This window comes from Myotis myotis, unplaced genomic scaffold (assembly GCF_014108235.1).
Source record: "Myotis myotis isolate mMyoMyo1 unplaced genomic scaffold, mMyoMyo1.p scaffold_m19_p_2, whole genome shotgun sequence".
Classification (NCBI taxonomy): Eukaryota; Metazoa; Chordata; class Mammalia; order Chiroptera; family Vespertilionidae; genus Myotis; species Myotis myotis.
In genome coordinates, this window is record NW_023416324.1 from 93,316,628 (window position 1) to 93,460,806 (window position 144,179).

General features: G+C 42.8%; 3 protein-coding genes and 1 long non-coding RNA gene across 6 annotated transcripts; 1 reads left to right on the top strand and 3 right to left on the bottom strand.

Moving 5' to 3' along the window:
* Positions 1-1,476: 1,476 nt before the first annotated feature.
* Positions 1,477-6,016, bottom strand: LOC118676277. The gene is made up of 3 exons (XR_004974071.1): positions 3,610-6,016; positions 1,999-2,122; positions 1,477-1,587 (listed from the first exon to the last, which is right to left on the bottom strand). It is a non-coding gene; the product is annotated as an uncharacterized LOC118676277 (long non-coding RNA).
* Positions 6,017-6,572: 556 nt separating this feature from the next.
* LOC118675862 (tubulin beta-2B chain) lies at positions 6,573-11,660 on the top strand. Of its 3 annotated transcripts, XM_036348683.1 has the most exons (5): positions 6,600-6,730; positions 7,162-7,274; positions 8,173-8,281; positions 8,626-8,736; positions 10,412-11,660. In XM_036348683.1, exons 2-5 carry the CDS (start codon positions 7,236-7,238, stop codon positions 11,470-11,472), a joined length of 1,320 nt encoding a protein of 439 aa, XP_036204576.1. In that variant the 5' UTR covers positions 6,600-6,730; positions 7,162-7,235; the 3' UTR covers positions 11,473-11,660. The 3 variants fall into 3 exon arrangements, with proteins under 3 accessions (XP_036204575.1, XP_036204577.1, XP_036204576.1); XM_036348682.1 differs by lacking the exon at positions 7,162-7,274 and having other exon boundaries at positions 6,573-6,730; XM_036348684.1 differs by lacking the exons at positions 7,162-7,274; positions 8,173-8,281 and having other exon boundaries at positions 6,580-6,730.
* Positions 11,661-12,059: 399 nt separating this feature from the next.
* Positions 12,060-63,325, bottom strand: BPHL (biphenyl hydrolase like). Its single transcript, XM_036348686.1, has 7 exons — positions 63,176-63,325; positions 56,951-57,054; positions 54,872-55,038; positions 52,837-52,990; positions 23,365-23,496; positions 20,212-20,335; positions 12,060-12,360 (listed from the first exon to the last, which is right to left on the bottom strand). The coding sequence occupies exons 1-7, from the start codon at positions 63,280-63,282 to the stop codon at positions 12,273-12,275; spliced, it is 876 nt and encodes a 291-aa protein (XP_036204579.1). The 5' UTR covers positions 63,283-63,325; the 3' UTR covers positions 12,060-12,272.
* A 5,890-nt stretch (positions 63,326-69,215) lies between these two features.
* On the bottom strand, positions 69,216-117,032 carry RIPK1 (receptor interacting serine/threonine kinase 1). The gene is made up of 11 exons (XM_036348004.1): positions 116,646-117,032; positions 108,833-109,053; positions 107,626-107,782; positions 102,624-102,761; positions 101,101-101,329; positions 99,244-99,393; positions 81,043-81,119; positions 75,889-75,979; positions 73,398-73,961; positions 72,065-72,211; positions 69,216-70,385 (listed from the first exon to the last, which is right to left on the bottom strand). Exons 2-11 carry the CDS (start codon positions 108,982-108,984, stop codon positions 70,099-70,101), a joined length of 1,992 nt encoding a protein of 663 aa, XP_036203897.1. The 5' UTR covers positions 108,985-109,053; positions 116,646-117,032; the 3' UTR covers positions 69,216-70,098.
* Positions 117,033-144,179: the final 27,147 nt, after the last annotated feature.

The window sequence follows — 144,179 nt, forward strand, 5'->3', positions numbered from 1 at the left end:
GTTCCCTCCTCACCCACGAAGCTCCATGGTCCTGCTCAAACCTCCCCAGAAAGAAAAGCCTATTCTGTATGATTTTAGACGCTGGTGTCTGAGATGAGAGCATTCTCCCTACTGCATTAGCCTTTGATTAAAGTTGCTCCTTACTGAAGTCTAGATATGTTTCTATTTAGCAACAGAGTCCCATAGATGAGGTATTAGATCATTTGCCCAATGTGAGCACTATCTAGACATGGTGACATATGCCAGTCTGGCTTCCTGGCTCCCAAGCATGGTGTATGGGTGTGGACAAGGACAGGTCTCTGTCAGAACCGCCACATTGCCCACCCAGCCTCCCTGCCCCCTTTTCCTGCTGCCAGTTCACAATGGAGTTTGTGCCCTCACTAGGGCCAGTTCCACTCACTGCCCCGATCCTGCTTCCAGGCTCCTGCCTTCTCCCCGCAACCCCTCTTGAGCTCAGTGGCCAGAGGCCAGTATGGATGCCAGGGGCATGAAACTGCACACTTGGAGGGTGGGGTGGGGCTTGTGCCAGGAGACATTGATTCCCAATGCAGCCAGAGGGTGGGATCCAATTGGGTCTGGGTCTTGCCATCCATCAGCCTGGACGCTGGGACCTCAGCCCTGCCTGGGGGTGCCAGCCTCCCCAGCACCCACAGCTCCTCCAGGCAACCTGCTGTGCCCACCCTCCTCCTCAGGCCCCTCCCAGCTCTTCAATCTATCCCCATCACATGGCCCATGCTCTGCCGGTTTCCAAGCCTCTCAGCAGCCTCTGCTGGAGGGACGGGGGTGCTCAGCTACCTGGCCTGTCTGGGACTCCTTGACCATCTGACCACCATGGCCGCTGCCCCAAGGACATCAGAGAAGAAAAGGGCCGTCCTTACTGATGTTTAGGAAGCCAGGCCATCATGTGATTTTTTTAAATTTAAATTTCCAGTTTTGGGAGGTCATCAGTGATGAGCATGGGATCGACCCCACTGGCAGTTACCATGGAGACAGCGAGCTGCAGCTGGAGAGAATCAATGTGTACTACAATGAAGCTGCTGGTGATTATCTGAATGTTTTTTGCTTTTCTTCCAACCTTGCTTTCCATCCAGGGGCAGATGCAATGTACTAGGAACATACAAATGACAGAGAAATGCTTCTTGCATTCATTTAAAATGTCAGCTGCTAAAAAACACACCACAGTGCCTTAAGACCCTGCATGTTTGCCATGGCCAAGCTTGCTCATTGGCTCCTTTATGAAGCAGCAACGCTCCCCTATTCTTGTCCTTTTGTGTCACATGCTGGAATGAGCTCTAGGGAACTCTGCTGTGAAAGGCGCAGAGAGCACCAGCTTGTCTGATTCCTTTGCCACCGCAGATCTAAGTCCAGCTCTTCCTCCCCGCAGGTAACAAGTACGTACCTCGGGCCATCCTGGTGGACCTGGAGCCGGGCACGATGGACTCCGTCAGGTCTGGACCATTCGGCCAGATCTTCAGGCCCGACAACTTCGTGTTTGGTAAGTTGTTGTGATCAATGGGAACTGACTCAGTTAATCTTCTTCTTCCTAAACACTGTGGATTAATTGATGTGATATGATGATCTGTAAACCTGTAATTAAACATTTATTAATTTTACTATTGCAGTTTTCTTTTCATATTTTGGAGTTGTCACCACCCGCCCCTCCTCTCCCCCTATCTCAAACATCTCCTTTAGGTTTTTTTTGTTGTTGTTAATCCTCACCTGAGGATATTTTTTCCATTGATTTTTAGAGAAAGCGGAAGAGATGGAGGGGGAAGGCTGAACCGCTGGGCCAGGACGCCAGAAGCAGCTGCTCCACCCCTTCTCTCCCCCACTCCCACCCCCACCCCCCGCCCCACCTCCACCTGCCTGCTGTGAGCCCCTCCCAGCACACTTTCAGTAGAAGACAGACTGACTGGGTTCTGCACGCCTAGCTGGCAGCGTGCCGAGGAAAAGGCTGATGTCAACCGTGTTATTTGCCTTGAAAGTGAAAGAACAAACCTTGAGCTCTGGAGCCTCGGTGAGAATGACCAGCACCCTTTCTGCCTGCAGCTTGGCCCCATGAAGTGTGGGTGGTAACCCCACCCAAATGCTTTGGCAGCTTCCATTTCAGCGTGAAAGAGGCCTGTATGCAGAACATAGATGGGAGGGGATCAGGACTCTGGAAAGTGAAGGGAATAGGCTCCTCCAGGTGCTAGTCCAGTCCTGTAACCAACCTTGGGGGTCCTCGAGCTCAGAACCATCCTCATGGTGGGGACCCCTATTGACTTGCACACCCTTGGGGTTTGGGTGAGAGAAAGAGCATTGCGAGTTGTGCTGCTGGTTTGTTTCCTTGCTGGGGACAACCTCATGGACCAGGGGCCAGAATCACAACACCGAGCTGTGTACAAAATGTTATGGGCACAGAGGAGGGAGCATCACAGAGGAAATGACTTTAGAGCTGAGCCCTGCTTCAAGGGGAAGAGCTCCTGAAGCGGGGGAGGGAGGGAAAGACTGGGGAAGGAGAGGGCAGAAGGGAGAGCAGGAAGGAAGCAAGGAAATAGAAAAACCAATTGTAAAAGCTAAAATTTATGTAACACCATGGCTCAGGTGCTTTCTTTCAAATATCCATTCCATCCTTGTAACAACCCCAGGAGGCAGTTACTATTGTTATTCCCTCGTTACAGACGTTACAGACGAGGCCATTGGAGCACAGAGAGGTTAAGTAACTTGCCTGGGTCACATAGCTAGTAAGTGGCATAGTCAAGATTTGCACCAACTCTGTCCAGGGCCTGAGGGAACATGCAGTGGGCTGAATGGGGGTGGGGGAGCAGGGTTTAGTCCAGTAATGTGAACAGCCTTGGCCAGTGAAACAGGGACAGTATGCCCTGAGAATTTGATATGGCCCAGACACTACAGATTACAGGGAAATAGCAGCGCTTCAGAGAAGATTACATATTTCTGAGAGTTTGTAAGATCATGTCTGGTTTAAATCATGGCATAATAAAATGTAGTATTTTTACATTCCTAATGTTGAAGGCAAAAATAATTGAACTTATATTGAAAAGGAACAAACAGCCGGCCTGTGTGGCTCAGTGGTTGTCGACCTATGAACCAGGAGGCCATGGTTTGATTATGGTCAGGGCACAGGTCGGCCCAATTTCCTGCTATTCTCTGTATGTGCTGTGCAGAATAGCATTGCGGTGGCATGGCCTGGTGGTTGGCCTGCCCACAGGTGGAAGGGAGCAGGAGCTCCCAGCCCTCGGATGAGCCAGCTTAGGGTGGGCAGGCATTATTTAAAAACCTGCTTGTGTGCTTCTGTTGGTGGTGAAACAGCACCAGAATGTCACCGGTGACTGAACCTGAGTTCAGAGATCTCAGTTCTTGAGTTCTGGCTAAGAAATAATTCAGATACAAGACTCAAATGGTAAGAGGAAGTTTATTTAGAAAGTTACAGAAGTAGGAAGTGAGCTAGCTGGGTGTGAGCTCAGGAAACAAATGACAGAGGCCAACGAAGAGCCCTTGGAGCTCAGGAAAGAGAAAGGTAAAGGTAAAGCATGGGGAGAAGATGTGGGGGAAGTTGTGCGCCAGCGAGGGAGAGGGCACTGGGCCATCCGTCTTGAGGGTATGTACCTGGAGGTCTCAGGGATGGATCCCAATAGAATATTCATCAGCTTTCCAGGGGTGTCCTTTCAGGGGTCATTAGTCAATGCAGCTGGTCCTGATCTCAGCTACTGCATCACTTGTCTTGTTTTGCTACTTTTCTGGGCCTGGAGCTGAAACACAACTGAGGCCTAGGGGTTAATGCTGAAGGGAGGGGTCCAGCAAGGGTCTACATGGGAGTTGAATGAGGCCACTCTTCGGCCCTTGTTCCTCCTCTGAAGGGGACTACCACATGACTAACGACATGCCAGGGGAGGGAAGGTCAGGGGAGGATCTGAACCTCATGACCAGCGATATGAAAGGTCAGGGGTCCAAACCACATGACAGATGAGGCACTTGGAACACAGAGATTATGTGATACACTAGGGGAGGAAAGGTTACCTTGGGGGTGAGGTCCTTGTTTTCCCAAATTTGCCTGTTGCTAGGCACCCAGAGCTTTCTGCCTTGGTGACCTTCTGTACCTGGCCCATCATCCTTGCTCTGCTCAGGTCTGTCTAACTGCCTCCCACAGTTCTCTGACATCAGGGGCAGGTGTTGGAGGAGGCATGGGCAAACAAGTAAGAAGGTTGGGGCAGGAGAAGGCAGCCTTGGGAAGAACATTGGCTGCCAGTAACCCACAGAGGCCCTGCTGTAAGAAATGTCACTTACTTATTGACTACTTACTTATTGACTGCATGTACACTAAAGGTCCAGTTCACAGACAGTCTCTCATCTTCACAACATAATACAACCGATTTCCAAATTTCAGACCAGTAAGAGAGGCTCTGAGAGGTTAGGTGACTTGCTTAACAACCCAATCAGGATGCAGCCAAGTGGGCACACTCCACAGGGTGATCTACACTTCCACAGGCAAAGAGATGCCCACCTGTTAGAGTCCTCACATCCCCAATAGCATCCCTTCCTGGTCTTATCATCTCTCTTCTTTGGCATACCATGGTTGAAACAACAAAGGCCAAGAGGCAATTATCTCCAGAAAGGCTTTGTGGAACTGTGTAATCAGTGAAGTTACTGGAGCAGGCCATTCTCTGGAGAGGCTCTGGAAGACTCCAGCTGGCCGTGAAGAGCCCAAGACCTGTGAGTTGGCGATAAAGGTGGAGAGCAAGTGGAGGTCCAACCCTAGGAACCTGGGAACAGCACTTGTGGGATGGGCCCTAGTGGGGCCCCAGCCATGTGGGGAGGGGAAAGAGGAGGAGAGTCTAGGAAACCCCACCCACTGTGAGAGGAGGCCCCAGGTGCCTGCCTGTGTGGTGGGGGCACCCTGAAAGACCAGCTTCCTAAAGCAGGGTGATAAAGCCATGGTTTTGCCCACGCACCTCAGATATATGCTCACTAGTAACATGACAAATAGGCTTAGTATTTATGACTGCATCACCTTGGGTTTTATGGGGTATTTTTGCTCCAGAAACTCGACCCGCTTTCATATAGAGCTGCTCATTTCCTGCTCACAAAGCTGGCTTCAGGGCTCCTATAATTATCAATATTTTATAGTTGGAGAAACCGGCCCCAGAGAGGAAAAGCAGGATGTGCTGAGAAACAAAAGCAGTCCCAGGTCCCTGCTCACCTGGCCCACTGTTAAAATCATCTTCGAGAAGAATTAGGTTGGGCCATACCTCATCCTAACCAAACCTTGAACACTCACCGGGGGCCTTCTCTTTGTAGAAGGAGTCTAGGTGCCTTCATTTACTGGCTTTCTGGCTACTCAGCTCTGTCAGCCCCTTCCTGAGCACTGACATCGGGATAGTTTGCTCCAGAATAGTGCTGTTCAATAGGAATCCAATGTGAACCACACTGGTCATTTAAAATGTTCTAGTAGCTATTGCTAGTCTAGAAGTTACTTAAAAAGTTAACAGAAACTAGTGAGATTAATTTCAAAATATATCCAAAATATTTTGATATGTAATTAATATACAAAATGAGTAATGGAACATTTAACATTCTTTTAACTTATGGAATCCATGGGATCCTCTGGGTATTTCACACTGAAAGCACTTATCAGTTCAGACTACCCACGTTTCACGTGTTCTATATTCACCCGTGGCTGGTGGCGCCGGGCCTGAAATGCCCAGATCTGTAAGATTTTGCTGTGAGGATGAGGTGACACCGTGTATGTAAGGCACTGGTACTTTGGCTGAAGCGTGGCTATTCTATTCATATTCATCCCCTTCCCCCTCTCTCTGCCACACAGCCTCGCATAATTTTCCACAGGTAAGTGGCCTTTACAAGGACCCAAGACCCAAAGCAGACAAATCCGGCACCGCGTCCCTTTTCCTAGCCCCTCCCAAACCGACCATCTTCCTGACACGCTGAGGGGAGAGCAGCCCACCCTCCCTCCCTGTTTTCCTTGAAGCCAGCTGCCCGCCCATCGTTCTCACCGGGAACACCCACTCCTCCCCACTTGCAGGCCCCCTGGTTCATAATCGCCGCAAATCCCCCTCTGCACCCCCCCCCCCCCCACCGGAATCGAAAGAGAATGAGGCTCAGGACGCAGGAAACCTCAGCGAGCCGCTGTCGACTCCACTGTAAATTCTGGGCTCCCCACTCCACAAGGGTGCTGGGTGCCTCACGCCCTCCCCCGCCCGGAGGCAAGGACCTCCTCCGGGTCCCAGGACCCAGGCCTCCAACGCCTCTCAGGGACCCGGAGGGACGGGACGGGGTGGGGTGGGGTGGGGATTCGGCTTTCCTGAATAACCCAGTGCAGGGTATGGCCGCACCGGGGTCGGGAAGCGGACGGCTGGCCGGGTCGGAGGCCCTGGGGTGCCGGATCTGGGTTCCTTCCGAAGACCCCGTGGGCGCGACGACCAGCCGGACCTCGGCACCTCGCACCGCGCCCCGGCTCCCCCTCGCGGTGCCGCAGTCTCGGGCGCGCCGCCCCCCCCCCAGGTCCGCCTCCCATTACGTCAGCGCAGGACAGGCGGGTCTGTCGGCATAAAAGGTGGAGCCCAGGCGCACCCGCAGGTTTCAGGGCTCCAGTTCCCGTCCCGCCGCGCTCCCAGTCCCGAGGTCCAGCGCCTCCACCCGCTCCGCAGCCGGCACCATGCGCGAGATCGTGCACATCCAGGCGGGCCAGTGCGGCAACCAGATCGGCGCCAAGGTGGGCGCGCTCCCGAAGAGGGGGCCTGGAGGGGGCGGCGGACACCGTGGGTGGCAGCGGGTCCCGAGGGTGCGAGCCGGGGTGGTAGCGGGTCCCGAGGGAGCGGACCGGGCCGGGGGTGGCAGCGGGCCCCGACGGTGCGGGCCGGGGTGGCAGCGGGTCTCCGGAGTACCGCCGGACCAGGGGCGCGGGCGCATTTTCGGGGCAGCCGCCCTCGGGCTCCGGAAGCGGCATCACCTGCTGCGATCAGCCGTGACGCAGCTGCAAGTGCCTTTAACCGAGGCCTTTTGAAATTTCCTCGGAACCGACCTTCAGCTGCGTGTAGTTGGCATTTCTCTGGGTGTATTAGTCTCTGAAATTTGGATAGAGGCCGCGGCCGTATCAATCCAGAGGCCTCGTGTGGAATTTAATTGGGATATTTTTGTCTGTAGTTTGAATGAAAAAATTGCAGTGTCATTGAGGTGACAGATGTTATGCAGACTACTTGTTGGGATACAGAGACGGAATGTTAGGTCATTTCCCCAATCCGAGCACCATCTGCATGGTAATATATGCCAGTCTGACTTCCTGGCTCCCAGGCGGCAGGTGACGGTACTGGGGCTGCCTTACCCAAGTGGGCGAGGCCGGAGCAGCGTGGTGCGGGGGTGTGGGCGGCATCTGAGGGAGGACAGGTCTCTGTCGGAACCGCCATGTTCCCACCCAGCCTCCAGGTGCCAGGGCCCTGCGCGCCGGCTGGTCTTCCCTGGTCGGTCGCACCCACGGGTCTGCCTGGTCCGCGGAGGGAGCCCAGACCAAGCACCAAGGGCCTCCGACCCAGTCAGCCATCTGCTCCCCAATCCGCGGTGCCGCCCTTCCTGCTGCCAGTTCACAATGGAATCTGCGCCTTCACCAGGGATCAGCTCCACTCATGCCCCAGTCCTGTCTCCAGACTCCTCCCTTTCCCTCTCCACCCATCCCCCATGAGCTCAGTGGCCAGAGGCCAGTATGGATGCCAGGGCCATAAAACTGCACACTTGGGGGCTGGGTGGGGCTTGTGCCAGGAGACATTGATTCCCAATGCAGCCAGAGGGTGGGATCCAATTGGGTCTGGGTCTTGCCATCCATCAGCCTGGACGCTGGGACCTCAGCCCTGCCTGGGGGTGCCAGCCTCCCCAGCACCCACAGCTCCTCCAGGCAACCTGCTGTGCCCACCCTCCTCCTCAGGCCCCTCCCAGCTCTTCATTTTATCCCCATCACATGGCCCATGCTCTGCCGGTTTCCAAGCCCCTCAGCAGCCTCTGCTGGAGGGACAGGGGTGCTCAGCTACCTGGCCTGTCTGGGACTCCTTGACCATCTGACCACCATGGCCGCTGCCCCAAGGACATCAGAGAAGAAAAGGGCCGTCCTTACTGATGTTTAGGAAGCCAGGCCATCATGTGATTTTTTTAAATTTAAATTTCCAGTTTTGGGAGGTCATCAGTGATGAGCATGGGATCGACCCCACTGGCAGTTACCATGGAGACAGCGAGCTGCAGCTGGAGAGAATCAATGTGTACTACAATGAAGCTGCTGGTGATTATCTGAATGTTTTTTGCTTTTCTTCCAACCTTGCTTTCCATACAGGGGCAGATGCAATGTACTAGGAACATACAAATGACAGAGAAATGCTTCTTGCATTCATTTAAAATGTCAGCTGCTAAAAAACACACCACAGTGCCTTAAGACCCTGCATGTTTGCCATGGCCAAGCTTGCTCATTGGCTCCTTTGTGAAGCAGCAACGCTCCCCTATTCTTGTCCTTTTGTGTCACATGCTGGAATGAGCTCTAGGGAACTCTGCTGTGAAAGGCGCAGAGAGCACCAGCTTGTCTGATTCCTTTGCCACCGCAGATCTAAGTCCAGCTCTTCCTCCCCGCAGGTAACAAGTACGTACCTCGGGCCATCCTGGTGGACCTGGAGCCGGGCACGATGGACTCCGTCAGGTCTGGACCATTCGGCCAGATCTTCAGGCCCGACAACTTCGTGTTTGGTAAGTTGTTGTGATCAATGGGAACTGACTCAGTTAATCTTCTTCTTCCTAAACACTGTGGAAATCAGAGTTTTTCGTGTTGAGTGCGAAAGTGGACACTGTGTGTCCACAGAGCCCTGAGTCGTGGCCTCATTCCACCCAGTCCACAGGTCGTGACTGACCAGACAGCTCTAAGAGCACTGTCAGCCTACAGGGGCTGTGGTAGGTAGTCCCTGAACCACAGAGCAGCCTGTGAAGGGTAAGGAATGAAGGCGATGAACAAGCTTCCAGCGGGAGTTACTAGGCTAATGGTAAATTCAGAGGGCCCGTCACAGTAGGTGGCCACTCCAAGAAGCAAAGGCACAGGAGTGAGCACCTGCTTAGAGCCCGTGTTCTCCTCTGATCTCATTGTGTCTTTGCTCTTGCCTGGTAATGGGGCCTAACTTAAGTGTTGTTGATTTTATTTTTTTTTTTTTGGGGGGGGGGGTAAGAGAACATTTATTAGGTAAATTACAGAGGTATTAAAAGTAATTCCCAGAAGGAATTGGTTTAGGAAACAAGTTATTCAGGTAAAGGAAAGGCCCTTAGAGCTTGGAAGTGAGGAAGCTAATGGTAAAGTGCCTGGAGGCAGGAGGGGGAAGGAAAGAGAAAGACAGTGCAGGAGGCATTCCCTTGAGGGACTGCACACTGGGTCCTTCATCTAAGGGTTTTAAGGGTGGGGATTTTAGGAGAAGTCCCAGGGATAGTTCTCAATAGAATATTCAGCAGCTTTCCAGGTGTGTCCTTTCAGGGTTGTGGTTTCCACTGACTGGTGGGCACCAGGGCAGGGGGTCATTATTCAGTGCAGCTGGTCCTGAGGTCAGCTGTGGCTGCATTGGTTGCTTATCTGGTCCTGGAGCTTAAATACAACTGAGGCTCAGATGTTATTTTCAGGGAGGAAAAGTCAGGGTGTCCAAACCTCAAGACCAGAGTTATGCTAGAGGAAAAGTCACCCTGGGGGCCACGTCCCACCCTACAATTGATTGTCCACTGTTAGATACCCGGGGCTTTAAGTATTTTGATTTTAAATATATTTTTATTGATTTCAGGGAGGAAAAGAGAGAGAGAGAGAAACATAAATGATGAGAGAGAATCATTGATTGGCTGCCTCTTGCATGCCCGACACTGGGGATCGAGCCCTAAACCTGGGCATGTGCCTTGACCCAGAATTGAACCATGACCTTCTGGCTCATAGGTAGATGCTCAACCACTGAACCACCTTAGTCTGGCTAAGTTTTTGTTTTTTTTAATCCTCATCTGAGGATAATGTTTTTATTGATTTGAGAGAGAAACATCGATGTGAGAGAGAAACACCAATCCATTGCATCCCATATGTGCCCTCAACAAGGGATTGAACCCAAAACCTAGGTGTGTGCCCTGACAGGGTATAAGGGACAAAGTTCCAACCAACTGAGCCTTAATTTAAGTTTTATATAATGTTGTCATTCTTAAATTCTCTGTCCTTAAGAAATAGTTTTGTTCAACTAATAACCTCGTTTGAACTAAACTCATTTTATTATGACCTCCAGTGTTTTTCAAGGTCACTGATATAGAGAAATTTTCGTAGATAAGAAAAGGCATCTAGTGCAGAGTCAAAATGGCAGAACTCTGAATTCCTTATGGTTCCCTGTCTAATACTCTCCTTTCCCTCTGGCAGGCCAGAGCGGGGCCGGGAACAACTGGGCAAAGGGCCACTACACGGAGGGCGCCGAACTGGTAGACTCAGTCCTGGACGTGGTGAGGAAGGAGTCAGAAAGCTGTGACTGTCTGCAGGGCTTCCAGCTGACCCACTCGCTGGGGGGTGGCACCGGGTCGGGGATGGGCACGCTGCTCATCAGCAAGATCCGGGAGGAGTACCCAGACCGCATCATGAACACCTTCAGCGTGATGCCCTCGCCCAAGGTGTCGGACACGGTGGTGGAGCCCTACAACGCCACGCTGTCCGTGCACCAGCTGGTGGAGAACACAGATGAGACGTACTGCATCGACAACGAGGCCCTGTACGACATCTGCTTCCGCACCCTGAAACTGACCACGCCCACGTACGGGGACCTCAACCACCTGGTGTCCGCCACCATGAGCGGGGTCACCACCTGCCTGCGCTTCCCCGGCCAGCTGAACGCGGACCTGCGCAAGCTGGCCGTGAACATGGTGCCCTTCCCCCGCCTGCACTTCTTCATGCCCGGCTTCGCGCCGCTGACCAGCCGGGGCAGCCAGCAGTACCGCGCCCTGACGGTGCCCGAGCTCACCCAGCAGATGTTCGACTCCAAGAACATGATGGCCGCGTGCGACCCGCGCCACGGCCGCTACCTGACGGTGGCCGCGATCTTCCGGGGCCGCATGTCCATGAAGGAGGTGGACGAGCAGATGCTCAACGTGCAGAACAAGAACAGCAGCTACTTCGTGGAGTGGATCCCCAACAACGTGAAGACGGCCGTGTGCGACATCCCGCCGCGGGGCCTCAAGATGTCGGCCACCTTCATCGGCAACAGCACGGCCATCCAGGAGCTGTTCAAGCGCATCTCGGAGCAGTTCACGGCCATGTTCCGGCGCAAGGCCTTCCTGCACTGGTACACGGGCGAGGGCATGGACGAGATGGAGTTCACCGAGGCCGAGAGCAACATGAACGACCTGGTGTCCGAGTACCAGCAGTACCAGGACGCCACGGCTGATGAGCAGGGCGAGTTCGAGGAGGAGGAGGTCGAGGAAGAGGCTTAAGAACTTGTCAGAGACACCGTGCCACATCAGTGAATTTCTGTTGTCCTCAATGAAGCATGGTCTTTCTATTTGTATCTATGGTGCTCAGTTTTGCCTCTGTCAGAAATTCGCACTGTTGATATACTAATGTGGCACTCCTCTAAAAACTAAGGTATATACTATACTAATTAAAACGCATGTGTCCAAAATCTTGTGGTTTCTTTATTTTTATTTTTTTCACTACATTCTTGACTGTTTTTGGGTTTAGTAATTTTAACAAAATAGAATTTGTATTTAATGTTTTAAGTAATAGTTCTTTTAATAAAGAGATAAAAAAATATTTTTCCATCTTCACCAGTTCAAAGTATTAAAGTAAAGGAATCCAGCAAAGGTAGGGGAGTGAATGGGGATTTGAGGATAAAGCAGACTTTCTTCCCTTTGTTGGAGTTAGAGCAACCCAGGACCTTTGGCAAGGACTTTCTTCTATGTACTTCCTTTACACAAAGTGATAATACAACTAAAAGGACTAGTGACCCCTTGTACCTCTCAGATAAAAAGTACAGCATGAGTTCAAGGTGCCCTAAAATAGCAGTCAGCAGCACTACAAATGCTCATCTAAGATTTATTCACAAATAAAGTAAATCATGACAAGAATTTATTTTAAGACAATGGCAGAAATTCACAACCTAATGTTAAGAAGTAGTGGAAGGAGGAGCTGGAAGCTGGAGGGCAGGTGCAGGGAGGTGTGCCACGGGGTGGGTTGCAGAGGCAGCAGCAGCTGAAGCCCAGGCAGCCCAGCTCACAGATTCTCGGGGACACTTTCATTGTAAGAAGTCTTCTACTAACTTGTTGAATTCATTTGCAAAACGTAAGTGGAGGTTGTGTTTGCCTTCTGGCATCAGATGCAACCTAAAGATAAAAAGCCCATGTTTAATGGCACAGCATTTAAACCCTCTCACCAGCCCCAACATTACCTGAAAATCTATAGTAAAACCTGCTGCATTTTTTCCTGACTACTATTGGGGAGAAGATGTAAGGCACACAGTACACACTTTCCTGAGTATAGACTTAGAGTGAAAGCCTTCTGGATTGTTTCACTGCCCCTGAGGCTGACTCCCAGTAACAGAGCACACACGCTGTATTTGGAATTATATCCCATAACAGATGGTTTAACTGAACCTGACTGAGAGGGGCATAGGATTTGGTTATCTAAAAAAAAAAAATAAAAAAAAAAATTACTAGCAATATGGTTGATTTTAACGAGGTTAGAAAGATGATAAAATATAGTGTCTAGGAGCCGCTGAATGAGGACAGGTGAGCTGCTTGGGGCATCTATGTAGTGGGAAAACCCAAGTCAATTCAGCCACCCCCAGAGTCGTTCAAGGTTCCAAATCGCCTGGCCATTTTTGGAGAACTGAGTAGCTCTAAACACAAGCCTCTGGACAGAGGGTGACTAGTGTTCCTTAGGGTTGTGAGGGTGGTGGCAGCCTGCATGGAACCCTGTTCTGCAGTTGTCACTGTCTTTTATGGCAAACCTCCCTGTCCTAGTATGGCTCCTTCCTCTCAATAGGGCTATGGTCAAATGTGGCTGGCTGGCAATTTCTTTAATAAAGGAAGCCTTCTCTGAGTTCTACGTTCTGTTTCTTGGCTATAAAAGCACAGAAATAAAAGTTTTAAACAAACGAAAGCTTCTAGGATATAAGCACACAATTGAGTTGTTCTTCCCACAATGACAATTGGGCATTAATAGGACTATACAGGGACAAAACACCAGTTCCCAAATTGCCTAATTCTCTGGTCTGTCAGCACTTGAGGTCTGAGAGCTCTCGGGACTCAGTGATCACTGGGAGAACTTGTGAAAAGGTCCTGCGAAACAGAGCTGTCCTTGCAGCTCAACCACATGGGGGTGGGGGTACCAAGATGATTAAGGCCATTTACTAGAAAGGAGGAAGGATACATTGTTGGCATCTTTCCGAGGCTCTTAGGAAAGTTAAGACCATTTACAGTAACTAGGACATTCAAAATTCAGTTATAATGCTGTTCAGTAAAGAAGGGCAAACTGCACCAACCCAAAGATAGGATCCCAGGTGCCCCATACAAGGAAGGGCTCGTAGGGATGCTCAAGGCCTCTGTTTTTAGGAGACGGAACCAGCTGCTAAGGATGCTGAAAGGTCATGAAGGACACGTCTAGGCTAAACTGCATCCTCTAATGTGTACTGAGTTGGATTCAGAAGCGAAGACCCCCATCTGCCCAACTTGCAAGTCCTCCTTTGTGGATAGCCATGCTGGTTATCATGTGCTCTTCCCCATTTCTGTGATTCATTCACTCAGCATCCCTAATGAGGAAGGAGAGACACCAGCAATGACTCTTCTTTTTCACCTCATTGATGTCTGCATTCTTCCTATAGTAATCTCTAGGTCTCAGGGAAATAAAAACAAGTCTCCTCCATGAAAAATATGGGAGATCTGAGGCACCTACATTCAGAACTGCACTGAATTATGGATGGATAGACAGACAGATGAGGCTGTAAAAAAAAACTGCTCTTCTTGAGACCTTCTGGGGGTCATTTCAAATTCTTTAATACGCCTCCTTTATAGGTCTGACACCAAGTCCCTGGACCTGAGGCCTCTGTATGCTTGTCTTTGGGAATAGCACCCTGCCAGGCAGTAGCTAGAGCTGTCCAGGCAACGCAGCAACTCCACTGCCGGCCTCGGTTCTCACCCAAATAACAAAAGAGGATTCAATCACATGCTCCATGGAGAGTGTTTCCAATGATCACATCCCTCAGGAAAGTCAGGAGGAAATCCCCCCACCTCACACATGGTTCAGCTGGAGTTGAAGGACCCCTGAGATGGTACACAGGAGTTCCTCTTTGCCAGGACAGGTTCCTCATTGCATTTGGCACTTTTAGAAAAAGATGCAATTCTAGATCTTTTGAGAAATTAAAATGTCTAACTTCATAGTATAAATCCAGTGGTCAGTTTACTTCTGCCTGATACAGTGCTTCCAGGATCTCACTCTTTATATCCAGGTAGCAAGGAGAAAAGATGCTGCGCATCTACCATCCTTTCTTCAGTCCAACCTTCTACAGCTTTCAAATTAAACTCTGAGAGCTACAGATCTGAACAAGACTGTAAATAATGTGCTGTAGCATTCTTTTCCACGTTGATGTGATAAAATTCTAAATTATTTATGAACCCACAGAGTTTCCAGTAAGTCTGAATATTTTTGTTTTAATGGAAAACCAAAGTAGGCTCCTGTCCAACTGCCTCTGAATTGGGCTATCGGCTGTTCACGGCTTCAGAGTCAGACTGAAACATCAGCTCTTCTGCTTCTCAGGCCTTCAGAGTCAGACTGGGATCACGCCTCTTCTCTCCTGGGCCCCCACCTTCCTAACTCACTCCAGCTTGCTGACAGAAGATCTTGGACTTCTCGGCCTCCGCACTGTGTGAGCCAACTAACACACCCACACACCTAGACTAATATGGTGCTGAACATGGGACAGAGGACAACCTGCCTCTCATCTGCTATCGAGCTATTCCCTGGTGTCTCCAGGGGCCCCTAATCACCTGCACCCACACCAGCCTCCCACCGTCAAAAGTGGCAGCCACTGTGTGTTGTAAAATGATCACTCATTCCTCAAAAAATATTTTGAATGATAGATATCATCCTCATTTTACTTATAAGGAAACAGTCACAGAAATCCATGCACACTGCCTAAGTAAGTGACTGAGCCAGCACTCCCTCCCTCGCCCCATTCCTGCTCCTCACCAACACTGCTATGAGTGTTTCTCTGGATCCCAGATACCCAGTCTGCTCTCCTGGCTGGACTCCGTTCCCCACTGCTCCCCTTTGGCTGACACTGGCCCCAGGCGCCACTCTGCGCACGTGGAGGTTCCTCCTCATTCTTTCCCATCTGACCTGGCTCTCTGGCCTCAGCCCAGGACATGAAGTTGGAATCCATACCATACTTTTTGGCTCTGAGTCACCAGTCGGTGACCACTGGCCATCCACAGAGGCTTGGCCCTATATGGCTCTGCTGCTCCCACATTCTCTTTCTTTCAACATGTACTAGACTGCATCCTCGGATAGGTGTTGACATGCTCAACAGGAGGAAAACGAAATTCACACGTTCACCGCTGTATGAAGGTATAAATAAGGAGCTGTATGGCCTCAGGCAGATGAGAACTGGAGATAGAGGAGGAGGAGAAGACTGAAGGATGAGTACACTTGGCCAGGCAGTGAAGGGGTGAGGGCTAGAGCAGGACCAGGCAAACCGCTGGTCACTTGCAACTAGGTCTCAAATCCAGGTTTCAGATCCTGACCTCTGCTGGCCTCCAATTCCTGAGATCTGAGCACCTCCTCAGAAACAGACTAGTATGGACTGAACTGCATCCTCCCAAAATTGTATGTTGAAGTCCTAGCCCCCAGTACAGTGTGACCTTATTTGGATATACGTCTTTAAAGAGGTAATTAAGTTAAAATGAGGTCATTGGGGCTCACACAGGGCTCACACTAATATGGCTGGTGTCCTTATAAGAAAAGGAGATCAGGACACAGACAGGCACAGAGGGAAGACCATGTGAGGACACAGGGAGAAGACGGCAGTCTACAAGCCATGCAGAGAGGCCTCAGAGGAAACCAACCCTACTGACACTTTGATCTCAGACTTTCTGCCTCCAGAACTGTGAGGAAATACACTTCTATTATCTAAGCCTCCCAGCCTCTGGCATTTGTTTTGGCAGCCCTGGCAGACTAATACACATAATGAGCAGACACAGTTCAACAAGCTGTGGAGTCATCACCTCTTCTGACAGGTCTGAGCCCCACTGCCTCCTGGGGCCCATCACCCCAACTCCAAAGAGTCTGATGCCAGCCTCTCCTCAATGCAAATACTTTGAAAACGAGCTGGGGCTGGCCTCATGGGTGATGCCTGTCTGGGAACAGGAGACGCCCAAGCAGAGGCTGACTAGCTAGACAGGTGGTGAGCGGTGTCAGTGCTTTCCTGTCTCGGAGGGAGGGCCGGACAAGCAGGGATGCACAGGGACTGGGGCAGGACAGGAGACCAAAGGGGCAGGTCTGCTCCCAACCACTATTGTGATCAGACGGGCTCCTATTTTATGTTTATATCTTGGACTTAAGCATAAGATTTGTTGGGAGAAAGGGTTCAACTGCCTAAAAACGAATGTTAAAACTGGTGAAATTGAATGATCTCTAAAGCCTCTTTGCTTCCAAGAGATTCTATCACTGTTCTCCCACAAAGAGAGCAAAGAGAGAGACATTAGCCTGAGCGAGACGCAGGCCTGCTGAACAACCCCACCCTTCATTAACCTCTTTCTGAAGAGAAAAAGGCATTGGTTTCATATTTGATATTTATTGTTGGTAACATCTGAAGGACTGTGTCTTTAAGTACCTGACAAGGTAATAAAACACCAAGTTCCCTGGAGCTTGCTACACTCTGAGTTGCTACACCTGTTGTCAAGTGGCATGGTGTACAGGACCACAGTATGACTTCGGTGCTCAAGGAATCCACCTTCCTTTTATGGGGTTCAAAATAAACCACATCCATCCTAGGCAAATTCATGTCCAACATCAAGGGCTGTTTCAGCAGAGGAAGGGAGTAGGTGTAAACTGCAAGCTAGCTTTAGATAATCACCGCTAATAGCACTTTACCTTCAATGGATTTGTTCCAAAGAATGTTGCTTTAAAAAAATTGATCTTCCATAAAATAGTCTGCTGAAACAACACCAGAATAGTAAGGGAATATTTTTCTCTCATATTGATGTATCCTGTTAGGACACGGGTCTGGAATAGAATTCCTACATTAAACTTCCTTGCAGACTGACCTTTATTGAACCTGGCTGTCCAAGGGAACACATGCATTTACTATGAGAGTCAGCATACAAAAACCTGTCATTTCTAAAGGTAGAAAACAATTAACCAGAGCAGCAAGTATATAATCCAGGCATCTCACCATCATATTAAAATAAGAGAATGTTTATGAGAGCAGCTGTGCTGTGGGGGAAAAGCACTATATTAGGAGGAAAACTATCTAGAATTTGTCTTTAATTGGCTATGCAACCTTAGACGATTACTTAGCATCTCAGCCTTGATATTCTTATTTGTAAAATGGGGACAATATTTCTTTTCCATAAGTTAGTTGTAAAGTATAATTAGAGTTTGTATATAAAATGCCTTTTAAAATATAAAATGCTATATAAATATAGACATTATACAGGCTTATGGTAATTATTTATTGTAGAATAAGAAGCACGCCCCCACATTTAAAAGTTCTCTGAAATCCATCCCTGGGAACTGCTTTCAAGGCAGAAGCAGATGCAGTCCAGCAGGATGAGACTTTTCATCTAAAACTAATCTAATAGATATGAGATGATAGAAATAGCAGTGGGGAAACATTAGGGGCAAAAATAGAATATTGGGGACTAGCTATGATTATGGGAAATATTAATCATGCTCTATTAACCATGATTGCCTTGTGTTGGTTAAAGAAAGGACATTCTGACCTGGCTGGGAGTTGTATGCCCCTGGGACCTGGGAGTCAACCTTGGAACCATTCTCATTCAAGAACTGCCTATTATCGCCGAAACCGGTTTGGCTCAGTGGATAGAGCGTCGGCCTGCAGACTGAAAGGTCCCAGGTTCGATGCCGGTCAAGGGCATGTACCTGTGTTGCGGGCACATCCCCAGTGGGAGATGTGCAGGAGGCAGCTGATCCATGTTTCTCTCTCATCAATGTTTCTAACTCTCTATCTCTCTCCCTACCTCTCTGTAAAAAATCAATAAAATATATATATAAAAGAACTACCTATTATCATGGAAAGATTAACAACCTTGTTGCCCAAATAATGGAGTCCCAGCCCAGCCTCCTACTTCCCCATGCAACCCTTGTCCTACCTATATAAGCAGCTGGCTTATGGGGGGCTGCAGAGCAGATTTTTGAGGATGACCTGCTGCTCTCCCATACTGCCGGAATAAACAATCATATATGATTCAAAAGAAACAAAAAACAAAAACAAAAGAACTCCCAAACAAACAAAAAAAGTTCTCTTAGAAATTTGTTTGTTAAAATATAGCGTGGAATAGTGTGATAGGAAGCAGTAGAATGGTTTCTGAATTACTTTCCCTGCTGAACTGTGGGAGCTCCCAGGGCAGTGCTGGCCCACAGCAGGCATCAGAAGTTGGCTCATGGAGGGAAAGGAGAGAGGGAGAGAGGGAGAATGAGAGGAAGGAACAAAGTGGGAAGAAGGAAAGGACAAAAGGAGAGAGCGAATGAGCAGGGAAGGATTTTCTTAGGCTGCTAATAAAAGCCAGTTTCAAAAAATTCCAGAGTCCCAAAGGTGCCCTGAGTAATGACAGTACCATTGAAGTTGACATATAGTCTGTGAAGGTGGAGGCTCATTGGATGTTTATTTTCCACTATGTTTGCTTAAAAAAAAAAAATAGGTCACTATCTTCTAGTCACACTTCATTTTCTCCTTCAGGATATGCATCCATTGCATGTAAGGGAAATACTGAGTTTATTCCACTTTGAACTTTCATCTTGACAGAGTGGGCTGTAGATTTTGGCTGGCAAAAGCTGGCTCCTGTGCCAGCCAAAATATTTAAAATATAAATTTATCTTTTTTTCAAATCAAATACATTTTTTTAAAATTTAATTTTCCCATCACCATTTATCCCCTCTATGCCCTCACCTACCCTCTTCTCCTCCTCAACCCACTGCCTCCCACAATCACCACACTGTCGTCCGTGTCCATGAGTTCTCTCTCTCTCTCTCTTTTTTTTGCTCAATCCTCTCCCCTCATCTCCTACCCTCTATCAGAGCTGTCTGCCTACTCTCTATCCATGAGTCTGTCTCTATTTTGCTTGGGAGTTCAGTTTGTTCATTTCACATATAAGTGAAATCATATGATACTTGTCTTTCTCTGACTGGCTTATTTCAGTTAGCATAACGGTCGCCAGGTAAAAATAAATAAATAAAAGATAAATTTCTATTCACTCCATACAAAAATGTAGGGAACTGAAGAACATAATTTTTGCTGACATAGCTTACAACGTTCCTGAATCCCAAAGCCGGTTGGCAGAAACCAGAATGCAAAGGACAAGCAACACCTATCTGCTGTCTAACCAAGTACGCCACCAGCATGGTTGGGCATATGTTGGTATTATTAATTCTGAATAACAGGTTTATGTCTGGTATGTACATATTTAAGGCTGAAAAAACATGAACAGTTTACAACATAATTTTAAGTGGAAAAAAAGCAGCATCAGAGTTGAATATAGAATGTGATTATTTCGATGCGGAAAAAAAAAAGGAGAAACACAAAAATGCTAATGTGAAAGAATTGGGTGGCAAGCAAAAGGCGATTTGTTTCCTTCTGATTTTACTGATTTTCTTTATTGGGTAATGATAATGACACACTAGCCTGAAAATTCCCAAATTGTATAAAATTGCTTTAGTTCACAATGATTGCTCTAAACCTAACCTATCACCTGTGGTACAGAACTTGGTATGCTTCAGCATAGCTGCCTTCATAGCAACAAGACTTGTACCTGAGAGTCCCTTCCTGGCGATTACCGGTTGCCTACACCAGGGCTCCTGCTCCCCTGTTTCCCGGGTGCCCCGTAGACATTGGTACTGTTTATGGACATTGGTAACATGGGGGGGGGGGGGGAGAGCCTTCCTGTCTCTCGGTACCACAGCCCTGAGGCACCGGATGCTGACGCGGAGACTGGACTTACCGTGACCCTCTCACGTGCTGGTGGATGAAGTCAGCATGAAAACGCGGGACTAGGGGGTCCTTCTCACCATGCACGATTAAGGTGGGGCACTGAACCAGGGGCAGCAGGTGCCGACAGATATTACCTGAAACACAAACACACGAGCGTGGGCTTTAATGCGACCGCCCCACAAGCGTAGGCGAAGCGAGAGCTGGGCGTCAGGCCCGTCTTAGGACCCAGGGTCCTGTCTGTAAAATCAGTGGTTTAAATCAGATGCGGTCTGAGGTGCCTTCCAGCTCTAACATTCTTTGGGTTTCCTTTTCTGTTTGTCTGCTGGATGTTTTGTTTTTTCTCTTCTTTTCTTTTAAAGCTCTAGTAGCGAACAGTTTTGCCTGATTTAAATGCATCATCCATGCAAAACAGTAAGAAAAACAAACAAACAAAAGCCCACAACTCTTTATATTACATAGAGGCAGTTCCCAGTTTGCAAAACCATGGTAGGTGCTTGGCGTCTGAAAAGCATCTTCTGTGATACAATGGCTTAGGTGGTCCTTGGGGTCCCAGTTAGCCCTCAAAGCCTATATACTTGACAGTGAACTTACAATTTACACAGCTTCTCTCATCCCTCCTGCCTTTGACATTCTGACTGACAGACTTTTGAGAGATGATAAGCTCCTCACTCCCACTTTTAACAACATTTCTGAGGCAAATATGGCACAGCCTGGGCTCCAGCCCCTGCCTTCCTCCCTTCCCCCCTGCAGTCTCAGTGGCTCCTCAGCCACTTTGAGCTTCAGCCTTCTCCTCTGGTCAAACAAGATTAACCCCAGTTCCCTGGGTGGCCAAGAGGCCAGGAAGAGAAGCCAGAGCTCAGGTTTCTGGCACCAGCAGTGGCTTCACAAAGCCAGCACCTCCCTCTTCCCTTCCTCAGCCTGTGCCAAGCAGAAAGCTCTGTGGCTCCAAGAAGCTGGGGGGCAGCCCGGGGTGCTGTCTGGGCACCTGCCTCTCCCCTCCTCTCAGTCGGGGTGGACCAGGGAAATACTTCTCTAGGTCACTGACGCTTCCCTCGCCTGCCCCTGGGATGACACGCACCTGCCAACTGTATACTCAGATAATTACAGTGCTATTACTGAGTGCTCATTGTCTGTTAGGAACTGTTCAAATTATTTAATACCCACAAAACACATGGTAGTTACGTCTTAACTCATTTAGTATGTAAATCAAGTACTTTTATTAAGCACCTCCTCTGTACTTGGGAGCGGACCAAAGCTGAACATATATAACTCATTCAATCCTCAAAACAACTGTATGAGGTAGTTATTAGTATCTCCAGTTCTCAGACAGGAAGCTGCAGCAAAATGATGTGCCGGCATCCATTCTAACAGCAAGCCAAGCGGCAAAACCAGAATTCACACTCAGGCCTGCCTAACTCCACATCTGTGCAATTAATCCCTATGCTAGTCTGAGCGTCCATAAACTTGACTGTACAACGATGAAAAAGGGCTCTTGTCAAATTAGTACAGAAAGGGGATGAGTAGTTTATTAACAATCTTGCCATAACATAGTTGGTATACAGTACTAGATGCTCCATCTTATGAGATTTTTTTTCACTCCCTTTTTCTTTTTTAAAGATAGATAGATTTTACTGTTTAGAGTTTTAGGTTTACAGCAAAACTGAGGGAAACGGACAGAGATTCCCCACAACTCCCCTGCCTTCACACATGGCCTCCCCCATATCAACATCCCTGAGTGCTACATTTTTACAGTGAATGAGCCTCAATTGACATATCATTTTCACCCAAAGTCCACAGTTTTCCTTAGGGCTCATGTGTGGTGTTGATCAAATGATGGGTGTGGACAAATGCATAATGACATGTCCAGTATGGTAGCACACAGAGCATTTGCACTGTCCCAGCATCCCTCTGGTGGCTGTTCAATAGGTGAAGAGGGGATCACATTGTTGTTTGGCCCAGCTTTTAATTGGATTGTCTTCTTATTGTTCACTTTTCAGAGTTCTTTGTATATTTTGGGTAAAGTTCTTTTGCACATGGGTCTTTTGCACATATTTCCTCCCAGTCTGTGGCTTGTCCTTCCATTTTTCTGACAGTACCTTTTGCAGAGCAGCAGTTTTTAATTTTAACATGTACAGGACATATTTTTGAACTGCTCATTTAATTCTGCTTCTACCTTTGAGAAATCCTACCTTTTCAATACTCTCTTCAAGAAAGCATAGAAGTCTGCATGTCACAGTCGCCTTCTTTAGTGGAGAACTGTCTCAGACATTGTACAGCGTTTTTTTGTTTGCTATCAGAGCTAGGGGAAATGGATTTCAAGGACCTGCTTCTATGAGTGGATACTGCTTTCAAACAGGAGATACTGGCTGTTTTGAACTTAAGCCAAGAAATAACATTTCCAAATGTCCTTTTCATTGTGAAAGTTTTGACAGATGACTCATTCTGGAAATTATTACTTAAGAGATCAAATTGGCCCTTCAGTCACAATGATTTTATACTGAATGTGCCCCAAGATTAGACCTTAGCTATTCTCTAATCTTTCAGCAATTAAAAAAAAGAAAAACGAGAGATTACAAATGTAAATATCTATACAAAACACTTTAATTCAGAATTTCACTTAAAGATGTCAAGTCTTACTGTAATTGGAAATCATTAATTTTTCAGATAAAGACAGGAAGATACAATTAGGGCTAAAGTCATATAACTTAGTTCTGAAGATGGAGAAGAACTGAACACTCTTCCTCATGCTAATTCTGCAGAGGCTGCCGGTCACGACTAAAAGTCCCTCCTTCCTTGTCCTGGGGTAACTCATCTAAATGGGCAAAGAGAAAAAAACGTGGTCTATGCTGCAGCTTGTTTGTTTTCCAATTCCTCATTCTGAAGTTAGAAATAAAGATTCTTGGAGGCTTCTGGATAATTATTTTGAGGAAGAAAGAACAGTCTGCTATTAAAGACCTTTATACTATAGACACTGTCTAGTTGAAATGGATTTAATGCCTAAGTACTTGCATGTACACAGTCACTAGTACCCTCTGTTCCTACATCAGTGTGTGAGGATCGTGGGCAAATGCATTCATCCTTGAGGGATTCTGGAACATCAAGGAGGAACTCAGGCCACCTCTATAATCAGCAAAGGAACCATTAAATCGTTCATGTAACCTACCATCCGGAAGATGTTTAAATTGTTTTATGCCATCCACCCACTTTTCACAGGTTTTTGAAAAGTAGTCATACCCATATAGGGTTTCTAGAGGCTTTTTTGCTTTCTCACTCCACTTAGAAACATCTCGGATACCTGAAAAATAGTAATGTGAACAAGGAAGGATAGGTTTAGTGTCATACTAAAGTTTATCTGTAATATTCCAAGCACAGTCCAGCTCAGAGCCACTGTCTGTTCTCTGTTGCCAGAACGCTCCCCCAGGTTCCTGTATGGCTCACTCCTCACTCCATCTGGGTCAGCGAGGCCTTCCCTTCCGACCACCCTCCCTCTACCTACTCCACTTAGCACTTACCACTTCTTTGCAGTTTTTCTGTGTCCATGGCTGAGTGTCTGTCTCCCAACTAGGATGTAAGCCCCAGTGTAAGGCACTCTGCTTTGTTTTGTCCCCCACTGTACCCCCAGGGCCTGGACCAGTGCTTGGTCAAAATAAGCAACAATAGTATAGTGCCTGGTACGTGGTGCCTTGTTGTGTTGTATTTTGTGCCTTTAAATCAACACAGCAGATCCAAGCAACAGCAACCTCCTGAGCACCACACCCTCTGCTGAGGAACAGCAGCTGTACGTGAAACCTCGCCCCACCAGCCAGAAGAGCCACCACAGCTATGAACAGCACACACCAGAGGAGTTGCTGCCAACTGAAGAGGAGCTGCTACCACAACCGCCCGAAGAGCAACCGCAGACCAAGGAGTCACTGCCACCAAGGGAGCAGCCACTGAACGACTCAACGTCTAGATATGTCAGTGAGATCAAACATGGGTAGACAAAGAAACCCCCAAAGGAAAGAGAAGGAGGACTCTCCAGAAAAGCAGCTAAGTAATACAGAGGCATGCAACATGACAGAAAAAGAATTCAGAATAAGGGTCCTAGAGTGCATAAACCGGATGGAGGAAAAAATCGACAACCTCAGCAAGAAGCAGGAAGAAACAGATGAAAAAATCGATAACATATGGAAGAAGCTAGAAGAAACAGATGAAAAAATCAACAACTTAAGTAAGACCCAAGAAGAAATGAAGAGTGATATAGCTGCAATGAAAAACTCCATTGAAAGTATCAACAGTAGACTAGGAGAAGCGGAGGACCGAATTAGTGATTTAGAAGACAAGGAAGCAAAACACACCCAAAATGTACTGCAATTGGAGAAAAAAATGAAAAGACAGGAGGAGAGCCTAAGGGAGCTTTGGGACAACATGAAACGAAACAACATACGAATAATAGGGGTACCAGAACAACAGAAGGATGAACAAGGATTAGAAAACCTATTAGAAGAAATAATATCAGAAAACTTCCTTGAGGTGGGGAAGAAAAAAGTCACACAAGCCCAGAGAGTCCCAAACAAGGTGAACCCAAAAAGACCCACACCAAGACACATCATAATTACCATGGCAAATGTTCAGTACAAAGAGAGAATCTTACAGGCTGCAAGAGAGAGACGGAAAGTTACATACAAGGGATCTCCCATTAGATTGTCAAATGATTTCTCAACAGAAACACATCAGGCCAGAAAAGAATGGACGGAAATTTACAAAGTGATGCAAAGCAAAGGACTGAATCCAAGAATACTCTATCCAGCAAGGCTATCATTCAAACTTGAAGGGGAAATAAGAAGCTTCACAGACAAAAAAAGGCTAAGGGAGTTTATCACCACCAAGCCAGCAATGCAAGGAATGCTAAAGGGACTGGTATAAAAATAAGAAATAAAAAGCTCAGAAAGAAAACAGCCACACAAAAACAGAAATGCCTACCAACAAGTACCTTTCAATAATAACTTTAAACGTAAACGGACTAAATGCTCCAAACAAAAGACATCGAGTGGCTGAATGGATAAAAAAACATGACCCATACATCTGCTGTCTACAAGAAACCCACCTCATTAGAAGGGACTCACACAGACTGAAAGTGAAAGGATGGAAAAATATCTTTCAGGCAAATGGAAAGGAAAAGAAAGCTGGGGTAGCAATACTTATATCGGACAAAATAGACCTCAAAGTGAAGGCCATAACAAGAGATAAGGAAGGCCACTTCATAATACTAAAGGGATCAATACAACAAGAAGATATAATCCTGGTAAACATATATGCACCCAATGCAGGAGCACCCAAATTCATAAAAAAACTCCTGGAAGATATCAAAGGAGACATCGACAACAATACAATCATAGTAGGGGACTTTAATACACCACTGACAGCACTGGATAAGTCCTCTAGACAAATAATCAGCAAAGATACAGCAATCCTAAATGACTCACTAGATCAGATGGACTTAATAGACATCTTCAGAACACTTCACCCGAAAGCCAGGGAATATACATTCTACTCAAATGCTCATAGGACATATTAAAAAATAGACCATATATTGGGTCACAAGCAAAGTATCCCCAAATTCAAGAAAATTGAAATCATAAAAAGCGTCTTCGCAGACCACGATGGCATAATATTAGAAATAAACTACAATAAAAACAACCCAAAATACTCAAACACCTGGAAGCTGAATAGCATGCTATTAAATATTGATTGGGTTACCAATGAAATCAAAGAAGAAATTCGAAACATCCTGGAAACTAATGACAATGAAAACACAACAATCCAAAACCTATGGGACACAATGAAAGCAGTCCTGAGAGGGAAGTTTATAGCTCTACAGGCCTATCTCAACAAACAAGAAAAAATGGTAGTAAATCATCTAACTCTACAACTCAAAGAATTAGAAAGAGAGCAACAAGAAAACCCCAGAGTGAGCAGAAGGAAGGAGATAATAAAGATTAGAGCAGAAATAAATGACATAGAGACCAAAAAAACAATACAGAAAATCAATGAAACCAAGAGCTGGTTCTTTGAAAGAATAAACAAGATTGACAAACCTCTAGCCAGACTCACCAAGAAGCAAAGAGAGAGGACCCAAATAAACAAAATCAGAAACGATAGAGGCGAAATAACAACAGACACCACAGAAATACAAATGATTGTTAAAAAATACTATGGACAGCTCTACTCCAACAAACTAGACAACCTGGAGGAAATGGACAAATTCCTAGAAAAATACAACATTCCAAAACTCAATCAGGAAGAATCTAAAAATCTCAACAGGCCAATAACTATGGACGAAATTGAAGCAGTCATCAAAAAGCTTCCAGCAAACAAAAGCCCAGGACCAGACGGCTTCACAGGGGAGTTTTACCAAACATTCAAGGAAGAGCTAAAACCTATCCTCCTCAGACTACTACAAGAAATTCAAGAGGAAGGAACACTTCCAAGCTCATTCTATGAAGCCAGCATCACCCTAATACCAAAACCAGGTAAAGACAACACAATGAAAGAGAATTACAGGCCAATATCCCTCATGAACATAGATGCCAAAATCCTCAACAAAATCTTAGCAAATCGGATCCAGCAGTACATCAGAAAGATCATACACCATGACCAAGTAGGATTTATCCCAGGGATGCAAGGATGGTACAATATCCGCAAATCAATAAACGTGATACATCACATAAACAAATTGAAAGAAAAAAACCACATGGTCATATCAATTGATGCAGAAAAAGCATTTGACAAAATTCAACACCCATTTTTGATAACAGCTCTCAGCAAGGTGGGAGTAGAAGGATCATACCTCAACATAATAAAAGCCATATATGACAGGCCCACAGCCAACATCATACTCAATGGACAAAAACTAACACCATTTCCCCTAAGAACAGGAACAAGACAAGGATGCCCCCTCTCACCACTCCTGTTCAACATAGTACTGGAAGTGTTAGCCATTGCAATTCGGCAAGAAGAAGAAATAAAAGGCATCCAAATTGGAAAAGAGGAAGTAAAACTGTCCTTATTTGCAGACGACATGATATTATACATACAAAACCCTAGAGACTCCATCAAAAAGCTACTGGACTTAATACATGAATTTGGCAATGTAGCAAGATACAAAATTAACCCCAAGAAATCCGAGGCATTTCTATACACCAATAGTGAACTTTCAGAAAGAGAGATTATAAAAACAATCCCGTTTACCATCGCACCAAAAAAATTAAGCTACCTAGGAATAAACTTAACTAAAGAGGTAAAAGACCTCTACTCAGAAAACTACAGGACGTTGAAAAAAGATATAGAGGAAGACATAAACAGATGGAAGAACATACCGTGTTCATGGATTGGTAGAATCAACATCATTAAAATGTCCATACTACCCAAAGCAATCTATAAATTCAACGCACTTCCCATTAAAATACCAACGGCATACTTCAGAGATCTAGAACGAACTCTCCAAAAATTCATCTGGAATAAAAAAAGACCTCGAATAGCTGCAGCAATCCTGAAAAAGACCAAAGTAGGGGGGATCTCAATACCAGATATCAAGTTGTATTACAAAGCCACTGTTCTCAAAACTGCCTGGTACTGGCACAAGAATAGGCATATAGATCAATGGAATAGAATAGAGCGCCCAGAAATCGGCCCGAACCAATATGCTCAATTAATATTTGACAAAGGAGGCAAGAACATACAATGGAGCCAAGATAGTCTCTTCAATAAATGGTGCTGGGAAAATTGGACAGATATATGCAAGAAAATGAAACTAGACCACCAACTTACACCATACACAAAAATAAACTCAAAATGGATAAAGGACTTAAATGTACGACAGGAAACCATAAAAATTCTAGAAGAATCCAAAGGCAATAAAATCTCAGACATATGCCGAAGCAATTTCTTCACTGATACAGCTCCTAGGGCACTTGAAACTAAAGAGAAAATGAACAAATGGGACTACATCAAAATAAAAAGCTTCTGCACAGCAAAAGAAACCATCAACAAAACAACGAGAAAACCCACTGTGTGGGAAAACATATTTGCCAATCTCATATCTGATAAGGGCCTAATCTCCAAAATTTATAGGGAACTCATACAACTTAACAAAAGGAAGATAAACAATCCAATCAAAAAATGGGCAAAGGACCTCAATAGACACCTTTCAAAAGAGGACATTCAGAAAGCCAAGAGACATATGAAAACATGCTCAAAGTCACTAATCATCGGAGAGATGCAAATCAAAACAATAATGAGGTACCATCTCACACCTGTCAGACTGGCTATCATCAACAAATCAACAAACGACAAGTGCTGGAGAGGATGTGGAGAAAAAGGAACACTTGTGCACTGCTGGTGGGAATGCAGACTGGTGCAGCCACTATGGAAGACAGTATGGAGTTTCCTTAAAAAACTGAAAATGGAACTCCCATTTGACCCTGTGATCCCACTTCTAGGAATATATCCCAAGAAACCAGAAACACCAATCAGAAAGGATATATGCACCCCTATGTTCATAGCAGCACAATTCACCATAGCTAAGATCTGGAAATAGCCTAAGTGCCCATTAGTAGATGAATGGATTAGAAAACTGTGTACATCTACACGATGGAATACTATGCTGCTCTAAAAAGGAAGGAACTCTTACCATTTGCAACGTCATGGATGGAACTGGAGAGCATTATGCTAAGTGAAATAAGCCAGTCAATGAAGGAAAAATACCACATGATCTCACTCATTCATGGATAATAGAGACCATTATAAACTTTTGAACAATAATAGATACAGAGGCAGAGCTGCCTCAAACAGATTGTCAAACTGCAGCAGGAAGGCCGGGGAGGGTTGCGGGGCAGGAGGTAGGGGGGTAAGAGATCAACTAAAGGACTTGTATGCATGCATAGAAGCATAACCAGTGGACATAAGACATTGGGGGATAGGGGAGGCTAGGGGACTGTCTAGGGCGGGGGGATAAAATGGACACATATGTAATACCCTTTGTAATACTTTAAGCAATAAAAAAACAAAAAAACAAAAAAAACCAGAAGCCCACTCCCTCCTTCTGCCATGTTAGGACAAAGCAAGAACAAAGCCAGTCACCAAATCCGGTGGTGCCTGATGATAGACTTTCCGGACTCCGAAACTGTGAGAAACAAAGCCACCCAGCCCATGGTATTCTGTTATAGCAGCCCATATGCCCTAAGACTAATATTATTATGCTTAACTTGTTTCTGGTCTAGAATCAGTAGAAAGTAAGCAGAATAAAGTACTATCTTTGAACTTGAAAAAAAAAAAAATAAGCAACAATAAATTCTTACCAAGTGAGTGAAATCAGATCTGCAGTTAATGCTTTCTGTTAAAGGTATACAATTGAAAGATATTCCTCTAATTAGGGTCATCTGAGTAAGGGTGATGTTATTTACAAAAGAGGGTGTTTTTCTGAATTGTGTTTATGTACATTGAGAAATGCACATACATTTTTAATTCTAATTCCTGTTACTGAAGAAATATGGGTGTAAAAGGCTAAATACTAATTTCAAACTATACTGCAGTTGATTCACTATTAGAAAAGGAAATAATAGTTAAAAACCACCTTTAAAATAAATAAACACATTTAATTACGTAGCCTAATATTTTCCATAATTCTTTAAATACACTGAGATACAGATTCTAATCCTCCTGAGCATATCAAATATTGCTCATCTAGAGCTTTTAATACAGCACTCCTGCTACAAGATGCACCTTGAAGACAAGCCAACACTAATAATGAGAATTCACATTGAACAAGGTCTTAGCACTCAGACCTGGCAGACGCCCAATATATACTCAGTGAATGGAAGTAATGAAATGGGGGAAACTGCTACTTACAGCTATAACTGCCTTCTAAGGAGGGAAGGTCCTGTTCTAGAGCCTGCCTTTGTTCTGCTGATTGGTTTAAATCTGGAGGTAGAAATTCTCTGTGCAAAAGTGAAAAGACTCCAGAGACGGCTGTAGAGAGGAACCTAAAAACTAAGAGGTGGGAGGAGATTTGGGAAGAAGAAAAAGGAAAGTTGAAAGGGGGGAGGAGAGGGGGAAGTGAATGGAGAGAGGTGCTAGCAAGATCATGTGAAGATGGCCAGGTAAAAATTCCCTGTACAGAGAGAACCACGATGGCGGCATAGGTGAACACCTATACTTGCTGCCTCTCACAACCACATCAAAATAACAACTAAAAGGCAGAACAACTACCACCCAGAACCGTGGGAAAGCTGGCTGAGTGGAAGTTCCACAACTAGAGAGGTGAAGAAAGCGCACTGAGACTGGTAAGAGGTGCGGAGCCTGGAAAGTGCTGGCACCTGCATGTGCTGCTCTTTTAACCACGCGGGAGATACAAGCTTCCGCTTGCTCTGAACTCCAGTTACGGTTGAGACTCTGGGGGACCCAGACACATACGAGGAGAAACTGGACTGTCTGGCATTGGGACAGGAACGCGAGGACAGCTTTCTCTCAGAGGTGCTCACAGTGATCACTGTTCCTGTGCGGGGGCGTGGGACGCTGAGACCCAGGGACCTCTCAGGTGCAGGGCTGACTAGCAGCCATTGCTGTTTGCTCCACCCTGGTGATTCCCAGAGACCCCGCCCCACCCAGTTTACAACCCCACGCAAGCTGTGCATTGGCTTTTGCATATGAATGGCCCGTGCTCCCTCCGCATAAAACCTGTTAAACTGCAGCTGGGTCAGAGAGCCCCAGAGCTTCCAAAAGAAGACCCAAGGCTGGCAGCAGCAGCCTGCCTTGCTTCACAGCTGGACCTTGTCTGGGCATTTCCAAACCCCATAAAAAGAGGAGGAATCTGCAGATGTCTCTGTAGCTCCTGCTAGGCCCATGGTCGGCAAACTGTGGCTTTTGAGCCACATGCGGCTTTTTGGCCCCTTGAGTGTGGCTCTTCCTAAGCCTTAGGAGTACCCTAATTAAGTTAATAACAATGCACCTACCTATATAGTTTAAGTTTTAAAAATTTGGCTCTCAAAAGAAATTTCAATCATTGTACTGTTGATATTTGGCTCTGTTGACTAATAAGTGTGCCGACCACTGTGCTAGGCGGTCCCAGACAGTGGCTGACCTTGCACCTCCTTGGAGATCCAAGAGCCAGTGGTCAGAGTGAGACCATACCAGATTACAACTCTTCACATCCATAAGAGACACACTCAAGAAGCAGACTCATTGAGCACCAAAGCCCCACTGAAGCAAGTCCTGCTCCATAAGGGTGTCTCCTGTGCAACAGATCTTCCAGTGTAGACACAGCTGGCCATCACAGTCAATTGGCCTGGAGGTCAATTCCTCCCAGTGATACCAACAGCAATCAAGGGTTAACTACAACAAGGCTGTGCAAACAGCCCACAAAGGTGTGCATCAACAGCATCCACCTCAGGTGACTGGGGAGGCTGAGCCACTGGGCCCTATAGGACACCTACCACACAAGGCCACTCTATCAACTCAAGGAGACTTAGCAGCTACCCAGTACATAGAAACAAACACAGGGAAGCAGCCAAAATGCAGAGACAAAGAAACAAGTCACAAATGAAAGAAAGGGATGAAAGCAAAATACTGGATATAGAGTTCAAAACCACAGTTATAAGGTTACTCAAGAATCTTCTAGAAACCTCCGAGAAATTTAGTGAGACCCTCAAGGATATGAAAAAGCACCAATCAGAAATTAAGCATACACTGAATGAAATAAAGAATAATATACAGAGATCCAACAGCAGACTAGAGGATCCCAAGAATCAAGGCAAAGATTTGAAATATGAAGAAGCAAAAAATACCCAACCTGAAAAGCAAAAAGAAAAAAGAATCTAAAAATATGAAGATAGTGTAAGGAGCCTCTGGGACAACCTCAAGCGTACCAACATCTGAATTATGGGGGTGCCAGAAGAGGAGAGAGAGCAAGATATTGAAAACCTATTTGAAGAAATAATGACAGAATCCCAGCAACAACACAGCACTGGTAACTCTTACGCAGCCAGCTCTGGGCAGTGAACTTCCACTGGACAGAGAGGCCCTGTAGCCTCAGAGGCCAACCCCAGAACACTGCCACCCAGAGGCTGACCCACAAACTGACTCTTTGCTAAACACAAAATAAGGCAGTCTGGGAAACAAATGCGGCTTGCTTTAAAATAAGGACTGTGGTTTACAACACAGAGGAACAGTGTATCGCAGGGAAACTCAACACTCTCCTGAATACCTGGCAGGTCTAAGGCGAGCCACACTGAAGAATAGAAGAACCGAAGGACCTTCACTACTGCAATATTTTTTTTTTCTTTTTTCACCTTTTAACTAAGAAACCAATTTTTTTTCTTTTTTTTTCGTTTCCTCTTCTTCTTTTTTTTTTCTTCTTTTTTCCATCACCTGATTTTACCCTTTTAATTACTACCTTCTTATTTTTAACCAGTATTATTACTGCTACCATTTTACCATTTTTTTTTAAAGTGCCATTTTATTTTCTCTTTATTTTATTTTGGGATTAGTGTTCTCCATTCTATTTTCATCGTTATATTATTGGTTGTTTCTAGTTTGCATTCATCTACAGGGAGCTGTTGCTGGAATTTGTTGGGATTAATGGCTGTTCTATAGGAGTATTCTCCTCATATAAAAAGTCTCTTCCCCTCTTCCACTTCATTCTTTCTTTTCGCTCTTTTTTTTTCTTTTCCTTTCTTTTCTCGCTTTTACTTTCCCCCCTCCTTTTTCCCAATTTCATTTTTGCACTCCTTTTTTTGGTCCCTAATTTTCTTTTCTTTTTTCTCTTTTCTCTTTTTCTCTTCCTTCTTCCTTATCCCCTAATTCTCTTAATTCAGGTGGTCACCTTTATTTGGGGTTATTAATATCGTGAATATATTTGTGTATAGTGCCTGGTACGTGGTGCCTTGTTGTGTTGTATTTTGTGCCTTTAAATCAACACAGCAGATCCAAGCAACAGCAACCTCCTGAGCACCACAGCCTCTGCTGAGGAACAGCAGCTGTACATGAAACCTCGCCCCACCAGCCAGAAGAGCCACCACAGCTGTGAACAGCACCCACCAGAGGAGTTGCTGCCAACTGAAGAGCAGCTGCTACCGCAACCGCCCGAAGAGGAACCGCAGACCAAGGAGTCACTGCCACCAAGGGAGCAGCCACTGAACGACTCAACGTCTAGATATGTCAGTGAGATCAAACATGGGTAGACAAAGAAACCCCCAAAGGAAAGAGAAGGAGGACTCTCCAGAAAAGCAGCTAAGTAATACAGAGGCATGCAACATGACAGAAAAAGAATTCAGAATAAGGGTCCTAGAGTGCATAAACCGGATGGAGGAAAAAATCGACAACCTCAGCAAGAAGCAAGAAGAAACAGATGAAAAAATCGATAACATATGGAAGAAGCTAGAAGAAACAGATGAAAAAATCGATAACATATGGAAGAAGCTAGAAGAAACAGATGAAAAAATCAACAACTTAAGTAAGACCCAAGAAGATATGAAGAGTGATATAGCTGCAATGAAAAACTCCATTGAAAGTATCAACAGTAGACTAGGAGAAGCGGAGGACCGAATTAGTGATTTAGAAGACAAGGAAGCAAAACACACCCAAAATGTACTGCAATTGGAGAAAAAAATGAAAAGACAGGAGGAGAGCCTAAGGGAGCTTTGGGACAACATGAAACGAAACAACATACGAATAATAGGGGTACCAGAACAACAGAAGGATGAACAAGGATTAGAAAACCTATTAGAAGAAATAATATCAGAAAACTTCCTTGAGGTGGGGAAGAAAAAAGTCACACAAGCCCAGAGAGTCCCAAACAAGGTGAACCCAAAAAGACCCACACCAAGACACATCATAATTACCATGGCAAATGTTCAGGACAAAGAGAGAATCTTACAGGCTGCAAGAGAGAGACGGAAAGTTACATACAAGGGATCTCCCATTAGATTGTCAAATGATTTCTCAACAGAAACACATCAGGCCAGAAAAGAATGGACGGAAATTTACAAAGTGATGCAAAGCAAAGGACTGAATCCAAGAATACTCTATCCAGCAAGGCTATCATTCAAACTTGAAGGGGAAATAAGAAGCTTCACAGACAAAAAAAGGCTAAGGGAGTTTATCACCACCAAGCCAGCAATGCAAGGAATGCTAAAGGGACTGGTATAAAAATAAGAAATAAAAAGCTCAGAAAGAAAACAGCCACACAAAAACAGAAATGGCTACAAACAAGTACCTTTCAATAATAACTTTAAACGTAAACGGACTAAATGCTCCAAACAAAAGACATCGAGTGGCTGAATGGATAAAAAAACATGACCCATACATCTGCTGTCTACAAGAAACCCACCTCATTAGAAGGGACTCACACAGACTGAAAGTGAAAGGATGGAAAAATATCTTTCAGGCAAATGGAAAGGAAAAGAAAGCTGGGGTAGCAATACTTATATCGGACAAAATAGACCTCAAAGTGAAGGCCATAACAAGAGATAAGGAAGGCCACTTCATAATACTAAAGGGATCAATACAACAAGAAGATATAATCCTGGTAAACATATATGCACCCAATGCAGGAGCACCCAAATTCATAAAAAAACTCCTGGAAGATATCAAAGGAGACATCGACAACAATACAATCATAGTAGGGGACTTTAATACACCACTGACAGCACTGGATAAGTCCTCTAGACAAATAATCAGCAAAGATACAGCAATCCTAAATGACTCACTAGATCAGATGGACTTAATAGACATCTTCAGAACACTTCACCCGAAAGCCAGGGAATATACATTCTACTCAAATGCTCATAGGACATATTCAAAAATAGACCATATATTGGGTCACAAGCAAAGTATCCCCAAATTCAAGAAAATTGAAATCATAAAAAGCGTCTTCGCAGACCACGATGGCATAATATTAGAAATAAACTACAATAAAAACAACCCAAAATACTCAAACACCTGGAAGCTGAATAGCATGCTATTAAATATTGATTGGGTTACCAATGAAATCAAAGAAGAAATTCGAAACATCCTGGAAACTAATGACAATGAAAACACAACAATCCAAAACCTATGGGACACAATGAAAGCAGTCCTGAGAGGGAAGTTTATAGCTCTACAGGCCTATCTCAACAAACAAGAAAAAATGGTAGTAAATCATCTAACTCTACAACTCAAAGAATTAGAAAGAGAGCAACAAGAAAACCCCAGAGTGAGCAGAAGGAAGGAGATAATAAAGATTAGAGCAGAAATAAATGACATAGAGACCAAAAAAACAATACAGAAAATCAATGAAACCAAGAGCTGGTTCTTTGAAAGGATAAACAAGATTGACAAACCTCTAGCCAGACTCACCAAGAAGCAAAGAGAGAGGACCCAAATAAACAAAATCAGAAACGATAGAGGCGAAATAACAACAGACACCACAGAAATACAAATGATTGTTAAAAAATACTATGGACAGCTCTACTCCAACAAACTAGACAATCTGGAGGAAATGGACAAATTCCTAGAAAAATACAACATTCCAAAACTCAATCAGGAAGAATCTAAAAATCTCAACAGGCCAATAACTATGGAAGAAATTGAAGCAGTCATCAAAAAGCTTCCAGCAAACAAAAGCCCAGGACCAGACGGCTTCACAGGGGAGTTTTACCAAACATTCAAGGAAGAGCTAAAACCTATCCTCCTCAGACTACTACAAGAAATTCAAGAGGAAGGAACACTTCCAAGCTCATTCTATGAAGCCAGCATCACCCTAATACCAAAACCAGGTAAAGACAACACAATGAAAGAGAATTACAGGCCAATATCCCTCATGAACATAGATGCCAAAATCCTCAACAAAATCTTAGCAAATCGGATCCAGCAGTACATCAGAAAGATCATACACCATGACCAAGTAGGATTTATCCCAGGGATGCAAGGATGGTACAATATCCGCAAATCAATAAACGTGATACATCACATAAACAAATTGAAAGAAAAAAACCACATGGTCATATCAATTGATGCAGAAAAAGCATTTGACAAAATTCAACACCCATTTTTGATAAAAGCTCTCAGCAAGGTGGGAGTAGAAGGATCATACCTCAACATAATAAAAGCCATATATGACAGGCCCACAGCCAACATCATACTCAATGGACAAAAACTAACACCATTTCCCCTAAGAACAGGAACAAGACAGGGATGCCCCCTCTCACCACTCCTGTTCAACATAGTACTGGAAGTGTTAGCCATTGCAATTCGGCAAGAAGAAGAAATAAAAGGCATCCAAATTGGAAAAGAGGAAGTAAAACTGTCCTTATTTGCAGACGACATGATATTATACATACAAAACCCTAGAGACTCCATCAAAAAGCTACTGGACTTAATACATGAATTTGGCAATGTAGCAGGATACAAAATTAACCCCAAGAAATCCGAGGCATTTCTATACACCAATAGTGAACTTTCAGAAAGAGAGATTATAAAAACAATCCCGTTTACCATCGCACCAAAAAAATTAAGCTACCTAGGAATAAACTTAACTAAAGAGGTAAAAGACCTCTACTCAGAAAACTACAGGACGTTGAAAAAAGATATAGAGGAAGACATAAACAGATGGAAGAACATACCGTGTTCATGGATTGGTAGAATCAACATCATTAAAATGTCCATACTACCCAAAGCAATCTATAAATTCAACGCACTTCCCATTAAAATACCAATGGCATACTTCAGAGATCTAGAACGAACTCTCCAAAAATTCATCTGGAATAAAAAAAGACCTCGAATAGCTGCAGCAATCCTGAAAAAGACCAAAGTAGGTGGGATCTCAATACCAGATATCAAGATGTATTACAAAGCCACTGTTCTCAAAACTGCCTGGTACTGGCACAAGAATAGGCATATAGATCAATGGAATAGAATAGAGAGCCCAGAAATCGGCCCAAACCAATATGCTCAATTAATATTTGACAAAGGAGGCAAGAACATACAATGGAGCCAAGATAGTCTCTTCAATAAATGGTGCTGGGAAAATTGGACAGATATATGCAAGAAAATGAAACTAGACCACCAACTTACACCATACACAAAAATAAACTCAAAATGGATAAAGGACTTAAATGTACGACAGGAAACTATAAAAATTCTAGAAGAATCCAAAGGCAACAAAATCTCAGACATATGCCGAAGCAATTTCTTCACTGATACAGCTCCTAGGGCACTTGAAACTAAAGAGAAAATGAACAAATGGGACTACATCAAAATAAAAAGCTTCTGCACAGCAAAAGAAACCATCAACAAAACAACGAGAAAACCCACTGTGTGGGAAAACATATTTGCCAATGTCATATCCGATAAGGGCCTAATCTCCAAAATTTATAGGGAACTCATACAACTTAACAAAAGGAAGATAAACAATCCAATCCAAAAATGGGCAAAGGACCTAAATAGACACCTTTCAAAAGAGGACATTCAGAAAGCCAAGAGACATATGAAAACATGCTCAAAGTCACTAATCATCCGAGAGATGCAAATCAAAACAACAATGAGGTACCATCTCACACCTGTCAGACTGGCTATCATCAACAAATCAACAAACGACAAGTGCTGGAGAGGATGTGGAGAAAAAGGAACACTTGTGCACTGCTGGTGGGAATGCAGACTGGTGCAGCCACTATGGAAGACAGTATGGAGTTTCCTCAAAAAACTACAAATGGAACTCCCATTTGACCCTGTGATCCCACTTCTAGGAATATATCCCAAGAAACCAGAAACACCAATCAGAAAGGATATATGCACCCCTATGTTCATAGCAGCACAATTCACCATAGCTAAGATCTGGAAACAGCCTAAGTGCCCATCAGTAGATGAATGGATTAGAAAACTGTGTACATCTACACGATGGAATACTATGCTGCTCTAAAAAGGAAGGAACTCTTACCATTTGCAACGTCATGGATGGAACTGGAGAGCATTATGCTAAGTGAAATAAGCCAGTCAATGAAGGAAAAATACCACATGATCTCACTCATTCATGGATAATAGAGACCATTATAAACTTTTGAACAATAATAGATACAGAGGCAGAGCTGCCTCAAACAGATTGTCAAACTGCAGCAGGAAGGCCGGGGAGGGTTGCGGGGCAGGAGGTAGGGGGGTAAGAGATCAACTAAAGGACTTGTATGCATGCATAGAAGCATAACCAGTGGACATAAGACATTGGGGGATAGGGGAGGCTAGGGGACTGTCTAGGGCGGGGGGATAAAATGGACACATATGTAATACCCTTTGTAATACTTTAAGCAATAAAAAAAAAAAAAAAGAAAAAAAAGAAATAATGACAGAAAACTTCCCCTACCTGGTGAAAGAAATAGACTTACAAGTCCAGGAAGCACAGAGAACCCCAAACAAGAGAAATCCAAAGAGGACCACACCAAGACACACCATAATTAAAATGCCAGGGCAAAAGACAAAGAGAGAATCTTAAAAGCAGCAAGAGAAACAGTTAGTTACTTACAAGGGAGTACCCATACGACTGCCAGTGATTTCTCAACAGAAACTATGCAGGCCAGAAGGGAGTGGCAAGAAATATACAAAGTGATGAATAGCAAGAACCTACAACCAAGATTACTCTACCCAGCAAAGCTATCATTTAGAATTGAAGGTCAGATAAAGAGCTTCACAGACAAGAAAAAGCTAAAGGAGTTCATCACCACCAAACCAGTATTACATGAAATGCTCAAGGGTATTCTCTAAGAAGAGGAAGAAGAAGAAAAGGGTAAAGATAAAAAATTAAGAACAACAAAGTGACAACAAATACATATCTATCAACAAGTGAACCTAACAATCAAATGAATAAAAAACCTGATGAACAGAAGAAACTGGTAAATGTAATAGAATCAGGGGCATAGAAAGGGAGTGGACTGACAATTGTCAGGGGGAAGGGGTTGTGGGGGTGCGGGAAAAGATTGGACAAAGAGCTTATACCTATGGACGAGGTCAGTGGGGGGGGGGGAAGGCCTGGAGTGGGGTGGGAACCAGGTGGAGGGGAGCTAAGGGGGGGAAAAAAGAGGAACATCTGTAATAATCTGAACAATAAAGAAAAAAAAATTCCCTGTACATGGGATCTACTCAGCCATAAAAAAGAAGGAAATCTTACCCTTTGCAATAGCATGGATGGACCTGGAAAGTATTATGCTAAGTGGAATAAGCTAGCTAAGAAAGACAAGTACCATATGATTTCACTCATATGTGGAATCTAATGAACAAAATAAACTAATAAAATAGGAACAGACTCATAGATACAGAGAACAGACTGTCAGCTGTCAGAGGATTGGGGGGTTGCGGGGCTGGGTGAAAAAGGTGAAGGGATTAAGTAATAAAAAACAAAACAACTCATAGACACATACAACAGTATGGTAATTACCAGAAGAAAAGGGGGTGGGGAAGGCTTTAAAAAGAAATTTAAAAAATATTCCCTGTAGATTTTTTTGTGGCTATACAGCAGACCATACCCTCTGAAAGGTCTTCTTACAGTGAGACAACTAGATCTTTAGAATGTTCGTTTTTGCTGCATTGTTGGAGTTGTAGTAATTAATGAACTAGAGTAGGAATGTATATGAGTAGATATGTGTATGTGTAAGAGAAAGTGAACCCGGAAAATAGAACAAAGAGTGGTAAGACTACTCAAAGGGCTGCTTTGGGGGAAATGTGACTATTAGCTGGGGTTGGGAGGGTGGAGCTGAACCTGAGACTCCTGGGTTGGCTGAAATGAAACTGGCCCGCCTGGTCCGACCCTGTGGTTCCCAGGAGTAGCGAATGCACATGCTCTGTGGAGGAAGCATTCTCAATGACACTCACTGGTCTTTCCTGTGGTTCCCAGAGTAAGAATAAGCAAATACTCACTCCTAATCAAGATCACAAAACAATCAGAATCTTTACAAAGTTAAAGAATAAACTTAAAAGAGAAAGTTTAAAAAATTATGCAGAACACCACACCGAGAGATAGGAAGATGAACAAGAGGTAGGGAAGATGAAAAGGTCTACAAAGTCCAACCAGTCCCAGAAAAGTAGGAGAGAAGGAGAATGCAGGCATGCAAGACTTGAAAGAAACAGGCAAGACTGTTTTTTAGAACTGATAAAAGAGGAGAGTCCACAGACAAAAATAAAATGTAATCCAAATCAGAGAAATAAAAAGAAGCCACACTTAGACACAGAATAGTAAATCAGCAACATATCAAAGAAAAAGAGAAAATCTGAAAAACAGGCAGAGATCAGACACATCACTCCACAGCAAGGAAATTAAACTGGCAAAACTTCCCAACAGCAATTAAAGAAAGCAGCAGAGAGTAATGTTGGAGAAAATAATCTTCCACTTATATTTCTATTCTTAGCCAATCTTTAAAGAATGAGGGTGACATAAAAGACATTCTTAGGTAAAAACCGTGTGTACTGTTAACAGACCTATCCTTAAAGAACTTCTAAAGAATAACTTCAGGAAAGAGAGAAAGGATCTTGGAAGGAATGTCTGAGATGAAAGAAGGACAGGTGAGCAAAGAAACTAACAATTTGGTAAATGTAAAAACAAAAAAACTCATCAAGTTAATGAGAAAATAAAACACTGTAACATTTCCTTACATTGAATTAAATAATTCTGCCCATAAAGAAAGCAAAAGACAAGCCACAGCTGTACAACATAACTACTAACACAATTACTAACTAGCAAGGGGATAGCAATCACATTATCAAAAAACAAAAAAAACCCACCCCTGCTGCAAACCAGTAACACTGAAATAATATTGGAAGTGATCTAGTCTGTTGTTACAACTAATAAAGTATACCTGTTGAACATATTGTGTTATATGTGTAATTATTACATGACAAAAGCTTAAAAATCAAGAAAAAGAAATGACATGGCCCTAGCCGGTCGCTCAGTGGTTAGAGTGTCGGCCTGTGGACTGAAGGGTCCCAGGTTCAATTCTGGTCAAGGGCACATACCTCGGTACAGGCTCGATCCCTGACCCTGGTTGGGGCTTATATGGGAGGCAACCAATCGATGCGTCTCTCTTACATCGATGTTTCTCTGTCTCTCCCCCTCCCTTCCACTCCCCTCCCCCCCACCCCCCCAAAAAAAGACATGAATAAGTATAGTACAGAAGAAAAAACCCAGTGGTGCATAAACACATAAAAATATTCTCACCCCTATTGCAAATTTAGGGCCCCCAATAAGATACCATTTTACACACATTTGACTGGCTGGAATTAAGAAGTATGATGATTCTCACTAGAGGATATTTTTCCATTGATTTTTAGAGAAAGTGGAAGGGAGAGGGAGAGACAGAGAAAGAGAAACATCAATGTGAGAGAGACACATCAATTGGTTGCCTCTGGGATAGAGCCTGCAACTGAGGTACATGCTCTTGACTGGAATCAAACCAGGGACCCTTCAGTCTGTGGGGCAACGCTCTATCCACTGCGCAAAACTGGCCAGGGCTGATGATTCCAAGCTTTGATGAGGATCTAAGTTAAGGTACCTCATGCGTTGCTGGTGGAAGTGTAAATTTATGTAGTTGCAGAACAATCTGTCACTGGCAATGGAGTACATTTGTATTCCACAACACTCAGCAATTTCCTACACCCTAGGCAGGGGTGGGCAAACTTTTTGACTCGAGGGCCACAATGGGTTCTTAAACTGGACCGGAGGGCCAGAACAAAAGCATGGATGGAGTGTTTGTGTGAACTAATATAAATTCAAAGTAAACATCATTACATAAAAGGGTACGGTCTTTTTTTTTTTAGTTTTATTCATTTCAAACGGGCTGGATCCAGCCCACAGGCTGTAGTTTGCCCACAGCTGCCCTAGAGAGACACTGTGGCTCACATGCCCCACAGGACAAATACAAGAATGTTCGTAACAACACTGGAAACAGACCCATTGTCCACTGATAAAAGAAAGGGAATGTAGAACGCAGCATGCTTGCTCAATGGAATATGATACAACAACACCATGAATGAATTCTAGAAATATAATGCTCCCTGAAGTATCACAAAAGATGAGCTACAGTGTGAAATCACTCAGTATAGTTCAAAAACAAAACATATAATAAAACATATATTATAGCATATAATAAAATATAAATATATGTTTATGACATATATCTAATATTATTATACATTCCTATAACATTAATATATAATATTAATATATTGTATATAATATTTTAAACATATATTTTATAAATTTATATACATTTTTACAAAATAAAGTAAGTCCCCCAAGGTGGGAAGGCCAAGACCTTTTACGAACTAAATTGGCTAAGCTCAAAATGAAGATATTTTTCTTACTAAAATGTAAATCCCTCCCATGACATTTAGGACCCTCTAATCCAGCCGTCCTCAAACTACGGCCCGCGGGCCACATGCGGCCCGCCGAAAACATTTATCTGGCCCGCCAGGTGTTTTTGCCGCCGTAGTGTGCATAGGAATTTGTTCATAGTTTTTTTTAAACTATAGTCCGGCCCTCCAATGGTCTGAGGGACAGTGAACTGGCCCCCTGTTTAAAAAGTTTGAGGAGCTCTGCCTAATCCCATGGTTGTTCACAAGTTCCTGACTGAAGAGCAGAGATGCTATCTCATTCAAGTTTGTATCTGTTGTGACTAACACACAGCAGATGTCCAATGTTTACTGGATTAATGAGCTCCAATGTAGCTCCAATAATGTTTACTGGATTAACGAGGTGCTGAAGGAAAGGATGGGTTCTGGGGTAGGGAAGAGAAAAGTAGGAGATAGACCTAGAAAGACAGAGGTCCCTGGGTCACTGCAACACTGTGACAGCAGGCGATCCTTCAAATGAATTAACTTAGTAAAGCCAGGCATCTGGAGCAAGAGGTACCTATGGGAATGTGAAATCTGGGATAAGACCTTGGCCTCCCACAGGAAATATTACCTAAATCTCAAGGGCAGGGAAATCCAGCTGAAGCTGGGCAAGCCAGTTGTTCACACCAAGTGCTGTGGTTAGAACACAGGCTTAGAAGTCACACTGCCTACTTCTGAATCCCAGCTCTTGCACTCACTGGCTCTGCGACCCTGAGCAAATAAGTTCCTTAACTTCTCTGTGATATAGTTTCCCTACCTAAGAAATGAGAATTATAATAACATTATGGGATAAAAGCAAATAAGTTAGAGATTAAATGTGCTAACAACAGTGCTTGGCCTATAACAAGCACTCAAAAATAGTTCATGTATTTATATATTTACTTCTGTAATTTTTTAAAAGAGGAAGCCAGTTTTACACCAAAGTATAATTTCCACCAAAAATAAGTAGTAATTACGTTTCATAGTTAAGTTCCTAAAGTAACCATTTGAATCACTGTTTGTTAATCCAAAACAACTAATTTATATCCAAAAAGAAACTGATATATTTCTTTCTGAGCATATAATGTGTGATAAGCACTGGATACTTAATGAAGAAAACACTCATTCATCATTAATTAGTGAGTTAATCCAGTAAACATTATTGGAAGTCTGCTGTGTGTTAGTCACAACAGATACAAACTTGAACAAGATAGCATCTCTGCTCTTCAGTCAGGAACTTGCGAACAACCATGGGATTAGAGGGTCCTAAGTGTCATGGGAGAGGGTGGGGGAGGACAGAAGAGGGTCATTGAGCTCAAATGGGCAGTGGGAAGGGAGTGGCAGGGTGGGGCTGCCTAGAGCAGCCGTGGGCAAACTACGGCCCTGCCCGTTTGAAATGAATAAAACTAAAAAAAAAAAAGACCGTACCCTTTTATGTAATGATGTTTACTTTGAATTTATATTAGTTCACACAAACACTCCATCCATGCTTTTGTTCCGGCCCTCCGGTCCAGTTTAAGAACCCATTGTGGCCCTCGAGTCAAAAAGTTTGCCCACCCCTGGCCTAGAGGATATATTGCTATATTCAATTCAGTGAGAGCAGAAGTCAGTATGCAAATATGGGCGCAAGAATAGCATGTGCAGCAGCAGAGGCAGAGAACCATGCCACCTACTGCCAGAACTTCAGGACTCCTCAGGTGCTGAAGGAAATGATGGGTGTGTGGGGGTGGGGAAGAGAAAAATAGTGGGAGATGGACCTACAAAGATAGAGGGTGCTGGGTCACTCAAACTCTGTGAGCAAACCTGAGAAATTTGAACGTTCTTATCAAGAAAGCCATGGGAGACCTTAAAGGATTTTTAAGTAAGATATCATGAGATTTACATCCTACCAGATTCCTATCAGAGCAGTGTGGAAAGAAGATTGAAAGGAGGTAAAAATGGGGACTGGTTAGAAAGGTGTTGAATCAATCCAAGTGGAGACTGACTCAGGGTCTGGACCTGGAGCCTGGCAGGAGGGATGGAAGGGAGGATGGATTGCAGACAGAGCAAAGGAAGAATGCAGGAAGATGCAAAGGGCTAGATGACTATGTTGCAGAGGGTAAACGCTTCGCCTCAGAGTCAGACATGAAGTGCCATCTCCCAGCTGTGCCACTGTTGCAGGTTTTTTCATTTCTTTGATCATTTAAAAAACAGGCTGAGTAATAGCTAATTTACAGGACATTGTACATGGGGTAAAAATGTTAGTTCACAGCAGGCATTCAATAAATATTTTTAATTACTACTTATTTCTAAACTAGAGGCCCGGTGCACAAAAATTGGTGCACTCGGGGGGGGGGGGGGGTCCCTCAGCCCAGCCTGTGCCCTCTCGCAGTCTGGGACCCCTCGGGAGATAACGACCTGCTGGCTTAGGCCTGCTCCCGGATGGCAGAGGGCAGGCCCAATCCCTAGGTGCAGCCCCTGGTCGGGCTCAGAGCAGGGCCGATTAGGGAGTTGGGGCGCCTTCCCCTGTCATGCACAGAGCAAGGCAGATTGGGAGGTTGCGATGCCACCCTCAGTCACGCTCAGGGTAGGGCCAATTGGGGGGTTGGGGCACCGACCCCTGTCACACTCAAGGCAGGGTCGATGGGGAGGTTGCGGCACCACCCCCTGTCATGCACAGAGCTGGGCCAATCAGGGGGGTTGGGGCTCCGTACCCTGTCACGCACAGAGCAGGGTCAATCAGGGGGTTGGGGAGCTCCCGCCTGTCATGCATAGAGCAGGGCCGATCAGGGGGTTGAGGAGCTCCCCCCCCCCCCCCCGTCACTCACAGAGTAGGGCCAATAGGGGAGTTAGGGCACCGCCCCCTGTCACACTCAGGTCAGGGCCGATGGGGAGGTTATGGCTCTACCCCATCACACACAGAGCAGGGCCCGTGGGGGGGGGGGGGGTGGCGCCGCCCTCTATCACCCACAGAGCAGGGCCAATCAGGGGGTTGGGGCGCCGCCACTGTCACACTCAGGTCAGGGCCGATGGGGAGGTTATGGCTCTACTCCGTCACACACAGAGCAGGGCCCGTGGTGGGGGGGGGGGGGGACGCCTCACCCTGTCACACACAGAGCAGGGCCGATCAGGGGGTTGAGGCGCCGCACCCTGTCACACACAGAGCCGCAGGGCAATCAGGGGGTTTGGGCGCTGCCCCCTGTCACGTTGATCCCGGTGCTGGGAGGCCTCTCAGCTCCGCTGATCCCGGTGCTGGGAGGCATATTACCCTTTTACTATATAGGGTAGAGGCCTGGTGCATGGGTGGGGGCTGGCTGGTTTGCCCTGAAGGGTGTCCTGGATCAGGGTGGTGGTCCCCACTGGGGTGCCTGACCAGCCTAGGTGAGGGGATGATGACTGTTTGCAGCTGGTCACACACCCTTCAGGGTGGGGGTCCCCACTGGGGTGATTGGCCAGTCTGGGTGAGGGGCTGAGGGCTGTTTTCAGGCTGGCGGGTGACGGAAGCTCCCAACCGCTCCTTTTTTTCTTTCTTTTTTAAAATTCTGGGCCAGCTTTAGCTCTGAGGCTCCAGCTCTTAGGCCTCCGCTCCTGAAAGCAGGTATCTGGTTTGTTTCGGTTCTATAATCGAAACTCTGTATCAACTCCAGCTCTGAGATCCCAGGCTCGCTGAAAGCAGGTTTCTGGGGTTTTGTTTAGCTTCTATATTCGTTACAATGTTTCTTAAACTGCAGGCTCAGAGGCCGGCAAGGCAGGCAGGAAACGTTGGAGTTCTCCGTCACTGAAGCAAGCAAGTCTCATGTTAGTTTCAAGCTGCCTGGCTGCTGGCCGCCATCTTGGCTGGCAGTTAATTTGCATATCTCGCTGATTAGCCAATGGGAAGGGTAGCGGTTGTACGCCAATTACCATGTTTCTCTTTTATTAGATAGGATATTCCATTGGGAATCATTTGTCAAGATTAAAAAATTAGCAGGTAAAACAGGTTTGTGGAGGAAAGACTGAGTTCAATTTTAGACATACTGAATAGTATCAGATACATGTGGGACAACCAGATATGAAAATTGACTAAAAAATTGACTACCTTGGATTTGGGAGTTCAGTGAAGCCAAGAGACTGACTGAAGCTCCTAGGTGTAAGAGTGAGAAGAGGAGCGGAGTGCCAGGATGGCATTTGGGAGACCCTAATGTTCAGGGCTCAGCAGAGGAGAGTGGGCAAGTGTCAAAGCCAGAGAAAACCAGAGATAGGAGGGAGAAGTTGAGAGAACCCGGTGGCAAGAACTTCAAGACAGATATAATGTGTATATTTTTAAATGCTGCAGAATGATCAAGGAACCTATGGGCAGTAGGTGTCCTATGGGTGTGGTAGCATAAAGGCACTGTTTTCTCTGAACTGGTGGGCAGGAAGCCATCTTCACACAAGTTAAGGAGAAACTGGGCAGACATTATAGCACGTGTGCCATTAGAGTTCCAGAAGAAGAGAAAGATGTTGACAAAGAAAAAATATCAGATAGAATAATGACTACAAATTTCCCAAATTTGGTACTCCAAAATACACAAAGCAAAAAATGAAAAAAGAAGAAAGAGACAAATCCACAATTATATCTGGAGACTGCAACATTTATCTCTCCATTACTGACAGGACAAGTGGAGAAAAATTAGAAAAGATATAGAAGGGCTGAACAACACTATAAGCCAACTTCACCAAATTGACATTTATAGAACACTTCACCCAATAGCAGCATAGCACATATTATTTTCAAATGCACATAGAATATTTACCAGATAGACTATATTCTGGGACATAAAACAAATGTAAAAGAATTGAAATCATACAACGTATTTTTTCTGAACATTAAGTTCAGAAAATCTTTGAAAAAAAACAAGGAAATTGATAATCTTCCAGTTAATCTGGGTCAGGATAAAAAGAGAGATGATACAAATTACCAGTTTCAGAGAATAAAGAGGGGCTATCACTATAGCCCTTACAAACTTTTAAAAAGTAATAAGGGAATACTACAAAGAACACTAAAAGAATCCACTGGCTTTGAAAACAAGGAGATTATACTTACCTCAGTGAGAACAGTTTCAGTATGGGCCAGAATGGGAGATGGGCCAGAAGAGACTGAAGAAGGAATGCGAAGAGAATGTGTAGAAGCAGAGTGCAGACTTTTTCCATAAGACTGTGGGAAAGGACAAGGAATGGTGAGGTAGTGACTATAGGTAAGAAGGGCAATCTTTTGGAGGAGGAACCATGCCCGCCTTTATAGGCTGAGAGGAAAGGTCCAGGGAGAGAAGTCAATAATACAGGAGAGGGAGGGAGAACCAAAGGCACCATGTCCTAGAGGCAGCAGGAGGGAAAGGACTAGCAACAGAGTGGAATGGCTTTACACAAGAGCCACTCTCCTTGGAACCAGGGGGCAATACACTAAGGACAGGCAGGAGTTCCGACTGGGATTGGAAACAAAATCAGACTTATCGTTTAAGAATTTCATAGTTCTTTATCCAACAGAAAGACTGTCAAGAGCTAAGGTTCTACAGCCGTAGCCAGTTTGGCTCAGTGGATAGGGTGTTGGCCTGAAGGGTTCTGGGTTCAATTCCGGTCCAGGATTTCAGGCTCAATCCCTGGCCCAGGTTAGGGCACCTACAGGAGGCAACCAATCGATGTCTCTCTCTCTCTCTCTGTCATTCCCTCTCCCTTCTACTCTCTCTAAAGATCAATGGAAAAATATCCTTGGGTGATGATTAACAACAACAAAAAAGAACTAAGATTCTATAATAAAACATTGCCATTAAAGAGCTTACTTAAGTCATGTGAATTGCAGAACAGCTGAAAAAGACTAGACTTGTAATATTCTAGCACATGGGTCTGCAAGCTATTTCTGTAAAGGACCAGAGAGTAAATATTTTAGGCTTTGTAGGCCAAGAGGCAAAACCAAACATATGTAGATAAAAGAGAGAAAACTTCTGATCTTCCTGGCCTTGTCTGGGGTAGGCCATCTGGAAACCTACAGAAACACACTCAGGACAAAAAGCTCCTGGCCTGAAGAGAAGGGTCTTGGTGCGCCAGGCCAGCATGTGGTGGGGGGAGGGTAGCCCACGTCAATTTCACTTTGTGCTCCAGGGACCCCCAGATACTGATGCGCCCTTCTCTCCTCCTCAGGGCCGGGCGGTCTCAATTTGGGCAGCCTGCTGGCTAAGCAACTCCTGAATTGCCAACTGACATTCCATGACTGGGTGCCTTGTTATAACAACAGTCGCCAAGGTGTACATGGCCACCAATCCAGGTCCTGGTAGCTATACTGGAAGTGGAGGAGGAAATGGGGATGAAGGGGAACACCCCATATTCGTCTTTAAGACTCACTGCAATAGCCTCCCCATTGGTGCCCGAGTCTTAACAAAAACAGATGGTGAACTGGAAATGTTCTCATGTCTCTACAGACATCAAAGATAAGCCTGTGGGGCAATCCCACCTCCAAGCAACGCAGCTGTACTGTCTTAAAACATGTCAATAGAGAGGAATGGCGGTGTGAAAAACCCCTTGTCCTCTCCCCGTGAAATTTCAACAAATTAACCAACTATAATTCAACAAATACATCCCTGAGCAACACAGATGCATGCCTGAGAGACCCATGCATTAAAACATCTAAAGGTGGGCAACCAGGAATAAACAGGGAAACAAGAAGAGGGAAAGCACAGCTGACCTGAAGACGCAGCCAGCAACTGGGAGCTCACACCCAGCCAGGAGGAACAGAGAGCTGTGGGGAAGGGAGGGTAGACCAGCAGGGTGAGAGGCAAGAGAGAGAACAGATATCAGAGCATTGGGTTCTGCCGTGTGGCTCTCCACTGTCTGGTTGGCAGTGGTGTTTCAGACAAAGAAATGGAATCACAGAGCCCTGCTGCTGCTTGGAATCCCAAAACTCACTTCCCATTGCCCTTGGAATTGTGTCAAAGAGCATATTATCTGTAAACCAAGAGCTATTGCAGTAGAACCACTGTTTCCCCCTGTGACTGATCCCCAGGAGGGTTGCTTAGAGTGGGACCCCATGGAGTTCATCAAGTTTGTATCTGTTGTACTAACACACAGCCTTGCTGGAGCTCCTTTGTAGGTATCAAATTACTTTTCTCTTGCTGCCTTTAAGATTCTGGGCATGGGCCTATGTGGGTTCTTGCTTGGGACTTTTTGTGCTTCTTGTACTTGTGTGACTTTTTCCTTCATCAGGTTAGGGAAATTTTCTGCCTTTATTCAAACACGTTCTCTATCCCTTGCTCACTTTCTTGTCCTTCTGGGACACCTATTATGCGAATACTAGAGGCCCAGTGCATGAAAATTCATGCACTGGAGAGGGGGGTCCCTCAGACCGGCCTGCCCCTTCTCACAGTCTGGGAGACCTCAGGGGCGGGAGGCAACCCAGTTATCAGGGGAAGGCAATGCCCCCATCACACCTCTGCTGCTGCCACTGCCAGCAGCACAAGCCTCGGCTGGCCCTAGGCACCTGGGCAGCCGCCATCCGAGGCTTTCCTGTGCCTTGGGCCGGCCCTGGACAGCTGGGGGGCTGAGGGTGAGTCCGGCTGCACCATGCGCCTGCCACCCCTCCCTCCCCCCCCGTCCCCCAGCTGGGCTGAAAGGACTGTGGGACTCCGGTAGCAGGTGCAAGGAGCGGCCAGACCCACCTAAGGGCGGTCTGGCTGCACCACATCCCTGCCCCCCACCAGCCCAGTGGGGCTGAAAGGACTGGGGAACTCCAGCAGTGCTGAGGGGACTGGGCACTGCCATCTTGTGGCTATGGGCGCCGCCAGTTTTGTGAAAGAGTGATGGTCAATTTGCACAATCCCTCTTTATTAGATAGGATTGTTACATTTCATGTAGTCCCACAGCTCCCTTAAAGTGCCCCCCTGTTTTTAAATTGTTTTTTTCTTTTTGGTTCTTTGATTGAGTGATTTTTTTCTACCCTGTCTTCGAATTCACTGATCCGACCTTCGGCTTCCCCTAATCTGCTATGTATTCCTTCCACTGTGTTCTTTATTAGTGCTATGCCATTCTTCATAGTTACTATATATTTTCTCATGCTGTTGAGCATCTTTGCCATCTTTATTCTGAATTCTATGTCTGATAAATTTCTTATCTCCATTTCAGTTACCTCTTCTTCTGGAAAATTCTCTTGTTCTTTGATTTGTAGATTGTTGTTTTTTGTCTCCCCATTTTGCCTGCCTATTTGGGTTTGTGACTATGTATTAACTAGATCTGCTATGCTTCCCAATATCTAGTGCAGGACAGTGTCAAATGCTTTTTCTGACTAATTACATCAGGCAAAGACTCAAAGCCTCCAGAGACCTGCCTCTGCTTGAAGACTGATTGTATTCAGTCTTGAGTAGCCTCAGGCAATTGTCCACAGGATGGGCGAGAGGTTTTCCAACAATGTGGGGCAATTGCTTCTGCCTCTGAATGTAATATTTAAAGAAACAGAACAAGAAATCATCAGACTTGTGTGGAACCACAAAAGACCCCAAATAGCCAAGGCAATCTTGATAAAAAAGAATGAAGCTTGAGGTATCATGCTACCAGACTTCAAATTATACTACAGAACTATAATAATCAAAACAGCATGATATTGGCAGAGAAACAGACACACAGATCAATGAAACAGAATAGAGAGCTCAGCTATAAAACCACATGTATACAGATAGATAATTTTTGACAAAAGAGCCAGAAACAATGCAGTAAAGATGATCTCTTTAATAAATGGTTGGAAAACTGGAAACCACAGGCAAAAGAATTAAATTGGATTATAGTTTGTCCCCATGTACAAAAATTAATTCAAAATGGATCAAAGACATAAATATAAGATCTGAAACAATAAGTTATATAGAAGAAAATACAGTATCAAACTTATGGACTTTGGTCATAGAGAGCATTTTATGAACTTAACTCTAAAGGCAAGGGAAATAAAAGCAGCAAGACACTGACAACAAAACAAAGAAAGAGGCAGCCAACCAGATGGGAGATGATATTTGAAAATAGTTACTCTGACAAAGGTTTAATTTTCTTTAAAATATATAAAGAACTCATAAAACTCAACACCAAACAAACAACCCAATCAAAAAATGGGAAGAGGACCTAACAATATACCTCTCCCAAGAAGACAAATGAGCAGCCAAAAGATATATGAAGAGATTCAACCTCACTAGCAATTAGGGAAATACAAATCAAAACCACAATGAGATACCACCTTATACCAGTTAGAATGGCCATTATCAACAAGACAAGCAATAACAAGTGTTGGAGAGGTTGTGGAAAAAAGGGAACCCTCATCCATTGCTGGTGGGAATGTAGACTGGTACAACCACTATGGAAAGCAATCAGGCGATTCCTCAAAAATTTGAGAATAGAGCTACCATATGATCCAACAGTCTCTCTCTTGGGTATATCCCCGAAAACCTTGAAATCGTGTATTCACAAAGATATATGCATCCCTATATTCACTGCCACATTATTCATGGTGACCAAGCCATGGAAACAACCAAAATGCCCTCTAACAGGGGACTGGACAAAGAAGATGTGGTACATATACACAATGGAATACTACTTGGCTATAATAAAAGATGAAATTGCGGCATTTGCAACAACATGGATGGATCCTGAGAATATTATGCTAAGTGAAATAAGTCAGTCAGAAAAAGCTAAGAACCATATGATTTCAGTAATATGTGGGATATAAAACTTAAATTCATGAAAACAAACAGCAGTGTGGTGGTTACCAGAGGCAAGAGGGATGAGGGAGAAGGGGGTCCTAATATATGATGCCAGGAGAAGATCTGACTTGGGGTGGTGAGTACATGGTGCAATATACTGATCTTATAATATAGAAATCCACACCTGAAACCTATATGTTGACCAATGTCACCCCAATACATTTAATAAAATATTAAAAAAATAAAATAAAAAATGTGAATAGCACAGACATTCTTTATCAAAAATCAGGTTTCATATTTGATTACAATATTTCCTTTGCACTCACATTATTTTAAATGAGGTTATGAATAAGTTCACTACAAGTAGGAGAAAATGTAAATACTAGTTTTGCCCTTTCCTGAATCATAAATGTGCCACTTCTGGAAAGAGAAAGCTTTAAATCAAAGACTGGCTAAATTGCATTACTTTTCTGAGAAATTATTATTCCTACCTTAGAAATGAGAACTAGAAGAGGATGAGATATGGCTTGCCAGGACATATCAAAATAAGAATTGAAGGGGAGAGGGGAGAGGAGGATGCTACTTATCATGACATCTGTGGAACCTACCCTGATAAATCATCTCATCTTCCTCAGTCACATAGGCGTTGGCCCCCCAGATCACTATCTTATGGATGTAAGATGGGTATTTTGCAGCTGCAATGAGGGCTGTTATACCACCATCACTCCACCCCAGCAAAGAGATCTTCTTAAACTTCAGCGTCTGCAGTAAACACGACAAAAAGCACAGCACAGATTATTGCTTCTCTCTGTCAAAAGAACCCAATAATCCATTATTAACAGAATCAATATAGCTGTGGGTTTGAAATATCAATTGGTAATTGATGAAAAAATCCTTGAGTCTACCACTTGATGACATAAATGCTTTCTCTCAGTTAGTTTGGTATAAAGATAATTGTCATAAGTATTGTTTTGAATTTTGAAGGAACTACTTCTGTTTGGATAAAATCTCAAGGAACTGGAAACAATGGAGATCAGCTGAACTTGGACATGACCAATAACATGAACACTTGAGCAAAGACTTTGAGAACAGCTGTGCAGATTAGAAAGGGACATTGGATGAAATGAAGTCATTGCATCTGGTAAAGTCCCTAATTGCAACATTGTGAAGAAGTGGCTGGAGGAAGTTTGGAAGGGTATGGTATCATGGGGAAGTTATGTTAGTCCCAGAGTGAAACAACGGGGCTCTGAAAATGTGTTTCACAGGGAAAATGAACAGAGATGCTGTCTGACAGAAATGCTGTCTAGAACAAAGATGCTGTCTAGAAGTAAAACTTGAATTGGGAAAATTAAGTTAAGGAGTTAACAAATACCAGTCCAAGATAGTTCCAGATAAACTGGGATAACTACTATGGATAACAACTTGGCACTATCTTGTGAAATGAACACATGCATTTTCTGTACCCAGCCAGCCATCTCCTAAATGGGTGTGGAACTCTTACGCATATGTACCAGGAAATAGGTCTAGGATATCCACAGCAGCATTGTTATAATAGAAAACAAACAAACAAACAAACAAACCAGAACTAAAATGACAACAGACAACAGAATGATCTCTGTACTGCTGTTTATAATCACCAAAGAAAAGGGCAAGTTAAAAATGAAGTTATTTATGTACCATTAGAAAAGATGTGAATAAGAAATAGTACACCCATACAATGAAACACTATGCACCTATTATAATACTGATGTACCTCAGCTGGAGTGGCTCAGTTGGTTGAGCGTGGTCCCGAGTACCAAAAGGTTGCTGGTTCAATTCCTAGTCAGGATACATACCTGAGTTGTGGGTTTGATTGCCAGTCGGGAAGCATACAGAAAGCAACCTGTCAATGTTTCTCTTTCACATCGATGTTTCTTTCTCTCTCCCCCTTCCCCGCCAGCATGTCCTCAGGTGAGGATTTTTTTTTTAAATGCAGAAAGAAAATGCAGATGTAAACTTATATTTATTGACGTGGAAGTATCTCCTTGACAAATTGGAGAAACAGTAGGTACAGTAAAATGCCATCAATATAAGACAGTGTATTTATATATATAACTAGAGGCCCAGTGCACCGATTCATGCACCAGTGGGATCCCTTGGCCTGGCCTGCACCCTCTTGCAATCCGGGACCCCTCAGGGGATGTCTGAGAGCCAGTTTCAGCCTAATCCCCACAGGCCAGGCTGAGGGATATGCATATAAGATCTTTGGTTTATCTCTTCCCACTTCCCCCACCTCCCCTCTTCCCTCTGAGATTCATCAGTCTGTTCCATGTTTCCATGCCTGTGGTTTCCGCTCCTGTGTGAGCGTCTGCTTCCTGGTGGCCAGTGCGCATCATAGCTACTGGCTGGTCAGCCGGTCGATTAGGCTTTTATATATATAGATAAGATTAGCCAAAAAGGCAGAGCCTCAAAGGCTTAGTAGTGGTTGCTGTACATATTTGGATTGTGGGATATTTCTACTTTCTTCTTTATACCTATTTGAATGTTTAAAATTTTTCTATAGGAACCACACAGTATTAACCTTATAGAAATCAAAAACAAAAACAAAATAAATGACAGGTCCAGCCATTCTCTCTCCCCTAGGCTCTTCCCTAAGAGACCCACCTTCATCAAATCAACAGCATCTTTTGCATCCCTTTCAAAAAAGTCCCCTGGGAAATCTCGATCTGGGGGTCTGGAATGTCCATATCCTCGAGGATCCCAAGCGACCACTGTGAAGAGCTTCTTATTTAGGTTTTTAATCTGAGGTCCAAAATCAGTCTCTCCACTTCCTAAAAATAGCCACTTGGTTAATTCAGATGAATGCTTTTACTGTTTCAAACACATTATTGTAAAAAAATAAATAATTACAATCTTAAATCAAAGTAACTAATTTCTACTCAAAGTTAGACATCAGAATATAATCAGCCAAGGAGCCTTACTTGCAATGAGAATCCATTTACTGGGAGGCTGACTTCCTTTCCCTACGGAGCTCAGAGCTGCCTCTTATCTCCTCCTGGTGGCTACTTTGAGAAAGACAGAGGCCCTGATTCTTTGGTCCTGTGTTATTATTGAAGTCCTGCACTTTTGATACCTTTTCAGCTTAATCTTCCTTTAAAAAATAAATCATGAAACTGCACAGAAATAGACTTACTGATATGATATGCTTCTGGGTTATTTTTTCTTTTCTTTTTTTAAAAATGACTATTACAAGTGAGAGAGATTATAATATCTGTAGACAAATTTATGAGATTTGATCCAAGTTATTTTAAAGTAGAATTCTAAAATCCCAGATGTTGTTTTACTAAGCGAATGTGAATAGCTCTGTAGATATTTTGGGGTTATAACTAGAAATCAGAAATTAAACACAGAAATGATGGGGAAGGGCGGGGTGTGGAAGAAACAACTCAATTTAGTTTATTTCATTAAAAAATTACAAAACAGCCTGGCTGCCTGTGGAGAGGGAACTGGGTGCTGGGGACAGGGGATTTGGAGATAAAAATCTCACTATTTGTCTGATTTTTGAATCAGGTTAATGTTTTACATAAACAAAGTTTTTATAACTGGATAGTGATTGCAATACTGAAATAATGAAAACCTAAGCTGATAAATTATTTATTGCTTTTACAGATTGCTTTGGCTTGACATCAGTCATTGGAGTAAATGTCCTTCTTCATTACAGTAGCTTAAGGAAAAACATATACTAAATGCTGTCTAGACAAGGATGCCCCATAGCTACAGTACCACATTCAGCTCAAGTTCAGTCAGGTGGAACCATCAACTGAAATACTTTAGGACAGTGGTCGGCAAATTGCGGCTCGGCAAACCGCAGCTCGTGAGCCACATGCGGCTCTTTGGCCCCTTGAGTGTGGATCTTCCACAAAATACTGACCTCTGAACATGGGCCATGAAGTTTCAATCGCCCCGTACGTGCACGCCCGCACGTGGTATTTTGTGGAAGATCCACACTCAAGGGGCCAAAGAGCCACATGTAGCTCACGAGCCGCAGTTTGCCAACCACAGCTTTAGGAGAAAGAAGCAAATTATAAAAAAATAAGCATAAATTGGGATTATTTAACTAAACAAACAACCCAATATTAAGACACTTAAAACTAAATTTTAGATGTCCTGAGATCATTAGAAAATCTTCCCCTGAACTTGCTACACTGAAACCACTTATCTGTAAAATGAGATTGAGATTCAGCTGGCTTTACAAGTCCATTCATATTGATCTAATTTTGATTTTCAAAACATCTGTAAGCTCTGTTTTGTTCTTAGCTCTTATTTTAACTGAACACATAGTCAACCACAAAGGGCCATCAATCCATCTTTCAGCACGGAAAGTCTCCCAAATGGAAAACCCAGAATTCCAGGCAATCTGGGATGGCTGGTCACTCGCTCATCTGCTTTCTTTGTCTAGCCCTTCTTCCCATATCCCTTTCCTTGACCCTGCCATCCTCCCAAAGTGTAGGCAACCAACTACACAGTGTACTTGCATGGGAAAAAACAGGTATATAAAGGAATAAAAAAATACATAAAAACAGAAAGTTATCTTTCTAAATCACCTAACATTTATTGTAGCAAATATTACTTAAAGCATTTCTGCAAAGCACTAAAATTAGTAATCAGCATTTGGCCGCTACTCTTGGGAAAGCCTCGTGGATCACACCGCATGCTAGAGCAGTCCATGAAAACCTTGCAGACCCAACATTCCAGGAAGCAGCAGGACGGCATGCTCGCCCTCTCCGGTCCGCTGGTAATGCAGGTGGACACCGTTCACAGCCACTTTGGTGGAGGTTACTGAGGTGCTAGAATAGAAAAACCCCACCCGAAAGGAAGAGTATTAGTTGGCAGAGCCAATGTAAGATGACAAAACTGCCCTTTCATACACGAGTCAGCTCCAGTGCCCTTTCCAGGCCTCTGAGTTCTCTGATTTGTGCTTCTGTTTTCCACACATGAAAAACGACATGAGTTTGTATCTTCCTCACTAGACTGCAGATCTGGGCTGGGTCTTCAGGTTTGAAAATCCAGCTTGGGGCTTACCCTACAAAAGTCCTGAGAGGCTTGTTCAAATCAGTGACCAGACAGGCCCACGGGCACAAGTCCGGGGAGCGGGAAGCCAGTAGTGCCAACGTGCAGGCTGATGGGGAAGCTCCACACTGGAACATGATGAGCATCTGCGCAGCACAGACCCACCTTCTGAACCTTAGTGGGTCCAGAGGAGCGACCTGGACCTGCAGCTGCCCTGGCAGCATTCCCAAGGATGAGACTGATCTCCAGGGTCCACAGGGAAGGCCTGGATCTCAAGGCTGTCCTTAGGCATACGACTTCTCACATCCTTTAGCCAACTACAGAAGGGTTCTAATTAAGAATGCTTGTCTGCACTGATATGGCCAAACTAGTTTTTAAGATGTTGAAATACTTCTGTATTGATAGTTAAATAGCTGGGTCCATAAGCTCTCATCTCAAGAGCCCTCCCCCTGCCACCGACCCCCCTTGGCCCAAGACCTCCCATGATGCAGCATCTCACTGCACAGGCTGGGCGCAGAGAGGGTCTCGGGCCAGGGCTACTGCCAGGGTCTGCTCTGACTGTACGGCGTGTGCCGTACCCGGTGTTCTGTTCTGATTCCTCTCCTCTGCTGTTCGTCCAGAAGTTCTGGGACACCTATGCCGGGATATAGGCCCCGCATCAGGTTCTAGCAGCCTCCCCCAATTTCCCATAGGCTGGGTGACTTGAGGAAGGGACATTCTGGCATGCCAGGACAGATGCTGGAACAAATGTGCTGAACACAGGTACATCAAGTCTTCAACAACACATAATTTTTGGAAAAATGATTGGTAAAAAGGCCTGACATGACTATGAGCTCATTATCTACAGAAATATTATGGGAGAGCAATAATAAGGCACTAAGCAGTGGCAGTATCATACCAACATTGCCAAGTTACTTATTATTGATGTCCTATTCCTCTAATTTATTGTTATTGTCAAGATGACTCTAGGATCAAGATAAAAGCAAATAATGTTGTACTAATATTTATTTCAAATGTTTGTTTACTGACACATTTGCTTTGCTCACAGTCTATTAGGAGAAAAGATGAAGACACAGAGATTTACCAGCAAACCCTCAGGGAGGGATAGGTCATGGCTGAGGGAAGAACTTGAGGTACACAGTTGGAGCAAAGGTTTATGCATTTCCTGTGTTCACCACCCAGGGATGCGGAAGCTCCCCAGACAAGATGACTGGCATTTGCACAGCTCACGACAGTGATAATGGTACCTTTCTTACTCTTTGTGCCCTAAAGATTTTTAAGGGGCTCCCTTCCTTGCTTGTAGAAGTAATTTTGTACACTGAGGATGTTATGCACCATCAGAAAACCCCCCTCCCCCAACCAACTCTGTCAATGTCCAAGCCGGTGCATTTTCATTACTGGGTGCTGCTGTCTGCCTCTCTCCAGGAACCCAGGAGCCAGCCCTAGGGCACCGTCTCAAACAGGCTTCCCTTCCCTTCAGTGCTCATCTCTGTTATTAAAAAAACCCTCTACTTTCCCTCTGCACTTTGCTCTATGTTTTGATTCCCCATTCCAAATTTCTTTTCTTTGTTATTATCCCTATCCCATATTCTTTTGGTTGCCTAGTAATACAGAAATAAAATCAGGTAGTCTAAAATGGGGCATGATGGCAATTGATGTCAGAATACTAGGGTAGAGGCAGCTTTAAAGGAGAGACAGCCTGGCCAGTGTTGCTCAGTGGTTGAGCATCAACCTGTGAACCAGGAGGTCATGGTTTGATGCCCAGTCAAGGACACATGCCCAGGTTGCAGGCTCCATCCCCAGTAGGGGACATGCAGGAGGCAATCAATGATTCTCTTTCATCATTGATGTTTCTATCTCTCTCTCCCTCCTCTCTGAAATAAAAAATATATTTTAAAGAAGAGGCAGAGAGATTTCATCAGAGATATTTGAAAAAGAGGAAGAAAGTAGCACTTGAAATGAACTTCCAAGAATACAGTGGGAGGGTGATTCTAACAGAGGAAATGGTGTGATAGAAGGCACAGGAGGAAGGACACATGTGGGGACAGGGCAGTGGTCAGCCTGGCAGGAGTGTGGGGGGAAAAGGGAGCATATTTTGAGGCTGAGCAGTGACAGGTTTGCAGTTCAGGGGAAAGAAATGGCCTAGTGCACTGCCATCAACATATACCAATCTCCAGTCTTGGGAAACAGGACAGAGGACTGCTTATAAACAAAAGTAAATTAAATGAAAATCAATTTCAAACATAGGAAAAAAAGTTTTATTTTAAAAAATAATAGTTATTGAGTGATTAATTTTCACATAAAAATTTAAATGGTTACAGCCTTTTTCCTCCAGCTTATGAAGGGGTCCTTAGGTGGCAGGCAGGCCTCAGATAAACACTGTTACACTGCGAAGAGTCACCTGTAGGGAGTAGGCCTGGAAGGGCCCTGACATGTGCGTATTACTTGAACTACGTTCAAAGTACCAACTTTTCCAACTCTCAGCTACGAAAAAGATAGAAAAGTTCAGAAAATTTAAAGAACAAAAGTAAATCCCTTTCCTCGGGCAGCTCATTTGTTGTTTCCACTACTTTCTCCCTCCTAATAATTGCTTCTCTAACCAAGGAGTTCTTAAGCAGGTGTGTTCTCTAGAATTTCCTGTGAAGAGGAAAAATATACCTGCCCAGGACAATCCTGGGAGACCACCAGTCAGTAACTGGGGTAGGACCCTGGCATGTGCTCTGTAAAATGCCTACACCCTATTATGCTATTCATTCATTCATCCGTTCATTCATTCATATATTTCCTGAACACCTACTCTGGGCACTCCGTGTGGCTTGGAGGCTGGCAGGGAAGACAGATAATGAAACCTGCAACCAGCAGGCACTATGAAGTTCGCCAAGTATTATGACAGAAGAGGAGCGGGGATGCAGGAGACGCTGGGGTTGAAGGTGGCAGGCATCAAGTTCCCCATGCCCTCACTATCATCTACATGGCTGCCCACTCAGCTCCTTTCTGAGAGTGTTTCCAGCCTCCCGCTATATCAGTGGGGCTCAAACTTAGATTTGAATCATGTGGCAAAACTTTAAGCGCCTAATACATTTTAATTATTATAACTGCATTTTTAAATTGTTTTTTTTTTTTCTTTTCTGGAAAATTTAATTCTCTGGATGCCCAGGCTACACTAAATCAACATCTCTGGGGTGGGATGCAGGCATTTGTATTGTTTTAAATCTCCAAGAGATTCTAATAGGTAATCCAGGTAAAGAACTACTATACTGAGTTAATTTCTTGGAGGAGAAATAAAACTCCTGTCTCCCTTTTAAAAGCAGCCTGTAGAAAGGCATGCTCATCTACAAGAGCCTATGTCTTCCTTGTATTTGTCCTTGACTCCTTTTTTTCTGGGAGGCTGGACAATTTTGTGAAAGGGAAGGTCAGGAGCAATGCAATGGCCATCAGTTCCTGATTGAGGGGCTGAGCCACTCCCCTCAAAGGGGAAGAGTCTACTGTGGGGGGAGGTCAGAATGTAAGAGTTTGGGGCAAATAACTAAACTAACACTAACATTTAGTGTCACTATTAAACTAAATCATGGACTGCTCAGAGCTTATCTCCTTCATTTTGTGATGAAAGGCACATTAATTACAAGTAACCACACTTTACCACTGAGGAAGCTGATGGTTAGAGGGTTAGGCAATTGCCTGGTCAGCCTGCTGGGAAGCTGCAAAGTCAAGATGAGCACCTGACTGTCTGATACCAGAGCCTGTGGCACTTTTTACACTTTGCTCAGAAATAAAAACGGGGACTATTGATAGGATACATCCTCACTTTGAAAGTCCTACATAGTCTCTATATCTTGTATGTTGAACAATTTCTTTTGTATATTTTTTCCCAAAGTAACCATTGGCTACAATAAAGCTACCTTGCAGAGCATGGATTTACATGAATTTTGATGACACACTTTTACATCTTTTATACCCTGCTTTGTTATTTAGACATTCATATATGTATCATTGCTAACTTTACCCACTAATTACTTAATTTTTACCTCCAAGGCCTTTAACATTCACTGTCTCAAATTCTATGCACAATTCTGCAAGGCATGCAGCTCAGAGAGGTTAAGTAACCTGCTCAGGTTAATGTAGCCAGAAGTGGCAATGTAGCCATTTGAACACCAAAGGCCATGCTTCTTCTGTAACCTCATGGCTGAAGAGGGTCCCCAACAGGGCTCCAGCACCAGGGCCACTCACCCTGACTGCCTGACAGAAGGTGGTGGCAGGTGCCAGGGGGAGGAAGCTCTCTGGTTCTCCCAAAGAACATTCCAAGGTTCAACTCCAAAATTTTTTTTTGTCAGGCAGTTAGTTAGGTTCTGTAAATTATTAATATTGCAATTGTATGTAACATAACTTCCAGATTAGAAATAAGAGGAGTCAGCATTCCAAATAACAGACTTACAAACAAGTTTTCAGAACACAACTCAATTGTAGTCGGGCACTAGCTGTGACAGGGCACTTTTACCTACTTAATTTGGGCTGCAGCCTTGTTTCAGGATTAACCAATGCCACTGCTTATTTTCCCTGATTGTGTCACATCAATTTGCAACCACAGCTATAAAATGGCAGTTCAAATTCCAGAGAAACCTGTTTTTGAGATGTATTAGGGAGAATGATTTGAAGGCTAATGAATCAGCCTCCTGCAACCATTAAATAACCTACCTAACTTTGATATTGTTAAAATCAGCAATTTTATTTCAATCCTGTTCTGCAAAAAGGAAAATGGATAAATCGCCATTTTACAGTGGTGGTTTGCAAATGTGGCCATTGACATATATTTCCATTTGCATCAAAACAATCTTGAAATTGTTCTAAAAGACCTATAATAAAAAAAGAACCTAAACCAAATATGAAACTCCTACTCAATCACAATATAAAAATGTAAAGCTGGTCACATTTTCTTCCTTTCTCCTTTCAAATTAAGTAGTCAAATTCGAAGCTTCCACCTTAGATAAAGTGAAGTCCCCAATAATCTCTCTAGCATTTGACTTGTCTTCCTAATCACGAATGGAACTTGCCCATCAAGTTAACTGCGCCCACCTGGTGTGCTCAGAGGCGAGCACGGACCAGAGGTCACGGTTCCATGCCCCAGTGGGGGAAGGCAGGAGGCAGCCCATCAATGATTCTCTCCCATCACTGATATTTCTCTTTCCCCCTCTCCCTTCCTCTCTGAAATCAATAAAAATATATTTTAAAAAATATTTTAAACCAGTTAACTGCATACATGCATTGTGTGTGTGTGTGTGTGTGTGTGTGTGTGTGTGTGTGTGTAGGGAGGTAGGTCTGCAGGGAATTCTTGCTGCTCTATTCACACTGTCCGCCTAGTATCTCTTAGGACCCAAGGCACCCATTTTTAAGACAGCGGGTCAGAGATTAATCGGTTTTGTTGTTGGTGGTGGTTTATCTCAAAATGTGTGTGTGTGTGTGTGTGTGTGTGTGTGTGTGTGTGTGTGCGTGTGTTTGGGAGCGGCTGGGGGGCGGAGAAAGGCAGGCTCTCGGGGCTCCGCAGACCCCCAGCGCCGGTGGGAGTCAGGCGGGCTCGGGCCCGGTTCTGAGCGCTCGGAGTCCAGGCGCCCTCAGGCCGGCTTCCGATCAACCCAACAGGAGATTATTGCCCTGAAGGTCTTACGAGACTGGACAGAGCAACCGACTACGAGCACGGGGTTCGAGGCTGTCACCTGCCGCGCGAGCCTGGGACTGATCCTCACGCTTCCTCCCGGCCCTTCGGGGCTCCGCGACCCGCCGCGCTCGCCGCCCTCCGCCGGCTCCAGGGCCCCGAGCAGAGGCCGAGCCGCGCGCCTCTCCCGCCCCACCCACCCCCGGGGCGCGAACACGTCGCGGGAGCTCGCGGAGGGAGGGGGCCATTACCCGAACGCGGCGGCGGGCCGGGCCAGGGGGACGCGGGTCCCCGACTTCAGAGCCGAGAGGAGGAGCCGCAGGCGCAGTGCCCCCCGGCCGCCTAGCGCCGTCGCCATGGTCCCAGGTCGCGCCGGTACCAGGAGAGCGCATGCGCGACCCAGGCTCCTGGGCCTCAGCCCCTCCCCCCTCCCCCCTCCCCCCCCCACCCCTCACATACCCCCCACCCCGCCCAGCCCCCACCCCCAGCCGCCTAGCGCCGGGGGACGCTGGAGAGAAAGCTGGGTGCTCGCTGATCCGTGACCGAACCGGCACTCGCGGTCCTGCGGGCACCCGGGCGCGGATCGTCTTCACTTGGGATGCCAGCTCCAGCTCCGGAGGCCACGACCCCGTTGGGTCTGCCCGCCCCGCGCTCGGCCGGGTAACCTGGCAGTGCCGGTGGGCGAGCAGCCCCTGTCCCGCTCACCCAGAGGCGAGGAGGGGGTAGGTGAGGAGTTTGGCTGTCAAGTCGGGTGAAGTGTATTTGCTTCTAGAAATGTGATTAAAACATCTTTGTTCTTCATACCACCTCACATCATTCGAATAGCTATTATTTTAAAACAACAGAAATTAACGTGTTGGAGGATGTGGAGAAACCCTGTGCATTGTTGGGAATATACAGTGGGGCCTTGACTTACGAGTTTAATTCGTTCCCTGACGGAGCTCGTAACTCAAATTACTCGTATGTCAAATCAAGAAGTGAACGAGTGAGACACGTGATGCTGGGCTGATGTTGTGGCGTTCACTGTGACGCTCGCTGCGCCAACTAGCGGTGGGGTATCAGAAGCTGGCTGGTAACCCGAATTTTAGCTCGCAACTCAAAGCAAAAAATCGGCGGAAAAACTCGTTAGTCGGGACACTCGTAAGTCAAGGCCCCACTGTACAGTGGTGCAGTGGCTATGGGAAATAGTACTATTGTTATAGGCAGTTAGGTAGACAAGAGCAGAGCATGGACCATGGACCAGGTGCAGAAGGTTACCAGGGAGCAAAGTTCCTGGGGCCTAGCAAGAGACAAAACTGGGAAAACAAGAACCGGGTCCCCAGGGTAACCTTTCCTCAACCAGCATATCCCTGGTCATGCGGTTTGGACCCCTGCTCTTTCATCTGGCTGGTCAGGTGGTTTAGACAATACCCCAAACTGCTCCCCCTCCTACCCCCCCAACCCCTCCCCCCTTCCGCCACACACACCTTTCCTCGAGCAGTGGTTCTCAACCTTCTGGCCCTTTAAATACAGTTCCTCATGTTGTGACCCAACCATAAAATTATTTTCGTTGCTACTTCATAACTGTAATGTTGCTACTGTTATGAATCGTAATGTAAATATCTGATATGCAGGATGGTCTTAGGCGACCCCTGTGAAAGGGTCGTTCGACCGCCAAAGGGGTCTCGACCCACAGGTTGAGAACCGCTGTGTCTGGAGCGATAACATAAAAACCAGGCAAGTGACATCCTGGCTGCCTCAGGACCAGCTGCATTGACTAATGACCCCCTGCCCTGGTGCTGACCAATCAGAGGAGATGATGACCCTGAAAGAGCACTCCTGGAAATTTGAGGAATATTCTATTGAGACCTTCCCCTGAGACCTCCCCTAAGAGTCCCACCTACAGAGAGAAATAAATACCCTCAACACAAAGGACCCAGTGCTGGCTCTTCCCCAGGGGAGCACACCGGAGCCGTTCCCTCTCTCCCTCTTCCCTCTTAAGGGACCCACAAACCTCGCAACCAGGGGAGCAATGGGCAGTGGCAGTTCACCAGGCTAACCCCCTGGATCTGCCTCCAAGGCCCCCCTTTCTCTGACTGCTCAGAGAGACAAAGCAGACAGCCTAGGCCAGTGACGTCGAACCTTTTGAGCTCGGCATGTCAGCATTTTGAAAAACCCTAACTTAACTCTGGTGCTGTGTCACATATAGAAATTTTTTGATATTTGCAACCATAGTAAAACAAAGACATATTTTTGATATTTATTTTATATATTTAAATGCCATTTAACAAAGAAAAATCAACCAAAAAAATGAGTTCGCGTGTCACCTGACACGCGTGTCATAGGTTCGCCATCACTGGCCTAGGCTCTCCTGTTGCTTCTTCTATGCTCTTCCTTGTCTCACTGTCCTAAGTGTGTTATTGCTGCAGCCAATATATTTTGCTGCACTTTGTCTCTTAATTGAAATGTTTCCTTCAAGAAGACAAGAACCGAGGTCTTGTCGTCTCACTGGTGTAACACTACCATGATCCGGCAATTCCACTTCTGGGTATATACCCCCAAAGAATCACAAGCAGGGTCTCAAACTAATATTCATACCTCCAGATCATAGCAGCATTATTCACAATAGCCAAAAAGTGGAAGCAACCCAACTGTCTATCAATGAATGAAGGTATACATACAATGTGTACGACTATAATGGAATATTGTTTTGTCTTAAAAAGGAAATTGACACCTGCTACAACATGGATGAACCTTGAGGCCATCATGCTCAGTGGAATAAGCCAGTCAAAAAAAGGACAAATACTGGATGATTCCACTTATATATAGGTCCCCAAAGCAGACAAATTCTTTAGAGTGGAATGGTGGTTGTCAGGGACTGGGGCAGGGGGTAGGTAGTATAATAGGGACAGATGTTCAGTTTTGCAAAATGAAAAGGTCGTGGAGAAGGATGGTGGTGATGTTAGCACAATGTCAATGTACTTAACGCCACTGAGCTGTACACTTGAAAATGGTTAAGATGGTAAATTTATGTCATGTGTATTTTAACAAATTAGAACTTTTTTCTTCATGACCATATAATTCAAGCTTTATAAAGGTTATTAACATTTGAAGATTCAGTGGAGAAAAACAGCACCCCTTTTATTCTACCATATTGCTTTACCTTAATTGGAAATGACTGGCAGATTTGTGGCTGTTTAGTCTTGGCTTGAATTATTCAAGATGACTACAGCTTCCTTGCATATATTATTTCTCCTCCAAGAGCCCCTTGTGCTTCTAAGTGTTATAGCCATAGAAAATTCTGTCACCTGTGGGGTCCTCACTAGCCCATTATAATTTCTTGATCAGTAAAGGCAGGTTTGGCTTAATATGAAATATGCAAAAATATTTATATTCTACTTTCAACATAAATCTACGCCATTAAATTTCCTGAATAGAAAGAATATATATATATTTCAACTGGCTGCTGTCATTTGAATTTCACAAATCTTTGGTAGAGCCAACATTTTATTTTTTCCTGAAATGTTGATTGGGGTTTCTTGTCAGAGATGATGGGGAATAAAAATAATTGTCTATAATTTTAACACCAGTTATCCTACTGGTAAGCAAAATGGCAGCACTGTGACATTTTAGATTATTGGGGTTACAATTTAAAGTACACATTTGAGAACTAGTCCTTTATAGTGTAGTTTAACATTATAGTGTAGTTTTAAAATAACTATATTTCTCTGCCAGGCACCTTATGATGCATTATCTTATTTTATTCTTCACACCAATCTTATACACTTTGCCCTCTCTATTTATAGATGAGGAAACTGAGGCTAAGAGAGTTAGGAAGCAGGCCCCAGATATTTAACTAAACAGTGGCAGAGCGGGATTTGTCTGCTCAATTTTAGAATCCTGCATGTGAATTATTGCATATTATAGAATTCACTGCAGTAGCATCACCATTCTGATCAATTTTGTGATCAGAAGGCTCTGCAATCATCCTATAAACACCTTTTTATTTTATAAATCCTCACCCAAGGATATTTTTTCCAATGATTTCTAGAGAGAGTGGAAAGGAGGAAAGAGGGAGAGACAGAGAGAGAAACATTGACATGAGAGAGACACATCAATTGGTTGCCTCCCACATGTGCCCTACTGGGGCTGGGAATCAAACCGGCAACCCAGGTATGTGCCCATGACTGGGAATCGAACCCACAACCCTTCAGTCCACAGGCTGATGCTCTAACCACTTACCAGCCAGGACTAAACACCTATTTTTATTTATATTAGTATAACTAGAAAAACTGTTCTCTGTAAATAACATACATTAAAGTATTCAGGAAAATACTATTGAAACATTTTGTAAGACGCCGAAACCGGTTTGGCTCAGTGGATAGAGCGTCGGCCTGCAGACTGAAGGGTCCCAGGTTCGATTCCGGTCAAGGGCATGTACCTGGGTTGCGGGCACATCCCCAGTGGGAGATGTGCAGGAGGCAGCTGATCGATGTTTCTCTCTCATCGATGTTTCTAACTCTCTATCTCTCTCCCTTCCTCTCTGTAAAAAATCAATAAAATATATTTAAAAAAAAATAAATAAAACATTTTGTAAGAAAGAACTTTTCTTATTTTTGAAGACCTAACATCATATTCTGGACTCAAAGCAAAGATTATGACCACAGCAACAAGTGGGCAATCTGCTAAGCAAGACTGAGCTGGAAGTGGGTCTTATTTGCCATCAGTCCTTAGGGTCTAAATATCTTTTTGGAACCAATCATGGATACTCTTCTTTCTCATTTTGTGGTCTGTCATCTCACTTGGTTTCTGCCAAAGACTAGTGTTTTTGTGGTGCTTGTGCCTTGTACTAAAACTCCTCCAAAACCAATTAGACGCTTTTCAGCCCAGGTTTGAGAGAGCAGCAGCGGAAGGAACAGCCTCTGAGCCATGTCTGAGGGATGGCAGTGCTAGCTTTCATCCTGAGACAAAATGCTCTTTTTACCATCAGCTTTCTCTCTGCTGCCAATAGCAGGTAGTGAAAAGAGGATTTTGTATTGGAACAGCCAACCTAAGTGGTAAAGTCCCAGTGGAGAACCCTAAACTGTATCATTTATACAAACACACATCATTTCAATAGCTTACATTTAATGTACAAAATTTTATTTTTAAAAAGTCAATGAAAACACTTGCCACTTTTGCCTCTTATAATAATCATTCAATCACCTTGGAAGCTAGAGATTTTACAACACTGTTAAGACAGAGGTACAGGGATACATTTAGAAAAGAACTCACCCAGCCCCCACTAGCAAAGCCTGGGACCCATTCCCCTCATTTTCCTTTTGGTCTTTGTGATCAATACTGTGCGGCAACTAAGTAGTGAGCCTGCAATGTGTGGTGAGAAAACTGAGGTTCACCACTTTATCACAGGCTCTTCTCAACGGGAGTGATTTTGCCCTTCCAGGGAGCATCTGGCACTGTCTAGACTAGAGACATCTGTGTCACAACTGAGGAGGGGTGGAGGGGGAGGACAGGCCTATTGGCATCTAGTGGGTGGAGGCCAAGGTTGTTCCTAAACATCATACAATGCACAGGACAGTGCCCTACAGCAAAGAGCGATCCGGCCCAAGATGCCAGTGGTGCTGGGATGGAGAAATTCTGCTCTACAGTCCCATTTCTGGTGTGTGTGTGTGTGTGTGTGTGTGTGTGTGTGTGTGTGTAACTGCTGGGGGAAATTTAGAATCAGAACCAACAATACAGTTATCAGCCCTCACCAAATACTAGAATCTGACAGCCAGACTGACCACACTGCGGGGAAGAGGGGGGGCATGGTGGTGGTAAACTGGGGAGCTATTCAACAGTGATCAGCCCTGAGGCTCTGGTCATAGCCTGCTGACTCCTCAGGGCATACAGGTTGGGAAAGTGCCTAAAGTGCCAGGATGTTAAAAAAAAGAACTTAAAAAGTTAATCAAGAATTTTTGTAGTTGTCATAATTAGTAGCAATTTCTTGCAGCAACTGCCTGGGAAATTGTGATGTTTTTGTTATATATTTTTCCCCTTCTTAGTACACCTTAAAATCCCTTCAGTTAATTTGTGGTGTGGATATTGCATGCAATTCTTGAAGCTTGTAGTGACTGATACAGCATTTCATACTGATGTTAACAGACCCTGTAACTGGAATGAACTGTGGTAGTGATACCAAAAAATCTATTTGAAGAAAACTTAGCCCTAGACAGTTTGGCTCAGTGGATAGAGCGTCCGCCTGCAGACTGAAGGGTCCCAGGTTCGATTCCGGTCAAGGGCATGTACCTTGGTTGCGGGCACATCCCCAGCGGGGAGTGTGCAGGAGGCAGCTGATCGGTGTTTCTCTCTCATCGATGTTTCTAACTCTCTATCCCTTTTCCTTCCTCTCTGTAAAAAAATCAATAAAAATATATTAAAAAAAAAAGAAAACTTAGGTTTTTTTCTATACTTTGTTTATAATAGGAGCCTATGTGGAGAAAAGAGCACAAAATAAGAAAGCTGATTTAGTTTACATTCTCCAAATTTTTTAGCATAATTGGAGGTTATGGAATAAAGTAAAAGAAAATGATCTCCTGTAAATATTTCTGCTTTCCCTTTCAAAGCTCATCAGGCTTCTTTTTTCTTTTCTTTTTTTAAAATCTTCATCTGAAGATATTTTTCCATTGATTTTTTTAAGAGTGGAAGAGAGAAGGAAAGACTGAGAGAAATATCGATGTGAGAGAAACAAATGGAGAATGCAGTCATTAGGCCAAAACAATGTGATTTAAGAACCTAGCTTTCTTAAATCAACAAATGGTTGCCTCCTGCATGCGCCCTGACCAGGGCCCGGGCTGGGAAGGATTCTGCAACCGAGGTATGTGCCCCTTGACTGGAATCAAACTGGGACCCTTCAGTCTGCAGGCCGAGGCTCTATCCACTGAGCCAAACCAGCTAGGGCCAGGCTCTTTTTTCATCAAGCCTCAGGCATTGAGTTTAGCGGGTTGTTTGCTGTAGGTTTCTTTCCCATTTCCAGTTATGAAATGCAGGGAATGATTTTTGTATAGACAGAGAACCCAGGTCAGTGAGGCAGCCCACTCTCAGTGGCTCACTCACTAAGTGGGGGTTGACTTCACGGGTGGTCTGAGGCAGCCCGTTCTCAGTGGCTCACCCACTAAGTGAGGAGATGACTTCATGCTGCCGAAGCTGCTTCTAGTTAGTTCGTGCTGATAAACACCAAAGAGTTCAGAAGGTCTATGCGTGAGCACTGGTAGAGCGCCCGAGCCAGCTTTCCCACAGTGGCCCCCTTACTGCCTTCCCTCATCAGCCACTTCTGGAGCATCTGGTAAACCTTCTCTTTTAATCCATCTCTCTCATAGTCATGGTCAATTTCATCAATCTGAGATTCGGTGAAGCCCAGTTTACGGGCACAATTTTTCCAGGTCCTTCCCAGATTTTCCCTGACTGGGTCCAGGTGTTTATCAGTCAGACTAGTGGTATTATCTGCCAAAAAGAAAGGAGAAGACGTCAAGCTGAAACCCATTTGAACATTCTAGCTTCAAAAACCTGTATAAAGTGAAGAGCACCTGGAGTCCAGTGGAAAGATAACTTCTTCATTATAAGGCTATTGACTCATTGGGGGGTACTTTACATTAGGGGAATTTTTGTGAATTAAAATAAGGAACCTCTTCCTCCTAGCAAATGCATCTCTGAGCTGCAGCTGATGGCTTTGGGATTAAAACCCTTGCCTGACTGTTAGGCTGTTTTAGACAAGCTTAGCCAGCGGTCCTGTTTATACTAGATCTTCCTGCTGTAAAGGGGAAACACCATTTCTTTCCTTTCGGGCATTTTTCACTTACATATAGCCAGAGTTAAGGTCACTCAACTCCTGAGCCCTTCCCCCAACAGTTCTCTTTCCTCTTAATCAAGGAAACTGAGACCATCACGTGCAAAACTACTACTCAGTGACAATGTCTCCCCTGTCTTTTAAGGGATGAGGCACGGATACTCTTCAAGGTCTATTTCTGGACCCATCCCTCCCTGCCCCAACTGTTGTCCTCTCTTCTCCAATAGTCATAACCTCCCTCTTTCTACTGGTTCCTGCCTTTAGGCCTTCACAAAAATGACAAAAAGAAACAGAGATAGAAAATAATCACCACAAACAAACCATACTCCTCGATCCCCATTCTACCTCAGAAAGCTGAATAGAAGGAAAAAGACATCTCAGTTTTGCCCCTTAACTCCCACTCTTTCCTCAGCTCCCCGTAATGCAGCTGTTACCATCACCACTGGACCTCAACAATCCCCAAACCTCCCGAGATATTTGACAAATCTTGTCACTACCTCTCTGCAAGAGGGAACCCTAGGTTTCACCAGATTCTTAAAGATACCCCTGTCTCTCCCAAATTTAGGAACCTCTGCTCTAGGTATTTTAAAAACTATCCTTCAAGTGGGCTAGACCAGGTCTGTGGCCCAACGCTGGCCTGTGGCCTACTTCTGTAAACACTGTTTTACTGGAACCTAGCCATCCAAACACACATTGTCTGTGGCTGCTACTGCACTCCTGTGTAAGTAGTTGCAAGAGAGACTTCAAGGCCAGTGAAGCCTAAAACATTTACTATCTAAACCTTAATAGAAAAAAACTTGCCAACCCTAGGGTTAATCAGAAAGCTAGGTTCTTAAATCACATTGTTTTGGCCTGATGACTGCTTTCTCCAGGTTGTGTTTTGGGACTAATGTTATAAGCCTGCATAGTGGGACCCTATACGAGAAAGTCCTCATTTTCATTACAGAGGTGCTGTTAAGGGCACAGTCTCCTATCGTTTACACAATTCCTTCTGATGAGGACCTGAAGGAGCTCTGTCCTAGGTCTGGATAATGATGTTGATAATGATGATGATCTAATCCTTTTGTAGATCTTACTGTGTGCCAGGCAGTGTTCTAAGCTCTTTATACACCTTCACTCATTTAATTTGCACAGCAATCCATGAATTAGCTTTCCCATACTAAACATAAGTAAATTACAAAGACTTATATGGAAATTACACAGACATTTTACAGAGGAAACAGGGAACGACTTTCAGGGAGAATAATCAGATACACTTCAGGATTCCACTACATCCCTCTCAACAAGGAAGAAAGTACAAGGTTTCTAGACAATGGGCCCTTAAAGGGCATCTTACCAAAGGTATCTTGGTACTTAGAAGCTGGCTCGTTCCAGTTCACGTATGTGCTGTCCAGTAATGGCAAGCTCACTCCAACCTCCATGCGATTATTGTCTCCAATCTGAACGCCAGCACTGTTGTATATGGCATATTTTGCAGTCTCATCTGAATAGAGAGAAGCACACAGGTAAGCACACCTAAATTGAAAGTAAGGTGAAAAATGCAACACTGTAAAGGGCAGGGCTTCACTCCAAATGTTTAAGTTAAACTCTTAATTCTATGCCACCTTGTAAAATTTTCCTTCTTAAAATGTGGCTGAACCACATCCATTAGGATGACTACTATCAAAAACAGAAAATAACAAGTGTTGACAAGGATGTAGAGAAACTGGAACTCTTGCGTGCTAATGGTGGGAATATAAAATGGTACAGCCGCTGTGGTAACAGTATGGAAGTTCTTCCAAAAATTAAAAATAGAATTACCCTATGTTCCAACAATTCCTTTTCTGAGTATATACTCGAGAGAATTGAAAGCAGGGTCTCAAACAGGTATTTACATCCCTATGCAGCAGCATTCACAATAGCCAAAAAGTGAAAGCCACTCAAGTGTCCATCAATACTAGTAGATGAATGGATACACAAAATGTGGTATATACATACAATGGGATATTATTTGGCCTTAAAAAGGAAGGAAATTCTGACACACATTACAACATGAATGAACCTTTAGAACATCATACTAACTGAAGTAAGGATAAATACTGTATGATTGATTCCAGTTATGTGAGGTACCTACAGTAATTAAATTCAAAGACATAGAAAGTAGAAGGCTGGTTGCCAGGGGCTGGGAGGAGAAAGGAGAATGGGGATTTGTTGTGTGATGAGTAGAGTCTCAGTTCAGGAAGATGAAAAGAGTTCTGGAAATGGATGATGGTGACAATGTGGTTTTCATCACAAATGTTAGCCTTTGGCCTATATGAGATTAGAAATAAAAATATCCAAGACTTATTTCTTATCTTCAGAAAACAGCAAGCAAGTAAAAGAATATAAGCAGATACCTTGGCTTGCACCAGAGATTGGGTATAATGGGACCATGTGATTCAGGTTAGAGTGGAAGATGTCGGCCAGTTACAAAGCCTATAAACCAACACGTGTAGGCAGCTGCACTGAGTCCTACCCAAACTGAACTACCAGGCCACATGGCTGGATGGACACTTCATGGTGTAAGCTGCATCTGGCAGCTGAAGACTGAACAATTTGCCCCTTTGTTACTTTATAGTCTACAACAGAGTTAACAGCTATTTTATTTTCAGGAAAAAAAAAAAGCCAATTGGACTGAAAGGCCTATTTACCTCTTGATGTCAGGGAGAGGAATGGAATGGTGGGAGTGTTTCCCAGCAGGCTGGTCTCAGGCACTGGAGTTTTATGCAGGTTGGGTATCTGGCTTGCATTTGGCCCAGACCAAAATCTGGAATCTATTGTTCCTGCACCCAATGGTCTTGCTCTAAAATCATACGGATTATATGGAGTCCAGTGGAGTCCTTGGGATTGGCAGGTCAGTCCAGCTGGTTGGTGTACTGCATTCCCAGGACTGGCTGTGTTAGAAGAAGCAAGGCCTTTCATCCCTGGGTTTTGAACAGTCTCATAAGGTCTTGGCTGTGCAAAAGGGTCATGGGAGACCCTTCGTCTCCTTTCCTCCTCTCTGTTGTAAGCCACACCTTGTGTGGGTTGCTGTTTTGTTTGCTTGTCCATGCGGCTGCCATAAAGATGGTAGTTGGCTTCCTCCTGGAGTTTATTCTGCAGGCTGCGCTCACCCTCCTCCTGCTGGTAGTCTGGGGAGGGAGCAAACCAGGACTCCTCCACAGGACCCATCCTGAGACTTTGTGAACTGTGCAGTGAACGGGGCTGTTCTGTGGCTGAGAAGAAATGTTCAACATTGGAGTTTCATGAAACATTAAACAGTAAAATGAAACCCGAGCCCCATAATGAATCTGTCCTGAGATTCATTATGAAAACACCGAGAATAAGTAAAAAGCATATACTAGGTGGCCCTCTTCTTTTATTTGTGTTGTTTTTTTTTTTTAATCCTCACCAAAGGATATTTTTCTATAGAGAGAGTGGAAGGGAGGAGAGACAGAGAGAGATACATCGATTGGTTGCCTCCTGCATGCACCCTGACCGGGGACAGGGATCAAGCCTGCAACCGAGGTATATGCCCTTATTGGAATCGAACCCTGGACCCTTCAGTCCACAGGTCGATGCTCTATCCATTGACCAAACCAGCTATGGCTGGCCCTCTTCTTTTATATGGAACTAGAGGCCCGGTGCACAAAATTCATGCATGGGGGGTGTCCCTCAGCCCAGCCTGCACCCTCTTCAATCTGGGACATCCCTCTCACAATCCAGGACTGCTGGCTCCCAACCGCTCACCTGCCTACCTGCCTGATCACCCCCTAACCACTCCCCTGCTGGCCTGATCGCCCCCAACTGCCCTCCCCTGCAGGCCATCTTGTGGTGGCCATCTTTGACCACATGGGGGCGGCCATCTTGTGTGTTGGAGTGATGGTCAATTTGCATATTACCTCTTTATTAGATAGGATGAGTAGGAGCCCCTGCCTGACAGTGAGAGAGCACTAGGGAAGTTATAACGAGCAATAAGGTGGGTATCACAGGAATGACCAAGGAAGAAAGGGACTTGTGTTGCCGCAGTGAGGTGGCTGTCTCCTTGGTGTGATCCAGGGTTGGAAAATAAGAGCAACAGCTCTGGCTCTGGCCGGCTTTGCTAAGAGGTTAGAGTATTGGCCCATGCACCTAAGGGTCGTGGGTTCTAGTCCTGGTCAAGAGCACATACCTGGTTGCAGATTTGATCCAAAGCCCTGGTTGGGGCACGTGCAGGAGACAACTAATCAATGTCTCTCTCACATCCATGTTCCCTCTCTCTCTCTCCCCCTCCTCCCCTCCCTTCTACTCTCTTTAACCCATTGTACGCCATAAACGTCTGTAGACACAAGCAGTGGACCTTCCCCATACACCACATGTGTCTATAAAAAAAAAAGATTTCCCTAAGTGGCAGCCCTGACAAACTTTAAAATCATTTTTCATGAGAATTTTCAGCTGAAAATATTCAAGAACATCCGAATTGTGAGTAATATATTTATAATATTCATTGTAAACTGGTTTTTTAAATTAAATTTAAAATATTGTGGCGTGTGGGAATTATGTTTTGGACACATGGCAGTTAACTGGTTAAAAATCAATGGAAAAAATATCCTTGGGTGAGGATTAACAACAACAAAAAAGAGCAGCAGCTCTGTGCTAACCATTTTCCATGGATTCTTTCATTCTTTAAAAGCCCTATAAGAGTAGGAGTAATTATCATGATTTGACGGATGAGGTTTAAGAGGTTAAGTGATTTGCCCCAGAACAGATAGCTAATAAATGGCTTAAAACTCCTGTAGTCTGCCTTCCCTTTTGTTGTAAGGAAAAAGTATCCCTTCTTGACTCTGAGACCAACCTCTCTGCTTGTATTCCGGGTCCTGTCATCTCTGGCTTTCTCAAGGACTTGGGAAATGTCTTTTTCCTGAGCCATCATTTTCTCCCTATCAGATATTTTAGGACTCATGTTCAGGAGAGTTTATGATTTTGGTGAACTCAATGTTACTTAACATTTCAAATATATGTATCTTGGCTCCGAATACATTATAAATTCCTTTATGACAGGTGGTAAATTGTATAGCTTCTTCTGTTTTTCATGCGGTTGTGAATAATATTTTAGAGAGTAGAGTGCATGTATGAGCAAAAAAATAAGTGGATAAACAGATTTTCAACCATAGTCTAAGTTACCTGAATTTGACCTGCTTGGAGGTATTGCTACACAGTCTATTTGGAGAGACTGCATTCTCTTCACAACTTCATTTGGGCTAGGATACTCTTTCTATAATACAGAGCAAAATACATATTTTAGTAAACAGCAAAAATTGTTCTAGAAAATTATTTTAAGAAGAATGAATCTTTTCAGAAGGTAGAAATTTTACATAGCTCTTATAAGCAGTAAAAATTTAAAAGAATAAATGTTTCTCCCAAATAGGCAAAAAAACAATTTTTAAAAAAGAGAACAAAGCTGGAGGGTTCACACTTTCTGATTTCAAAAATCTCTACAAAGCTAGAGTAATTAAAACAACATGGTATAGCCTAAGGACATATAGACCAGCGATTTTCAACCCTTTTCATCTCATGGCACACATGAAATAAGTACTAAGTTCTGTGGCACACCCAAAAATATATTACATTTTTTGCTGATCTGATTTTTAAAAAAGGTATTTTGATTCATTCATGTCAGACAACTACTGTTGTACTGGCTGTTGTCATTTTTTTATTTCACAATATAAGGAAAAAGAGGTCAGTGAACCTGACTAAACAGTCAGGTATTGCATGTTTTAAAAATTCTTGCAGCACACAGGCCGAAAATCGCTGTGCTAAGTGAATATGCTACACACAAAAACATGACTATTGTGTGATCACACATCAGTGAAGTACCTAAAATAGGCCAATTCATAGAGACAGTAAGTAAAATAGAAGTTACCAGGGGCTGGGAAGAGAAAAAAATGTGGAGTTTAATGGGTACAAAGTTTCTGTTTGGGATTTTAAAATGTGGAAATGGAAACTGCTGATGGTTGCACAACATTGTGAATGTACTTATGCCACTGAACTGTACACTTAAAAATGGTTATTATGATGGCAAATTTTATGTATCTTACCATAATAAAAATTTTTTCCTACAAAATAATAATACTCATTATAGAAAGTGTAGGAATTTATATTTAAAAAGAAAGTCACACATGTGCCTTCACTCAAAGAAAAAAATTAACATTATGGCATTTCTTCAAGTCTTTTTTCTTAGTCATATTTGAGTTTTGCTCCTAATAGACTGCAAGCTACATAGGTAGATGGTTAAAAATATTCACTAAACAAACAATGAGTGATTTGGGGGAGACTGTTAGAGGATATTAATTATGTGCAAAGTTTGTAGCATTTTATAGATTGCTTTTTATTTAACCTGATAAGCATTTTTATGTTATTTTAATTTATTAAAGTAACTAGAGGCCCGGTGCATGAAATTCGTGCACTGGGGGTGCGGGACCTCCTCAGCCTGGCCTGTGCCCTCTTGCAGTCCAGGACCCCTAGAGGGATGTCTGCCTGCCGGCTTAGGCCCGATCCCCATTGGGCCTAAGCCTGCACCAGACATCCCTCTCATAGTCCGGGGCTCTTGCAGTCTGGAACCCCTCGCTCCTTACCGCCCTCCTGCAGTGGATGCAGGAGAGGCTCCTGCCACCGCTGCTGCACTCGCCAGCCATAAGCCCAGCTTCTGGCTGAGCAGCACTCACCCTGTGGGAGCATACTAACCACCAGGGGGCAGCTCCTGCATTGAGCATCTGCCCCCTGGTGGTCAGTGCACGTCATAGTGATCAGTCGTTCTGGTCATTCCACTGTTCGGTCAATTTGCATATTAGGGTTTTATTATATAGGATTGTTTTGTCTTGATACTTAACGTTTTATTACACAAAATATATAAGTACAAATTCCTTTTAAAAGACTCAAATTGTGCATAATCACACAGAGCAACACCTGAATGTTGTTTCTTTCAACCCACACTCTATTCCAGTCCCTAGAGGTAATTCTTACTCAGAGTAGGTTGCTCATCCTTTTAATCTCTCTAGGTATTTGCATATGTATTTTGAAATATGTACATATGTACATATACACACACATATATTCAAAAGGATCATACTTTAAGTATATTTTGACATTTTTTCACTAACAACAAGTCTTCAAGATCTTTCTGTATCATTATATGTCAGTTCTATCTCTTTTAAATGGCTATATATTCTGTAGTTTCAATGAATCATAATCTAATATATTTACTTATAAATTATTTGGGTTGTTTCTAATTTTTTACTCTAAAAAACTAAGGTGCAAGGAACTCCTTGACCTAAATCTTTGAGCATACATGTGAGTAGATTATTAAGAGTAGAATTGCTACAACAATTATATGCTTTTAAAAGTTTCATAGATGCTTCATTTTCAATAAACTTCACCAATTCACACTCCATTTGTTGTTGTTGTTCATTCTTACTCAAGGATATTTTTCCAGGGATTTTTTTAGAAAAAGTGGAAGGGATGGAGAGAGAGAGAGAGAGAGAGAGAGAGAGAGAGAGAGAGAGAGAGAGAAAAATACATCGACGTGAGAGAGACACATTCACTGGTTGCCTCTCGCACATGCCCTGACTGGAGCTGGGGATTTAGCCTGCAATGGTACATGCCCTTGACCGGAATCAAACCTGTGGCCCTTCAGTCCATGGGCCAACACTCCAACCACTGAGCCAAACTGGCTAGGGCAACCAATTCACACTCTTAACAAATAGTGCATGGGGAGTGCTTCTTACTCTGCATTTTCACCAACAGTTGGTATTACCAATCATTTAAAAATGTTGATCTTGCCTTAGCCAGTTTGGCTCAGTGGATAGAGCATTGGCCTGCTGACTGAAGGGTCCCAGGTTCGATTCCGGTCAAAGGCATGTACCTTGGTTGAAGGCACATCCCCAGTAGAGGGTGTGCAGGAGGCAGCTGATCGATGTTTCTCTCTCATCGATGTTTCTAACTCTCTGTCCCTCTCCCTTCCTCTCTGTAAAAAAATAAAAATAAAAATGTTGATCTTAGTGATGAAAAATTATAATCAATTCATTCTGCTTCTCTCTATTAATGAGGCCACATATCTTTTCTATTGTCCATTGATGGACTCATTTGGCCATATTTTATTCAGGACCATCTTTCTATATTAAGTGTGATTGGCCTGTAATTTTCCTTTCTTGTATCTTCTTTTTCAAGTCTGGGGAAAAGGATATGCTAGTCTCATAAAATGAGTCTGGGAGAGTTCTCTGCTCTATTATCTGGACAAATTTATAAGATTGAAATAATGTATTCATTGAATATTTGGTAGAAATCATTGATGAAGCTACCTGGCTGTGGAATTTTCTTAATGGGAAGAATTTTCCATCACTGATTCTATCTTTTTTAGTGGTTACAGGAATAGCAGGTTTTTAACTCTATTTGAGTCAGTTTTGCTAAGTTATACTTTATTTCTAGATATTTTCCCATTTTATCTAAGTTCTAAAATTAATTAGCAAACAGCTGTTCACAATATCCTCTTAATACCACATTGATGTCTACAGGAGCTATAGTGATGCTTCTTTAACTCATTATTTCAGTCTTCTATTTTCCCTGGTCTTAACTAGTAGATTTTATTAGCCTTTTCAAAGAACCAACGTTTAAATTTTTTGATCCTCTATTAGCTGCTTTTTTTGTCACTAATTTATGCTCTTCTCTTCTTCCTGCTTTCTATTTGCTCTAGATTTATTTTGCTATCTTCTCTAGATGAATGTTTGGCTAATTCATTTTCAGACTTTGATATATATATAAAGCAATGACTATATTTTACTATTAAGTACTCCTTTGCAAATTATGTACATTTTAATATGTAGCATCTTGTTAGCTCCAAATATTTTCTAAATTCCATTATTTTTTTTTTTACCCAAAGGGTATTTAAAAGTATATTTGTTAACTTCTAACCAATGGAATTTTCTAATTATCTTCTCATTAATTTCTAGCATAACTGAAATGTAGTCAGAGTATGCAATCACTCTTTATGTGATCACAATTCTTCAAACTGATTGAGACTCGTTTTATATTCCAGTACAAGGTCAATTTGTGAAAATGTTCTGTATGTTCAGAAAAGCCTTTAAAGATAAGTATTCTGCAGTTATCAGACACCCTGTTTTATATATTTCCATTAGGTCAAATGTGTTAATTATGTTCTTCAAAGTTTCTATATCCTTACTGACAAATTTTGTTTGTTCTACAAATTAGAAGGAAATTTGTATTAAAATCTCCAACTATGATTGTGGGTTTGTCTATTTCTTCTTTGAGTTCTGCCAATTTTTGCTTTCCATACTTTGAGGCCATGTTTTCATGAGCATGTACATATTTAAAGCTATTATTATCAACCTCGTGAATTGAACCTTTTATCATATGAACTATTACTGATTACTGTGCTAATGCTTTTCTGCCTTAGTGACTATCTTTCATGATCCCCCTTTGATGGCTTTCTTGGCTTGCAGTAGATGGCTCTCTTTTAAAGTGTGAAAGTCTGGCAATTCTTAACTGTCGAAATGTTTTTCCTTTTATGTATTTTAAAATTGCTACTTGCCTGCCCGTTTTATTCACTGTAGTCTCCTTTTCATGATTCCAGCAGTATATTGCTGGAAGACTAATGACAGTAGCTCCTTTCCCGAGTGTGTATGAAGGGCAGGTCTCTGCTCCCCTTTGTTGGTTAGTTGGTACTGTCTTTGACACACCTCTCTGACTCCAGGCCTCAGACTTACCGCTTCAGCCCAAAGCAGCTGCTGCTTCATTTGTTGCTCAGCACAAGGCAATTAGGGGGAGGAGCCAACTTGTATGACTGATACAACTGTGGACCCCGAGTAATCTCCTTGCCAATGTCTTAGCTGCCACGCTGTTTCTTCTCTATATTGGCTCAAGACTTGTTCCTCTGGTACTTCTTCAGCATTGTGTTCTGGGTTAGCTTTGCCTTTTCTGTTACATGTTTCAGCAAATGTAATTCTGCTGGCTTTCTATTTTTAAAGACCTCTTCCAATTGACTGATGCACCTAGGGAAATTCCCATTCTATTCAAGAGAAATTGTGCTTCTGTTTTCACATTGCTGTGTACAGTTTTTCTCATTTCATTAGTCTCGAAGAGGGAATGGGTCCAGAATGTGAATGCCAAGTTGGTATCGTCATAAAATTGATAATTTTCTTTTATGTGGCTACCACGCTAGCTTACCTCCAATCTCAGTAACACATTATATTGCTTTGGTTTTCATGACTAAAAATATATATGCTCTGATATATTAACATTTTTAGCATCTGCTCTATTACTTACCTTTAAACTCTGCACGTCCTCTTCTATATTTTCTTCTAAATTATGTAAATAAAAAGGCCTAAATTGTCCTTCAATGCCTAGATAAGGAAAACAGTACTTTAAATTTCTTTAGTATTTTGTAAAATAAAATTGAAATGTTAGTAATCTATTATCTTTGAATTACTAACCTTATCTGTGAGAAAACAGTAAAATAAAAATGTAAATATCAAGTCACTGACTTTCAGGAAAAGACTAACAAGATTAATAACTAGGGAGACAGAATAAGGGACAGTGTAACACTGGAGACCAAGAGCTCCTGCCTAACAGCATGTGGTTTATCTGGCTATACGGCACAGAGCCCTATCCACTGTGAGCTAACCTCCAAATGAGCCAGGATGGGTGCACTGTTTCTGCCCCTGTGGCATCAGATTTACATAGGATGCAATACTCAGAATGAGGATTTGGTATAAAGAGTTACAACTGCTGGCCTTGAAAGAAAAAAGCAACTGCCACACTCTGGACGAGGCAGTAGATGTACTTTTCCTTATTTCTCCTGCTAAGCACAATGGGGACCCCTAGACATTATATACAGAACAAATATAAGAAGACTCTGAGTGGAGGAGAGACAAAGGCAGACCAGATAGGGACTTTGGGATCTGAGAAAAGACATGACAATGAGTTCACTGGGTTTTCCTTTTGCCTCACAGATTCCAAACTTGCACCCGAAAAAGCTAGCAACCCAACAACAAAAGCCCAAACAAACCCCAACCAATAAAATACTTCCTATTCTATTCCAGAGAAATTGTGCTGCTGTTTTCATATTACATGAAACCATCTTACATGTGTATAGTTTCTCTTATTTCATTAGTCTTGAAGGAGGAATGGTCTAGAATGCCAAGTTGTTATCTGCATAAAATTGCTAAGGGGCAACCTAGCAGGACAGAAAACCTTCAGTCAATTTCCACACTGGGACCAAATTACACAGAAAAACTGTAGCTCCATCTCCATCCCTACCAGCAAAGGCTGAGTGTGAATGGATACATCCAACCTCATGAGACAGTAACAGGGTGCTCAACACTCCAACAAAGATGATGTCAGAGAGGTCCACGTAGGAGGCCAAGACTTTCCTTTCTGCCGGATGGTAAGGCGCCCCTCCACCCTGTAGGGTCAGTAGACTAAAAGGCAGACTGGACTTGCAACCTCACCTTGAAGTAACAAAATGCCCTTTCTCTGTCCCAATGGGGAAGTATAGAAGGAGGCACAAGGGGGAGTTAGAACTGTCACCTCCAATGCAGTGTCCATGGAGACCATGTGGACGCTGCAGGAACTTCCACCCCTGACCAGTAAACAAGGAGCCCGCTCTACTTCACATGTCAGCAGGGCTAAGTGGGGAATCTGGACTCCCCTCAACCTGGTACTAACAAGGTGGCAAAACTATCCCACAGACAACACGATGCCAGAGAAAGCCACCTATAACTGAAAGCTTAAAGAAGACCCAGATCTCCTAACACATTAAGGAAAAAAAGCCCAACATAAGTTTTATTGGGAAAATCACTCTCATACTGAGAACCAGGACGATCTCAAGCTGAATAAAAAAGAGACAATCAATAATCAATAGATGCCAACAGTGAGATGACAGATATTAGAATTACCTCTCAAAGATTTTTTAAACTTTATTTTCATTGTTGAGGGTATTACAGATGCATCCCATTTCCTGCCTGACCCCTTTGCCCCACTCCTCCTGGCTCCTGTCCTATCCCCGGCCTTCACTGCACTGTTATCTGTGCCCATGGGCTATGCATATATGCATGTAAGTTCTCCTTCCCCCCTCCCCCGCACCACCCCACCATTCCCTGTAAGATCTGTCAGTCTGTTCCATGCTTCCATGTCTCTGGACCTATTTTGTTCATTAGTTTATTCTGTTCATTAGATTCCACATATAATTGAGATCATGTGATATCTGTCTTTCTCTGACTGACTTATATTATTTAGTTAGCATAATAATCTCCAGATCCCTCCATGCTGTTTCTAAGAGTAAGAGATCCTTCTTTTTTTCTACAGCTGCATAATATTCCACTGTGTAAATGTACCACAGAATTTTTTACCACTCATCTACTAATAGGCACTTGGACTGTTTCCAGATCTTGACTATTGTAAATAACACTGCTATGAACATAGGAGTGCATATATTCTTTCTGATTGATGTTTTAGGATTGTTAGGATATAGTCCCAGAAGTGGGATTGCTGGATGAAACAGTTCATTTTTAATTATTTTTGTGCATGTTAATCCTTACCAGTGGATATTTTTTCCATTGGTTTTTATTTTATTAAATACTAGAGGCCTGGTGCATGAAAATTCATGCACTGGAGTTGGGGGGAAACCCTCAGCCCGGCTTGCCCCCTCTCACATTCCGGGAGCCCTCAGGGGCGAGAGGCAACCCGGCGATCAGGAGAAGCAAACGCCCCATCACACCTCTGCTGCTGCCACTGCCGGCAGCGCAAGTCTTGGCCGGCCCTGGTTACCTGAGCCTCAGGTGGCCTTGGGCAGGCTGGGCAGCCGCCATCCATGGCTTGCCTGTGCCTCAGGTGTCAGCTGGGAAGCCACCATCCGAGGCTTGCCTGCGCCTCGGGCCAGCCCTGGGAGGTTGGGGGATTCCAGAGGCAGGTGTGCAGCAAGGCCAGGCCTGCCTGGGGGCAGGCCTGGCCTTGCCGCACTTGCCACCCTGGTGGGGATGAGGGGACTGGACGCTGCCATCTTTTAGGGTGTGGCAGTCAATTAGCATATTCCCTCCTTATTGGCTGTGGGCACCACCATCTTTTGTGATGGCATGAGGGTTAATTAGCATATTTCTGCTTTATTAAATAGGATATATATATATATATATATATATATATATATATATATATATATATAAAATATAATTTTAGAGAGTAAGAGAGAGCGACAGAAACATCAATGATGAGAGAGAATAATTGATTGGCAGCCTCCTGCATTCTCCCCACTGGGAACCGAGCCTGCAACCCGGCATGTGCTCAGACTGGAAATCAAACCATGTGGGTCATAGGTGGATGCTCAACCACTGAGCTACACCAGGCGGCCTTCCATTGATTTTTAGAAAGCATCGAAGGGGGGAAGGGGTAAGGAGGGATGGAGGAAGGATCAGAGGGGGAGAGAGAGGGAGGGAAGGAGGGAGAGAGGTGAGATGCAATCAATTGACTGGGGCCAATGATCAAACCTGCCACCCAGATATGTGCCCTTGACTGGGAATCAAATCCATGACAATTTGGTGCATGGACTGACAATCTAACCACTGAGCAACATGGGCTGGGGCCCATTTTTAATTATTTCAATACTGTTTCACAATGGTTGCACCAGTCTGCATTCTTACCAGCAGTGTACTAGGATTCTCCTTTCTCCACATCCTCACTAGCGCTTGATATTTGTTGATTTATTAATGGTAGCCATTCTGGCAGGTGTAAAGTGATACCTCATTGTAGTTTTAATTTGAATCTCACTGATGATTAGTGACATTGAATATTTTTTCATATGTCTCAGCCATCTCTATGTCCTCTTTGGAGAAGTGTCTAGTCAGGTCTTTTGCCCATTTTTGGACTGTTTGATTTCATTTTGTCAAACTGTATGAGTTCTTTATATGCTTTAGAATTTAACCCCTTATCAGATGTATCTTTGGCAGATATGTTCTCCCATACAGTGCGCTCCCTTTTCATTTTGAGGATGATTTCCTTTGCTGTGCAGAAACTTTTTATTTTGATGTGGTCTCATTTGTTTATTTTTTCCTTTGTTTCTTTTGCCCTAGGTCAGTGGCTGGCAAACTGCGGCTTGTGAGCCACATGTGGCTCTTTGGCCCCTTGAGTGTGGCTCTTCCACAAAATACCATGTGCGGGCGCGCACGTACAGTGCGATTGAAATTTCGTGGCCCATGCACAGAAGTCAGTATTTTGTGGAAGAGCCACACTCAAGGGGCCAAAGAGGCACATGTGGCTTGCGAGCCGCAGTTTGCCGACCACTGCCCTAGGTGATGTATCTGCGAAAATTCTGCTAAGTGAGATATCAGAGATTTTACTACCTATGGTTTCTTCTAGGATTTTTATGGTTTTATGACTTAAATTTAAGGCTTTTATCCATTTCAAGTTTATTCTTGTGTATGGCATAAGTTGGCGATCTAGTTTCTTTTTTTTGCATATACTAGTATCTGCTCAACGTTCCCAAAACCATTTACTCCATTGTATGTTCTTGTCTCCTTTGTCAAATATTAATTGAGTGTAATGGCTTGGGTTGATTTCTGAGGTCTCTGTTCTGTTCCATTGATCTATGTGTCTGTTCTTGCACCAGTACTAGGCTGTTTTGATTATAATAGCTTTGTAGTATAACTTGAAATCTGGTATTGTGATCCCTCTAATTTTCTTCTTCTTTCTCAGAGTTACTGTGGCTATTCAAAGTATTATTTGGTTCCATATATATTTTTGGAATATTTGTTCTAGATCTGTGAAATATGCCATTGGCAGCTGATTAGGGATTGTGTTGAACCTGTAGATGCTCTGGATAGCATGGACATTTTAATTATGTTAATTCTTCTAATCCATGAACACAATATATGCTTCCACTTCTTTGTATCTTCCTCTACTTCTTTTTTCAATATCCTATAGTTTTCTGGGTTTAGGTTTTTACCTCCTTGGTTAAGTTTATTCCTGGTATCTTTTTTTTTTTTTTTGCAATGGTAAATGGGATTGTTTTTTAGTTCCTCTTCCTGAGAGTTCATTATTGGTCTATAAAAATGCCACCAATTAAACTGTGGTACATCTACACAATGGAATACTATGCTGTGGTAAAAAAGAAGGAATTCTTGCCATTTGCAACAGCATGGATGGAACTGGAGAGCATTATGCTAAGTGAAATAAGCCAGTCAGAGAAAGATAAATACCACATGATCTCACTCATTTGTGGAATATAGAGAACAACACAGACTGTGGAATATAGAGAACAACATGAACAGGGACAGACCCAAAGACAGAGAAACAGCGATCAGACTATCAATCCCCAGAGGGAAAGCAGGGCAGGGTGGGGATAAGGGGAAGAGATCAACCAAAGGACTTGTATGCATGCATATAAGCCAAACCAATGGACACAGACAACAGGGGGATGATAGTATGAGTGGGGGGGGGGGGGGTTTGGGGGAGAGGTTGGGGGTTAATGGGGGGATGAGGACACATTTGTAATACCTTAACCAATAAAGGAATTTAAAAAAAAATGCCACCAATTTCCAGATGTTAATTTTGTATCCTGCTAGTTTGCTAAATTTATATATTAAAACTAGCAGTTATTTGGTGGAGTCTTTAGTGTTTTCTATGTATACTATCATGTCATCTTCAAATAATGACAGTTTTACTTTCTCCTTTACAATTTGGATGCCTTTTTATTTTCTTCTTCTTGTCTGATAGCTGTGGCTAGGACTTCCAGGACTATATTGAGTATGAGTGGTGAAAGTGGGCATCCTTGTCTTGTACCTGTTCTTAAGGGAAACGCTTTCAGTTTTTGCCCAATGAGTACAATGTTGGCTGTAGGTTTGTCACATATGGACTTTATTATGTTGAGGTATGATCATTCTATTCCCCTTTACTTAGAGTTGTTATCAAAAAAGGGTGTTGGAGCCCTAGCTGATTTGGCTCAGTGGATAGAGTGTCAGTTTGAGGACTGAAAGGTTCTGGGTTCAATTCCAATCAAGGGCACATGCCTGGGTTTCAGGCTTGAACCCCAATAGGGGGTGTACTGCTGATCAATGATTTTCTCTCATCATTGATGTTTCTATCTCTCTCTCCCTCTCCCTTCCTCTCTGAAATCAATAAAAATAAATACATACATACATACATACATACATACATAAATGGTGCTGGATTTTGTTGAATGCTTTTTCTGTATCTATTGATATGATCATGTGGTTTTGTCTTCCAATTTGTTTATGTGATGTATTCACATTTATTGATTTGCAAATATTGTACCAGCCTTGCATCCCTGGAATAAATCCCATTTGATCATGGTGTATGATCTTTTTAGTATATTGCTGGATCCAATTTGCTAATATTTTATTGAGTATTTTAGCATTCTGTTCATCAGGGATATTGGCCTATAATTTTCTTTTTTGTAATTTCTTTATCTGGTTTTGGAATTAGGATAATGCTGGCCTCATAAAAAAAGCTTCAAAGTCTTCCCTCTTCTTGAGTGTTTTGGAATAGTGTGAGGGGGATAGGTATTAGTTCTACTTTGAATGTTAGGTAAAACTCACCTGTAAATCCTTTTGGTCCAGGCCTTTTGTTTGCTGAGAGTTGTTTGTTTGTTTGTTTGTTTGTTTGTTTGTCTTTTCAGTTCTTCAATTTCTTTAGCTGTTATCGGCCTATTCAGGTTTTCTGATTCCTCCTGAGTTTTGTAAGATAGTATGTTTCCAAGAATTTGTCCATTTCATCCAGGTTGTCTAGTTTATTGGTATATATAGATGTTTAGTATTTTCTTACCATCCTCTGTATTTCTGTGGTATCAGTTGTTACATCACCACTTTTGTTTCTGATTTTATTTATTGGGGTCCTCTCTCTTTCTTGATGAGTCTGGCTAAAGGTTCACCTATCTTGTTTATCTTTTCAAAGAACCAGCTCTTGTTTTCATTGAACCTTTGTATTTTTTTAGTTTCTTTGTCATTTATTTCCACTCTGGTCTTTATTGTTTCCTTCCCTCTACTTCCTCAGAACTTTTCTTGCTGTTCTCTTTGTAATTCTTTTAGTAGTAGGGTTACTTTGAGCTTTTTCTTCTTTCTTGAGGTAGGCCTGTAAAGCTATAAACTTCCCTGTCAGTACTGTTTTGGCTATGTCCCATAGATTTTGCATTGTTGTGTGTGTGTTGTTGTTTTTTCATTTTTATTCCAGGAAGTTTTGTATTTCTTCTTGGTATCATTGGTAACCCATTCATTGTTTAATAACATGCTATTTAACTTCCATGTGTTTGAATGTTTTTTTAATTGTAGTTGATTTCTACCTTCATGCCGTTGTGTTCTGAGAAGACGCTTGATATAATTTCATTTTTCTTACACTTTTAAGAGACTTATTTTGTGTCCTAACTTGTGGTTTATCTTTGAGACTGTCCATTTGTACTTGAGAAGAATGTATATTCTGCAGGTTTAGGATGAAATGTTCTGTAAATAGCAATTAAATCCATCTGATCTAGTGTGATATTTAAGGTCCTGCTTTCTTGTTGATTTTTTGTCTGAAAGATTTATCCAGTGATGTCAGGGGGTGTTAAAGTCTCTCATTATGACTGTATTGTTGTCAGTCTCTCCTTTAAATTCCATCAAGAGATTTTTATATATTTGGGTGCTCCTCTATTGGTGCATATATGTTTACAAGGGATATATTTTCTTGTGGAATCATTCCCTTTAGTATTATGTAGTGATTTTTTTCTCTTGTTATACTAGTAGCATTTGTTATGAAGTCCATTTTGTCAAATATACGTAATGCTACCTTGCTTTTTTTTGCTTATTTGTTTCTATTTGCTTAAAAAAATATTTTTTAATCCCTTCGCTTTCAACCTGTGTGAGTCATTTGTTTTGAGGCAGGTCTTTTGTGAACAGCATATATATGTGTCATGTTTTCTTATCCATTCAGCTGCTCTATTCTTTTTATTGAAGCACTTAATCCATTTACATTTAAGGTTATTATTTATTGCCATTTTTTATCTTATGTTCTTCTTGCTCTCTTCTTATTTCTTCTTCTTCTTACAATAGTCCCTTTAGCGTTTCTTGCAATGCTGTTCTGTGTTAATAAACTCTTTTAGTACTTTTTAGTCTGGGAAGCTCTTTATTTCACCTTCAATTTTGAATAATAACTTTGCTGGACAGAGCAATATTGGTTTCAGGTCCTTACTTTTCAATACTTTGAACACTTCATGCCATTCCCTTCTGGCCTGTAGTGTTTCTGTTGAGAAATCAGCTGACATGCCCTATGGGAGCTCCTTTGTAGATAAATGGCTATCTCCCTCTTAATGCCCTTAAGATTTGTCTTTAACCTTTGCCATTTTAATTACAATTTGTCTTGGTGTGGGTCTCTTTGTGTTCCTCTTGACTGTGACTCTCTGTGCTTCCTGAACTTGAGTGACTTTTTCCTTCACCAGGTTAGGGAATTTTCCTGTTATTATTTCTTCAAACAGGTTTTCCATCCCTTGCTCACTTTCTTTTCCCTCTGGTACCCCTATGATGTGGATTTTGTTCCATTTCATGTTGTTCCAAACTTTCCTTAAATTCTCCTTGTGTTTTTTAAGTGTGTTTTTCTTTTTGCTGCTCTAATTGAGATTTTTTTCTACCTTGTCTTCCAAATTGCTGATTCCATCTTCTGCTTCATCAAACCTGCTTTTAATTGCTTTCAGTATTGCTGATGTCAGATATAGTATTCCTCATTTTTGCCTTATTATTCACAGTTTCTATGCCCTATTTTATGATGTAGTATCCACTATGTTCCTTATAATTCCCATTAAGTTCCTTGTAGTTATCAGTAAGTTCCTTGAGCATGCTTATAACCATTCTGATAAATGGCTTACTTTCATCTCACTTAGGTATTTTTCTGGAGATTTCTCTTTTTCTTTAATTTGGGGTTGTTTCTTTGTCTCCCCATTTTAGTTGTCTCTTCATGCTTATTTCTATGTACTAGATAAGCCTACTGATGACTCCCAGTCTTCATGGGGTGGACTTTTGTAGAAAATGTCCTGTGGAACCCAGTAGTGTAGTCTCCTTAAATGGCTGAACTAGATGCTCTAGGAATGACCCTTTTGTGGGTTATTTGGGCTCTCCTGTTGTAATTGGGTCTTGATTGTTATTTTCCCGTTTGTGGGTGGGACCTCCTTTCAGGCTGGGTTAACTGAGAAGCTCAGCCCCAGCCACATCAAATGAGCTGTTGTTCTGGTGCTGACAGGGCAAAACAAAACAAAACAAACAGGAAACAAACAAAGACATACAAGAGATCCCAAAAGCAAAACAACCACAAAAGAAAATATAACTATAAAAGAGGAAAAGAATAAAACAAAACAAAAAAAGGAAAAGATAATAATACTATTAATAAAATATAAATAAAAACAATACTAGAAGAGAAAAAGGGGAATAAAAAAGATTCTGAAAGTAAAGAAGGGAGAGAAATAAGATAGGGGTAAAGAATAGGAAAAGGAAAACAGTAAAAAAGAAGAGAAAGAAAAAAATTATGAAAAGATGAAAAAAGAAAGATAAAGTGAAAGGATTAGAGAGAAAGAATAAAAATAGAGTAATAAAAGGAAGAAGGCAAATAAGAGATATGAAAGAAAAAAGGGAAAAAAGAGAAAAATAACAATAATAAAACCAAAGCAATAAAAAAAGAAAAAATATTAAACCCCCCCTAGCCCCCCAAAAAACACACACACACCCACCAAGCAAAGTCAGTATCAGCCTATTTCAGTGCCTAATAGGATTTCCCTTCGGATCCTGCTGTTATGTTGTCTCAGGCTAACTGTTTTGTATGCTGATTTTGGCCTCAGGGAAGGTAGTTCTGTGCCAGCCAATGTCAGAAGCTATCCAAGTTTGGTTCTTCGCATCTTGTTTGAAGCTTTAAGTGATCCACAGCTTGTGGCTGCTTTCACCTGGCTTGTCTGCCCACAGGAGGGGCCAAACTAAGCAACTAAGTTGACTTTTTAAAAAATATATTTTTATTGATTTCAGAGAGAAAGGGAGAGGGATAGAGAGATAAAAACATCAATGATGAGGGAGAATCATTTATTGGCTGCCTCCTGCCCACTCCCTACTGGGAGGGGCGGATTGAGCCCAAAACCCAGGCATGTGTCCTTGGCTGAAATCAAACCTGGGACCCTTTAGTGCACAGGCCAACGCTCTATCCACTGAGCCAAACCAGCTAGGGCCTAAATTGACTTTCAGCAGCAAGGGGCCCTAAAGCAGGTGGAGGGTGTGCATCTGGAGTATTTCCCTGTCCTTGGCTGGGTAGAGTCCCTTTTGTGCAGGCTAGCTAGGTCTGCTTGAAGCCAGGAATTTCTATCAGCTCTGACCTGAGAAGAAAGCACCAGCCATGTTCCCAGGAATGTGGGGGGATGTCTCCTCCCCACAGCCAGCCACTGACATTCCTGAGACAGCTGCTCCCTGAGGCTGCTGCCTCCTCAGCTGGGTTTTTGGTACAGGGTAGAGCAAACTGGGTTACAGAGGGTAGAGGAAGTGAGATTACTTAAAGTAGGGCAAGCTTTATCCTAGGGGCAGGGTATTTGCCTTTTACCAGGCTTTAGCCACGGGGAGGGGCTTGTGTCTCTCAGGAGATATGGCTGCTGCAATATCAGGGGTGGTGACAACGCAGCACAGGTATCCTGACAGCTGTCCTCCCAGCTGCTTCTATCACTGTCTCTCCTCAGGTGACCAGTTCACACTGCTCTTCTTCCATTGAAATCTATGGTGAGTGTCTGAGAATGAAAATACTGTGTGCCAGCCCTTTGTGGCTGTTGTGAGGCAGCTCAGCTCTGGCTGTGACAAGGTCCACCACTGGCTGTTGTGGACTCTAGCTGTCTCAGCTGGGTGCCTTGCCTGGGGACCCGGCCTCTCTCCTCTCTGGGATAACCTTCCTCACTCTTGCCCTGTAGATCCTGAAAGCTCGGCCAGTGTCTTTAGCAACATCACCCTTTCTACCAGTCTGGAGATGGTTTCCATCTACCTGTCAAAGATTTTTAAACAGCCACAATAAAATGCTTCAATAATCAAATACAAACAAGACTGAAACAACTAAAAAAAGAAAAATAATAATATTAATAGAAGGTCTCAATAAACAAGTAGATTTAAAAAAAATTTCAATGAAATTTTAGAACTGAAAAATACAATAGATCAAAATTAAAAGCTCAGTGGATGAGCTCAAAAGCAGAAAGGGGGAACAAAGAAAAGTCAGTGAATTGGAAGATGGAGTATAAAAAAATGACCCAATCTTGATCAAGAGAGAGATAAACTTAGAAAAAGATGTACAGGGTTTCAGGGACATATGGACTGTAACAAAAGATCTAGTATTTCTGTCATCAGAATCTTAGAAGGAAAGGCAAAAAGAGAGTAGGGCTCAAAAAGTACCCTAAGAAATAATGGTTGAAAGTTTTCCAAATTTGGCAAGGGACAAAAACCTACAGGCTTCAAAATCTGAGCAAAACTCAAACAGAATAAACCCAAAGAAATCCATAACAGGACAAATAATAATTAAACCTCTGAAAAATAAAGGCAAAGAAAAATATCTTGAAAGGAGTCAGAGAAAACTAATACCTATAAGGAAAAAAAACCCAATTGGAATGACAGAGGATTTCTCAACTGAAACCATGGAGACCACAGGATATGGCACAATACTTTTTAAGTTCTGAAAAAAGAACTGTCAACCCAGAATCCTCAGGGGGGTAGGTATTTGCCTAAGAGAATCTGTCCCCAGCAGATACACCATAAAACAGTGGTTCTCAACCTTCCTAAAGCCGAGACCCTTTAATACAGTTCCTCATGTTGTGGTGACCCCCAACCATAAAATTATTTTTGTTGCTACTTCATAACTGTAATTTTGCTACTGTTATGAATCGTAATGTAAATACCTGATATGGAGGATGTATTTTCATTGTTGCAAATTGAACATAATTAAAGCATAGTGATTAATCACAAAAACAGTATGTAATTATATATGTGTTTTCCGATGGTCTTAGGCGACCCCTGTGAAAGGGTCACTCGACCGCCAAAAGGGTCGCGACCCACAGGTTGAGAACCACTGCCATAAAAGAATGAGTAAAGGAAGTTCTCCAAACAAAAAGAAAATGATAAAAGAAGCTACCTAGGAAAGGAGGAAGAAAGAAAATGTGTGATATTATTTAAAGAAAAACAACATATTTGTTTTTTTCCCCAGGTTTGGTTGGCTCTGGGCATTGAGCTCTCCAAATCTCTGGAATCTCCTACATGATAAGGTCTTTTATATGCTAACGAAATGGCCCCAGGCTGTAGAAGTGGGGTTGGGGGGTTATTCGATAGCTTCAGGTTGGGAGCTGGTCATCAGAAATGCCTTGCCATGATTATATGGTTGAAACTCTGAGTACCACCCAGTTGGCATGGCTTAGTGGTTGAGCGTTGACTTATGAACAAGGAGGTCACGGTTCGATTCCCAGTCAGGGCACATGCCCAGGTTCCAATCTTGATCCCTACTGTGGGGCGTGCAGGGGGCAGCCAATTGATGTTTCTATCTCTCTCTCCCTTTTCCTTCCTCTCTGAAATCAGTAAAAATATATTAAATAAAAAAATTTTGAAAAGAAACTTTCATTACCACACCTCTATGGAGTCCAATCACTAATGATTTAATCAATCATGCCTACCTAGTGAAGCCTCCATGTAAATCTCTAAACAATGGAGTTTCGAGAGCTTTCAGGTCAGTGACTTCATTGAGTTTCTGAAAGTGGCATGTCCAGAGAGGGCATGGGAGCTCTGTGGTACCTCCACTCCCTCGATACCTTGCTTTATGCCTTCCATTGGCTGTTCCTGAGTTGTATCCTTTATAAGAAGCCAGTAAATGTAAGTAAAATGTTTTTCTGAGTTCTCTGAGTTGTCCTAGTGCAGTGGTCGGCAAACTGCGGCTCACGAGCCACATGCAGCTCTTTGGCCCCTTGAGTGTGGCTCTTCCACAAAATACCACGTGTGGGAGTGCACATACAGTGCGACTGAAACTTCGTGGCCCATGTGCAGAAGTCTCTTTTTGGCCTGGGTGAGTCTATTTTGAAGAAGTGGCATTAGAAGAAGTGGGGGTACATTCGCTGAGGTCAACCCCTCAGATTGAGGACATTTTTAGCAAAGGCCAGCTTAGGAGTACCCTAATTAAGTTAGTAACAATGTACCTACTTACCTATATAGTTTAAGTTTAAAAAATTTGGCTCTCAAAAGAAATTTCAATCGTTGTACTGTTGATATTTGGCTCTGTTGACTAATGAGTTTGCCAACCACTGTCCTAGTGAATTATCATATCGAGGGAGTGTTATGAGGACTCCCGAATTTGTATTCCAGCTGGGGAAAAGTGTGGGTTGCCTATTTGTATTTGGTCTTTGAAATGGAGATAATTTTGCAGCAGGACTAAGCCCTAAACCTGTGGAGTCTGACAATAACTCTGGGTAGATAGTGTTAGAATTTAGTTGAAGTCTAGGACACACAGTGAAACATTTGGTGCCAGAAGCAGTATTAGAAAAAAGGCACCACATCCTGGCCAGTGTGGCTCAATAGGTTGGGCATCATCCCATACACCAAAAGGTTGCCAGTTCAATTCCCAGTCAGGGCACAGGCCAGGTTGTGGGCTCAATCACTGATGGGGGGCTGTACAGCAAGCACCTGATCCATGTTTCACTCTCACATCGATGTTTCTCTCTCTCACTCTTCCTCCCTCTCTAAAAACCAATAAAAATATTTTTAAAAGAAAAAGACACAACACAGCAATAAAAAATATTGGTAAATACAACAGACTTTCTTTCTCCTCTTGCATTTTCTAAACTATATTTGGCAGTTGAAGCATAACTGTAACACTGTCATGTGTTCAAAATGCACATAGAGGAAATATTTAAGGCAATTATATACAGGGGAAGGTAAAGAGAAGTAAAGTTTTTATACTTTCTTAAACTGGTAAAATAATATTAGTAGACTCTGGTCAATTATGTATAGATTATGTAATACCTACAGCATTCAAGAGAAACACTATATTTAAAGATATTATAGATAAGTCAAAATAGAATTCCAAAAAATATTTAAGAACCCATAGGAAGGCAGGAAAAAAAAGAACTCAAAAAGGCAGATGTGAACCCTAACATACCAGTAATTACATTAACTGTAAATAGTCCAAAAACACCAAATGAAAGACAGAGATTGACAGAATATTTTTAAAAAAATCATAACCCAACTATATGCTCTCATAAGAAACTCGCTTCATATATGATTATAGACAGCTTAACCTAAGAAAATGAGAAAAGATATATCATAGAAATTAGGGTACTATATTAATACCTAATAAAGTAAACTTCAGAGCAAAAATAATTACTACAGACTGAAAGGGACATTTATATAATGATAAAAGGATAAATCCATCAAGACATAGCAATCCTAAATAGATATGCACCAAACAACAGAGACACACAAAAATTAACTCCAAATGGATCATGTTTTCCAATCTATAATAATAAAAGTGTAATATGCTAATTAGACTGGACAGCTGAACTGTGGGAAACTGTTTATTGCCTTCACTATCTGATAAGCATAGACAGAGAACTCCCCGAAACACCCCCCCCCCCCCCCCCAAGGCTGGGTGCCTTTGAAGCCCTAGCAAAGCTCGGAGCTAGGCGCCACCTCTGTTTGTCCAGACAGTGGTAGCTGAAACTATTCCCCCATTTATTATTATGTAAATCCTTGCTGATGGGCTAGTCTGCTTTTTACTAGGGGGTCACCTGCCTAAGGGCTATGCTATGGGTGCATCCCAGATGAATAAAAGCTTGGTGAGGCCTGAGCACAGAGGAAGTCCTTCGGGACTTGCCGCCTGGTCCCCCAATATTGCAAAATTATCTCGTGTCTTTTTCTCTCATTTGTTGTGTGGCTCCTCTTTCAGATACCGAACCCTACTCCACGCAGAACGTGGAGGGAGTCTTACTCAACACTGAACAACCTTCCGGACGTCATTCTGGACATCGTTCCGGATGAAGCCACCATGGCGGGGGCCGAGGCCGAGGCAGTTAGGGGCGATAAGGCAGGCAGGCGAGCAGTTAGGGGTGATCAGGCAGGCAGGCAGAGTGGTTAGGGGCAATTGGGCCTAAACTGGCAGTCGGACATCCCCTGAGGGGTCCAGAATTGCGAGAGGGTGCAGGCTGGGCTGAGGGCCCCCCCCCACTCCCCCGTGCATGAATTTTGTGCACTGGGCCTCTAGTAAGATATAAAAGGAGTAACTGGCAAGAAAGACAATCAAATATTTAGTTCTGTGCTTTTGTTCTGTTAGCAATGAAGAATTTTCCTTGACAATCATAGAAAAAAAATTAACAACACAGACCTAAATGTAAAATTGTAAGAATTTTAGAACAAAACATAGAAGAAAATCTTTGGGACCTAACCCTAACAGTTCTTAGACTTGACATTAAAAGTACAATCCATAAACAAAAAAATTAATAAACTAGACTTCATTGAAATAAAAAAAAACTTTTACTCTGAAAGACCCTGCTAAGAGAATGAAAAAAAAAGCTGTAGATTGGGAGAAAATATGTACAAACCACATATCCAACAAAAGAATACTATTCAAAATATATAAAGAACACTCACAATAGTAAAGAAATAAGCAATCCAATTAGAAAATGGACAAAAGACATAAGCAATTGTGAGGGTCGCCGAAGGAGGAATGCATGAGTCCAAAAGGGGTGAAGAATTATGAATTTATTAGATTTTCTGGATACCAGATGGGTTCAGCCCCAAAATGGCTCCATATATCTTACTAGAGCCCCCAGGGACTTGGAGTCAGAGGTTTTTAAAGGTGGGCTTTTTCTGGGAGGAGAATTCTCTGTGCAGTTCGGGATTCTGGGAAACTCCGAGGGGAGAGATAATAGCAGGTGGAATGTGGTCTAAGCAAGTGGAATGTCCATTGTGAAGTGACCTAAAGGTCAGTTCCCAGGTGAGGGAGCATCGATTCAATTATTCTATCAGACCTAACAGCAGTATTTCACCAAAGAAAATAAACAGATGGAAAATAAGTACATGAAAAGATATTCAACGTCATTAGCCATTAGAGAAATGCAAATTTAAACCACAATGAGATATTATATCACATCTACCAGAATGACTAAAATAAAAATACGACAATAAATGTGGACAAGGATGGAGAGAAACTAGATCACTCACACATTGCTGATGGGAATATATAAAATAGTAGAACTACTCTAGAAAACAGTTTGGCAGTTTCTTAAAAACAAACAAACAAACAAACAAACAAACATAAAACTACCACATAACCTAGCTATTTCACTGCTGGGTATTTATTCCAGAGAAATGAAGACTTCTATTCACAGAAAACCCAGTAACATGAATATTTACAGTAGCTTCAGTCCTAATAGCCCAAAACTGGGAACAAACCAGATGTTCTTCAAGGAGTGAATAAACCAACTGTGGTACATCCATACCATGGAATAGTACTCAACAATAAAAAGCAATGTATCACTGATACACACATGCTGGAGTCCATTCATTGTCTTCACTAGCTGAGTTTAGATAGAGACCCCCCAAAAGCTAGTAGCCCTTGAAAGTCCTAGTAAAGGTCAGGGCTTGAAAGTCCTAGCAAAGGTCAGGGCTGTGCACCACCCAGTTAATCTAGGAACCACTCAGTTAATTTAGGTAATAATAGTTGAAGCATCCCCACCTTAGTTCACTTAATTCCTTAGATACTTATGTAGATCCTTGTTGATTATTGTTAATCAGATACTCCCGGAAATCTAATGATGAGCTAATCAGATACTTTGTCTATTCCTGGAAATTGTCTGCTGATCTGTGTGTCATTGAAACCTCCTTACCCTAAGGGCTACTCCAGATCAATAAAAGATTGGAGCGGCCTGAGCATCAGAGGAAGTCCTTCGGGACTTGCCGCCTGGTCCCCCAATATTGCAAAATTATCTCGTGTCTTTTTCTCTCATTTGTTGTGCGGCTCCTCTTTCAGATACCGAACCCTACTCCACACAGAACGTGGAGGGAGTCTTACTCGACACACACACCTAGATGAATCTCTAAAGAATGATGTTGAGTGGCAAAAAGTCAATCCCACAGATTACCAAAAGGTATTTTATGATTCCATTTATGTAACATTCATGAAATAAAATTATAGAAATGGAGAACAGTTTAATGATTTCCAGAGTGGGGAAGGAGTGGGATTAGGGAGGGAAGTGGGTGTAGCTATAAAAGGACAACCTGAGGGACTCTTGTGATGGAAATGCTCTGTATCTGACTGTATCATTCTCAATATCCCAGTTGTAACACTGTACTACAGTTTGGCCAGATGTTTCATTGGGGGAAACTAGGTAAAAGGAACATGGGCTATCTCTCTGTCTCAGCTGCTACATATAAATCTACAATTATCTCAAAATAAGAACTTCAGTTTTTAAAAAGTGAAAAAGGCATGAGAGGAAAGAAATCAAGCCAGGCGAAGATTTAGGCTGACTGAGCAAATAAGAAAATAGGCACTAAATCAAAGGACCCTTCTAATCCTCTGGTGGTAAGTGGTAGGTGGGGATCATTTCTGTTTTCTCAGAGCAGACACAGGAGGGCAAATGCTTTAAAGGCTCCTACGTGATTTCCTACTATTTATTTTTTCTTCACCCAATTTTCTTCTTTCCTCTGCCTCTAGGATCTTAGCGAGATCATTAGTAACATAGAGGAAGGGGACAAACCCATGCCTTTTCCTTCTCCCTCCACTATAGGCCTGATCGAAATGACAAAGTACATCTCCAAAGATGCCAGCTACACAAGGGAAAGGAAAGAAATAAAAGAAGCTAAGAAACAAGAAGGGCTGTGCAAGCAACCCAAGTTGTGTCCATCAACAGATGAATGGATAAACAAAATGTGGCATATGCATACAGTGAATACCACTCAACAATAAAAAGAAAATTCTGACACCTGCCACAACATGCATAACCCTTGAGGACATTATTCTCAGTGAAATAAGCCAATCACAAAAGGAGAAATACTGTATGATTCCTCTTATCATGAGGAACCCAGAGTAGTCAAATTCCTAGAGACAGAAAATAAAATGGTAATTGTCAAGGGCTGGGGTAGGAGAATTAGTGTTTAATGGGGGCAGAATTTCAATTTGGGAAGATGGAAAAGTTCTTTGGATGGAGGTAGTGATGGTTGCACAACACTGTGAATGTACTTAATGCCACTTAACTATACATTTAAAAATGGTTAAAATGCTAACTAATGTGATATATATATTAACACAATTTATAAAAAGTTAATTATAAAAAAAATTAAGTTTTGGGATAGCATCTTTTCATTGAAGAAAAAATGTTTGAAATCTAGAAAATCAGTTTGAAATCACAAGTGGAACTCAGTTTTTTGAAGACTCAAAGCAACTTTCTGACAACATCTTACTAGGAAAACCACCACACTGGTGAGTGTACACAGTCCTAAAAGATGCCCTTACCAAGAAATGTTGGCCGCACTTCTGGGTCCGCATCCCAGCACTGCTTCATGAGGCTGATAATCTCCTTTGGGCAGTACTCAATGATTTCATTCACATTTGGCCTATTCCCGGATTTAATACATATAAGCAGCTGCTGCTCATTGATAGCATCTGTAAAGCAAAGAGGAGCCTCAGTTTAAGACTTTCTTTTAGGTCCTGCTCTTCTTGGGCAGGGAGGTGACAGGACTTGGACCAGCCACTAATCTCTCTCTGCCTGGGACATACTTTTAGTAAAGCTGCTCCTCCGACAGGGGCAGAAGGGCCCTGTGGCTAGGAGCCACACAACATTTTAATTTCTGCAGATGAAAGACAGAATTCACAAGAAAGCTGCCTCCTGGTAGAACAGGTGGAATATTAATGAGTGACTTAAAATGTAGAGTGATAATTGCTACTCAGGAAGTACAAGGTTCTGAGAACACAACCTTCACCAGATGGTCAGAGAAAGCTTTGTGGAGTCCAGAAAAATAAGGAGTTATCCAGGTAAGGAATGGGGAAGGAGGACTCAGAGAGGATGACTACGGGCTAGGGAAGTAGGATATAAATAGATTGGAGGTTCCATAAATTATGATGTATCCCAGAATCATGAGTAGTTCAGTATGACTGAGCATATTGCCTAAGGAAAGAGGAGTAAAGATAGAGAAAGAAGCAAAAGCCAACTCAGAAAGGGCCTAGTATTGCATACTGAGGAATTTGAACTTTATCTTTAAGGCCCCAGAGTCTCTTGTAAGATTTTTTTTAAACAGATCAGTGAGACGATCATATTTTCTTTGGGGATGCCCATTTGGGCTGCAGTGTGAGTGATGGATGCCTATGAGGAGCCTACTGCAGAAATATGAAGGGTTTGACTAAATAGAGTCCAGTGGTGATAGAAAGAAGTGGGCGGACTGAAGGTGTATCTTGAAGCATATATATACTTTGACTTTGTAAGTTTGGATGTCTGATTGTATGTGGGAGATGAGGAAAAAGGCTGAATGACTAAGGTTTCTGGTTGGGCGACTCAGCAGATGCCATCGCTGAACATAACAAGAGCTGCAAAGCTGAGTGGGCTACAGGAGAGCAGGTAGATGAATTTGCATGAGGGAATGTTGCTTTGTGGTTCCTCTGGTACATGGAATAGTTCTAACAGACAAGTGGATATCTAGGCCAGGGCTAGAGATAAGAGATTTGAGAGGCATGGGCAAAGAGGTGATCATTGAACCAGGGGACCTCATAATCACCCAAAGAAGAATGGGTAGGAAAATGTCTGTTAGTTTAGGCACTTAACATCCTGAAGAATGACTACTTATGTATCTGTTCTACATGAACCATGTCTATCTCATCTTTACATTCTCAATTCTGGTTAAAATGCCCATAGAGGTTCTGAAATGAAATAGCTCTTGAATGAAGGAGTGAATGGATACAAGTCATCTGACATGCATGCCTTATAGGACGAAAGGGTAAGTCCTCACATGCAGAAGCCAGCAAGCTTTCTTGTCCAGGAAGAGTCCTGGAATTTCACAGCACCTCCTGAGCTTAGATGCATTATCACGGCTCCTGTTGGTCCTGTGGCCCCTGATTCCTAAACTGAGGTTATTCATTCAGTCAATAATACTTTACTGAGCACCTACTATGTTTCTGGCACTGTGTGTGCAGACACTTGGGAAATGGAGAGAATAAATCAGATGTGGTCCCAGCCCTTGCAGACCTTAAAGTCTAGTGGGTAAGACAGACATTAAATGAACAAACCATTATAAATTTTAATTCACTTCATTGAAGGCCATTATCTCATTTAATAATTTTGATGAATACCCAAATCCCACTCCTGTATAAATGTCTTACTTTCATATGGCTCCTTGTTTGCAAATATTGCCCACAGTACTATGGCAAAGCTGTACACGTCCGACTTATCCGAGGGCCTGGCGTTGATGTCATTCAGGTGCTCGGGCGCCATGTAGTAGAGGGTGCCACCATTTTTCTTAGAGAGACTGTCCGCTTTCCTCTGCTCATTGTGTTCCTCTTTAGTCAGCTTACTCCACGTCTTAAAGGATGCAACGCCAAGGTCAGCTATCTGCAAGTGATCAAACCAACGGGATTGTTCTATGAAGATGGCAAGCAGATCAGATTTGTCTTGAAATTCGGGACTCACCAAATAGATTGGAGGTATAGTGAACTTTCCAGAAATGGTTGCAGTGGATAGTGTTAAAATAGCTACTTCTGGACAGACTCAGAAACTTTGTATTTTCTCAGTCATTTAGAAAACCTTCCTTAAGAAATGTCCATGTGAAGTTCTGGTATCTCAATTCTTATGTAACTGGAAAAAACAGGAAATCTGCTGGAGCAGTTGGTGGGAGGGGAGGGAAGGAGGTGAAACAGAAGACATTTCTGACATGAACAACAAAACACATTTGTCCTAATTTTTCATTGACTGTGCAATTGTTTTCCAACTATTTCTGGAGGAAAAACAATAATTTCTTCTGAGCATGCTTACATAGCAGACAGTGATGAGGTATTGCACCTTCTATTTTCCAAAACGGTGTCCGAAAGCCCATGGATGCTAGTCTCCAAGGGTCCCAAAGACACTGAGGACAGGGCTGTGCTGCTACTGGCTTTGAGTTGGTAGCCTCAACTGAACCTAAGAGAAGATGGGAGGGGAAGGAGGAGAAAAACTGACAAAAAGCAGAGAGAGAAAAACACCAACATCAGACACAAAAACAGAGAGAAGTGGCGGGCAAAACAACAGAACAGTACAGTGACTGAGAAATCAAAGGTGTCAGTTTCACTTCTGCCTCTAGGAATCCAGCATCTGCAGATGAATTCTGGCACGTGGTTATGTAAAACCCACAGATTCTAACATAATAGATATGTTATTAATGTAAAGAAGGAACTTTCCTCTTAAGACAGGAATAAAAACCCATCAAAGATGAGGATGAAGTGTTAGAAGAACCCTCTAGCAAAGAGGAACGTCTGTGAAAGCAGTCCCACAGTCCTCACCCCTAGGCCTCTTCCCCTTTCAGATTTTTGCACTTGGATCCCTGCTGCCAGAGCCAATTAGCTATGCTGACCCCACCTACTTAAATATAAAGTGAACAACAACAAAATCCCTTTCTCGTTTCCTTTCCTGTGATGAAAAGAGTTGGAGTTTTCAAAAGGAAACATAAAAAATGCAGATGAAAGTACATAAATCCATAAAAAATATAAACTCCGTCAAGTCTGTGTCTTTCTTTTCAGTCCTTGGCACCACCGTCACCATGAGAAACCGAGGCAGGTCTTCATTTAGAGTCACCATGTACCAACATGGATTCACAGTGAAGAGTTACAACTAAAATCACCCAAGCTTCTACAGCCTTTGGATTATGGCTTACCTTAATGTGAAAGTTGTCATCAACGAGGATATTTTCAGGCTTTAGGTCCTTGTGTATTACACCTTCTCCATGTAAATAGAGCATTCCTTCAATGATCTCCATAATTATCCTTCCTTTTACAGAAAGGGGGATGCTGATCTAAAACAAGTAACATTAAGTGTATGAAATGGAAAGGCAATCAAACACGCCAAAGCAACTCAGGGGTAGTGGGGGCTGCACCTGAGGATGCAGTTACCTGACTCCTCTCCGCTCTGTAGCGCTGAGGACATTGCAAAACAGGCCCCCTTTTGAAGAAAGAGTTCGTCATAGGTGCTGAGGGTATTAATGGCGTGTTTTTCAGTGTAAAACTAAAACTTCCATGACAATATGCTAATATATAAAAATGATATCCAATTAAGCTCCTTGAGAATAAAACATTATTATTATTATTATTATTATTATTATTATTATTATTATTACTAGTAGTCCGGTGCATGAAATTTGTGCACATTAGAAGGGAATTAATTGCCCTAACTGGTTTGTGGATAGAGCATTGGCCTGCGGACTCAAGGGTCCTGGGTTGGATTCCAGTTAAGGGCACGAACCTTGGTTGCGGGCATATCCCCAGTGGGGAGTGTGCAGGAGGCAACTGATCAATGTTTCTAACTCTCTATCCCTCCCCCTTCCTCTCTGTAAAAAATTAATAAAATATATTTTTTTTAAAAAAGGAATGAATTAGCAGAGATATTTTTTTTTTTTAATAGATTTTATTGATATTTTACAGAGAGAAAGGGAGAGAGATAGAGAGTTAGAAACATCGATGAGAGAGAAACATCGATCAGCTGCCTCCTGCACATCCCCTACTGGGGAAGTGCCCGCAACCCAGGTACATGCCCTTGACCGGAATCGAACCCGGGACCTTTCAGTCCGCAGGCCGACGCTCTATCCACTGAGCCAAACCGGTTTCGGCTAGCAGAGATATTTTAACATTGCTATTTGCCCTTTCTCTATAATAGAAATGTGAGAGATGAAAGGAAATTAGTAAAATGTATATGAAAATAATATATAAATTTATTAATAAATAAACAGTAACAAAATGATATAACAACAACAGAGGCATGATATAAAAATGACAAAAACATGATATGAAAACAACAAAAACATGATATTAAAAACAACAGTGATGCAAACAATGACTGATAAAGTGATTAAACTTATTCTAATATCTCCCTGTACACCACATTAAGAGTGAAAACACTTTCAGAGTGCTTGACTAATTTCCCTTGTGATGAAGTACTTAGAACTTTAACTGTAACATCACATGCTCTTCAAACTCGAGAGAAAGCAACATATAACTGACCATGTGCAAAAACGGGTTCAGGTAGGAACATGCCTACTCTGTCTAGAGTTTGTCCTTGTGATTTATTAATAGTCATCACAAATGCTGGCATCACGGGAAACCGTCGTCAAATCAATTTAAGTGGGAGGCCAGTGTCAGATGGGGACAAATTAATTTTTGGAATCAGAACAGCCTCTCCCTCTGCAGATCCTGTTAATACTTCAGCTTTGATAATGTTAGGTCGTAATCTTTTGATAATAAATCTGGTACCATTACAAAGACCCCATTTACTATTAAGATTTCTCAATAGCATGATGATTGCACCCACTTTCAATTTTAATTTATGACACGGCATTCCCGAAGGAGTAATACTATTCAGAAATTCGATGGGGAAATTTTCCTTTGTTTCTTTGTTATGGGGTGGGGCCACAACATTAGTAACAAAGAAACAGAATTAAAACTTTATTGTGGGAGCCGCTACAGTGTTTTGGACAGGTTCAAGCCTTGGACTGAGGAGAGGGCACAGTCCTCTCATTGCCACGTGCAAGGCCCAGCTTGGAGGGCAGGGCCCTTCCAGCACAATTATAGCCAACAGCTGTAGTTGTAAGCTTGAACCTATGGTCGGAACATGTGGCCCCACGTGCCTGAGTGATGTGGGTTTGATAGAGTTCAGGTGCATGTAGTTGAGTAGGATTGAAACCCAGGAGAATGTTTGTAAACATCTTGGCCACGCCCTTACTTTGGCTTGTAGCATCTGCTATAAAATAAAGGCATGGCTGTGGGCGTGGATGCTGTCTCTCAGAGAAGCAGCGTCCCACTGAGACCTGGCTTTCATTCTCTTGCCTGTCTTTTCTAAGCCTTTCAGCCTCCCCACTCAGGTTCACCCCATGCTGGTGTGGCACACTTTAGAAAGATCTGCCTCCACGCTCCCAGGGCAGGTTCCTGCCTCAAACTCCGCCCTTACAGGAAACAGCACCGGGAAACAGCTTAGGGGAGGGCGCAGCCGTTGCCAAGACAACCCCCATAGGACTGACTTCCTTCTGCTCGATCGCTGTTGGTCTGTATGTGACGAACACCACCCATGGTTTTTATATAAGTAGATTATCATCATTATTATTATTATTATTATTATTACTAGCGGCCCAGTGCACAAAATTCATGCATGGGGGGAGAGAGGGAGTCCCCTCAGCTCAGCCTGTACCCTTTCCAATCCAGGACCCCTTGGGGGATGTCCAACTGCTGGTTTAGGCTCGATCCCAGGGATTGGGCCTAAACCGGCAGTCGGACATCCCTCTCACAATCCTGGACCACTGGCTCCTAATTGCTCACCTGCCTGCCGGCCTGATCACCCCAAACTGCCCTGCCCTGCTGGCCTGATCATCCCTCACTGCCCCCCCACCAGCCTAGTTGTCCCTCACTGCCACCCTTGCCAGCCTAATTGCCCCCATCTGCCCCCCCTGCCAGACTAGTCACCCCCAACTGAACCCTTCCACCAGCCTGGTCACCCCTAACTGCCCCCCCCCCCGCCTGCCTGGTCACCTCCAACTGCCCCCCTCTGCTGGCCTGGTCACCCCCAACTGCCCCCCCTGCTGGCCTGGTCGCCCCCAACTACTCCCCCCCCACCCCCCCGCCAGTCTGGTCACCCCATGCAACCTGCTGTTCAGTCATTTGGTCATCCCTCACTAACCACCCTGCCAGCATGGTCGCCCCACACAGCCTGCTTGTTCAGTCGTTTGGTTGTCCCTCACTAACCCCCCTGCCGGCCTAGTAATAGGCGGCCATCTTGTAAGGGCATGAGAGTCAATTTGCATATTACCTCTTTATTATATAGGATTATTATTGTTTAGGATGCACGCTTACTACCTAGCATCCTGGAATGTTTGGTGAATGAATGGGTAAATAGACAAAAAAAAAAACATTCTCTATGGTATACTCATATGATGTTCTACTATGTAAATATATGAAAAATGTCATGGAAATGTGTGCATGAAATAATGTTAAAAGAAAAAATACAAGGGAATGGGCTCACACTGATTAGAAACATGGAAAGATTAATCAATGAGATAATATAAGGTCCTTAATGCTGAAATGAATGTAATATCTATTTTATGACTTTATCAGGCACTTCAGGTTTTGTAGACTCTCGGGTCATTCTTATAATTATATTCTAGTTACATGAACATCTATGTTAATATAGAGAATTCCAGTTTTTACTTATAGTAGTTAAACATTAGATTTGCTTAACATCGTGAAACAGACTCTGTGTGCGAGTGCACAGTCCCTAGTTTACAAACAGGCTGCTTCCTAAAAATGTATGTGCCTGTTGGCACGTTCAAATGCTGGAAGTTAGACTCCCAAGTGAAGCCCCCAAACCATATCTGCGTCATTCCGCAGCTGAACTGCAGTATTTATAGCCTCATCGCCACCATACCGAAATGGCCAGAGATCCTCCCTTCTTCCACGGTGTACCTTTGCAGTTAGGAAAAAATTCTGACAAGCACTGTAGATCCCCTTCACGTCCTTCTTTCTGTTTCTCTCCCTCCGTCCTCCTGATTTTCTTGTTGAGCCTATTAGTGCACCTTATCTTTGCCTGCTTCCTTCATGCACCTGATCTTAACTAGTTTTGGAGAGAAGAGCAATCTGATCAAGTGATAACAGAATGTGTACAAGTGATTATCTTGTATCTTGTATCTCCCATGGTATTCGTGAGAGATGTCTGTGACTTAGAAGAATTGGCATAACTTCGGCAGCTGTGAGGCCAGGGGAGAAAATGGAAAAGTGGAGGATATTTGCCATAGAGACAGTCATATCCCACCACCCCCACAGGCAATCTATGCTTTGCCAAACCCAGTTATTTGCAGTTTCCCAAATTTGGCATACTCTTGTTCCTTGGCACATGCCATTCTCTCTGCCTGCAACACTTACCCCTAATTCTCTGCTTCAAACCCTCTACTTTTCCTTCAGATTTTGGCTCAAGCATCCTCCTTCTGGAATCCTTTCCTACCTGCCCCATGCTAGAGTGTGTTCTCTCCTCCGTGTTCCCATAGCACACAATGAAGTGGTCTATCAAAACATCACACACTATTTGCCCCCTTTACTTGTCTATGTCTTATTTGCTACTGCTTCCTGAGCAATTAGCACAAGGCCTTCCTCTTAACAGATACATAAGCTTTTAGAAGTGCTTTAGACTTATTTGGTTTTGGTAAACTTGTTATTTTCCTGTTTTAAGTCTTACTTCTCCAGTGTTGTTGCCTCTAATGCTGTACATTTAAGCTGTAAGTTTCTTAAATGGTATCAGTGTGCAATCATTAATACTCCTTCTCATACAGGCCTTGATAGAATACAGTCTTTAATCAATCAATTAATATGTGATTGATATCCATTGTGCATGTACCCCTCATCAGACTCTGTGCTTCATGCAGACAGGGTCTGTCTCTGAACTGTGGATCTCAAAGTGGCTGACAGCAGGGACCCAGGAGACTGTCTGCAGGGAGGAGAGAAGGGCCCGGCCCTTCTCTGAGCAGGGAGAGTCATGGAGGATTTAATGAAGGACTGACCAGAAAATCCAAAATATCTAACAATTTGCGAAAGGATTATTTTTCACCAACATCTACAAAAGAACACGAAGCACAATCATCTCAGACAAGTGCACGGAGTCGCCATGCGCTCTGGGGGGAGCCGTACCTCGGCCTTCAGCACGTGCATCAGGTTGCCCTTCTCCATGTACTCCATCACCAGGGAGTAGTTCCCCTCCTCTATGATGATGCCCAGCAGCTTCACCACCCGCTCGTGTCTCAGCCTGTGCATCATCTTGCCCTCCTCCAGGAGGGACGCGTTGTACCTGTGGGAGGGAAAGGTGCTGTGAGGATGGGCAGTTAGCCCCTCTTCCCTTCGTGCGCCCGCCAGTGCAGCCCATGTCTCACGGGCATCTCGGCGCACGTGCTTTTGTCACTACTTGTTGTACTGGTCTCTGCCAGGCACTGACTACAAGCTGTAGAAGGCAGAGTGGTTTCTCCTTCCCAGCGGCTGGCAGGGAGCCCTTAAGAAATGCCACCCTGCTGAGCGAATGAGAGGACAGTAACGTGAAGAGCAGCAGCAACACATGGTCCGAGAAAAGGAATGTGCTGGACAGTGTAAGGAAAACGCAGCCTCGCTCATAGCCACTGTGGCAAGAAGGGGAAGTGAAACAGCACTACCAACTGTTTTAAAGAGAGGGTTCCTGGAACCGCTAGTTAATGAAGCACTTTCTTTTCTTTTCCATACTTAGGGCTAGTCCTCACCAAACATGTGGAGCAAGTCTATTTTCACTGATCTCTCCCATTTCCTTTTCATCACCTTCCTCATCACCCTGATCTCCTTCCCTTTCTCTACTTTAAAAAATACATATATATTATTGACTTGAGAAATGAAGGGGGAGAGAGAGAGAGAGAGAGAGAGAGAGAGAGAGAGAGAGAGAGAGAGAAACATCAATGATGAGAGAGAATCATTGATCAGCTGCCTCCTGCACGCCCCACACTGGGGATCGAACCCATAACCCAAGCATGTGACCTGACTGGGAACTGAACTGTGATCTCCTGGTTCATAGGTCGATGCTGAACCATTGAGCCACACCAGCCTGGGCTTTGTCTACTTTCTTCCCTTCATTTCTTGTCCATTATTTACCAGCTGTAACCTTTTCATCAACCAGCCTCAAAATCCTTGTCAGCTATACAGGGACAGTAACCACCTTGTAGAGCTGTTGGACATGAGCCCGGTGTATACTGACACTTACACCATGGGCTGTCTCATTCTAAAGCCAGTGCCAGCCTTCCCCACCGCAGCCCTGCACCTCTGCAGCCTCCACCCCTGGGGCCAGCCCACGGCGGGGCCGCCCACCCAGCTCCCCGCTCACTCTGTCCGCTTAGGCCCCGTGTACACCTTCTTCAGTATGACGAGCCCGTGGGACCTGTGGAAACACAAAGACACCTTCCCGAAGCCCCCGCTGTCTAGGTGCTCCTTCTCCAGGAAGTCACTAGATGTCATCTTAATGTCATCCAAGGACATGTCTGGTTTCCTTCCGATGCTCAGAATGCTCAAAAACACACCACCTTTTCTTCACCTCAGAGCTGTGCCCTGTAAAGAAAACAGAAACCACCTCAGTGCAGAAAACTCATTATACTAAAACCATGTGTTGGTGGACAATTTTTTGAGACTAGACTTATAATGAACGTTTCCCCATATTTCTAAGAATCACAGAAGACCACAATTTTGATTCCTTAGATTTTCATTTCTGGCAACACGCAGGACTAGAAAAGTTTGAAAACCCTCCTGCTACAAAGGACCCATATATGTTGGGTAACACAATACAAACACACACTCCCATGCACAGCTAGGTCAGCGGGAAGGAAACCCCAGGGACTGAACACACACAGGGCACTGGCCACAAGCCGTGGCCCACACAGTAGCTGCTGTGGACTGAATGTTCGGGGCAGCCCCAAATTCACACATTGAAGTCCAATAAGTAGTATTAGAAGGTGGGGCCTTTGGAAGGTAATTCGGTCAGGAAGGTGGAGATTAGTTTCCTTCTCTCTCTCTCCACCACGTGAGGGCACAAGAAGATGGCCAGTAAGGGAGTCCTCGTCATATACAGGTTTGCTGGCACCCTGACGGTGGACTTCTCAGGCCCTAGGACTGTGAAAAATAAATGTCCTTTGTTTAAGACACTCAGTCTGAAATCTGTCCTAGCAGCGAAATGACTAAGACAGTGGCCCCCTGGGCACAACTAACTCGCTATCCATAAGCCAGGGACGAAAACCCAGATGGGACAAGAGCTGAGGTCAGGAAATGCAAGAAGAGGGTTGAAAGAAAGATCTCCCTTAATGCGGCACTCCTCGGTGTGCTCCCCTACTCTTCCATGAAAGGATGGACTAGAAAAAAAGCAGCCCATTAGCAAAGGAACTCACCTTACACTGGGCCTGGGGTATAAAAAATGTGAACTCATTACCTTGGGGCTGTCCTCAAATAGACTTGAGCTTTGAATGTAGCCAGGATTCTTATAGCCATGACTCCCCAAACCAAGAACTTTTACATAGAAAGTAGTCACACACTGATGGCATCCCTGGATTATAATCCTAAAGCAAACACAACACAATCCAGCCAGGCCAGACAAGATTCCCAGAAATAAAGAACTAAGTTAACGTAGGCTCCCTTTCCAAAATTATAAAACACAAAGAAAAAGTTCATCATGAACCAGACTCAGCTGAATATTAGGCATTATAGGTAATTAAATTGCTGAATAGCTCTAAGATAATTATGAACATAAGAAGGAATTTGAAGAGTATCAAAAGAACAATGCACTATCTAAAAAGAACAGGAAGATGTGAAAAAAATGAGGATTTGGAGAATCTGTACATCAATGCTATGAAGTATACAATGCATACAATTTCAAAGAACAACTATCTGCTTCATCCTTCTACTCTTCTTCCATTCACTGTATTCATTCAGTTTCCCTAAATTGAAATGAAGAATAAAAATCCATGGGGCAGGACAAGACACTACTACACACTCACCAGAATATACAAATAATGGCGAAAATATGAAGCAACTGGAATTCCCATTGTGTTGGTAGAAGTATAAAATTGTACAATCACTTTGGGAAAAGGTCTGGCAGTTTCTTATAAAACTAAACATATACCTACACTATGACCCTGCAATTCCAAGCCAAGAGAAATGAAAACATATGTCCCAAAAGATTTGTGCAGTGTTCATAGCAGCTTTTTTGGTAATAGCCCCAAACTGGAAACAGCTATTTATCAATAAGAGAATGGGCAAAAAGCCCCTGTGGTATATTCATACAATGGAATACTAGCCAGCAATAAAAAGAAACAAACTACCAATACACACAACAATGTGAGTGAATCACAAATACATTGTGCTGAGTAAAGCCTTTTACACAAGAATGTATACTACATAATTCCATTTATATAAAGTTCTAGAACAGTCAAATTAATCTGTGTTGTTAAAGAAACACTGGTTGCCGGGGCCAGAGTAAGGATTGAGTGGGATGAGGCATGGGAGACTTTCTGGGGTGAAGGCAATGTTTTAGCATCTCAGTGGGGAGTTAGGGTTATACAGGCATAAGCATTGGCCAATACTCAGCAGGTAATACTCTTCGGAACTGTAGGTACGCTTTACATCAAAAGAAAAATGTGTAAACATATTGAACTCTGGCAAGTGGGGTGCATGCTGAAATACTTAGGGGGAAGTATACTGATATCTCTGACTTACTTTGCAGACAGACTGGTAGATAGAGAAAGGGAAAAGTGATGGATGCCTATGCAATAAAGCAAGCAGAGTAAAATTATGTTAATGGTGGATATGTGTGAGTTCACTGTAAAAACTTTTTAACTTTGAAGTTTTTATAATAAAACTAGAGGCCCGATGCATGAAGATTCGTGCAAGAATGAGCCTTCCTTCCCCTGGCTGCTGGCACCACCTTCGCTCTGGCCTGGAGCAGCCTTTCTGCCTTCGTTCCGCCCAGAGCCGCCTTTCCGCCTTCCCACGCTGCCCAGAGGCCCAGAGCGGCTGGGGCGGTGCAGAATGCAAGCGTCCCACCCCGCTCTTGGCACTCAGCACCTGCATATGCAAATTAACCCACCATCTTTGTTGGGCTAATTTGCATACTCACCCCTGATTGGCTGGTGGGCATCGTGAAGGTATGGTCAATTTGCATCTTTCTCTTTTATTTGTGTAGATGTTGAGGAGTGGGGAAATTTTAAAAAATAAAAGTACCTGGAAGGGTTTCTGAAAATGCCTGGGCTGACAGTGGTCTTGTGCGGTGGCCGGCTGCAGTTGGGCTCAGGTCACCAGCCTCTACACCTTGTACAAAGGCTGTGGGTGGGCCCTGCCACCCAACCACGTGCACATATCAGAACAGTAGAGGACACCATGGCCCCTTCCTGTAATGTGAGTCATCATCTGTAATATGAGTCATCACCAAACAAGACGAAGCACCCTTGAAAAAGTAGCCCATCTGTGGGTCAGAGGTGGGGGAGGAGGGAGGCTGTTCACTCATGAAGACTGAGAGGACACAGGGTCAAGCAGGCACTGAAGGTGAGGGAGTGGAGGCCATCATGATGGGGGGAAAAGCACTGGCCTTCCTTTCTCTTGATTGAAATATAGTTCTGTAATTTATTAGCTCTGTGCCTTGGGTACTTCACATAAGCCTCACTTTTTTCATTTTCAAAAGGAAATAATGACGGTGTCACAGGACCAATAAGGATTATATAAGAACAAACATTTGAAAACACATTTGTCGCCTGTTTTATGGCTCTGGCTCTGGTTGGCCCAGCTGCCCACATTCATCCACATTCATCCCATTTTCTAGGCTTTGCAAATGGCAACAGGCAGCTGACATCACTTTGCTCAGCAGTTCTCCACTGACCAATCCTTGTGAATTGGTGTAAGAAATAAAACATATTTCAGCATTTGTTTTAGGCCTCCTTTTCCATTTCTATAGATCCTCTGCAGCACACAGAAACCATCTTAGGAGGGTATTTTACCCCGCTCTTCCATTACAACCCCTTTAGGTACAGTCTTTTCCTAGCTACATGCTACTCATCCTTCAGGTCTCAGACTTTATCATACCTCAGGGAAGCCAGCCTGAGTCTTCCCATAAGACATTTCCACAGAACCCTGTATTTCTCCCTTGAAAGAGTTAAGACAGCTGTAATTTGAGATTTCTAAGAAACCTCACAGAGGTGAGGGCATGAGTGCGGGGGCTTGGGGGGATAATGGGGAGGTAGTGGGGGGATAAAGACACATATGTGATACCTTAATCAATAAAGAAATTAAAAAAAAAGAAACCTCACAGAAGGTAGGACACACTTACTTACTGTCTCCAGTGCCTAGCACAGAACCTGATATGTGGCAGTTGATCATTGAATGGACAATTATTTTTTTAAAGAATTCTTTAATTGTTCCAAAATAAATGGTATAGTTAATTATGGCACATTCATAAAATGGAATATTATTTAACCATTCAAAATTGTAGGCTGTAAGTTAGATATACATATGTAATGAAAGATACCGAAATATTAGCAAGGCATATATTTGGATGGCAGGATGATTTTTATTTTCTTCTTTACACTTTTATTAGATTTCACAAATTTTCTATAATAAATACAAATTACTTTAATAATGACAATTTTTAAAGGAACTCAAAAGTTCTTTATTCTGAGGAATCAAATCAGAGATGCTGATAAAAATTATGTACATACAAGGATGTTCCCAGTAACCTTACAGAGAACAAAAAAAACCATGTAGAACAATTTACATATACAGAGGAAAGAATAAGTTATGGCCCATTCACACTCTGAAATACATCTAGCAGGCTTCAAAAATGATTTTATATGTGAATATTTAAAAACATTTAAGAAAAACTCAGATTAAGGAAACATGTCCTGAAATACACCTATTGGGGTATAAAACTTCAGTTTTCTGAGTTCTATTTGGATCTCTCCTTCAGCTCAGGTCTTACCTCCCCAAATCTGCCAAGACAACTAAGACTTGAAGTGTCTCCTGTGAGCATGGTGCTCTCGTGAAGGCCTCCAGGTGAGTCCACTGCACTCTGTAAGGTTGGTTCCTGTCCCAAGTCAATTCTCCTTATAAGTCTGGCAGTTTGCTGGTTTAGTCTGATCTTTCTTAATCTATTAACTTTTCCATTGTTTCCAATGATTTCTAATTTTTACTCCTTACTCCCTTTTCTTCCATTAACAATTCAACTTTATAAGCACTGAATATCTTAGGAAGGCCCTGTCAGTGGTTTACACACCCATGAGTCACAGAAACACTGCCAGTAGGCAGGTATAAACCACCTTATAAAGTCACGTTACACAGCAATTAAGGAAAGCACACTGGCCTGTTATCTCATGTTATGACAACTAATTGTGTCCACTGTAGTGGGATAAATGGATATTGATTCAGGGACTCAGAGAAGCAAAAGTTTTCCACTGATACTGATTAAAAATTCCAAGAAATTTCATGAAGTATCTATCTATAAGGCAGTGGAGTCTGTATATTAAATTATTCAGACCTATATTCAATTAATGTTTGTCAATTATATCTCAATAAAACCAGGGAAAAATATAAATGAAAAATAATTAATACCCCCAAAACAGGCAGAATTAATTTATGGTATTAACAGGTGGGAGACAGGAGATAGTGAATGAGAGGAAGTATAGGGGGGTTTCAGGAGGGATAGCAATGCTCTATTTTCTTAATTTGAGTAATGTTCACTTTGTGATTCTACATACAGCTGTATAATTATGATTTGTACATCTTTCCTTACATGTTATACATCAATAAAGAAGTTTTTTAGTCCTGGCCAGTTTGGCTCAGTGGTTGAAGGGCCAAGTTCAATTCTGGTCAAGGGCACATACCTCAATTACAGGTTTGATACCCGCCCCAGTTGGGGCACATGTGGAGGCAGCCAATCGATGTGTGTCTTTCACAACGATGTTTCTCTCTTGGTCTTTCCCCTTCCCTTCCACTCTAAAAATCAATGGAAAAATATCCTCAGGAGAGGATTAACAAAAAATAAATAAAAGTTTTTTAAAGACTTTAGAAAATATATTTAACCTTTCAGGGGTAGAGGATGAGTTTTTCAATTCAATGACCGTAATGAGTCTGACAAAAAAATGTTGGTTGCTTACCTATTATTGCCCCCACCCACCCACTGCCCTTTCCCTGCTAATAGGACTCTGACTTTACTCATGTATCTAACTTGGACTTCTCTAAAGTTTTATGATTATATAGCTTGATGCTTTCCCCAGATGAATGAGAACTCTGAGCAAGGAAGAGCCAAATGATGAACAAGAGACAAGACTGAAGAAGTTTAACCGCATTACCATGTCCATTAGCACACTGTGACACCGTGAAATAAGTTTTAGTCTCATTAATCCAATTTAAAAACAAAGAAACTAAAATTTGGAGTTGAATGAGTCACCTGAAGTGGCAGAGCCTTTGACTCTTCACTCAAACTTCCACTGTTAATTCACTAACAACATGCTACTTCATCTAGACAGCAAACTATAATCTGTCCTTGTTAAAAATCAGATGCAAGTACCCAATCTTGTAATCCTGCTCACCTATATTAAATCAGTATCCTAAAAGCACAAATATGAGGAATATAGACTAAATTTTAAAAACATGAAAATATATGGTTCAAAATAAATATTCTACAGGTTAATTCAATCACTTTTGCCAGAGTATAATATCCAACCAAAGCATACAAAGGTATATTTTTCAAATTCCCAGATCATATTAATGGTATTAACATGTTATGGATTAATAAGCACCAAATAATAGTTTGCCATTTTGGAAATTGGTATTTTAAGACTTTTTATTAGCTTTTATTAATAATATTCACAATCCTGAAAGTGGAACGTATCTCTAGTGGTCAATATAGGGCAGATTGAGGGAAATGAAAATTAAATAATTGTTATTGCTATTTTATTAGCAATAATAACGATGACAATACACCCTAAATTTTGAACAGGCATAGTCTCCACTTTTTGTGTTTAGAAGAGCTTCGGTTTTCCACATTTCTAATTGACTACCATTTCTTCCTTAATCTAGCACTAACCAGGTGGTTACAAACTGCAAATCAAGTACTGTCACTCTACATTCCAAAGTTGACTCAGAGCCTTGATTTCTTCAAGTGTAAACCAGGGAAGAAAGGGACTTCTGCAAAGCTGGTTGATTATAACAGCCTCAGGCTTTATCAGAAATAAAAGTTCTGAGCAAGGAAGAGACAAACCATCAGCAGGACACAAAGAGGAGCGTCACCCCCTACTCACCCCGACACACACAAACACTCCCTGCGGGTTTTTGTCAAATGCTTTTAAGGATGGAACTAATCTTCTTCATAAAAGCAAATGCCACTGACCACCGAAGAGGTCTCCTAGGGTTATGACATCAGCCGCTTTGGGCAATGGGGCTGTTGACTCTTCTTTCCCATTTGCTAGTTCACGCCTAAAATTATGCGGAAATGCTTTTGATTGTGCTTGCAACCCGCTGTGTCCCCAAGTGCAACAAAAAGGTCCTTTCAGAGATTGGTAAGAAGTCCAAGGCAGACACACCTACTAACCCTATTATGGCAACAGCAAAGGCGACTGTAACTTACTGAAACCGCAATGAAAGCTCATCATTCCCACCAAAATAATAAACCCAAGGTCCTGTCCCAACGTCACACAGCTTTCGTGGCCGGAGGGGAGGTCTCCGCCCTCGTATGGCTTTACGCCAAAAGCTCCGAGGAGCAGGTGGCTGAGCCTTGGACAGTCGGCCTTGCGCCCGAATTCCGGGAGCGCGGGCGGCGGTTTCTAGGACTAGGTAACATTTCCTTTCCTGTGTCCTCCCAACTCGCTTTAAGAGTCAAGCTGGGATCCTTTGGCCGGAAGATCTCGGGGAGCCCGCCGACCTAATTCTCCGGAGCAGGAAAGAGCGGGGAAGGGAAACTCGTCCGACTTCCGGGAATCCCGGCTCACTCACAACGACTTCCGGGAACGTCGCGGGCCCCACCCACCACCCGATGGGCCATTCGCCGCTCGACTTCGGGGCCCCGCCCCCAGCTCACCTGGAGCCCCGCCCATCTCAGGCCCCACCCATTCCGGCATCCCAGTTCGCGGAACTTGCCCGTTGCCGCCGCTGCCTCCGCGCAGACGTACCAGATAGTTATGTACTTTCGTTTTCGCGGCAAATCTCTCCAAGTTCGAGGCCGAAGGAAACAGTGCTGGAATCCGGTTACTCTGTTTTCGCGCCGCCTCGCGGGGTCGCACCCGGGAAGGACGCCGGAGCCTGACGGAGTCCGCAGGGACAGCTCGGAGACTGGACCGCAGCGGCCGGCCGCTCCGCGCTCACCGCCCCCGGCTCGGTGGGCCGCGCTCCCTCGCCCAGTGGGCAGCTCGCTCGGCACCTGGGGGTGTGGGCCGGGACCGCCGCGCTGCGGAGCCGCCCAAGGGTCCGGGTCCGGTGTCCGCGCTGCGGAGCCGCCCAGGGGTCGGGGTCCGATGTCCGCGCTGCCCGCGCCTCAAGTGAGCGAAACTCCGGGGCGGGCGGCGGGGCGTGGACTGCTCGCTCTGCCTCCACCCCCTGGTGGAGGAAGACGGGGCGAGCGCCCGCCCTGCGCCGCGGCGCTCCGTTCCCCGAGATCTGTGAGCATCCCAGCCTCACTCTGAAGCGGATTGGGAGGCCAGGAAAGAGGAAATGTTACCTGGTCCTAGAAACCTCTGCCACCGGGAGAGGCCGCTCGGCGGAGTGGACAGCGCCGGTGGGTTGCCTGGGGGGGTGGGGGGGGGTTACCCAGAGGATGGGTTACCCAGAGGATGGGTTACCCGGGGGGTGGGTTAACCTAGGTCCTAGGCTAGGGGATGGGTTAACCAGAGGGTAGGATTCTGAGCTCTTCGTATAGCAGACCTAGACCCTCAGGCAAATTACCCTCTTCTTTCTTCACTTGTAAGTTGAGGCTAATAAAATCTCTGGGGCTGTGGAGGGAGAAATGTAATTATTTATTTTGTAACCTTTTAAAATGGTGATGGGGAAGTCTCAAGCAAAATGGAAAATGCTTGCTATAGTGCTGTATTAAAAAGTCAATTATACATACTGCATGATCACATATTGTAAAAAGATAGTCACGTGAATGAGAAGCTACAAACTGAAAAAAAATATTTGAAAAAGATATGTCTAATAACTGTTATCCAAAATACATTTGACCCTTAACTTGGCTTTGTACTTTGTGGGACTACTAATATGGGATTAAAAAAGCTGTTTTTAAGTGGACCCACGCAATTCAAACCCACCTTGTTAAAAGGTCAAGTGTATTTCTATGTTGGAGGGCGGCTTAAGTTATACCCACATTTACGACAGCTTGGGTGGTGGGTTCCCCAACACCCCCACCTCTTGTTTAAGGGCCAACTAAAAACACTCAACAATTAAGAAAAGGAATAACCTAATTAGGAAGTAGACAAAATACCTGAATAAACATCTGAAGATACAGATGGCAAGTAAGAATGTGAAAAGATGCTCACCATTATAGGGAATTGCAAATTTGAATAAACACCGGGATACCACTCTTACATATGTACTAGAATGACTAAAATCCAAAATACTGACAACACCAAATGTTGGTGAGGATGTGGAACAACAGGAATTCTCATTCATTGTTTGTGTGAATCAAATTGGTAAAGCCACTTTGGAAGAAAATTTGACAGTTTTTTTTGTGTTGTTTTTTTTTTAAAGCAAAAACTGCCTTACCATATGACTCAGCAACCATATGTCTTGGTATTAACCCAAATGAATTGAATATTACTCAGTTCCAAAAAAGAAATGTGCTATCAAGCCCCCAAAAGACATGGCTGAACCTTAAATGTTTATTTCTAAGAGAAAGAAGACAATTTGAAAAAGTTCATAATATGTGATTCCAACTATAACATTCTGGAGAAGGCAAAATTGTGGAGACAAAAAAAATCCGTGGTTGTCAGGTTTGTGTGGAAGGATGGGTCAATAGGTGGAGCACAGGATCTTAGGGCCATGAAATTATGTATGATACTACATTGGTGGGTACATTATACATTTGTCAAAACCCAAAATGTACAACAGTGAAACCAAATGTAAAGTATGGACTTTGCTTAATAATGATGTGTCAGTGTTGGTTAATTGTTGGACTTTACTTAATAATGAATGTACCACACTGCAAGATGATGATGGGAGAGGCTTTGTGTTTTGGGGGACTGTGTGGGGGTAGAAAATGCGGAATGACTCAGCAACCACGTGGCTTAGTATTAACCCAAATGATATGAAAGCTTATGTCTATACAAAAGGCTGCATATAAATGTTTATAGCACCTATATTAATTGCCAAAACTTAAAGGCAACCAAGATTGTCCTTCAATAGGTGAATGTGCAAAAAACAAACAACAACAACAAAAACCACCTGTGGTCCACCCATACTGCATGATCACTCACTTTTGCTGTGAAACTAAAATTGTGTAAAAAAAAAAAAGCCGTAAAAAAAAGTTACATGTATGATGAAAGGGTTACCTATTCATTTAACAAACATTTCTAAATAGTGTATAACAAATATGTACTAGATACAAGAATATCTGATGGTAGATACAAATGATATAAAAAGGCATTTATTCAGATTACCTGTTGTAGGCACTAAAGACTTGGTTGTTAATAAATGAAATATCTCTACCCTTAATGGAGCTTACGCTCTAATGGGGAAGATGAATGACCGAATAAACTATGTAGTATGTTGTTAGGAAGTATTAAGAGAGAAAAAGCACCAAAGTTGGATAGATGTTCATATATGTGTGGGTAGTATATCACAATTTTAGATGGCGTGGCCAAGGAAAATCTCACTGTAAAGGTGATGTTTGAGTAAACAACTCAAGGAAGTCAGGGAGGAAGCCATGAGGATATCTTGGGGATAAGCATACAGAGCAGAGAAAGAGGAGAACAAGGGCAGAGGCTCAGAGATGGGAGCAGAGGGAGGAGGCACATGTGGAATAAACAAGACAGAAAGTAACAATAGAGGATAAGGTCAATGAACAGGGAAAACTGAGGACTTAATGGATGATTTAAAAAAACAAAAACATATATATATATATATATATATATATAAATTTCAGAGAGGAAGGGAGAGGAAAGAGAAACATCAATGATGAGGAGAATCTTTGATTGGCTGCCTCCTGCATGTCCCCTATTGGGGATCAAGCCCGCAACCTGGGCATGTGCCCTTGACCCGAATCGAACCTGAGACCCTTCAGTCTGCAAGCTGACACTCTAGCCACTGAACCAAACCAGCTAGGGCTTATGGGCGATTTTAAGAAGATTGCTTTTTATTCTGAATGAGTCGAGTCATTGGAGGGTTTTGTGCAGAGAAGAAGCATACTCTAAATTATAATAGGATTGCTCTGGCTACTCAGTTGAAAATAGACTGCAAAGGAACAAGAGCAAGGCAGGAGGTTAGTGCAGAAATGCAGACAGGTGAGGATGGCTTGAATGAGAGTGATAGCAATAGAAGTAACAAGAAATTGTCAGATTCTGGATAAAATATGAATGTGGAAGTGACAGGATTAGCTTAGAGATCAGAAACTGTGGGAAATAACTGGAAAGTTTTTTTCCCTGAGCATAACTTGAAGGTCAGAGTTGAACAGTGCAAACAGCAAGTTTGTGAAAATAGATCTCTGTTTGAACATGTTAATTTGAGATGTCTGTTAAACATCCAGGTGGAGATGTCAGGTAGGCAGGTGGGTATCTGAATATGGAGCTCAAGGAAGGGGTCCAGGTTGAAAATGTAAATCAGAATGCCATGAACACACAGATGGCATCTAAAGCTGTGAGTCAAGATACCAAGGGAAAGAATGTAGATAGAAAAGAGGTCTGAGGAATGAGGCCTGAGGTCCTACAATATTTGTGAATTGATGAGATGGAAGAGCAGCCACCAGGAAAATAGGAGGAAACTAGGTGTGTGTGGGATCCTTAAGAGAATTATTAGTTGTGCCAAATGCTGCTAATATGTCAGGAAAGATGGACTGAGAATTTACCATTGCATTTGGTAACATGGGAATTGTCAAAGACCACAATAATGGAAGTTTTAGTAGTATGGTGGGAGTAGATTCAAGAAAATGTTTGAGGACATGGGGAGAGAGACTGAGTATAGTTAGGTCTTAAGGAATTTTTCAGAAAAGGGACTGAGATGAATAGTACAATAGAGGTGAAAATGGTGTAAAAAAAGTTAAGATCTCATATTTATTCTAAAACACTTCACAGTCTTTTGGAGAGACTTTTTTTCCCCATACAAATATTTACTAAGGGGAATGGTAAAGGTATGTGCCAGGTGTTATGACAACAGGAAAAGGTTCTACTTATCAGGATAATAATTCTCAAGAGGTAGAAAATCAGGAAAGACTTCACAAATATGAGTATTCTGGTCTTGATAGAACATACAGAATGAATCCTTCCATTGAAAACAATAATGCAACATGGACAAAACATGTAAAATGACTGCTTGAAGGCATTGGAGAGCAGCTAACACAGGGAGGACTAAAGAGGCTACTGTCCTTGAGAAAGAAAGCATATGAAGTGAGCTCCATATTCATTCACACAGCATTTTCTCCCAGGGCATTTCTAATTCTGTGTAAAGGGTAGTAGAGCCCAAGCAGAAAGTAGCAGTCCCACTGGTTGAGTAGGTCAGAATCTGGAACCTAAGCAGCAAAATCTTAGGAGGGTACTAAAGAGAAATGACTGCAAAATTGTCCATTGAAATTATACTGCAATGATTGGCTGATAACTAAGCTGCACGTTTGTAGGGACAGACTCCAGGAAACCAAACAGGCAAGAGCAAATCAAAGACTAAAAAGCTGAGCCGAGTTTTCAGTAGCTCCATAGTACTAGCAAAATAGATGTTGGAGTTCAAGCCCTGCTAAGCTGGAGAGGCTCTGAGGAATACTCTAATCTTTCTATCAATATATCAGAGAAGGGGCAGGCCGTATCAAGACCATGCTTGTTTTAATCTGCCCAGGCTACCGTAACAAAATACTATAGACTGGGTAGCTGAAACAACTCACATTTATTTTCTCATTGTTCTATAGCAGTTGTTCTCAACCTTCTGGCCCTTTAAATACAGTTCCTCATGTTGTGACCCAACCATAACATTATTTTCGTTGCTACTTCATAACTGTAATGTTGCTACTGTTATGAATTGTAATGTAAATATCTGATATGCGGGACGGTCTTAGGTGACCCCTGTGAAAGGGTCGTTCTACCGCCAAAGGGGTCGTGACCTACAGGTTGAGAACCGCTGTTCTGAACATGTGGCTGGATGTTTGAGATCAGGATGCCGACATGCTCAGTTTCCGGTTAGGCCTCTCTTTCTGGCTTGTAGGTGGCCACCAGCTCACATGACCTTGTCTCTGTGCATGTGTGGAGAGAAAGTTCTATGGTGTGTCTTTTAATAAGAGCACATATCCCATGTGAGGGTTCCATCCTCATGACCTCATGTAAACCTAATTACCTGCTAAAGAACCCGTCTATAAATGTCAACACACTGGAGTGTTAAGGCATAAAAATAAGAATTTGGGGTGGGGGGCACAATTTAGTCCATGGCAATGTCCTCAAAGTAAGAATGTGACTCAAGAATAAGGGCAAAGTAGCACAGCTCTAACAAAGCCTGGCTCTAACCCATCTCAAACAGGACCACAGTAATTTGCTAGTACACTTTCTGCTTGCCAGAGGAAATAACCCCTTTTGAACAAAGGCAACATCATCTGCACCTCTACATTTTCTCATAGTGTCTGGCATCCAGTAAAACAAGAATGAAACATGCTAAATATAGCAGAAATTACTTTTTTAAAAACCAGAAAAGACAAGCGAAATAGTACCAATGAAAATACAGATATTAATCAGACAGGGACTTAAAATAATTGATAACATTTTTTAACAAAATAGATGAAATAAAAAAGTCTCACTAGAAATCTGGAAGCTGTTTAAAGAAAGTCAAATAGGGATTCTAGAACCTGAAATATATTTAAAGTTAAGAAAGCAAGTGGATGGGTTTAAAAAGCAGATTTTACTAACAGGATTAGTGAACTGAGAGATAGACTAGTAAAAAATAGCCAGAGTGAAGAACAGAGAGAAAAACAGATGGAAATAGAAAGGAAAAAAGAGGACAAGAATCACATGGAACATGATGAAAAGGTCAAATACTTGTGCTGAAATACCAGAGGAAGAGGATTGGAAGGGAGACATATGAAAAATTACTGGCCAAAGTTTTTTAAAATTTAATGGAATAATTAAACAACACGTTAAAGAAACTTTACAAACCCATACAGGATAAATACAAAGAAAATTACACCTAGACACAGAATAGTCAGCTGAAAAAAAAAGCAAAAAGAAAATCTTAAAAACAACTGGAGAGAAAAGACCTACTATTTTCAAGATGGTAACAGCAATACGGATGGCTGACCTTTTTTTTAACAGAAGTTGAAAACAAATTGTCACCTTTAATGTGTTGATAGGGGAAATATATATCTATATCTTCCAACCTAAAGTTTTATAACTAGATAAAATATCCTTCAAAAAATGAAAGCAAAATAAACTCCCCACCACCCTCCCCAAACAAAAGCTTCAAGGATTTATTGCCAGAAGAGCTGCATTACAAAAAAATACTAGAGAGTTCTATTGGCTGAAGGCAAATAATCTCAGAGAGAACACAGAATGACAGGAAGGGAAAAAAAACATACTGAAAAGGGGAGAAATGTGGAATCCTATATAATAAAAGTCTAATATGCTAAGTGCTTGGTCATCTGGTCGTCCGTTCAACCAATCAAAGTGTAATATGCTATGATATGTTAAGGCTGCTCAACCGCTTGCTATGATGTGCACTGACCACCAGGGGGCAGATGCTCTGACTGGTAGGTTAGCTTGCTGCTGGGGTCCAGCTGATCAGGATTGAGTGGGCCGGACATGCCCTGGAGCCCTCCTACAGTCCCTCCCAGCTGGCCAACCTCCCACATCCTTCCACAGCCCTGATCATGCACTGGTGGGGTCCCTTGGCCTGGCATGTGCCCTCTCACAATCTGGGCTAAGGGACTCCCCCCCGCCAAGTGCATGAATTTTGTGCACTGGACCTCTAGTAATATAAAGAAATGTTGAATGTTTAAAACAATAATCATAATGATGCCTTGTGAGCTTTAAAACATATAGAAATGAAATATACGATAATTGTACAAATGAAATTTATGGTAATTGTGCAAGATGTAAGCAAATGAAATTAAACTATCTTTAGTTTCTAGCATTGTTTGTGAAATAGTAAAAATATTAATTTGTGTACTACCTATCTCAAAATAAATGGTATAATTTCTATAAGATTAATATAAAATGTATACATGAAAAGCTTATACAGGGAAATATAATAATATAAAGCATTTTAATAATCCAAAATCATGCGACGAAGAGAAAATAAAGGAACAAAGACAGGTAGGATAGCAGTGGCCCTGTTGAAAAAGAGAGAGCCTACCCAGCTGGCGTGGCTCAGTGGTTGAGTGTCAACCTATGAATCAGGAGGTCACATGACTGAGTTCCAGGTTCAATTCCCAGTGTGGGGCATGCAGGAGGCATCCAATCAATGATTCTCTTTCATCATTGATGTTTCTCTCTCCCTTTCTGAAATCAATAAAAATATATTTTAAAAAATAAAAGAAAAAGCTCAATGATATCAGGAATGAAAAACAGGACATCAATACAAAATTTAAAAGGATTAAAAATAAGAGATGATTATTATTAACAATTTTATGTTATTAATATAATAATGTAGATGAAATAGAGAAGTTTCTTGAAAAACATAACTTGCCAAAACTGACCCAAGAAGAAATAGAATATTGGAATATTCCTGTGTCTTTTGAAGATATTGAATAAATCATTTAAAATCAAACAAAAGCCCTAACCAGTTTGGCTCAATGGATAGAGCGTTGGCCTGCGGACTGAAAGGTCCCAGGTTTGATTCCAGTCAAGGGCATGAACCTTGGTTGCGGGCACATCCCCAGTAGGGGGTGTGCAGGAGGCAGCTGATCGACGTTTCTCTCTCATCAATGTTTCTGACTCTCTATCCCAGGGGTCCTCAAACTACGGCCCGTGGGCCACATGCAAATACAAATATTGTATTTGTTCCCGTTTTGTTTTTTTTTTTTACTTTAAAATAAGATATGTACAGTGTGCATAGGAATTTGTCCATAGTTTTTTTTATAAACTATAGTCCGACCCTCCAACGGTGTGGGACAGTGAACTGGCCCCCTATTTAAAAAGTTTGAGGACCCCTGCTCTATCCCTTCCCCTTCCTCTCTGTAAAAATCAATAAAAATATATTAAAAAATAAAATAAAACAAAAGTCCACACCCAAATGACTTCATTGGTAATTTTTTCTGAACCATTTAAAGATGAGATAATAAAAATTATAAACTTTTCTAGCAAATAGGAAAAGAGGACTCTTTCCAAACATTTCAATAAGACTAACTCAACCTTGGCAGCTAAACTTGACAAAAACAGCACCAGAAAAGAAAATTACAGCCCAATATATCTCATTAACATAAATGCAAACAATTCTAAGTTAGATATTGTCAAATTGAATTTAGTGACATGTCTACAGAATAACACATCATGACCAACTAGGCTTTATTCCATAAATGAAATATTAGTTTAACATTAAAAAATCAAAGCAATTCACCACATTACAGAAGAAAAATATATTATGATCTACTCAAAAGATGCTAAAGAAGGATGGCTAAAAATTCAAGACTTATTTATAATAAAAACTTTCAAAAAATAAGAATAAAAGAGAATTTTCCTAATTGGATAAAGGATATTTTATACCAATGTACAGATAACATCATACTTAATCATGAAATATTAAAGAATTTCTTTTGCAATCAGGAGCAAGACAAGAAGGCCTACTATCATCACTTCTCTTCATAATTGTGCTGGAGTCTATCACCAGTGCAATAAGGAAGGGAAAGAGAGTTAAAACATAAAAATAGCATGGCTGATGTGGCTCAGTGGTTGAGCATCAACCTATGAACCAGGAGGTCATGGTTTGATTCCCAGTCAGAGCACTTGCCCGATTGTAATTCCCAGTAGGGGTCATGCAGGAGGCAGCCGATCAATGATTCTCATCATTAATGTTTCTATCTCTCTCTCCCTCTCCCTTCCTCTCTGAAATCAATAAAAATATATTAAACAAACAAAAACATAAAATAGTAAAGCAGAAGAAATAAAGTTATTATTTCAGATGACATGATTATGTATGTAGACTATTCAAAAGGATCTAAAACAAAATTAATAAGTGACTTTAGTTAAGATCATTGGATTCAAAATAAATATTAAAAAGCATTTCTATTTCTGTATCTAGCAAAAAGCAAATAAAAGATAAAGATACAAGAGCCACAGCATTTACAACAGCAGTAACATTGGGACTCACACAGTAAAAAATATGTAGGACCACGAAGAAAAAACTATAGAATATTACCAAGAGACATGACAAAACACCTAAATAAATAAAGGATTTCTCTCTAGATTGGAAGACTCAATGTTAATTCTCCTCAAATCAGTTTTTTTTTTTTTTTTCTTTTTTGGCTAGTGCTTTTGATGTCATGTCTAAAAACTCTTTGTGTCAGCCCAGGTCATGAAGTTTATTCCTATATTTTCTTCTAGAAGTTTCTTTTTAATTTTTCAATTACAGTTTACATTCAATATTTTGTATTAGTTTAGGTATACAGCATAGTGGTTAGATAACCATACACTTTACAAAGTAGTCCCCAGTATTTCAAGTACTTACCTGGCACCATACATAATTATTACAACATTATTGACTATGTTCCTATGCTGTATTTTACATACCATGACTTTTTTATGACTACCAATTTATACTTCTTAATCCCTTTACATTTTTCATCCAGCCCCTGATCCCCCTTTCTCTGACAGCCATCAGTCTGATCTCTGTACCTATGAGTCTGTATTTATTTTGTTTGCTTATTTTGCTCTTTAGATTCAACATATAAGTAAAATCATATGGCATTTGTTTTCCTGTTTGACATTTCACTCAGCATAATCTCTAGGTCAGTGGTTCTCAACCTTCTGGCCCTTTAAATACAGTTCCTCATGTTGTAACCCAACCATAACATTATTTTTGTTGCTACTTCATAACTGTAATGTTGCTACTGTTATGAATCATAATGTAAATATCTGATATGCAGGATGGTCTTAGGCGACCCCTGTGAAAGGGTCGTTCAACCGCCAAAGGGTCGCGACCCACAGGTTGAGAACCGCTGCTCTAGGTCATCCATGCTGTTACAAACAGTAAGATTTCATTCTTTTTTTATGGCCAAGTAACATACATATACATATACATATACATATACATATACATATACATATACATATACATATACATATACACATACATATACATATACATATACATATACATATACACATACATGTATATACATATACATGACAGCTTTTTTATCCATCCATCTATTGATGGGCACCTAGAGAAGGATCTACTTTCTAGAGTTACTACATTATAATAGTCAAATGATCAGCTTTCAGCAACAACGACAACAACAACAAAACTCCCCACAATGCATAAGCAGACACAGAGAAGTGTGGATCAAACAAAGGAACAAAATAAATGAACACAAACTATCCCTTAGTAAGTTGAGGTATAGAACTTACTATCAAAGACTTAAAAATAACTGTCTTAGCCCAGCCAGCATGGCTTTGTTGTTGAGCATCAATCTATGAACCAGGAGGTCATGGTTCGATTCCCAGTCAGGACACATGCCCAGATTGTGGGCTCGATCCCCAGTGGGGACATGCAGGAGGCAGCCGATCAATGATTCTCATCATTGATGTTTTTCTCCCTCTCCCTTTCTCTCTGAAATCAATAAAAGAATATGTTAAAAAATATATATTCAGAAAGACAAAGAAAAATATGGACAATGACCAAAGGAAATCAGAGAAATTATGTATGGACAAAATGAGAATATTAATAAAGAGATAGAAATTATAAAAAGGAACCTAACAGATACTTTGGTGCCAAAAGTACAATAACTGATATAAAATGTACTAGACTAGTTAAACATCAGATTTAAGCAGGAAGGAGAATCAATGAACTTGAAGATAAGACAATTGAAATAATCAAGCCTGAGGAACAGAAAGAAAAAAAGAGAAAAATGTGAACAGACCCTAAGGAACTTGTGGGACACCATGAATTGTATTAACATACACATTATGGGAATCACAGATTAAGAAAGATTGAAAGAGGTAGAAAGAATATTTGAAAAAAGAATTGCTCAATACTGACCAAATTTTATGAAACTCATGAATCTAAAAATCCAAGAAGCTCAATAACTCCAAGTAGGATAACCTCAAAGAGACTCACATTATAATTCAACTATTGGAAGACAAAAACAAAGATCTTTAAAGCAATGAGAGAAGGGATCATATACAGGGGATCCTCAATAAGATTAACAGTTGATATTTCATCAGAAGCCATGGAGGTTAAAACAAAATAAGAAAAAGAAAGAAAGAAAAAAGCAGGATGACATGTTAAAGTACTGAAAGAAAAACATGTCAACTGATAATTTTATATCTGGAAAAGCTGTCCTTCAACCGTGATGAAGAAGTTAAGACTATCAGATAAACAAAATCTGAACTCTTTACCATTTGACCAGAACTTCAAGAAATATTAAAGGGAGTTTTTCAGCCGAGACTGGTTTGGCTCGGTGGATAGAGCGTCGGCCTGCGGACTGAAGGGTCCCGGGTTCGAGTCCGGTCAAGGGCATGTACCCGGGTTGCGGACACATCCCCAGTGGGAGATGTGCAGGAGGCAGCTGATCGATGTTTCTCTCTCATCGATGTTTCTGACTATCTCTCCCCCTTCCTCTCTGTAAAAAAATCAATAAAATATATTTAAAAAAAATAAAATAAAGGGAGTTTTTCAGGTTAAAATAAAGGACAACCAACAGTAACTCAAAGTAGTATAAGAAATAAAGTTCTCTAATAAAGCCATATACATAGGCAAATATAAAGCAAGTGTTATTGTATTTTTGATTTGTAATCCCACTTTTTACTTCTTACATGATTAAAAAGATGAATGCATAAAATCAATTTAAAATCTAAGTTATTGGGCACATGATGTATAAAGACATAATTTGTGACAACATAAATGAGAGAGAATGGAGATATATAGGAGCAGGTTTTTATATTCTTTTGATGTGAAGTACACATCAATTCAAGATAGCTTAATTTAAATTTAATACGTTAAATATAATCCCCCATGGTAATCACAAAACATACCTGAAAGACTATACAAAAAAGGAAATGAAAAGGGAATTAAAATGATTCACTAAAAAAATTTGACTAAACCTAACAGAACCAATAATGGAGAAAATGAGGAACATGAAAAGCCATGAGACATACAGAAAACAAATAGCTAGATGGCAGAAATAAGCCTCTCCTTAATTACTTTAAATGTAAATAGATTAAACTTTAATAGAAAAGAAAAGGTTGGCAGAATGGATTAAAAATATGACCTAGTGGCACCATCTCACACCTGTCAGAATGGCTATCACCAACAAATCAACAAATGACAAGTGCTGGTGAGGATGTGAAGAAAAAGGAATCCTCATGCACTACTGGTGGGAATGCAGACTGGGCTAGCCACTGTGGAAAACAGTATGGAGTTTCCTCAAAAAATTAAGGATGGAACTCCCATTTGACCCAGTAACCCCATTTCTAGGAATATATCTCAAGAAATCAGAAACACCAATCAGAATGGATATATGCACCCCTATGTTCATAGCATCACAATTTACAATAGCTAGGATTTGGAAACAGCCTAAGTGCCCATCTGCAGATGAGTAGATTAGAAAACTGTGGTACATCCACACAATGGAATACTACGCTGCTGTGAAAAAGAAAGAACTCTTACAATTTGCAACAGCATGGATGGACCTGGAGAGCATTATGCTAAGCGAAATAAGCCAGTCAGAGAAATATCACACGATCTCACTCATTTGTGGAATATAATGAATGAAAATAGATCCAGAGACATAGAAGCATCAAGCAGACTGTCACACCTCAGAGGGAAGGCAGAGGAGAGTGGGGGTGGTGGTGTAAGAGATAAACCAAAATACTTGTATGCATGCATATAAGCAAAACCAATGGACACAGACAGTAGGGGGATGAGGACATGTGCTGGGGGGTGGGAGTGGCTGGGGAGATGTCAATGGGGGGAAAAGGAGACATATGTAATACTTTAAACAATAAAGAATTTAAATTAAAAATGACCTAGCCCTGTCTGGTATTCTCAGTGGTTAGAGTGTTGTTCTATGCACTGAAAAGCCATGGGTTCAATTACCCATCAGGCCACATGCCCAGGTTGTGGGTTGATCTCTGGTCAGGCACGTGTCTGGGGCAGCCAATCAATGATCCTCTCTCACATTGATGTTTCTCTATGTCTCCCTCCATCCCTCTTCTTCTCTCTCTGAAATCAATGAAAAGCATATCCTCAGGTGAGGATTAACAAAGATATATGATTGCCCAACCAGCATGGCTCAGTGGTTGAGCATTGATCTATGAACCAGGAGGTCACAGGTTCAATTCCTGGTCAGGGCACATGCCCGGGTTGCAGGAGGAGGCAGCCTATCAATGATTCTCTCTTATCATTGATGTTTCTATCTTTCTCTCCCTCTCCCTTCCTCTCTGAAGTCAATAATTAAAAATATTTTTTAAAAAGATATATAATCAAAGTATATGCTATCAACAAGAGACTTACTTTAGATTAAAAAAAACTAATAGATTGAAAGTGAAGTGATAGAAAAAGACTTCCATTTAAATGGTAACCAAAATAAAATTACAGTGGCTATAGTAATATCATACTTTAACACCAAAATTGTTAAAAGAGACAAAAAGAACATTATATGTTAATAAAAGAGTCAATTCCTCATGATTTAATTATGAACATATATGCACAAAACAACAAATCCCCACAATATATAAAGCAAATATTAACACAATTAAAAGGAGATAGTGTGTTTTACATTAATAGTTGAACACTTTAATATTCCACTTTCAATACTGGATAGTGCTAGGCAGAAGATTAGTAAGAAAAAAGAAGACTTTTGTTGATCTTTTCAAAGAATCAACTTTTGGTTTCATTGATTCTTTATTTTCTATTTTTCATTTTATTTACATCTGCTCTGACATTTATTATTTTCCTCCTGCTAGCTTTCTGCTTAGTTTACTCTTTTTGTTCTAGTTCCTAAAGGTACAAAGTTATATTATAAATCTGAGATCTATCTTCTTATTTAATGTAGGCATTTAAATCTATAATTTTCCTTTTGAGCACTGTCTTCACTGAATACCACAAGTTTTGGTATGTTTTGTTTTAATTTTCATTCATTTCTAAGTATTTTCTAATTTCTCTTATAATTTCTTCTTTGGCCTGTTTATTTTTTAATAGTGTATTGTTTAATTTCCATTTACATCTGAGTTTTTCAGTTTTTTTTCTATTATTGTTTACATCAATTATCATTGATTAGAAGTTTCATTCCACTGTAATCTGAAAAGATACTGTGTATTACTTCAATCTTCTTTCATTTATTGAGAGTTGTTTGGTCTAAAAAGGGTTTTTTGTGAAGAATGTTCAACATGCACTTGAGAAGTGTATATACTTTTGTTGTTGAGTGGAGTGTTCTCTATATGTCTGTCAGTTGTAGGCTGTAAGGGTGAATTTTGCGAAACATTTAATAATTCCAGAAAATAGAACATTTTCTAATTCATTCTATGAAGCCATCAGTACCCTGATACCAAAGCCAGATAAAGACATTACAAGAAAACTACATACCAACATCATTGTGCATATTGATGCAAAAATCCTTAACCAAAAATTTGCAAACCTAATCAAACAGGATATCTAAAGGGTTGTATGTCAGAATCAAGTGGTACTCACCCAGGAATAAAAGGGTAGTTCAATATGTATAAAACAATCAACGGAACACACCACATTAATAAAATAAAGGGAGAAAAACGCATCACATAATGATCTCAATAGGCACAGAAAAAACATTTGACAAAATTCAGCACTAATTCATGGTGAAAACATTCAGAAACTAAGAATATCAAGAAATGTCCTCAAGCTTCTGCCACCATGGCATCACTGGCGTCACTGGCATTTTTCTCCCTTCTGCACTCCCTCTCTTGTCTGGACATCTGGCGTGAGATCTCAGACCTAGGGTGATGAAGATTTGGTACTTGAAAATGAGAGTCAGACATCTTGTGAAGCATAAAATAGAAAAGCAGCAAAGAGATGGAACTTGCCTAAGCCTTCAACCAAAGTTTTACCACCTGCTGAACAGGCCACACAGAGAGGTTCCAGATTTACCTGAAGAACCTCCTGAAGCAGCTCGAGAAGTAGTTACTGCTGCTGTCCGGTGTCCAGATGGGAATGTCCTAAAGGAGAAGGTTTATATTTATTTATTTATTTATTTAAATATTTAAATATTTAAATATTTATTTATTTATTTAAATATTTATTTATTTATTTAAATATTTATTTATTTATTTATTTATTTATTTATTTATTTATTTATTTCAGAGAGGAAGGGAGAGGGAGAGAAAGATAGAAACATCAATAATGAGAGAGAATCATTGATTGGCTGCCTCCTACACACCCCACAGTGGGGATTGACCCCACAACCCAGGCATGTGCCCTGACTGGGAATTGAACCATGACCTTCTGGTTCATAGGTCGATGCACAACCACTGAGCGATGTCATCCAGGCAAGGAGGAGGTTTTTAAAATCCTAAAGTTCACAGGTTCTATTTGACTGGATGATGAAAATTGGGTACCACACATCCCTATAAAGCCTTTCTACTTCCTTTCCTAGAGGCCTATGGAAGTGCAGGGTGGCCAGTCATTGCAGGACATAGGAATAACTGTGGATACTGTACTCAAAATGGAAGAAAAAGAGCCAAGCAACTAGAAACAAGAACTATCTATTCTACATAAAATCAGTTATGTTATGACCTTACAGGACAATAGAGGATTCACATTAAAATCATGCCATACCTTGACTGAGCTCAAAGCAGTGGGAATATGTGGACATAAAGGATTAGGAAAGGAATGCTCTCTGCAAATAATGATTTTGGAATATGCTATTTTATAATGTACCAAATGAGAGCTTGGTGAAAATGTATACAATAAAGCTCTCAATAACTTATTTTGTTCAGCTGATATCATTATCATTATGTTGAAAAACAAAACCATATGACTTTGGTTTCTGCCTCTTTAATCCATCTTAATTACACTATATTTCACAATTCAGTGAAACTCCTCATAGTCTTACAAATAACAATGTTACTTCTGCTGTATTCCTAGAAATTAAAAACTTTAAGAGAATATTCAAAGCTCCTTTCATCTTTAAAGTTTATTTAAGTATATATATATATATTTTATTTTTTGGGCATTATGACTTTTATTGTGACTTCCCTCACGTCCAAGCCCACAATCATTTGCTGTGAACAATATTTTCAGAGCCACCGAACTTTTGATTTAGGGCCAACAGGACCTTTTTGGCTGGCGAGTTCTATGCTATTTTTCTTGCATAACGTTCACCCGTAATACATCCCCTACAATTTCCAGTTTCCCTGAAGAGGGAGAAATCAGAGTCCAGTGAAGCATTCAGTACAGAACCCTTGTAAGTTTTTTAGGCTCCCACCTCTCATCTTTCTTTATTGTTCAGATTATTACAGTTGTTCCTCTTTTTTCCCCCATAGCTCTTCTCCATCCAGTTCCCACCCCACCCTCTGCCCTTACCCCTCCCACTGTCCTCATCCATAGGTGTACCAATTTTGTCCAGTCTCTTCCTGCACCCCCACACCCCTTTCCCCCAAGAATAGTCAGTCCTCTCCCTTTCTATGCCTCTGGTTCACCAGTTTACTCTGTTCATCAGATTTTTTATTCACTTGATTTTTAGATTCACTTGTTGATAGATATGTATTTGCTGTTCATAATTTTTATTTTTACCTTTTTTTTCTTCCTCTTCTTAAAGAATACCTTTCAGCATTTCATATAATACTGGTTTGGTGGTGATGAACTCCTTTAGCTTTTTCTTATCTGTGAAGTTCTTTATCTGACCTTTAATTCTGAATGATAGCTTTGCTGGATAAAGTAATCTTGGTTGTAGGTTCTTGCTATTCATCACTTTGAACATTTCTTGAGTATATTATTATTGTTGATAGTAGTACAGATATTTTGTCAAATGCTTTTTTTTGCATCAATGAATATAATCATGTAGCTTTTCTTCCTTAACATATTACTGATTACATTGATTAATGTTCAAATATTGTACCAGACTTGCTTGCCTGGGATAAACCCCACTTTGTCATTCTGTTTATACATTGCTGGATCTGTTTGCTAATTTTTTTGTTGAGTATTTCTACATTCATGTTAAAAAGTATAGAGGTAAGCCCTAGCTGGTTTGGCTCAGGCTGAAGGGTACAGCTGGGGTGATTCCAGTCAAGGGCACATACCTGGGTTGCAGTGTGGGAGGCAACCAATTGATGTATTTCTCTCATATCAGTGTTTCTCTCTGTCTCTCCCCCCCCCCCCCAAAAAAAAGGTATAGCTATAGTGTTCTATAAGTATAATGGTCTAAAATTTCTTTTTTTCACTGTCTTTGTTTTTGCTATCATGATACTGCGAGCCTCATAAAATGAGTTCCCTCTTTTATTTTCTGGAAGAGATTGTTTTCTCATTTAAATAGTTGGTAGAACTCACCAATAAAACCATATAGGCCTAGAGATTTCTTGTTTGAAAGGCTTTTAACTATAAATTCAATTTCTTCAATAGTCACAGGACTATTCAAATTACCTATTGCAACCTGGCACATTTTAGTAGTTTGTAGTTTTCAAGGAGTTGGTTGATTTCATTTAAAGTTGGTGTGTATAGAGTTGCTTATAGTATTGTTTTATTGTCTTATTCGTGGGTTTTTTGTGGTTGTTTTTTTTTTTTGAGGCAGATATTTTAATCCATGCCCAAGAAATTTAACTAAAACAAATAGATTTGGGATCGATAGAGTTGTGTTGGCTAGGATGTGGAAAAAGGGGAACTCTTGTGAACTGTTGGTGGGAATGCAAATTGGTGCAGCCACTGTGGAAAACAGTATGGAAGTGCCTCAAAAAAAATTAAAAATAATTCTGACTTGTGACCTAGCAATTTCACTTCTGGATATATAACTGAAGAAATCTAAAACATTAATTTGAAAGAGTATACCCCTATGCTCATTACAGCATTATTTACAATAGCAAAACTATGGAAACAACCCAAGTGTCCACCAATAGAGGAGTGGATAAAAAAGTTGTGGAATATTACTCCACTATAAACCCCCCCCACAATATCTTACCACTTGCAATAGCATGGATGGACCTAGAAGGTATTATGCTAAGTGAAATAAATCATTCAGAGAAAGACAATTGCCATATAATTTCACTTATATGTGGAATCAAAAGAACATTATAAATAGAAAAAACAAAACAGAAACAGACTCATAGATACAGAGAACAGACTGATGGTTGTCAGAGGGGAGAGGGTTGGGAGAGTGAGTGAAAAGGGTGAAGGGATAGAGAAGTACAAATTGGCAGTTACAAAATAGCCAGGGGATGTAAAGTACAGCATAGGGAATATAGTCATTAATACTGTAATAACCATGTATGGTGCCATGTGGGTACTAGAAATATCAGGGGAACACTCTATAAAGTCTTACTAGTTTCTGAATGTCCGTGGGTCTGTAATGATAGTCCCTCTTTAGTAATCATAATAATTCTTGGGGTGGTGCTGGGGCCTGGAGCTGGATCTAAGATGACAGTGGTGGTGGTGGTGGTGGGGGGGGGGGGAGGTGTCGCAGGACCCGTGTGGCCCTGTCGGTGTTCCCCTGTGACGGCCTCTCATCTTGGGGGACTCAAACCTCAAGATCCAGCCCTGACTGGTTTGGCTCAGTGGATAGAGTGTCGGCCTGCGGACTGAAGAGTCCCAGGTTCGATTCCGGCCGAGGGCATGTACGTTGGTTGCGGGCACATCCCCGGTAGGGGGTGTGCAGGAGGCAGCTGATCGATGTTTCTCTCTCATTGATGTTTCTGGCTCTCTATCCCTCTCCCTTCATCTCTGTAAAAAAATCAATAAAATATATTTAAAAACAAAAACAAAAACAAAAAACCCTCGAGATCCAGCGGCGAACAGCAGACACGGGGCCAGCATCGCCCTCCACGGCGATGAGGGTGAAAATGTGTGTGCTCGGTGTCCCGTGAGACGGAGGGCAGACATGCAGGCAGGGGGTTCTTCATCCTCACCCTGGGCTGTAACCGCTTCCTCGTCCAGCTCATCACACCCAAGACCTCCTGGAGACCCGCCCCCCACCCCCCGCCACCCCCGAGGCCGTACTGGGAGCTGTCGGTGTTCAGCGACCGAGGGCGGAGCAGTGCTCTGCAGTATTCCCAGTCTCATGGCCACCGGCGGTCGACCATTGCTGGCAGCCTCAGTGGACACATTTGACACCTGGAGCCTGATGGCCAAGTCTGTCAAGCACAGCGAAGGGCATTTGCACAGGATGGACATCCCTCATCTGCATTCTGGGCTGGGTCAGGGTTAGGGTCGGCAGGGGAGGGCAGTTGGGGGCGACCTGTGTTCTTCATTCTGTTACTGAGATCATATTTTGGTTATTGTATTTGCAGTCCTAAATTTTTCATTTGTTTCTTTTTAATATCTTCCATTTATTTACTGAGATTTTTTTACTTTTCCATTGGTTTCTAGAGTATTTGTGATTGGTCATTACAGAATTTGTCCTTGTCAGTTCATTCCAACTTCTATGTCATCTTGGTGTTAGCATCTCTTGGTGTTAGCAACCTCACCCCCCCCCCCCCCCCCCATGCAAGTTGAGATTTGGTTCTTGAATACCAAGTAATTTTGGATTGTTTTCTGGCTAGTTTGAATATTAAGTTATGAAACTCCGGGTCTTATTTAAATTCCACGGAGAATGTTGTTATTTCTGTTTTATGAAGTAATCCCCTTGTTAAGTAAGGTCAGGTCCCAAATTCTAACGCATTTTCAGTGAGCAGTGGTTCCCATGTCAATTCAGTTAAAGACTTTGCAGCGCTGCTTGGACCTGTCCTCCGTGTATGACACCAATGGCCCGTCTGTGACCTGAGCAAAAGTTTATCTTTTAGCTCAGTTCTCAGAGTGTTTGGTAGGCTGACTGGGCCCAGATCTACATGTCTGTGGTCCAGGAGTCACACCTAACGTTATAATGCAGGTTTCCTGCACTGTTCTTTCTCCCTTTGTATAATCTCCCCAGCACTTCCTGCTTCGATGGGATTTCTATTTCCAGGCTGCAGTCAGAAAGCTGGGCTTTAACTGCCCCGCTCTGTCACATGCTTTTACAAGTGCACTCACATCTGGAGCCAAGAGAAGGGAGGGCAGAAAGCAGCAGGGTTTTGTCCCAACCCCTTAGGACCACAGTGTTATTGATTGGAGAAGAAGGTTTTATTTCTTCTGCATGCCCCCTACTGGGGATCGAGCCTGCAACCCTGGCATGTGCCCTTGACCAGAATCGAACTTGGGACCCTTTAGTCCACAGGCCGGTGCTCTATCCACTGAGCCAAACCAGCTAGGGCTTTATGCCTAGTTTTTACCTTGTTGGGAAAGGCATCCACTATGGGCACTGAGTTCGCTGTAGTTTCTTACTGAGCATGCCAAGGATGTTTCAGTGCTCACTACCTGGGCTACTTCTCAGGGCTTGAAGTGGTCAACCTCAAGGGATGCGTTAACATGTCTCCCCAGCAGAGAGCAGGCTTGCCTCTGCTGTCTGTAAAAGCAGCGAGTCCCCAAGCTCGAAGTTCCTCTTCTGTAACGCTCTATGTGAGGGTATCCATCCTGTGCCTTTGCATTGCCTTCATGGAACCCGGGGGCCTTGAGGAACCAACACAAAAGAGAATGATGCACTCTAGCTTCCACAGTAGCCAGAGTGCATCATACTCTTTGGTGTCTCTGACCAGAAGTCCCTGCCTTCTACCAGCGTCCCCGAAACAGGATCTAACGGGCCTGCTTGATAGCTTGTAAAAAGGGTAAAACTTTAGCATCTGCCGAGTTGTTGGCAATTACTATTCTTACACGCAAGGGTTTTCACGATCAGGTTTCATAAATTGTGCATAACACCACACTTACTTTTTTTCTACTAGGTTTATGCTGTTACATCAAGTGAAATAAATTAATTTGCTTAATCAACCCATATTTAGGATTTTTTTCCTTCATTTAAAAATAATATATAACTTGGTAATTTTTTAAAAATATATTTTTATTGATTTTTTACAGAGAGGAAGGGAGAGGAATAGAGAGTTAGAAACATCAATGAGAGAGAAACACCCATCAGCTGTCTCCTGCACACCCCCCGCTGGGGATGTGCCCACAACCAAGGTACATGCCCTTGGCCAGAATCGAACCTGGGACCCTTCAGTCTGCAGGCGGACACTCTATTCCAGCCGTGGGCAAACTGTGGCCCGCGGGCCGGATCCGGCCCGTTTGAAATGAATAAAACTAAAAAAAAAAAAAGACCGTACCCTTTTATGTAATGATGTTTACTTTGAATTTATATTAGTTCACACAAACACTCCTTCCATGCTTTTGTTCCGGCCCTCCGATCCAGTTTAAGAACCCATTGTGGCCCTCGAGTCAAAAAGTTTGCCCACCCCTGCCTATTCACTGAGCCAAACCAGTTAGGGCTAACTTGGTAATTTTAAAAGTACTTTTTGAGGATAAATTCTCAAGAATGTATAAAAAGTATTAAATGTAATGAGCATTTTCTTCATAAATTGTCTTGTTAGAAAAAAATTAATTGTCTTATTAGAAAAAAATTATTTTGAAAGAAAAATAATAATAGTAGAAGAAAATGAAGCTCTATGATCATATCTATGATTTAAAAAAATTGTAAGTGGTGAATAAGTTCCCCAGATTGTATCTGGGGATATGAACCCAGCTATCTTCAGAATTACAGAGTTAGAAAAATTTTATTTTGCTGTGTAAAATATGAAGCATACTAATTCATGAAAGTTCTTAACCATCTGGGTTGTCTATCATAAAGCCTTATTCACATCATGAAATGTAGCAATCTAGGTCTAATCAGGAGACAGGAAGCACACAATAGGTTAAACAGAAGTTTAATATAAAGAATTATTAGCTGCCGAAACCGGTTTGGCTCAGTGGATAGAGTGTCGGCTTGTGGACTGAAAGGTCCCAGGTTCGATTCCGGTCAAGGGCATGTACCTGGGCTGCGGGCACATCCCCAGTAGGGATGTGCAGGAGGCAGCTGATCGATGTTTCTCTCTCATCGATGTTTCTAACTCTCTATCTCTCTCCCTTCCTCTCTGTAAAAAATCAATAAAATATATTTAAAAAAAAAAGAATTATTAGCTATGAAAAAAAGTGACTATAAGATACAAGGCACTTCTATCAGGTTCCCTTGGGCTGAGGGACAGTACACATGGAAGGGCAGAGGGTTCAGAATTGTTGGAGCAGGTGTGGCTCAGCCCACAGATGACAGAGACATGTGCTGGTTTGTTCAAGTTGGAGCTGGTCTGGAGTTGCTGGATGAGCAACAGTCCACTTGGGAGAGTGCAGGCAGATGAGCAGCACCTGCAAAAAGGTCATCTGGCCTGGCTGACAGGGACCTAGGTGTGCAGACCCTCCCTCTGGGGCACACGGAGCTTAAAGGAATTCTGTTAATCACAGCAAATATATTAAAGGTGGCATTCAAGGCTGAGAGGCAATAAATTGATAACACATTAAGTACTGATATATTCAACCAACTTTTTTTGAGGTTTTATTTAACTACTAGTGGCCCGGTGCACAAAATTCGTGCACAGGGGAGGGTATGTTCCTCAGCCTGGCCTGCACCCTCTCCAATTTGGGACTCCTTGAAGGATGTCCTACTGCCAGTTTACAGGGATCAGGTCTAAACCGGCAGTCGGACATCCCTCTCGCAATCCAGGACTGCTGGCTCCTAACCACTCACCTGCCTGCCTGCCTGCCTGATTGCCTCTAACCACTCTGCCTGCCAGTCTGCTTGCTCCCAAATGCCCCCCCCCCCCGCCAGCCTGATCACCCCAAACTGCCCCCCCTGCTGGCCTGTTCGCCCCTACCTGCCCTCCCCACTGGCTTGCTCATCCCCAAATGTCCCCCTGCTGGCCTGCTCACTCCAAACTGCCCCTCCCCCCGCTGTCCTGATCACCTCCAACTGACCCCCACTGATGGCCTGCTTGCCCCCAACTGGCCCCCCTGCTGGTATGCTTACCCCCAACGGCCCCACCCCCCACCAGCCTGATCACCCACAACTGCCCTCCCCTCTTGGCCTCTAACTGCCTCTACCTCGGCCCTGCCACCATGGCTTTGTCCAGAAGAGCACCTAGAAGGTCTCCCAGTCTAATTAGCATATTACCCTTTTATTAGTATAGATGAATTATTTTATAGAATGGGCATTTTATTACAGATGGTTTCCCATGGCGTTTTTTCTAAAGAAGTAAAAATTACTTTAAAAAATGTTTCAGGAAGACTTTGAGAAATTTACAGTATCTGCTTTTCTTCCAAGAAAGTTGTCACTTTTATGCCAGAGTGAGAGTTATTTGTATGCTTTGTATGTCAGCATTGGGCCACTGTGACTGGGGGGCACATAGCTTGACTTGAGAGTAATTATCTTGCTCACTGGCTGGGAGGGAGGGTGTGTGGCAGAGGATATAAATACTGGGTTCTGGATTATTCATAGATTGCTGACTTTCTGGATTGATTGTGCAAGCCCCTCCTTTTATTGATGTCCACCTTCTGTTGACAGACATCTACCCTGGGAGAGAAATGATATGAAACTCTTTCTTTTCATTGTAAAAAGCATTTGAATTCCTAAGGTATGATAAGGCCACCCAGCCATCCACAGTCAACGTACACATTTTCATGGAGGATGTTCCCACTCTTAAATAAATTAAAACAATATTTTTCTTTTAATTTAAACTTTCTTCTATAACTGTTTTCTTGTTACTTAAAAGCTAGTTTTTTTTGAAACTACTTCCAAAGCTTTTCAAGCTGTATATGTCCTCCGAATGAATTTATAAATTAGAATTGAGCCCAGCCAGTGTGACTCAGTGGTTTAGCATCAACCTATGAACCAGGAAGTCACAGTTTGATTCCAGGTCAGGCCACATTCCCGGGTTGTGGACTTGATCCCCAGTACGGGGCGTGTAGGAGGCAGCCGATCAATGATTCTCTCTCATCATTGATGTTTCTTTCTTTTCTTTTTTATTTTTTTTAATATATTTTATTGTTTTTTTACAGAGAGGAAGGGAGAGGAATAGAGAGTTAGAAACATCAATGAGAGAGAAACATCGATCAGTTGCCTCCTGCATGCCTCCTACTGGGGATGTGCCCACAACCAAGGTACATGCCCTTGACTGGAATCGAACCTGGGACCCTTCAGTCCGCAGGCCGACGCTCTATCCATTGAGACAAACCTGTTTGGCCCACTGTCTGTTTTAATTTGTTTGTGTTGACTCTGTCATATGCTCAAACTTCAGTGGAAGTCATGAGAACCTATTATCCTTGCCTGCTCCCTCCTTTACTTTGGAAATATTCTTTTTTACTCAGAGGGACCTTAACTTTGATGTAAGGGATTGTTTCTGTTGCCAACTGTTTTCTTCCTTGCCAAGTAAGAGAGTTGTTGTGAACTCTTCAGTGATGCCTTCCCCAGGATATTTGCAGATGTGGTTGGGAAAAGTCATTTCATCCCCAACCTTTGCATCTCAGGTGCTGAGGTGCCTGGGGTGCCATGGCGATCACGGGGAAGCAGGCCAGCTGGCACCCCTGCCCCGGGGGGTCTGGGGGTGCGGGCTGGCCTGCGCCCAGGCTCTCTCTCCCTCCGATCCACAATGCGATCACCGACCGCAGGCAGCCAGCACCCCCAGCCTGGGGTTGTTGCCTCGCCTGCCGCCAGGCTTTCCAATGGCGATCACCTTCTGGTGGGTGGGCAAAGGGCCGCCTTTGCCTGACCCCAGCTCTTGCCTGCCGCCTGGGTTTCCAATCTCATTCGCCTCCCATGATTGTGCCTATGTATGCAAATTAACCATCATCTTGGTTGGCAGTTAATTTGCATATCGCCCTGATTAGCCAATGGGAAGCATGTCGGAGGTACGGTTAATTACCATGTTTGTCTATTATTAGATAGGCTTAGAGGCCTGGTGCACGGGGGAGGGGAGTCCCTCAGCCCGGCCTGCACTGTCTTCATTCTGGGACCCACTGGGGGATGTTCATAGGGATCGGACCTAAACTGGCAGTCAGACATCCCTCTTGCAATCCGGGACCGCTGGCTCCTAACTGCTCACCTGCCTGCCTGCCTGGTCGCCCCTAATAGCCCTTCCCTGCTGTCTTGGTAACCCCTAACTGCCCTCTCCTGCCAGCCTGGTCACCACTAACCACCTCTGCCTTGCCCCTACCTCTGTGGCTTTGTCCGGAAGGATGTCTGAAAGATGTCTGGTCTAATTAACATATTACTCTTTTATTAGAATAGAAGTATAGATATGGCTACGGGATCGGGCCTAAACCAGCAGTTGGACATCCCTCTCGCAATCCGGGACCTCTGGCTCCTAACTGCTCACCTGCCTGCCTGCCTGATTGCCCCTAATCACTCTGCCTGCCTGCCTGGTTGCCCCTAACAGCCCTCCCCTGCCGGCCTGGTCACCACTAACCACCTTTGCCTTGGTCCCTGCCACTGTAACTGTCTGGAAGGACATCTAGAAGGATGTCTGGTCTAATTAGCATATTACCCTTTTATTAGTATAGAAGTATAGATATGCCTGTGGGATCAGACCTAAACTGGTGGTTGGACATCCCTCTCACAATCCGGGACTGTGGGCTCCTAACCGCTTATCTGGCTGCTGGCCAGGTCACCCCTGACAGCCCTCCCCTGCCAGCCTGGTCCCCTCTAACTTCCCTTCCTCTGCCAGCCTGGTTGTCCCTAACTGCTCTCCCCTGCCAGGCTAGTTGCCAATAATTGCCTCTGCCTTGACCCCACCACCATGGCTTTGTCCAGAAGGATGTCTGGAAGGATGTTTGAAAAATGTCTGGTTTAATTAGCATATTAGCTTTTTATTAATATAGACTAGAGGCCCGGTGCACAAAAATTTGTGCACTCGGGGGGGGGGAGGGGTCCCTCAGCCCGGCCTGTACCCTCTCACAGTCTGGGACCCCTCGGGAGATAACGACCTGTTGGCTTAGGCCTGCTCCCGGGTGGCAGAGGGCAGGCCCAATCCCTAAGTGCAGCCCCTGGTTGGGCTCAGAGCAGGGCCGATTGGGGAGTTGGGGCGCCAACCCCTGTCACACTCAAGGCAGGGTCGATGGGGAGGTTGCGGTGCCACCCCCTGTCATGCACAGAGCAGGGCCCATCAGGGGGGTTGGGGCTCCATACCCTGTCATGCACAGAGCAGGGCCAATCAGGGGGTTAGGGCGCTGCCCCCTGTCACGCACAGAGCAGGGCCCATCAGGGGGGTTGGGGCTCCGTACCCTGTCATGCACAGAGTAGGGTCAATCAGGGGGTTGAGGAGCTGCCCCCTGTAATGCATAGAACAGGGCCGATCAGGGGGTTGAGGAGCTCCCCCTGTCACTCACAGAGTAGGGCCGATAGGGGAGTTGGGGCACCGCCCCCTGTCACACTCAGGGCAGGGCAGATCAGGGGGTTGGGGCGCCACCCTCTATCACTCACAGACCAGGGCTGATCAGGTGGTTGGTGCGCCACCACTCTCACACTCAGGGCAGGGCCGATGGGCAGGTTATGGCTCTACCCTGTCACACACAGAGCAGGGCCTGGGGGGGTGAAAGGGGGGTTGGGGCACCGCACCTTGTCACACACAGAGCAGGGCTGATCAGGGGGTTGGGGAGCTCCCCCATATCAGGCACAGAGCAGGGCTGATCAGGGGGTTGGGGCGCCTTCCCCTGTCATGAACAGAGCAGGGTGGATAGGGAGGTTGTGGCCCCGCCCCCTGTCACACACAGAGCCGCAGGGTGATCAGGGAGTTTGGGCGCTGCCCCCTGTCACGCTGATCCCGGTGCCAGGAGGCCTCTCGGCTTTGCTGATCCTGGTGCTGGGAGGCATATTACCCTTTTACTATATAGGATAGAGGCCTGGTGCACGTGTGGGGGTCAGCTGGTTTGCCCTGAAGGGTGTCCTGGATCAGGGTGGGGGTCCCCACTGGGGTGCCTGGCCAGCCTGGGTGAGGGGATGATGGCTGTTTGCAGCTGGTTACATACCCTTCATGGTGGGGGTCCCCACTAGGGTGCCTGGCCAGTCTGGGTGACAGGCTGAGGGCTGTTTTCAGGCTGGCAGGTGACTGAAGCTCCCAACCGCTCCTTTTTTTCTTTTTGTTTTTATTCTGGGCCAGCTTTAGCTCTGGCTCCAGCTCTGAGGCCTCCGCTGCTGAAAGCAGGTATCTGGTTTGTTTGCGTTCTATAATCGAAACTCTGTATCAACTCCAGCTCTGAGATCCCGGGCTCGCTGAAAGCAGGTTTCTGGAGTTTTGTTTAGCTTCTATATTTGTTACAATGTTTAAACTGCA

Bases quoted from the DNA above. Each gene is read 5' to 3' on its own strand.
- LOC118675862 (XM_036348682.1), top strand. From the start codon at position 6,674: ATGCGCGAGATCGTGCACATCCAGGCGGGCCAGTGCGGCAACCAGATC. The intron at 6,731-8,172 runs GTGGGCGCGCTC...TTAAATTTCCAG, and splicing joins GCAACCAGATCGGCGCCAAG to TTTTGGGAGGTCATCAGTGA. The intron at 8,737-10,411 runs GTAAGTTGTTGT...TCCCTCTGGCAG, and splicing joins GCCCGACAACTTCGTGTTTG to GCCAGAGCGGGGCCGGGAAC.
- BPHL (XM_036348686.1), bottom strand. From the start codon at position 63,282: ATGGCGACGGCGCTAGGCGGCCGGGGGGCACTGCGCCTGCGGCTCCTC. The intron at 55,039-56,950 runs GTCTGCAAGGTT...GGCTATTTTTAG, and splicing joins GCTGCTTCCTGGAATGTTGG to GAAGTGGAGAGACTGATTTT. The intron at 23,497-52,836 runs GTAGGTTCCACA...ACTATTTTTCAG, and splicing joins AGATGAGATGATTTATCAGG to GTATCCGAGATGTTTCTAAG.
- RIPK1 (XM_036348004.1), bottom strand. From the start codon at position 108,984: ATGTCCTTGGATGACATTAAGATGACATCTAGTGACTTCCTGGAGAAG. The intron at 101,330-102,623 runs GTAAGCCATAAT...GATCACTTGCAG, and splicing joins ATGACAACTTTCACATTAAG to ATAGCTGACCTTGGCGTTGC. The intron at 75,980-81,042 runs GTAAGTAATAGA...TCTGTATTATAG, and splicing joins AGGACGTGCAGAGTTTAAAG to AAAGAGTATCCTAGCCCAAA.